This window comes from Rhinichthys klamathensis, unplaced genomic scaffold (genome assembly GCF_029890125.1).
Source record: "Rhinichthys klamathensis goyatoka isolate OS25496 unplaced genomic scaffold, OSU_Roscu_1.1 h1tg000065l_1, whole genome shotgun sequence".
In the NCBI taxonomy this organism is placed as follows: domain Eukaryota; kingdom Metazoa; phylum Chordata; class Actinopteri; order Cypriniformes; family Leuciscidae; genus Rhinichthys; species Rhinichthys klamathensis.
In genome coordinates, this window is record NW_026606608.1 from 99,705 (window position 1) to 243,883 (window position 144,179).

Sequence of the window (144,179 nt, forward strand, 5' to 3'; positions counted from 1 at the left end):
TGCAGTGTGATTATAATGACACTATGGCTTTGGTGTCTGAAGCATTGAATGAATTAATCAATGATGTTTGTGATGCTTATACATAAATTATAAACTTTTATATGGTGTCTGTCTTTATGATACAATGACAGGGTCAAAATGAAAAGTGGAAACAAGGGAGAGCGTTGTCATGTGAATGTGCTTGTGTTACTTATTTTTTGACTTTGCTGACACAGTCAGCATTTTATTCATTTTTATTTAAAAATAACAACTTCTCCACAGTGCTCGGCTTCAGGCGGTTTCTTTTTTTTTGAGATTATTTCACCTGCTTTAGAAAATACCCTTTCACAGGGCACAGATGAAGCAGGGGTACAGAGAAAAGCAACAGCAAGTTGGTACAAGTTGGGATATACTTGTTTCTGTCTTTCCCAATATTCCAGGGGGTTCTCCACTCTGGCGATGTTTGGTTCACCCAAGTACTTCTGGACCTCCACTGTTGCATCTGCAGTGACATTTTGAGCCCTAGTCTGCAGGACTGTGGTGTCCAAACGATGCCACAGTTTGTTACCTAAGACAGACAGACAGACAGGCTGTAAGTGACTAAATACAATAATTAGACATTTATTACACAACAATTAGAATGTATCCAGTATCTATTACTTTGAGTCAAAGGCTGAGAAGCTTCTGATGTGTGTGGTTGTGAGGAGGACGAGGACGGGCTGTTTCGAATAACAGCAGCACATTCAGCAGTGAGCCTCTTCTCGGCCTCTGCTGCTTTATTGGGGCTAAAGAAGCCGATCTTTTTAAACCTGGGATCAAGCAGTGTCGCCAGTGACATGATGCTCATTGATTGCAATGTGAATAGCTTCTCCCGTAACTGTCTCTTCAGACTCTCAGCCATTGCTTTGCTCTCTGGAGTTTGGAGAATTCCCATGTCCTCCTCCAGTGTGTGGTGTAGCATTGACAAAAGAGGAATGACTTTTGATCCGGATACTCTCTTCTCCTCTGACAGCTCAACTGTGGCATCATGAAATGGGGACAGCACTTTTAGACATTCTGCAATAATATTGTACTGTTCTGATGACAGTGGGGCAACGTCAGTGCGAAGGCCTGCCAAAGCTGCTCCTACAGGTTCCCTGAGGTCATAAACACGTTGGAGCATATGGTATGTGCTGTTCCAACGTGTATCCACTTCTTGAACTAGCTTCAGTGCTGGCTGGCCCATTTGCTCCTGCACCTGTGTCAGCCTCTCCTGTAAAATTAGCAATCAAAAAGTGATTAATGCAAGTGTCACTGCAGCAGCACAAAACAGTGGCATTTAGAATATTGCAATGAAATAAAGAACTTCACCTTTGCAGTTGTGCTGCTCCTGAAATAGCCCACTATCTTCCTTGAGTTTGCCCGGATGACAGACAACACAGTGTTTTGGTCAAGAGCCTTTTTTACAAGCAAATTCAAAGTATGCGCCACACAATTTGTGTGACGCAAACGAAGCTCCTTGGCACAAGCACCCATATTTGCAGCACCATCAGTCACAAGGCAAGAAACTTTGTTTGTAATACCCCACTGTGACATAAGTGCTGCTTTTACTTGTGCCAAATTTTCAGCAGTATGTGCCTCAGGGAAATACAGCACCCCTAAAACAACAGACTGCAAAGAGGTGCTTGCATCTATAAAATGGCATGTCACAGCTAGATATGCATCGGTGTTTATAGAGGTCCACATATCTGATGTTAAACTAACTGCTGAGGCCTTCAACACCAAGGCTTTGGCTTTCTCCTTGGATTCCTTATATTTGTCCTCCACCATAGCTTTCAAAGCCTAAAGGAAAGAAGAGAACACTCTTGGAATGGCAAATATGGGAAAAAAGGGAAAAATACATGTGCTCACATACGCACCTGCCTTGTGGGGAGAACATAGGTTGGGTTCAAAGCTTTAACAAGCTTTCTGAACCCTTTGTCCTCCACAATAGTGAAAGGCTGGGAATCCTCAATCACCATATTGACCAAGCACTCATCCACATCCTTCTTCTCTCCTGATGACAAAAAAATCCATTAATTAGATTAATTAATTATTTACAGTATCAGTTAATGTTGTCTAATACAAATATACCATGTCATTTTATGTTGGTATGCTGTCTTATCATTGCATCCTAAAATGGCTTACCTGAGCCTGGTCCACCTTGGTTGGTCTCCTTGTTTTCATGCAGGGCTCTATAATGCCTCAGCATAGATGAGGTGTTGTTGTTGTATCCAAGTTCTTTGAAACACAACAGACACTTCACCTTTTAAAATACCAGAAATAAGAAGAAAGACATTAGAACAAGTAATACCTTGTGTTGCCGCATGTATTTATATTACATTAGTTATTATTACAATGTAAATACATTATTTGGTGAGATCAGCTCAAAGTGTTCCCAGACAGGGGAAAATCTCCTTTTTCTTGCTGGTTCCATCGCAAAAAAAAGAAGCTTGAATAGATAGCTAACAAACTCGCAAAGTCCCAAGTCCACAAAATGTGAGGGGGAATCCATTGCATTTTGCTGGCCCTTATATTTCAAATAGACCGCCAAACCGCGAACCACTTCCTGAAGCAGTCACGTGGTACAGGCGGCTCGCGAGGCTTCAAACGTCACCACATACGTCACCGACACAAGCCTCGATACGCGCTTCACAGAAATCATCCCGGATTACTCGACACACGCTTCGAAGCCTCGATACGGGAGGACACATCACTACTGACTACCTCATCAGGATCCTGTTTGAGAGAGGTCTCCGCATCACCGTCACTCCAGTGATGGCTCCAGCCATCTTCACCATGCCATCCATCCTCATCCACGGTCCTGCGCCACAGACCGTCCAGCCTGAGGCCTCTTCGCCGCTGGTTCCGTCCAGCACCAAGCCCTCACCGCTGGTTCCGTCCAGCCCAGCCGAGCCTGCACCGCTGGTTCCGTCCAGCCACGCCCAGCCAGAGCTTCACGTCAGCCACGTCAAGCCAGAGCTTCACGTCAGCCACGTCCAGCCAGAGCTTCACGTCAGCCACGTCCAGCCAGAGCTTCACGTCAGCCACGTCCAGCCAGAGCTTCACGTCAGCCACGTCCAGCCAGAGCTTCATGTCAGCCACGTCCAGCCAGAGCTTCACGTCAGCCACGTCCAGCCAGAGCTTCACGTCAGCCACGTCCAGCCAGAGCTTCACGTCAGCCACGTCCAGTCAGAGCTTCACGTCAGCCACGACCAGCCAGAGCTTCACGTCACGCCTGCCGAGCCATAGCTTCACGTCACGCCTGCCGAGCCAGAGCTTCAAGTCAGCCCTACAGAGCGTTCTCCGCTGGTCCCGTCCAGTCCTCCCGAGCCTTCTCCGCTGGTCCCGTCCAGTCCTTCCAAGCCTGTCCTGGAGCACGTCCCTGAGCCTGGCAATCCCCCCAAGAAAATTTTGGGGGGGGGGATATAGGCCACCTGAAGGTGCGTCTCCACCATGGCCGCCCGAAGGTGCATCTCCGCCATGGCCGCCCGAAGGGGATTCTCCGCCATGGCCGCCCGAAGGTGCGTCTCCGCCTTGGCCGCCCGAAGGTGCGTCTCCGCCATGGCTGCCCGAAGGGGATTCTCCGCCATGGCCGCCCGAAGGGGATTCTCCGCCATGGCCGCCCGAAGGGGATTCTCCGCCATGGCCGCCCGAAGGGGATTCTCCGCCAGGACCGCCCGAGGGGTGGTCTCCTACTCCGCCATGGCCCCCTGACCAGCCTGCTCCGCCCTGGAGGCTTCCTACTCAGGGTAGGCCACGCCCTAGTCAGCCTCCAGGGCGCCCGCCCCGGAGGCTTCCTACTCAGGGTAGGCCACGCCCTCGTCAGCCTCCAGGGCGGCCGCCCCCCCCACCCCTATTGAAGTTATACGGCGCGAGGATGCGCCTTTTTGGAGGCGGCGTTATGTTACATGTGTGTCCTGAGTTTCCCCCCGTCACAGTGGTTTTGGTTCAGTCTAGTGTCCCAGTTTTCCCGCTCCTCGTTTGTGTTCAGTTCCTCCACCTGTGTTTAGTTAATTTGTCCCAGCTGTGCCTTGTTTCCCTAATCTGTTCCCTGTGTATTTAAACCCTGTGTTCTCCCTCATTCCTTGTCCGTTCTCGTTTGTGTATGGTACGTTAATGTATAGCGTGTGTTGTGGTTCCCGAGTTTTGTTTATTAAATCCTGTGTTCCTGATCATCCTCGTCTTCTCATCCTTCCTACCACCACGCACCCGTAACAGCGAAGGCCCTATTGTTTTCCTTAGGATTATTAGGGCCCAAGCCCTGAAAGGGCGCAGAGCCCTATTGTTCTTCTAAGGATTATTAGGGCCCAAGCCCTGAAAGGGCGCAGAGCCCTATTGTTCTTCTAAGGATTATTTTTAGGGCCCAAGCCTTGAAAAGGCGAAAGCCCTATTGTTTTCCTTAGGATTATTATTAGGGCCCAAGCCTTGAAAAGGCGAAGGCCCTATTGTTTTCCTTAGGATTATTATTATTATTATTATTATTATTTTTACGACTATTGAAACTTTGCACACTGGTCAGAACCCGCGGCCATCAGGGCCGGGCTGAAGATGGTACCCGGGCGTGGCAGGGGGGCTCGACAGCGCCCCCTGGAACGGGGTCCGAAAACTTGGTCTATAAATCAAACACGCTTGCATGTAATAATTTGAAACTCGGTACACATATAGATCTCATCGGTTCATATATCCTTCGTGCATTTACTTTTTACGCCAACCCAACAGGAAGTCGGCTATTTAGGGTTGTTTGGAAACGCATGCTCTGGCATTTGAAACACTTCTCCTAGGGAATTCATTCAATCATCGCCAAACTCATTGTGCATGAAGTCAAGACATTGAGGATCCCAAAATTGCCAGCGGATTTTTGATTTCTCGAACGGATTGGCCGTGGCGAGGAAACGAATTTATGGCGAGAAACGTGAAACAGGAAGTGTGTTATAACTTCTTCATACATTAACTGATCTTGATGAAACTTCAGCAGTGTGTTCGTGGTAAGAGGCCGATCACATGGATGTGACTATTGTGAGTCAAAGTTATAGCGCCACCAACTGGTAGCAGGAAGTGTGTCACTTTTCTAAATGCTTTGAAATCAACCTCTTATTTTTACCCGATTTGCTTCAAACTTCATCTGTATAATGTAAACACACGGCTGATGTAGACCTGTGAAAGGATTATTTAATATCTAAGATATTGTTGCCATGGCAACTCATCAAACTTTAATATTCTTTTTTGATGCTTTTGAGACTCTTAACATGCTTGAAATTGCATGAAACTCGACAGACACATCTCATTTATTAGCCAGGAGACATGTGCAAAGTTTCAGAAACGGGCGTGGTGAGGGGCTCAGTAGCGCCACCTTTAGTCAAAAATGGGGTATTAGTTTTACCTACAGAAACACAAATCGCTATGTATATTGTTCTCCTCGAGCCGGACAACTTTCTAATTAACAGTTATTAGCTCGGATCAACAGGAAGTCAGATATTTTGGTCTGAATGTGGATTTTTGGCAAAATCAGCCTCTGATTTTTTACCCACTCCTCTTAAGTGGCTCATTTAATTCCCACCAAACTTTTTCAACAGGATGAAAATACATTAAAGAAGCTAAATTGTGAATGGCTATTGAATATCTCAAATTGTTTTGCTATGGCGAGGGATTAAAGTCATGTCAAAAAATTAAACACTAAAAGCCTCATATCTTCTAAAAAATTAATTATACACCATTTATTTCTAGATAAAATTATACAAATATCAGAATTAAACCCATTTTATTCTTGTTTTCAATTTAAGAATAATGTACAACTTTAAAAACAGCCAGAATGCGCTATTCAGTTAAAAAATAAATATATCAAGTAATACATAGGGCTATACTGCCCTCTTGTGTCCAATTGTATGGCCTATTGTATTTATTTATAAATATATTAAGTATGTGGCTGTGAGGATCTTTTCCCACTGGTTAATCGACGTGTGACACCAGCGAGGGCTTTTAAATCGCTAATATGAAAGTGAAAGTGAGAACGTCCGCACGGACATTTATAGTGGTGGCGCTCGCAGTGCGCTCGAATGAATTTCTATGGAAGTAGAAATGAAAAAACGTTCGCTCTGTTTTGCTCGCTCGTCGCCATGGACGCACCGTTATGAATGCCAGTGCAGCCGCATACTTTTTAGTTTCACTTTAATATTAGCGCCATATCGGGGGCCGATTGCTTCCGGTTTTCAGGGAAAACACAACAACAAAAGAGTAAATGACAGATTCGCTTAAATAGGCGCTTTTACACAAAATATTCCGTCATAATTTTTTCAGTCAGCTCTTCACTCTCGTGATTAATGAATTTTGACCCCTGTTGCTGATCTTTGCTGCAACTTTCCTTTCTGCTCACAATTTAGTAAGCAAACACGTTCAAGTTTTAATTATAGTGACTAAATGATTTTATTATACACACACATACATACACTCACTCACATACACACACACTTACATACACTCTCTCACACATACACTTCGTTTACACTCACTCACATACACACACACACACTCACTTACATACACACTTACACTCACTCACTCACATACACACACTCACTTACATACACACTTACACTCACTCACACACACAGGAACTGTAGTGTAGCTCTTCTCACACACACACACACACATGAACTTTAGTGTAGCTCTTCACACACACACACACACACACACAGGAACTGTAGTGTAGCTCTTCTCTCTCTCTCACACACACACACACACAGGAACTTTAGTGTAGCTCTTCACACACACACACACACACACACAGGAACTTTAGTGTAGCTTTTCACATACACACACACACACACATGAACTGTAGTGTAGCTCTTCACACACACGAGGGCAGTGTTTCACATACACACACACACACACACAGGAACTGTAGTGTAGCTCTTCTTACACACACACACACACACACACACACACACACAGGAACTGTAGTGTAGCTCTTCACACACACGAGGGCAGTGTTTCACATACATACACACACACACACACACAGACACACACACAGGAACTGTAGTGTAGCTCTTCACACACACACACACACACACACACACACTTACTCTCTCTCTCGCTCTCTCTCTCTCTCTCTCTCTCTCTCTCTCTCTCTCTCTCACACACACACACACAGACACACACTCACTCTCTCTCTCACACAAACACACAAACACACACACAGACACACACACATCTCTCTCTCTCTCTCACACACACACACACACACACTCTCTCTCTCTCTCACACTCACTCACTCACTCACTCACTCACTCACTCACTCACTCACTCACTCACTCACTCACTCACTCACTCACTCACTCTCTCACACACACACAAACACACACACAGTGTGTTGATCCTGTCCACAGACCTCGTGCTCTAAGTTCAGAAGTGTTCGTTTGATGGCAGGCTATAGTGTAAAATACTGTTGCCAAGGCAACTGCCTAATTCTGTGCATGTCAACCCCCTCCACACACACACACACACACACACACACACACACACACACACACACACACAGGATTTTCCTGCACACTTGGAAAAAAGAGGATTTACAGAAGAGCATTTGGTCAATGAAATGTTAACTATAATGGACGGGTTAACTCAGAGAGGACAAATCAGCAAATGCATCATATTTCTGCACATATGAAATAACCCGATTGTCTGGGTGTTTTTATCCGGGTCAGACTTACACTTATCCATATGCAACTGCTGTGTATGGATGTGTAATGATTGACCTTTATAATAAGACATGAGCCAGCCTACAGGAAATGAATTAATGGAGCGAGTGATGATTGTAATGCGTCTGTTTGAAGCTTTGATGTTTTACGCACATTAATTACACCACAGGCAAATATGACTTTTCCATTTCTGGTTTTGGTGGTTAATTATATATGACAGTCCATTGCTAAGATTAGCAGTTTTTCATATGAAATGCATTAGAGATGATGAGCAGGATCAGCGTTTTTATTAATCCTGAAACAACATTTCTGTAGAACAATCACAATCTCAATATTCACTCTGAACTAATTCTAGAATAAAAGGAAATTCTCACATAAGAAAGATATTACATTTTTTTATTTTCTTCTTCTCATTGGCAGTTCATTTGGTGTCGAATTATTACGTTTTTGTCCAGCATACATACAAGGTTTAATACTAACCTATAAAAAAAAGTAATTTTTGAAAGTAACAGTAAAAGGACATTTTTGAGATTTTGACATGTCGGTTTATGGTTGTATATTTTGTTCAAATAGTTTTGTTTTCCAGTTTTTTCTTCCAGAAATGTGTTGTGTTACATGTTCTGTTATTTAGTTACTGTTCATTCAGGGACAGATTTACCTCATATTATGTCATACAGGCAAAAGACATTTCGAAAACCCAGGTCGGAAACATCGGATGACCAAAAAAAAACAAAAAAAACTACTTTTCAGGAAAGTGGATTTTTTTTTTTTTTTTTTTATAATTAAACACTGTGTTGTCGAAGTTGATATTGCTGCTTTTTAAATGATCATGTACTTGTCTTGCATGTGTCATTATATTATTAATATTTTACCAAATTTTGCTGTTTTTTAACCCTAAATGTAACATGATTTTACAGTGCTCTGTCTGATATCATTGAATACTAGAGAACTGCCATCAGGGTCAAGTAATATATCTGGAAAATAAAAGGACAAGAACAATGCATACAAAATTAATAAAATCCCACACAATCTCCCTCACAAACACTGACCTCTCCAATCATCTGTCCACATATGCTTCATAAAGTTGCTGTAGTTTAGTCTAAGCCAAGTCAAGTCACCTTCATTTATTTATACAGCGTTTGCGTGTTTCAAAGCAGCTTTACAGAGATAACAGGAAAATAATTAAACAAAGTTTGTTTCCAGAAGAAAATAGCGTCACAGTCCAGCTTAAGTAAGTTCAGTGATGGTTCATTTCTGTTGTAAAAAAGTTATTAATTTAGTTCATTTATAGCCGCTCTGGAAAAAACCGTGATGTCATCGTCCAGCTCAGCTCAGTTCTCATATAATGCTGTCAATGCAGGAGATCAATAATATTGTTGCATATTAAATGATAACAGACCGATACGAATCTCTTCTTTATCTCTAAACATGGCATCATATTATGTTTTTTTTTTACTTGTTTTATCATTAGCCAAACACAGCTCGTCAGCCAGCGGGATCATTGGCGTCTGAAGTGTCCAGTAATGGGTGAGGAACGGTGAGGAACGAGATGTTTGGGTGGAGAAGACAGATGGAAACGTGTGTGTCTGACTGCTCATTCAGGCCACGTGAAGTCGGTCAGCGGGACGTTATCTCCCCTCAGACGTGTTTCTTTACATTCTGCCAGACGCGTGCCTGAGGGATAGCCTCTGGAGCAGAGCATGCTGGGAAATATTCAGCACGTCACACGCTTTAATGCTCACATGCCATCACTAACCGTAACGCTGGTGGAACAAAACGCGTCTTTAAACATGTATATACCAGTCAAAAAGAAGTCTCTTCTGCTCACCAAGGCTGCGTTTATTTGATTAAAAATACTGTAAAAACTGTGATATTGTGAAATATTAATACAATTTAAAACAGCTGTTTTCTATGTGAATATATAGTAAAGTGTAATTTATTCCTGTGATCGAAGCTGTATTTTCAGCATCATTACTCCAGTCTTCAGTGTCACATGATCCTTCAGAAATCACTCTAATATGAGGATTTGATGATCAAGAAACATTTATTATTATTATCAATGTTGAAAACAGTTTATTTCAGGATTCTTTGATGAATTGAAAGTTCAAAAGAACAGCATTTATCTGAAATATAATCTTTTGTCACATTAAACACTAACGTTCAAACGTTTGGGGTCAGAAAGAATTTTATTTCATTTTTGGGGGGAAAGAAATAAAATAAATCAATACTTTTATTCATCAAGGATGGAACAGGAGTCAGACAGGTGGTAAGGGAAATAGTGTTTATTTACAGGATTGCAGAAGCAGACGGAGATATGGTGGTGAGTATTCAAACAGTTGATGATCAGATGGGAACTTATCTGCAGGATAATTAGAGTCTCTGTTTCAGATGCAGATGAGAGTCACATGGAAGGGTTGAAGACGGATGGCTGAAGACTGAAGAGGGCATACGATGGCAAGGGTGATGAAGATAGTCCAATGGATATCAGGTAAGTAGCAGGTTGATAGCATGGGTGAGTCTGTGTGTCATGTAGAGACGAGACCAGACAATGAGTGTGTGAAGGGGTGTCGATTATAAAGGGAGCTGGAATGATGAGGTGCAGGTGATCTGTACACGGGTGATAATGAACGAGTGGGAGGAGTGAGTGAAGCTGGTGGAATCCTGACAGAATTAAATTGATCAAAAGTTACAGTAAAGACATTTATAATGTTACAAAAGCTTCTATTTCAGATAAATGCTGTTCTTTTGAACTTTCTATTCATCAAAGAATCCTGAAATAAACTGTTTTCAACATTGATAATAATAATGAATGTTTCTTGATCATCAAATCATCATATTAGAGTGATTTCTGAAGGATCATGTGACACTGAAGACTGGAGTAATGATGAGAAAAATTCAGCTTTGATCACAGGAATAAATTACACTTTACTATATATTCACATAGAAAACAGCTGTTTTAAATTGTCATAATATTTAAGAGTATTACTGTGTTTTTTAAATCAAATAAATGCAGCCTTGGTGAGCAGAAGAGACTTCTTTTAAAAACATTAAAAATCTCAAAACTTTTGACTGTCAGTGTATATGTTTCGATCAAACTGAGCTCATGCATTGAGGATCTAATGCAGTTAATATGCTGAGATCCGTCATGCATCACTCAAACCCTCACACACACACACACACACACACACACACACACACACACACACACAGGAGAAACACACGGATGTTCGGGATCTGAGCTTCTGACCATATTTGTGCAGCAAAGATTATGCATATGACCTATTTTCAGTCAGCAGCTTTGATATATTCAGAACAGAGCTTGTGCTCGTCTCTCTGTATAGTGTGTGTGTGTGTGTGTGTGTGTGTGTCCCAGCCCAGAAAAACTGGGAAAACAGAGTGTTTCCTGGACTGTGCTACACATCTGCTCCCAGAACAGGAAATACTCCCCCAAAACCTGAGGCTCCCTTAAGTCCTCACACACACACACACACACTCACACTCACACACACACACACATGCATGCGTGCACACACACACACACACACACACACACACACACACACACATGCACGCGCGCACACACTCACACTCACACATACACACACACTCTTGCACACACACACACACACACACACACACACACACACACACACACACACACTCTTGCACACACACACACACACATACAAACACATTCATTATAACTCCCACTCTGTCCACCAACACACGTCTTCACACTCTTGAGACTGAAGAGTCAGAAACCGCTCAGTGTTAAACTCAACATCTGGAAGGACCCTGAAGTCAGTCTAGTAGACCTCATATTGAGTACAGTGTGTGTTTGTAAGAGCTGTTTCAGGAAAATAAACATTGATCCATCACTATGGTTGAGGATTAAAATGTAATCTGTGTGTTTGAGCTGTGTGTCCACACCGACTCGTGTGTGTATCGGCAGTGTGTGTTGTGTCTGTTAGAGAAGAAAACTCCGCGAGACAGAGGAATAAACAGCGGACTTCATTCTTGAGGAGTTGTGTAATGTGTGTATAAAGAGAGCAGCTCGTTTGGCCTGAGAGGCCGGCGTGCCGTAATTGAGTCCATGTGTGTGAGAAACATGCAGGCGTAGTGTGTGTGAACGTCCATCGCCCCTTCACACACACTTGTAACCACCCCAACTCGTAATAAGGGTGATTTACAGGTTCTCTACTGGACCAATAATTTTCTGTGGCTCAATAACCAAGGAAAACTCACGTGCACAATGCATTAGATATAAATATAACAATTTTATTTTTAGACAATCGTGGGGTTAAAACCCAAGGGGGGGATAACAGGTTAATGCAAAGACAGGAGCAATTCTAATCATGTATTTGTAATGAATGCTAACATTTAATCAATAAACTTAGCGAAGAATAAAGCATCAACAAACAGGACAATATATTCAGCACGGGTCTCAAAGGTTGTTAAATACATGCATTAAATCAATTCATGTGATAACCAAGCATGCATAATTTCATTGCACTGCAACCCTCAAAGTCATATAAATCACGTAAATACCACACCAATAAATACACACCAAGTATCAGGACATCCCATCAATACCACTCACGCTAAATACATAGCCGTCGTCAATATACAGTATAAAAGGCATGTGGAAGATAACAACCTGCTCTCCTACCCCCTTACTCACACACACGCTCACTTTACACACAAATGGCGCCGGGGGACCAATAGTTGCACACATAAATTAGGGCCTCCCCGGCGAAAAAACACAATACCAACACAGACATCAACCACAATCAAATGAGAGTGTACTGCTGGCTTCCTTACCCGCTACCGGACGTGGGTTCCCGCATTCAAGGAAATCAACGGCGGCCGCCAAACTTAAGAGGGGAAAACCCCAGCACAATATCCCTCCCAGTCGCTATTCGCACGCGTCTATCTCCAACCCACGTCCCGGCACGGTAGCCTCGGCGAGGAACTCAGCAGCAGCCACAGAAAAACCCCCCCAGCACAACAACAAATACATCATACCTTTATAACTTTGATTCCTGATTGCTAATGCACCACAGGTGTTTCTCTTCCCCGGCACATCATGAGTAAAACACTGTGGACGCTAATAGCGTTGCCACTCCCCTTATTTGGGATGCGCAGCTTACATCCACCCCCCCTACTCTAAATGTGTCCGCACATTCCCACTCGAATACTTCACATTCTATAACGTTGAGGCAACAGGCCCTTCGTGGCCCGGGTTGACCGTCTTGAACATTCGACCTGTGAAGCAGGTGAACAAGGGGGATTTTCCCCCTGTGCAGTCTGTAATGTCGCTTCATCAATGTCCATATTAAGGGCAGTCTCTCCATCCTTCTGTTTGGGTACTGGCAGACCTGTAAGACAGCCCCCCACCCAAGGATACATACACCAATTACTGTTCATAGGATTGACATTAGAATTAGGATGCATGACCTCTACTTCCTCCTCTGAGGGCAAGGAAATTTCAAACTTACATGGGCTTAACATATTGCGATGCAACACTCTCTCGCCACCATCACCCCTTTCCTTCTTAACCACATAGACGGGTATATCGTGATTAGGTTGTGACGTAACTATATATGTATCCCGTTCCCATTTATCATCCAATTTACCCTGTCCCCTGGCCCTCTTATTCAGTACCATGACTCTCTGACCCACCAACAAGGGTTCCCCCTTGACCCTACGGTCAAACCCCTTCTTTTGATGAACTTGAGCCTTCTGAACCTGTTTTCTGGCTTGATTATAGGCAGTCACTAGTCTTTCATGGTGGTGGTGCACCCAGCTACCAGCTGTGCCTGAGAACTCATCTCCCCGACCCAGCATCACATCAATGGGTAATTTCGCATGACGGCCAAACATTAGAAAATAGGGGGTATACCCTGTAGAGGAATGGGGTGAATTATTGTAGGCCTGTACCAACTCTGCCACATACTGATCCCAGTTCTCCTTCTGATCGTCCCTTAATGTACCCAGCATGCTCAGCAATGTCCGATTAAAGCGCTCACATTGTCCATTTCCTGCTGGGTGATAGGGCGTAGTGTGAGACTTACTGATGTTGTACAATGAACACAATTCTTTGATGACTTTTGATTCAAAATTGGGCCCCTGGTCAGAGTGCAGCTGATCAAACCCCCCAAAAGGCTGTATAAAGTGTCCCCACAACACCCTTGCGGTAGTCACTGCTGTTTGGTCCAAAGTTGGCACTGCAACTGCATAACGAGTGAAGTGATCCATCATTACTAAAATATTGCACATTCCACTGCGTGAAGTCTCCAGTGACAGAAAGTCGACAGAAACAATCTGCAGAGGGTATTCTGATTGTATAGATACCAGGGGGGCACTCACTTTATTGGCTGGGGTCTTGTGCAGATTGCAACGAGCACATTGGAGACACCACTTCTCCACTCCTCGCGCCAGCCCTGGCCAGAAGAAACGTCGACGGGCCAAGCCCAGGGTCTTTTCCATTCCCAGGTGTCCTGCGTGGTCATGCACCCATCCCAGGACTTGATTCTGCAGACACTGAGGTACAACCACTTGTTTGCATTTATCGAATGTCTTTGGATCACATACCTCCCTGCACAGCAGCCCCTGATCCACACAGAGGCGGGCCCACTGTCGCAGCAGCACTTGAGTGGGCCGGTCTTCAGCTGCTCGCTCTCTTGGAACTGGCCCTCTTCCTCTGTCCATATAGACCCACAGTCGTGACACCACGGGACAATTCCGCTGTGCCCTTACCCACTCAGCCAGCAAACTGGGGCCAACTCTGTCTTTATTTGTTTGTGCCCCTGCCTCCATCTTCTGACCCTCCTCCAGTACGACATCAACCACTGGAACAAAAGCCTGGACACAGGCACGGACCACTTCAGATGCTACATATCCACCCTCACCACCTGGGGCTATCCCATCTTCTGTAGTCCTGACAGAAGTCTCATTCACAGGCCACCTGGAGAGGGCATCAGCGTTACCATTTGTCCGCCCCGGTCTATACCGCACCTCAAACTGGAATCCTGCGAGCTGGGCCGCCCATCGTTGCTCCACTGCACCCAGATTTGCCGTATTCAAATGAGCCAGTGGATTGTTATCTGTGAACACAGTAAAGGGAGACACAGCAAGATATTCCCGAAACTTTTCTACTATAGCCCATTTCAACGCCAACAGTTCTAATTTGAATGAACTGTAGTTTTTATCATTTCTTTCTGTTGGACGGAGGCTTCTGCTTGCATAGGAAATCACTCTCTCCCTTCCATCTTGTATCTGTGCCAGTACTGCCCCCAAGCCTGTCTGACTGGCATCAGTATACAACAAAAATGGCACTTGAAAGTCTGCATAAGCCAGTATGGGTGCTTGTAGGAGAGACTCCTTTAATTTCTTAAATGCCATGTCCTGTTCCTCTCCCCATGCCCAGCAGTCTTGTTTACCTTTAGCCGGTCGGATGCGTCGTTTTGATGTCCCCCACATCATAGAATTCAGGGGTGCTGCGATGTGGGCAAAGTTCTTTATAAAACGTCTATAATACCCTGCCAAGCCCAGGAAAGCGCGCAGCTGGGTGATATTCTGAGGAGTTGCCCAGGCCTCCACTGCTCGCAACTTCTCTGGGTCTGGTGACACCCCTCCTTCTGCAATCACATGGCCTAAATAATGCACTTCATGCTGGAAGAGAAAGCACTTTGTAGGTTTAACTTTCAGGCCAAAGTTCTCCAGGCGGCTGAAAACCAAGTCCAGATGGGCAATGTGGGCCTCAAAAGAAGGGGAGAAAACAATTATATCATCCAAGTAAAGCAACAATGTTTCGAAATTTTGGTCACCCAGGCAACTTTCAACCAGTCTCTGAAATGTTCCCGGAGCATTGCATAGCCCCATCGGCATCCGATTAAATTCATATAACCCCATAGGGGTCACAAAGGCAGTCTTCTCCTTATCAGCTGGATGCACCCCCACCTGCCAGTACCCATGTGCTAGATCCAATGTTGAAAAAACTCTAGATTGCTTCAATGAAGCCAATGATTCTTCAATTCTGGGGAGGGGGTACGAATCTTTATGGGTAACACCATTCAACCTCCTGTAGTCTACACAGAAACGAAGGGTGCCGTCCTTCTTTCTGACAAGCACTACAGGCGCTGCCCAGGGGCTATAGCTCTCCCTAATAATACCATTTTCAAGCATATTACTCAAAAGTCCCCTCACTTCTTGATATAATTTTGGTGGAATCCTATTATACCGTTCTCTAATTGGAGCTGAATCGCCTGTTGGTATCACATGCAACACCCTATCAGTGTACCCATAATCCTCCTCATGTTCTGAGAAGACCTTCTGATGCTTGGATAACAATTTGGCAATCATCTCTTGTTGTTCAGTGCTAAATTGTAATGGGTCTAATGGGACAGTCACCGGCCGAAACACCTGTTCTTGTTCTACATCCTGCACTCTATTCTGCCTCACCCCCACCTCCACTGTCTCATCATCCAACTGTCTTAACTCTACATCTCCTTGCCGACTTGGACACAACTCAACGTCAAAAATCTGCCCTATTCGACAGCGCTGAAAAAGAGTCACTGGGGCTGTAGAAAGATTTAGAATTCTAACCATAACTCTACCCTTTGAAACCGTGCTCAGTGATCTAGCTACCAATAACTGCCCCGGCAATACATCTTGACAAGGTTCTACTAAACCCACATAATCCTTCCTATCAGGTCGTAAACGTGCACATGCCTCTATCACTACCTCTGACTGAGCTGGTATTGTCTTCCGTCTTCCCTGCGGCCAGTAAATTGAACTTATCTGTCCTGACTCATCAGCAAACTTGAACAGATCTTCACACACCGAAAACATCTGATGCCACACCTTAACCTGCATTTCGCCTTCTGCCCCTACACAACTAACCCCAGTCTGTGTCATCAGGAAATCTCTACACTCCTTAATCACATTCATGCCAATTAGTCCTGGGTACAATGATCCATTTGAGTCTTTAACAATCAACACTCCTCTTTTTGGTATAACTTTCCCACATATATTCAAATCTACCTCAATATATCCAATGTACGGAATCGTTAACCCATTAGCAGCTACCAAATTGAACTTTTGAATTGGTGGATACATTGTTGGTCCTCTGGTCTCAAAATATTTTTTGAAATAACTTTCGGTCAATGTAGTCACTTGTGAACCCGTATCAATCAAGCAAGGCGTTTTAACCCCCTGTATCACCACTTCCACAGATGGACATTGTCCTATTAAATGATCCTTTTCTGATTGGCCACTACCAAATGTACCCACTGATTGGGCCTGTACAGTGGGTTCTAAAAGTTTAAAGGCCCCTGTGCTCCCTCTACAACCCTACAACGTCTTTCGATATGCCCAACTTGTTTACAACGTCGGCAGATAGGTCTTCCCTGATGGTCAAATTGATCTGAGCTTCTCCGACCCCTCCTTAACTCATACCTAGATCTTGCATCATCACTACTTGGCAATAAGTGCTGTACTCCTTCACGGACTTCCTTAATCATTCCAGCAACCATTTCCTTTATTTCTCCTTTTAACTGCAAAAAGACCTCCTGTTTAATCTCCTCCACCAATTTTGTTGTATCAGGGGCTGGTTTTAACTGCACTGTTGCAGCTACTGCTTGCCTTACCTCCCCAAATTCCTCTGCTCGCAGGATTGCTTCTTGTTTAACTTCTACAAAAGAACTATCAGGAGCTGCCCTGACCATACCCCGTAGTTCCCTACGCAATCCTGCATCACAGAGTCCCAAAATAAATTGGTCACGTAAAACATTACCCATAATGGTGCCATCGCCCCTATTCTCCAACCGATTACTCAATTCTTGAAGTGCCAAGGCAAACTGCCTAACATTCTCATCTGTCCTCTGTTTGCGAGTAAAAAATTGGGCACGAAGGGTTGCAAGGGGGACAATATCTCCATAAATGCTTTTCAAAAATGACAATATCTGATCAGCTGTCGTACGCTGTGCTGTTGGCAAGGCCAATACTTCCCTCTTTGCTTCCCCATCAAGATTACTTATTACAGCAGAGACCTTTTGCACCTCAGAAAAAGGGTATATATTGAACGTTGATGTCTGCATATTATACCAATCCTGAAAATTATTCCCCTGTGCAATTTGATCTCCATTAAATTTTTGACACCAAGGTGTCCCCATCATCATTGGAAACATAAACATATTTGCATTTGTTGCTTGATTCTGAGCCATATCCGGTGAACCATCTACTCTCTGCTGCCCCTCACTTGATGTAGAAGGTAACTGCACTGATGGTTGTGCAGTTGACATTTTCCTGGTTATTGCCCACAGTCCAGACTGCCAAAACTACGCCAAGTTGTAACCACCCCAACTCGTAATAAGGGTGATTTACAGGTTCTCTACTGGACCAATAATTTTCTGTGGCTCAATAACCAAGGAAAACTCACGTGCACAATGCATTAGATATAAATATAACAATTTTATTTTTAGACAATCGTGGGGTTAAAACCCAAGGGGGGGATAACAGGTTAATGCAAAGACAGGAGCAATTCTAATCATGTATTTGTAATGAATGCTAACATTTAATCAATAAACTTAGCGAAGAATAAAGCATCAACAAACAGGACAATATATTCAGCACGGGTCTCAAAGGTTGTTAAATACATGCATTAAATCAATTCATGTGATAACCAAGCATGCATAATTTCATTGCACTGCAACCCTCAAAGTCATATAAATCACGTAAATACCACACCAATAAATACACACCAAGTATCAGGACATCCCATCAATACCACTCACGCTAAATACATAGCCGTCGTCAATATACAGTATAAAAGGCATGTGGAAGATAACAACCTGCTCTCCTACCCCCTTACTCACACACACGCTCACTTTACACACAAATGGCGCCGGGGGACCAATAGTTGCACACATAAATTAGGGCCTCCCCGGCGAAAAAACACAATACCAACACAGACATCAACCACAATCAAATGAGAGTGTACTGCTGGCTTCCTTACCCGCTACCGGACGTGGGTTCCCGCATTCAAGGAAATCAACGGCGGCCGCCAAACTTAAGAGGGGAAAACCCCAGCACAATATCCCTCCCAGTCGCTATTCGCACGCGTCTATCTCCAACCCACGTCCCGGCACGGTAGCCTCGGCGAGGAACTCAGCAGCAGCCACAGAAAAACCCCCCCAGCACAACAACAAATACATCATACCTTTATAACTTTGATTCCTGATTGCTAATGCACCACAGGTGTTTCTCTTCCCCGGCACATCATGAGTAAAACACTGTGGACGCTAATAGCGTTGCCACTCCCCTTATTTGGGATGCGCAGCTTACACACTCGTCACACTCGTGTATACTTGTATAATTAGCTTACGTTAAATATAGAGTCCAAATATAATCCATATAATCCAGTATCATTTCTGTTCTGTTCTGCCTCAGTATTAGGGCTACAATAATAATAATAATAATAATAATAATAAGTTTATTTTATATAGCGCCTTTCTCAAACCCAAGGTCGCTTTACATAGTGGAAAGACAAGTATACACACCAGAAACAACCAAAACAATACAACAAAGACAAGTAATCTGTGTGAAGCTATGAGTTTGGTGTGGAAAAATGTTCACAATACAAAAAATGTTGTGGTGATTCCTACTAAAGTGAAGGCTTAGCTTATAAATATTAATTACGCTGTGATGCTTGTGCTAATTGGCTAAAAGTAAGACGCTTGCAAGGTGAAGAATTGTGAAAGTAAAGACAACTCAGTTCTTTTTGAATGTATTAAGTTTCATTGTACATTGTTTTCATTATTATTATTATTTTGTTACAAGTATGCTACTGGCATCACCATTTTTTTTTCTGTCGCTGCTTTGTGTGTGTGTCATTATATTTGGTCAATATTATCTTGCCAGTAAAGTAAGTTACTTTGAAATGGACTTTTTGGTGGCTCATGAATATTAAAGACCGGCTTCAGAATGGTTACTAAGCAACGTCAGCATTACCTAATTAATATTCATACGTTAAGCCTTCGTCGTAGTAGGATTGGTAAATTCGCGTGTAGTGGGCGGGGCGAGTGTGATGACGTGTGATGACGTGTGACGGTCGCTGTGAAACGCAGATGCTCGTGTGTGTGAAGCGCTTATTCCGCTGGATGTTATTGATCCACGCGAGCTGAACACCCTCTGTTCATAAACACACCGGGTTACGGATTTTAAACGAGGACTGAGATAAATAACATCAGTTTATGTCGTATATTCCACACAAAACAGTACCTTTATTGTAAATGCAGCAGATAAACCCTTCATTATAAGGAACACATCTGTGTCTGGAGCGCGTTCTCATCACAACATTTCTATATTTTGCATTAATCTGCAGATATGGACGAAGACAATCAAGGTAAGACCATCGGGTTTACAAATGTGTGGATATGTGTACACTTGATCATATTATGGGTCAATATGGCATTAGACACAGATGTGTTGTATCATTAGAAACGAAGAGCTTTTCATTTATTATTTATGTACATTTACTTAGCCATTAAAACCCCAAATCTAAAAGCCATTAAAATTCCGTTTGTGTTTAACGACTATCCAAAAATCCTTCTTAATATTGATTCTGCACAATGCCATCTTTAAGATACAGGATTTTTCATTTAAAGGCCCAATAAAGTGTCTCTTTCAGATAACTGGACAGTTATAACTTATTTGTAATGTCAGAGATTAAACTGTGCAGTAAAAATGGATGTTTTGAGAACTGCACACTCACACATTCACACAGAAGTCAACTGCACATCTGACACTGGATCAGCTTTAAACAATGCTCTGTTTTTCCCAGTCAAATGAGAAACTTCAATGTCTGTGGGTGCAGATTTCAGACGGCATGGGATGACCTACATGTCAGCCTGCCAGTGTTTGTCCAGGGAGACTGTGAGCTGATATGAGTATTGATTTAATTTACTCAACACCATATTCCCCAAGCTCCAGCTTTTCAAGTATCACCCTCAGTTTTTACTTTAATACAGCGGGATATGTTGAGCTTTTGGGTGATGGGTTAATATACAGTCAAACCAACATGTATTCAGACACCTTCAACATTTCTGACATTATCACAGTTTATTCACTATAGTTTAGAAAATGGTAATAAAATATGAGCAGAACTCAGAGTTATCAGATCAGTGGATATTTCACTGGTTTTGTCCGTCCTTGTTAGACTCTCACAGATGAATTATATGTTGAATATCTCAGTTGTTAAATTTAACTGCACAATTAGATAATACCAGTTTAGATCAACCGATTACCAAGCAATGCTTCATGTTGTTCAGTCTGTGTGTAAAAAGAGCATTAGCAATTAAAGAAAAAACACTTCAGCAAAACATGCTCAGGTCAAAGTGTCGGAATAATTATTGCTCCCACATTTGTATAAATGTTACTGGTAGTCACTGTATAAAGAGTTTTTGGGTATAATGTGTCACATATTGCTCTCCTCACTTACATAAATTAACTAGTGTCCTGGAAAAAAATATCAAAAATGATATCTGGTGTCTGAATAACTTTTGGTTTGACTGTATTAGTGCTGTCAAATCGATTATTCCCGATTAGTCGCATCTAACATCAAATTTTATGATATATGTGTGTGTATGTATGTATACATGTACATATTCTGGTCTCTAGATATTGCTTGGATCAGAAATCGAATCAGAAAAGGCAAACCTGAGGCAAAAGTTAAATGATTTGAGGGCTTTTTAATGATTGGTGGAGGGTTTGGTTTTTTGCACGGTTCCCTCATCATGGAGCTGATCCATGGATATTAGTGCATGTGTTGTTATATTTTAAGAGATGGTTCTCTCCGGAAAACAACAACGACTAGCGTATTCAAGGCATATTTGCTCTTTCTGCAGCCCCTCAATGCTGTGTGTTCACACTGAGGAGTTGATGAGAGTCCGGCTGGTGTGTTTTGACAGTGGTTTGGTGGTTCAGTCAGAGCAGCGTCTGGTGTGATCTCTCAGCTCTTCTGCTAACGCTGGGGTCCTGCTGGGTAACAGTAGTCAAAGCTGTGGGAGATCTCACCCTGGAAGTCCCAGTGAACTCGCCAGCACACCGCCGTATGGACACTGCTAGGCAGGATGACTGTGTTGAACCTAAATACAAATCGCAAACAAAATATAGGATTTCGTAACGAATTAAATCTGGTTAGTCTTAACACACTGATATATATATATATATATACAGTATATATATAAACATACCAGAATGAGTAGAAATTGAGTATTGAGGAGAAATACACTACCGGTCTAAAGTGTGAAATAATTAAGATTTTTTTAAAATGTTTTTGACAGAAGTCTCTTCTGCTCACCAAGGCTGCATTTATTTGATGCGAAACATACTAAAAACAGTGATATTGTGAAATATTATTACAGTTTATTACATATTTGATGTCAAAGCACCATTACTCCAGTCTTCAATGTCACATGATCTTTCAGAAATCACTCTAATATGATGATTTGATGATCAAGAAACATTTCTGATTAGGTACAGGATCATTCAAAAGTTTGGGGTGAGTAAGATTAAGAAAGAAAGAAAGAAAGAAAGAAAGAAAGAAAGAAAGAAAGAAAGAAAGAAAGAAAGAAAGAAAGAAAGAAAGAAAGAATTCATACTTGTTTGAGCAAGGATGCATTGGATTGATCAAAAAAGACATTTAAGTAAAGACATTTATAATGTTACAATATATTTCTATTTCAAAAAATTGCTGTTGATTGAATTTTTCTATAGCCTTGGTGTGTGAAAGAGACTTATTTCAAAAACATTTTAAAAAATCACAATTATTTCAAACTTTTGACAAGTAAATTTACTCTAATCAAGCTCAAATATTCAACACTTTAACCCAAATTATTGTAAGAAATAAATTACTAAACAAATACACGTCTTTCCACTATACTGTAGAAATGATCCAAATGATGTTACGTCTTGGGTGTTAATATTATGTTATTCAATTGTTATATCTAATGGTTCTATTAAATTCATTATCTAATGGTTCTCACTGGTTTTGTGCCTGTAAGGCTTAAAAATTTACACCAAAGTGTACCATATTCATAAAAAAGTGCCATGATGGATGTTTGGCTCATCTAGCGTCAAATCTAGATACCAGAATATCAAAAATACTCGACTTTTGATTTGGTCCAGTAAGCAACCAGTCAGCAAACACTCACTTTCACGCTAAAAGATCTAGAATCCTTAATAATGGTCATCAAATGGTTTTGTTGCTTTAATTGAAATTTAAAGGTAGGGTAGGCAATCGTGGAGATGCTAGCAATAGCACGTTAGCTTTGAAAGCATGAGATCCCACCCTCCCTTCAGAGCATCTCCAAAGCCACGCCTCCTTCAAAACACATGAACACACACAGCAGAGTCTGCAGAGTCACAAGAACTGCAGGTTATTTTCTCCGTTGATAGTGTTGATATAGAAATGCATAACTCCGAGTCTGAGGACGTGAACAGCTCTGGGTTGAACATCATGGATTGCCATCTCGTAATTATGGTTATGACAGGCGTGAAAGCAGCATAAGCTCGTTGTTTTGGTTCAGGAGAAAATGTAAAACTGCTGTTTGTTTGTGCATGGCGCTCTGTGACTGATGTCTGTCTACAACTCTGCATAGCCTCATTAAACGCACTGATGACGTATGAGGTATGGAAATACATATGTTGACAGGCAGGTAGGACATCCTATTATTGGATTCGGACCAAATGCAATGATTGGATGAAAATGTTTTGGTCCTAAGGCTTCCAGAGAAGATATATGTAAAAAAAATAATAATACTAAGACCATTTCTATTATTGATTGCTATCAGGATGTGAAGAGAGTTTCAACCAGAATAACAAACGTTTTTATGAAAAACATTGCCTACCCTACCTTTTAATTGATTGCGATTTATGTGCTCGTGCCCTTGCAACCATGAGCACTCTAACAACACCCTAGAAACCACGCAGAACATCTTGGCAAATACAAAGAAAGCTGTCAGGCCAGTTTGTTTTCTGATGTAGCTCTGGTTATTGAGCTTTCATATGCGTTCATGTTCTTGTCTGTTGAGTTGGATCCCTGAACCATTCTGATGTTTGATCTTGATGCAGCTGAATTTGCCTTTATGCCAAAAGGAGATTTAAGCCTTGAATCAAAATGTCATGCCAGCTAATGTCATAATATGGCATTTGAAGTGACACAGTCATAGTAGAACTATGGCAGGATTGTTTTATGAGGAAAACAGTGAGTGTTTGTGCTGCAGGGCACTGGGGTGTTTCTCTAGGCATGATGTATTTTTCATTAAACCACATGACGTCAGCAGGGAAACCACCACGAAACAACACCATTAATTAATATTCAGTCTAGTGATTCACTGCTGACTTTGAACATGGACTTGTTTGAACTCACCTATATTTTAGGTGTGATTGTCCAAGTCACTGGCAGACGTTGTGAGTTGTGAAAGAAGAAAATTAGTTGGCTGTTTGGTCTAAATAGGTAGATACTTTATGACAGCATCCTAACAGTAATGAGTCTAATGACACTCATTAGGGATTGTTTTGAAGTGTGCTACAAGTGGCGCTAGTTACATAAAAACATGAAATATACATAGAAATATAAAAATGCATAGCACATGTTGATCAAAATAGTCAATTTTAAATTAGTCTTTTTTGGGGGGGGGTGGGGGGGGAGTTTTTCAGTTTTGGAAAGAAATTTCAATAAGCTTTAGCTGTGTCTAGCAATACTTGTCTCAGTAATGTTCTGTTTCTGTCTTGTTTAGTTTTAGTCATAGTTTTCATTGTCTGTTTTAAATTCTGGTCATTAATCTGTTGTCATGGTTCCTAATTAGTCCACACCTGTTTCCTGTTCTGTTGACTTTCTCATTCCCTTGTGTAGAGTTATCGTTCCTAGTGTCTTTTAAAGTTAAGTTAAATTAGGATTCTTTCTGCATCATCCATCATCCATTGGAATCATCCATTGGATTTTACTACATGCAACCCCTGACAGAACACAAGACTGAGACAAGATTATCATAGGAGATTTAAAATGGATATTCCCGCAGTCCACCTCCTCCAGGTGGAGCAGGGGGATCGCTCCCTCGAGGATCACACAAGGGACTTTCTCAATCTGTCGTCGCTGGTTAAGCCCAGTTCCAAGTCTCCTTTGTTGTTGATGGTCCTTCCCAGCCTCCCTCTCCCTCCTCCACTGCCTGAGGCATTCAGTTCATCTGCCTCGTCTCTGATGTCTCCATTCAGCTCCTCCAGTGGTTCTGCTCTGCTGCACGGATCCGCTTAAGGCTTCCCAGTCATCAGCTCCGCCTTGCATCGTGGATCCCTCAGCTCCACCTCAGACCTCCAAGCCCTAGACTCCACCTCGGCCCTCCGACCCATCGGCTCCACCTTTTCTCAACGCTCCCTCGGCTCCACCATGGACTGTCTTCCCTTGTGCTCTGCCGGGCTCCCTCGTCCCTCTGGCTCCACCTTGCTCCATCACCGCTCTGGCTCCGCCTCGGACTTCCAAGTCAGCAGCTTCGCCTCGACCCTCCACCCCTCTGGCTCCGCTAGGCTCCTCCTTCCCACTCCCACTGTCTTCGCCCTGGTTTGCAAAGCCCACACCCTCACCTCGGTCACGCCCGCCTGCAGCTCCACTGTGGCCCTCCAGGCTTTCGGCATCACCCTGGCTCTGCAACTCTTCTACTCCGCCTTGGTCTCCACCTCTCCCGCCTCCACCTCAGTCAGTCGTCTCCCTGGTCTCGGCCAGACTCTTCACCAAGTCTCCACAATGGCTCCTCCCTCCATCGGCTCCTCCGGGGACCTTCTTCCGGTCATGACTCTGGGTCATCCTCCTGCTCCTCGCGTCTCTGCTCTGGTTCCTTCTGTCTTCACCATGGCTCCTCCATGGTCATCGTCTCATTGGTTTCTTCCTCTGCCTGCTCCTCATCCTCCTCCAGAGCCCCTCCCTCCCTCCCTTCCTCCCTCTTCAGTTTGGACTGTTTTTTTACAGCACAGAGTGTGCTTTCTGGGAAGGAGGAGTTATGTGACAGTTATGTTCTGTTTCACTGTCAGTTTTTCCTGAGTTCTAGTCATTAATCTGTTTTCATGATTTCTAGTTAGTCCACACCTGTTCCCTGTTCTGTTGATTACCTTCCTCTGTGTATTTAAGCCTTCAGTTTTTCTCAGTTCTTGGTCTTGTGCTTATGTTATACCCCATTGGATAGAATGCTCGTTCCTAGTGCCTATTAAAGTTATATTGTCGTTCTTTCTGCATCACGCATCGTCCTTGGATCTTTATACAAGCAACCCCGTGACAATACTATAGGCTAAATTTCTTCTAATTTAATAATACAGTTTTCATGGCCTCAAGCGGGCCTTAATTAATCACGTGGAATAGCAGTACTTCCAAAAACTGATTTGTCACTGTAGAGAACCATTAAAAATTACCTAGTGAAGGAAAACAGTGATTAATAAACAGAGCAGTTCCAAGAGCATCCTCACACTCAGTGCTCTGGTCCTAAATTGGTGATCAGATTCAGGACCTAAGATACTGTCCTGTATATAAATATACTTTTTAGCCTGAAAATCATGGACTACCATGGTGGTACTGGATGGACTGGCATGCTAACCACCTATATTAACAATCCTCTCGGACACATCTGCCATCTTCCATGATTGTTTCTGCTGAGCTAGTTGCAAAGCATTGTGACCCTGGCTTCTTTGTAAAGGATACATGCGAAGCTGCCTAAGAATTTGGCCAAAACAAGGTATCAATCTTAGAAGGCAGCATGCCTATGACACCTTAAAATGCAGCCTGGGAGCTCAGGAACAAACACATCTCACCTTAGGTTTCAAGGTGAGATTAATGCATGTTACTAAAATACTAAAATACTGTTATTTAATGCAGTATTCATTGTTATAAATGGAGCCTGTGCACGAAAACCCATTTTATGCCCTCCAAACTAACTAAAGTGTTTTCTTCGCCATTTTTCTTACCAATTTTTATTGGGAGCTCGCTGTTTATTAAACTGGTCCAGAGATTGTAAAAATAGTTGACTCTGACTCTAACATTAGCACAAAGTACAGGGTTTAAAATCTAAGAATGCAAAAATTAGAAACACATTTGCACAAACAATACGGCAGCTTCAGGAATTTAGGTTGGCGCAGGGAAAACTGAGGACTCTTTCACCCCCTCTTAAAGGAAAGCAGACTGCAGACGAGTCTCTGGAGTGTTGGAGCATGTGGCTGATTGCATTCCTGGGAAAGAGAGCCACTCTTTTGAAGAGCAGTGTTTTTCACTGATGGAATGGGATGCGAGCAGTAGAGGTGAAGGAGAATAGATTATGTAAGAGATCGTGGATTGTTTGGATCAGGAAAAGGTGTATCCATCCAGTGGTCTGGTCTCATTCTCTCCTTCCTCTAGCGTGGCGTTCTTCTCTCCAGTGTCCTCAGAAAGAGGTTATTGAACAGAGATTTGCTTGAGGAACAAAATGTTCTTTGTCGTAAACCTTTGAGAGTTATAATTTTATCATTTGATTGTCATGCATGACGCAACAAAAATTCTTCTTTCAGAATTTCCTCAGTATTTGGCAGTTCTGGCTTAAGCAAGCATCACCATTATTATATAAGATTAACCTGTGCAAAAGCTATGAATAATACCTCAAAATGGAGACACTTTTCTAAATAATCAAATGTACTGTTTGTGTATGCCGAAACAGACACATCCTTATAGACTTACACTGAAGGAGGGACCTGGACCATATCTATGATCAGAATGTCAAAGATACTTGTGTGTGGGCTTATGGACACAATATACTTAAAGCGAAATTGAATAACGAACTAATGTGACAAAGTTTTTAACAAAATCAGGCCAAAACGAAGTTCGTTTGGTGTTCATTATATGGTATTCAGTATATCTCTGCGAAGGTATTTCCAACTCCTTTTTACCCCAAGCGAAGAATGAAAATGAACTTCACCGTGTGTACAGTATATCGCAAAGTATAAGTAATAACCAACTATTAACCAACCAGAATGCATTGATTTTTTTGGAGCAACATCACTGACATTATCTTCAGAAAATACAGACCTGCACAGGTCACTTGTGAATGTACTGTAATTCAGTTGCATTCTGTTTGTCTGTATGCAAATTAATCTGGTTAATGATTATTGTTTGTCAATAGTTAATTAAACAACAGAATCCTTTGTGTGTGTGTGTGTGTGTGTGTGGATAATTTCCTTTGTAAATAACTATATGCGTCCACGTGCTGCTTTCCTGGATTCATGTGGGATTTTGTTGGCGATGCACTTTTAAGAGGCTGCATCATTCAAAATTCATACTGTTTGACACGCAGGTCCACAGATACGTGTGTGTGTGTGTGTGTGTGTGTGTGTGTGTGTGTGGTTAGTCACGTTTGGCCTATATGGGTCACTTTATAGTACATTGTCGGTTTGATGAAGTATACCAACAGAACAATCCTTCATCAGCAGCTTTACAGACATTTTTTTAAAGAAATCACGTTCTTCCACAACGAGTTCATAGTGACCAATGTTAAACACCAAAAATGGCAAAGAAAGAAATCATCATGAACTAGTAGTCTGTGTTAGTTGTGTTAGTGTATATTCCACATCCTCTGAAGACACACTTTAGCTTTGTCTGAGGACGCAAACACAAGATGCCGCTGATAATCTTTCCGTCCAGTGAACTGAACTCAAGAAGCAGTGAATGGATTGTCTTTCACAAATCAAACTCAAAATAAGTTCAACACATTGACAATTCTTGAGTTAACAGCTCACTGGAAGCCCTGGTTTCAACAAACCCCTTAAGTCAAGAAAACCTAATTCTAAACAAATTATCACTAAGGGTTTTCTTAAAGTCGCCACGAAACTGTGATTGTCCTTTCTTCCCTATTGTGACGTATCAGACTGAAGCGGCGTCTGGAACTAGAACACATGTAGGGCGATAATGATTGTGCAAGGATAAATAATTTATAATAAACCATGCAATATTCCGTAAAACAGTAAGAATCGTCCATTTTGATTTCATGGTGACTTTAACTTGTGGATAGCTGTAACTGGCTGCTGGTCTTATAGTGAGTCATTTAAAGGTGCTTTTTTTTTTTTGTCATTTGATTTCTTTTTCTGCAGTATTTGCGTCCGCAGTGAAATCTCCAAAGACACGAAAATGTCAAATATGTTCCGATTAGCTGTGCATAATTTCACGTATTGTCCAGACATGCAAAGTACCTTGAACTTGTGTGGTTAGGAAATGACTGAATGAGTTTAACAACAAGCCCAAACTAGCATCTCTGTGCATAATTGCCTGTGGACGCGTGGCAAACACAGGTTTGACATCATTTGTAAAGTGTAGCTGGTTAAATGGGTCACAGCTCATATTCCTGACAGCTGCTTTAGTGTGAGTAAGAGGCTCTTTAAGCATGAATCAGCAACTGAGGGCTTCACCTGTGTTATTTCACCACCAACACCTCATTACTATCAACAATCTGCTGTGGGTGGAAATCACTAATTGCTAGGTTTGATATGAATAGTTTACTGTTTATTCCAGAGCTAGTTACAAAACTCTTTTTTTTGTACGAGTTTATACGACTTAAGTCCATTAAAGTCGTTGGTCTGTCACTTTAAATAAAGCATTTTTGTTGACGTTTGAAGCAGAAAGTGAAGCAAATTTCAAACTAAGATTCCAAGGTTTCTTCATACACTAAAAGATTTCCCTTTATTTCACAACCTCTTCTAAAATAGCTAAATGATTTCAGGTGTTTTTACGAAATGAGAATAGGCTCATGAACACAAGAGTATGACCCTATAGGTAACTGTGATTTGATATATATTTTCCCACCACAAGCACAAAGTAAGATGGTAGGGTTGCATCAGGTCTTTTTTTAAAGTCCCCCTGTAGTCAATCATCCCCCAATTATCCCTTAAAACTCATCTTACATATTTAAGCGTTTTTTTTCTTGAAAAAAAATTCTTCATGCCTTAAAATATCTTGAACGTAACTCGACACCCTTGCCTCATTTAGTATGCGCGGTTCTATGAATACGCGAATGAGCCCCGCCTCCACTCACTTACTCAGCTCAGAGATCCACTGGTTGACGACCACACGTTGATCTGATTGGTTACAAGGTAGTTTGTGACGTCAGAAACACCAGCGATTTCTAACCGTGTTTTTGAGACTGTCTTTGGTTCACTGCAGTTTTAAGGAGAAAACACTCAGCAATGCTGTCGACTTATGAACTTACACATGGTTTGTCTTAAAGCATATTAAAAACACCACATAGACACATAAACAACATTAAAAACTTGATTTTCACCACAGGGGGACTTTAAAATCAGATGTAAAGTTCACCTCACTCTAGTACATTTTAGTAGTATAACCGATTCAGTGTACCTTGTAATGAATCGTACATTATAATCATATTGTATCACTATGATTTTCCCATATGAGAGTTTAAATATTGAGGTTGAGGTCAAGTGTAAAAGACCATGAACCATGTAGTTAAAAAAACTTTGCCAGACAGATTATCTTTGCCATAATCATTAGAGGAATAAAGTGACAAATTCTCAAAATTCTCAAATAAAGTGACAAATTCCTGCATATTCTCAAAAAAAAAAGAAAAGAAAACATTTAAATTAATAAATATTGAAACGTTTAATCAAGCAATTGATTAAACTATTTATGGAGCATTTTATAACCTATTAAATTGTAATGCAGATTATGGGGGCATACAGGTTCAGATAAAAGTAAAACCTCAACTGAATGAATCTTAGTAAAGTAATGATAAAATTAAAAAAATGTAATGTTAATTAGATGAATACCCACACAACAGCTGTTGTCCCAGAGCTTAACGCGTGTCTCAGATTACCTTCATTTAAACACTTGGGTCAGCTCTCTTCCTCTACATCTCCACAGCTGGACTTAAACTAACAACGGCCCCTCCATAGTTTATAATTAAACCCCAAAGTCACAAGGAATTCAGTTCGTGAGGACTGAATAAAACACCAGCGACTGAAGAATGTCTCATGAAAGCAATAAAGATCTGCCAGGACCGGAAGCTCAGCTCTCGTCGCCCACGTTTCAGCAATAATAGCGCGACGGAGTGATTTCGTCTTTGCCGTCCCGTCTCACACAACAGAGCTCAGATTCCTCAGATCCAGATGTGCTGTCTGGACAGACGGGGCCAATATAAACAGCCTGTTAGGTGTCCAGTTTGTCTCATTCGTGGCTCTCTATCAGACGGCTGGAATCGAAACTCATTTCCTGACTGAGTCACCGAAGGCCTCGGGGATTTCAGAAACGAGCTCTCACTGTCCCATCTTATAGGAGACTCTGATTCCCCATGCTAACTTTAGCTGGACAATAACTTTATTCTAGAGCTGCTGTAAAGCCCAAACAATCTCTGTTACTGTAATCTCCTATTATCACTGTAAAGCTGCTTTGAAACAGCCTATATTGTTAAAAGCTCTATATAAATGAAGGTGACTTGACTTGATGTCGTTTTTAACCAAAATAACTTGCGAAATGTATGATATTCCCTCATGTAAGCAAAGTCAACAGTGATTACAAGGTGTTTGGTTTCATTTCTTTGACATGTTATGTAATTGATGACTATTCTTGGGCGATGGTTTAGACGTCTATTAAATTTTCACTGACATCCCAAATTTTGCCTTGTTTTAGCCTAGACGTCAGGGCTGTGTTCGGACGGCTATTAGACGTCTTTTAAACGCAAAATTGCTTGCTGGGAATGGAGAGCTACACCTTGATTGACAAGGAGATTTTACTTTTGATTGGATTCATTCCATTACTAGAAGGAGATGAGTGATGAAATCCAGATGATCCTGCCACGCAGAAATGCTATCATCATTCAGAGCCGCTCTATTAAACAGATTAAAATTTGAGCCGCAACAAGGTTAGATAGTGTTCACCAGACAGGTAGAACTAATGTTCCTCTGACCTAAGTCTCGTTTAGCCAGACGTCTGACTAGCGGCTTAAAGTCTGGTCCCTCATTGCAGGTTATTCTGGCCAAGAAAAGCCTACTAGAATAGGAAGAGACCGTTTGTTGTGTAAAGCACCCAACCACAGTTCATTTCTTTATTTTTGAGGTTTAGCGGCAGGTAATGGGAACACCTAGGGCCCTACCGTAATCACATTTGAAAGGTCACGCTGGACGTAGGCGGAAGTGCCGCCCCATTGTTTTAAACATCCAGGATACGCACACGAAAGGACCATTTTAAACAATAAACTGACAAAAAGACATAAATATGTCATTCAACATACAATAAAAATTTGAACGATCCTCCTTCTCCGCGCTTGTAAACAATGAGGCGGTACTTTAGTCTACGTCGAGCGTGACCTTTCCAACGTGATGACGTAATGCCTGGCGTGTCGTGGACCAGCACAAGATGAACAATTGTGGTTAAAAAATATATATATATATTATTTTTTTTAAATGACGGATGGTTTCGCTAGATAAGACCCTGTTTCTCAGCTGGGATCGTGCAGAGCCCCTTGAAGCTCTTCAAAGCCCTTTGAAACTGCAATGATTTGGACTTCAACAATTGGTTTCCGTTGAAGTCCATTGTGTGGAGAAAAATCCTGAAATGTGTTCCTCAAAAAACGTAATTTCTTTTCAACTGAAGAAAGAAAGACATGAACATCTTTGATGGCATTGGGGTGAGTAAATAATCAGGAAATTTTCATTTTGAGGTGAACTAATCCTTAAATGAGTAATGGGTGTGTTTTGTCTCTATTCTCTTAATGGGTAGTGGGTGTGTTTTGGGCGTAACGTGCAATAAACCAATCACCATCTCCCATTCCCTTTAAAAGCCAGTTGCGCTCGTCCATGGCGGATTCGCTATTTACATGGAGGATTTACAAGCGGAAAAACTAAACGCTTCTCTAGCGAGGAAACGGATCTGCTCGTTCGCGAGTTTAAAGCTGTGTGTGTGTGTGTGTGTGTGTGTGTGTGTGTGAGGTTAAAGGTTAAAGCAAGACCATCTATGGGAACAAGTGTAGGCCGTTGTGGACCCGTCTATAGGCCCACATTACTAACGCACTCTTTAAAGGTGCTCTATGTAACTTTTCTACTAAAATGAATCCTTTTTTTATTGCCTGTGTGTGAAGGGGTTGTAATCACACATTAAAATGAGCCACTTGTCGAGTTTTGCTATTACCTCTGAAGGCCAGTATTCCTATTTCTATGTGAAGTCTCCGGGTCGGATTTACCGCGAAATCCAACAGATGTGACGTGCATGCGCGCTCCCGAGCCTCTCTCCTTATATACAGTCTATTGTAGACGGTCAGGGAGTTACGTCCGGTTAAAGGGGCACGTTTTTCGGCTTATATCTCAAAAATGAATCAATATTCCCAAGACTCTAATCGTTCGTAGTGCTGGACGGGGCCTTTCGAACGAGCCCACCCCCGAGGTCCAACTCGCCCGGCTCCCCGAGTTATAGCCGTTCGAAAACGGGGGTCCCAGCGAACAGCGATCCGGTAGGGGGCGTCCCCGAGGCCCGCCACTCTAGCGTTTGGGCAAGGGTTCCCCTGGGACCTCCTCCCCCGAATTTGAGCTCTCTGGGTCTTTGCGTTCCAGAGATACGACCGATTTTCTTCTGAGATCGTGACGTCACCGCAATTTTGCAGCGCGCCCGATGGTTTTCTGCTAATATCTCCGCGAAAACACCACCAAAAACTATGGAACTTATATGGTTCTTTTCAGCTCGACTAGATGCTCCCAAAGAGCTCGGTGCTCGCCGAATCCGTCAAGTATTCGCCGAGATATTTGCGTAATAGACGGTATTGTCTATGAGTTTGAGCAGGAGCGCTCTTGTAAAATTTGGTTGCAATCTGAAACATCAGCAATAGAGGCCGCTAAAAGTTACATAGAGCACCTTTAAATAACAAACAAAAAATGCGCCATTGACTTTAGAGCAGGTTTCTGTTGGTCAATGGCTGAGTCTATTTCAGTTCCTCAAAATAGCAGCGCTCCAACAATGCGCCTGAACACACTTAGTTTTCAGACCACCAGCCCATGGGTGAACAGATGCATTTGCTATTTAAACAGGACGTGAAAATGAAAACGGGCTGAAACTAGCAAAAAAAAAAACACTTGCATTGCACTTGGCCCGGGTTTATGAAAGGGCCCAGTGAATTAGATATCTGAAAGCACACCAGACGGATGTCTTTGCTCTAGAAACAACCCTATTTTCTTAACCTGCAAACATTTGTGCTTTTCGTCTACATCCTCATTGCAACACATCATCCCCTTCACAGCATTCACAGTATACTCTCTCTGATGTAGCATAAACTCTTCAAAAGTGGACTAAACCAGATATACATTTTAAAACAGTATGAATTAACTGATAGATAAATCATTTGTTTGCCACTAATAAAACTGCAGTCTGGTACTTTGTTAAGATGATTTTGATCCCAAAAATCAGAAAGCACACGCTTTTGTATCAGGTTGTTATATTGAAACACTAAATATAATGGTAGAAGATGAGAAGGGGAAATCTACTCAAGTGTCAAGAAGTCAGACAGTCGAGGTCATAAACACTGACATTTACACAGAAGAAAATGTGTAACAGAGGCTTTACAGATGCAAACAGAGGTAAACAATGTGTTTTTTTTTTTTCTTAAAATAAACTTTGGCTCCATGCCAGAAGCTTATGACATGAAACAACAAGTCAAGAATAGCAACTGATTTCAGGAATGGAACAAATGAAACTCAACAGAACACTGTAACCAGACACCCTAGCAACCATCTAGCATTACCTTAGCAACTATAGAGTGTAACGGTCGGGTTCTGCCAAAACTCCATTCATTTTCTCTATACGGACATTGATTTTTAATGATAACTTGTAAACCTTTAAAGACAGCCCTACTGTGAGCTACGAGGTTAACCGATAGTTTTGCTTCTGCTGAAGCCGTTAGCATGCATTTCAACTCAACAGTTCAACAGTGGCATTCGTGTTGAAAAACTACATTACCCATGATGCTTTACAGAAAGCTCCACCAATTAGAGAGTCGAAACAAGCAAAACACTGAAAGATCTCATTAGCTCCGCCCACTCCCATGAATCACTACGAATGACATAATGGAGTTGATCTTCCTATATTCTCAATATACTTAAATATTTGAATGCATATGCATATTTTACAATGAACTTAAAATATTTTGTTTATGCATACTTTTATTTTTCTATGGTGTTGGCAAAGCTTCATGGGATTGTAGTTCTTTTCCATCACTAAAGCCGTTAAGGCCACAGTCTTGTACCTTTGAACTTTTGACCGATTTTCAAATACTGTTTTGCTTCAAATCAAAAGTTTGTAATGTTATGATTCACATTGTAGATGGTTGGCTGGATTTATGGCTTATAATGCTTTATTGAAGACTATTTTAAAATCCCTATGGAAAAAAATGGCAAAAGCCTTATTGGCAAAATGGCGGATAGCAACAGCGATTTGATTGGCTGTTTGGGCTGTCAGTTATTTATCCGTCATTAGTCAATTTCAGCTCTTTGTGTTCATATGCATCAGAAGATACGTCAGTGGAAAGACCAATGTTAATTTAGTTACATCATTTGTATTTTTGCGAGAAAAATCACACATTACTTGACGCAATGTTAGGGAATATCTTACTTCTTACATCCACCAGTTTCACACTGAAGCATCTGCTAATCTCATTGCATATACTTGTCCTTTTTTGCCAGTTATGATTAGGGATGGCCCGATACCGATACTGGCATCGGGGATCGGGCCGATACTGTCCTAATATACTCGTACTCGTACTCATAAAAATTCGCCGATACCACGCACCGATACCACGTACATTTTGCAAAACGAAACTGGCCGCCGCGAGTGCTTTGTCGAGGTGAACTGAGGCATAGGAAAGTATAATGTCGGCGGTTTGGGCTCATTTCAAGATAAGGGGTGATGACAACAGCAAGGCAGACTGTGAGTTATGTTCAGCTAAGGTGTCGAGAGGAGGGAAAGAAAGTACATCGTTTAACACCAGCAATCTAGTTAAACATCTGAAGACGCATCATAGATCTGATGGCCGAGCGCGCGCGCGGGCGGTAATGCACTCACTCTGTGTGTGCGGGTTACGGGAGAATAAAACGATTCGCGGGACTCCCGCAAACTAGAAATATCTATGAATAAAAAATAAAAAATAAAAGATTTTTATTCATCTCTTGCAGAAAAGCAACAAGAACAACTACAACAAAATAGAAACGATTTACAGGACAGAGTTTCTATTCATAACATGGTTACAGCGTTGAGCGATGTAGCCAATCACAGACATATGTGTTGATTTCTGGAACGCAATGGCCAATCAGAAGCATTTAAGATAGACTCCACTCACCACTCAAAACGGACTTTTTTGTTCAGTGCTGAATTCTGTATGCTGGCAAATCCTCTAATTATAATGAACAAAGTGTGGATATTATGAAAGATTGATTGTGCAGTCAGCTTCATTGATAATAACAGAGTTGTGTGAGATCGCGATGAACTGTCAGCTTTTAGGATTTATTAAGGGAGCGCACTTGCGCACATTCAGAATGCCAGACCATGCACGCAGTAGCCTGCTTGCTTTTATGTTAAATTAACAGTGGTTTGTGTGTTAATACATTTATTATTTTACAAATTTTTTTTTATTTTTAGACTTGTTAAAACAAGCAGAGAAGAAAATAAAAACAGTCTTCTAACCTGTGTTCTAAAATAGTCGTCTTCTCTTCTGGGAGCCTATTAATTTTGCAGTAGAAATATCGGTATCGGTACTCGGTATCGGCAAGTACACAAATGTAAATACTCGTACTCGTATCGGTTTGAAAAAAAATGGTATCGGGCCATCCCTAGTTATGATAGACGCCATTAGGATGCTGACGTTGGAGTCAGTGCTGATGTTTTAATGCAGCTTTAACTTTAGTCGCATTATTAACCCAGACGACAGCGAAACACGCATGAGAAATCAGATGCTGGCAAACCACTAATTACACGAGAAACAGCACAGAGCCTCTGCCAAAAATACTAATCTAATTTGTGAATGGGAGCATGACACAGGATGAGCTAAAAATTGGGGCGTCAGGATATTTCTCATCTGCTAAAGGAAAAGGAAGCTTTCTCTTTAAAATCATTTAGGAAATGGACTCGAGATGTCAGCGTGACGTGGTGACTATGAATAAAGCATTGTGAGGGTGCAAGGTTTCTTCAGCTGTGAGGTTTTATTGAGTTACGTGGGTGAATTAAATCAACTTTGTGCCTTTGTTTTTGGTTTCATTCTTAAATATACGAAGCAGCTCCATGGTGGATTGTTGTTGTTTCTTGTGGTGTACTACTGTGGAAAAAAAACAACTTAAAGGAATATTAATACTAGTGTTGCACGATATATCGCCCACCATATCGGTATCGATGTGTTCATTTTTAATGTTATCGTTATCGGCCTGATAATAAAATTTATCCGATATCATAAAGCCGATAAATAATGGATTATTTCCTTCAGCGGAGACACTTCAGATGCGCACTGTTCAACATGATGGTTTTGAATTGCTTGAAATATGATTGAAATCACTTCAAAAAAAGGAAAATACAGAAAATCTACATAAGTCATATCGGCTACATTATGTGAACATTATAATTGTGTGTTTGGGACATAGATTTTACTGGGGAGACTTTTGTTCATTTTGGATTTAGATTTATCGGCCGATATATCGGTTATCGGCTTCCAAATATAGAGATTTATCTGTTATCCGTATCGGCCAAAATTTTCATATCCCTAATTAATACAAAATAGATATTCAGATTGTAAAGTCAAATAAGTAGAAGGATAGTTAGTTGTGTTCACCAAGTCAAGCATCGCTGTCACAATTGCTAGTAGTTTTGAACAAACTCTAAGTATTAGTCCCACACCATTTGCGCATGATTATAATATCCCATGCCGTGTGCCTAGTTATCGGTCTAACATATCTTGCATAGTCAGTGAGGTCTAATATTTTGCTATTACTTTTTCAAGTGAGTTGCCTTGTTGTGGATCAATAAGTAGGCAAAATATTCAATAGACATACACTAAGAATAATAAGAAAACTTTGTTTCAGAAAATGTAAGTTTCGTTTAGAAGTAAACTTGCAGGAATGTCACCATATCAAAGAAATGTGTATTTTGTGAAGGCAGCTGTCAGAATATAAATCACACATCTATATCCTCCATCTTACAGTGAATCTGAAACGTTCCCTTCAGAACAGAAGTCGGAACACAATAACATGTTTTCTTTGTGTCAGATGCCTTTCCCAGACTAATGATCTGTGCAGACTCACATATGGCATTACCAGAGGCTTGAGTATCATCAGCAGAATGAACTAAACTCCAGATCTTTTCATCAGGTTTAGCAGATTTAGTGGATAACGCTTTTGGGCTCGTGAACGGTTGGTTCCTGGTTTGATCCCAATAATGGCCCGTGAGAAAGCCACATTATTATTTTGATCAAGACAATAACCTGGTAAATGAGACTTGAGGGGCACACTGTTTTCAACTAAAAACTTTTTATGTGTTTTAGCCGTTCATTTACACGAGAAAGTGTCTTTATAAAGTGACATCGCCATCTACTGGCCTGGCATGAATACTACAGCGTTTTTAGTCGTTTTCACGGATCCGTGTTGCTTTGACAATGTTGTCTATACGTGAAAAACACAAAGAAACACTTATCTGATTTTAGTACTTTGTTGTTGTGTAAACGTTCCCGGAGCTGCAGAATTGGAAACAAACTCAACATGTCATTGTTTGTGTGGCCATAAATAAAGATTGTGAGTCATCGCTGAAACAGTTCACCTAAACTGACTCAGCCACTCCCAGCTGACTGTAAACAAGCTCATTGTGTCTGGTTATATTGATGATATCCATAGCAAACAGCTGTCACTTTGAGTAAATAATGCAATGAGGTCACATTGTCCAAATTATGTAGTCATTGGAGCAGTGTTGTGGCGGGTGTTCGGTAAGATGGTTTTGCTATGTTGCTAATGTAGTGATCCACGTCACCAAAAAGTAATTAAGCTTGTCACTATACATCGAATGGTTATAAATTGAACAAAACCCTACAGGTTTCATAATCCTCAATTCAACCACATAACAGATTAACAACGCCAACCTACAACTACAACTAAAAATGTAAATCTTTTTATGCGTTTCAGGGGTTAGCATAAACACGGCGACGGCGTTTTAGGCGCCTGAAAACACAAACTTCTGAAAACGGGTTTCAAAGTACGTTTTTTTTTAAATCGGTCTCTGTGTAAACAACAAAAACATGAATCTCTGTCTGAAGACTCATGCACATGCGTATTACGTGTTTAACTATAGTGTTTCATCGCCATCTACTGGCCTGGCAGCAGAATACAGCGTTTTTAGCCGTTTTCGCGGATCCATGTGCATGGGGATCGTTTTGACAATGTACGCGGAAAACTCAAACAACATACAACATTTACACAAACTCAACTCCACACTTCACAATGAAACTTGAGCGTGCTGAATATATGGTGAGTTTCACCGTCAGGCCAAACACAGGCCTGAACACTCATGATGACAGAGTTCAATAGAGACTGATGTCACTTCACGGCAGAAGGGGTTAAACTGGTTTTACCAGAACAGTTGGTTGGCATGAGTATGCAAACTATGTGCACAGTGTGAGAGCAGTGTGTGTGGAGTCTGTCCGACTCTTCAGTTTTCTTGGGGAAATCAGTCTTCAGACACTTTCCAATGCGGTCCACTTTGTGGAACGTCTACCATGCCACATAAAGAACAACACATATGGGCCGAGAGTGATGGTACGTACTTGCATACACTGTGAAAATGCCATGCCATGTAGTTCTCGTGAGACTGGACTCATGACTCTTGGACACATGACTCTGTTAGTGTGTAAATGTGTGGTGTAAGTGGGTTTCACCATGATAAGGCTGCTCAGTGTTTGTGTGGTTGTGTGGTTACGTGACCTAAGTTGTCTAATCGGCACGGCAGACGGGCAGAGATATCCTCTCCATTGTCCCGAGGCAGTCCTGGACAATATCAGGATGTCTATCCAAGACTTTTCTTCATTAGATCCCAGTCTCCGCAATGGCCCAGAGAGCCTCTGATCTCAACATTTCTCTGTGTGCTCTTAGCGTGTCGGTCACAATTGACTGTTTTATTTTGTCAATGAAATGAATGCACTATTTTAGTTTTATAATGTTTTTAATTTTATATGTTGTATTTTTAGGGGATTTTATGGTACTTAATTATATTTACGCTCTATTTATAATCCATGTATTCACTTTTTGAACGTAGACCTAAAAAAATTACATTTCCAGCTTAAGCTGTGGTAAATCTTGAATGCTTTGGAGCGACAGACTGAAGTTTGATCTCCTTTCAGAGACGACACTTGGCAGATTATTGCTGAAGTGAAACAAGTTTTAAAAAGTGAACTTAAAAAAAGTTACAGAATTTTACGTTTATTGTTATGAAAAATGCACAAAAATACTATTTTCAATTTTTATATTAAATATATATTTTCAAATCACGTTTTACTCTAAAACTGCAAGAAAATCATAGCCATAAATCTAAACAAGTTGTGTTCCAAATTTGAGCTTGATATCTCAAAACAATTAGCTTTCAGTGAGATTTTGTTTGGCCGCAGTACCAAATGTCTCATATTCATTTCCAATGCGCTCATTTTTGACCGCGAGGAGCACAAGTGTGACTATTTTTTTACATTTAACCTTTTCAAAATCATGTCCATGATTTTTTTGTGTGTGTTCACATAGCAAGTGCCAAAACCTGACCGAAGAGCACCCTTATATTAGATGGAAAAATTATTTTTCTTATCCCAGTAGAGACAACTGTAAGTTACCCATTTGTTGGTCTTTTCCCTAAAAATGGTAAACAGTGTGAATTTTGGGTGATGCATCAAGGACAATATGTACTTGACATAGTAGATGACATACAATATGTACTGTTTTTGTGCTTGGATTTCAGAGGAGCGCAGCATTATACAGGCTTTAAGCAGTCTTAGCAGTCACAAGACTGAGTCAGGAAGGGTGGGAACTCTTGAGCGAGGTTTAGATTAATCTGTGGGCTGCTGAATTGTTTCAGCTTTTGATGATCCCTTGTTAGTGGCGTTGTTCAAGAGAGACAGGAATGAAATGGAGGATGGGAATGCGACGCATATGTGGAAATGCATGTCCCATATAGAGACCAGCTCACATATTACAATCTAGTGAAAAACAAGGAAAAGTGTAGAACATGTTTGTCAGTGCAATTGTTTTATGATTTGATTTTAAAATGCAATTTATTATTCATTTATATACATTAAAAAAAAAAATTACCAGTGTACAAATCTTTTTTCGAGTCATTTGGTTCATTTAACGAACGAAATGAACGAATTGACTCGGAAAAAGATTTGTTTATTTTGATGAACGAGTTCGAACAGGAGAGTCACACAGAACAGAGCAAGGCGAGCATTTGAGCTTATAAAACTTAAACTTTGTTATTTATTTTTTAAATGAGCGTTTCGCTTGATAAGACCCTTATTCATCGTCTGGTGTCGTTTAAAGCCATTTGAACAGTTCGCACTGAAACTGTCTTTTGGATCTTGAACCGTTTGGTGCCCAGTAAAGTGCATTATATGGAGAAAAATCCTGGAATGTTTTCATCAAAAACCTTAATTTCTTTTCGACTGAAGAAAGAAAGACATGGACATCTTGAATGACATGGGGGTGAGTAAATTATCAGCAAAAGTTTTTTTTTAAAGTGAACTAATCCTTTAAGTAGCACTACACTGCAATGCATTCTGGGTAAAATAAGACACTTTTCAAAACAAAAAACATGGCGGATCGAGTAAGCGCATTCAACCGCTCAGAGCAGTTTACTCCAGCGGAAAATATGTGTTTGTTGGAGGAGTATAACAGTTACAAGTACATTTTACCTGGGAAATTTAGCAGAGAATGTAGTAACAAGAAGAAATGTTTAATTTGGAAAGGGCCATTTTCCCTTTTGTTTTGGCTGTTTGTAATGATTGTTACTGCTGGTTGCCAAGGTAACAGAGTCTTAGACCTAAGTTAGCCTGGGGTTAAGGTGTCTAATTTTTTTGGTCTAAAGTAAAGGTGCTCTATGTAACTTTTCTTCTAAAAATGAATCCTTTTTTTATTGCCTGTGTGTGAAGGGGTTGTAATCACACATTAAAATGATCCACTTGTCGAGTTTTGCTATTACCTCTGAAGGCCAGTATTCCTATTTCTATGTGAAGTCTCCGGGTCGGATTTACCGCGAAATCCAACGGATGTGACGTGCACGCGTGCTCCCGAGCCTCTCTCCTTATATACAGTCTATTGTAGACGGTCAGGGAGTTACGTCCGGTTAAAGGCGCACGTTTTTCGGCTTATATCTCAGTCAATCTTTGATCAATATTCCTAAGACTCTAATCGTTCGTAGTGCTGGACGGGGCCTTTCGAACGAGCCCACCCCCGAGGTCCAACTCGCCCGGCTCCCCGAGTTATAGCCGTTCGAAATCGGGGGTCCCAGCGAACGGCGATCCGGTAGGGGGCGTCCCCGAGGCCCGCCACTCTAGCGTTCAGGCAAGGGTTCCCCTGGGACCTCCTCCCCCGAATTTGAGCTCTCTGGGTCTTTGCGTTCCAGAGATGCGAGCGATTTTCTTCTGAGATCGTGACGTCACCGGCGTCCGCAATTTTGCAGCGCGCCCGATGGTTTTCTGCTAATATCTCCGCGAAAACACCACCAAAAACTATGGAACTTATATGGTTCTTTTCAGCTCGATTAGATGGTCCCAACGAGCTCGGTGCTCGCCGAATCCGTCAAGTATTCGCCGAGATATTTGCGTAATAGACGATATTGTCTATGAGTTCGAGCACGAGCGCTCTTGTAAAATTTGGTTGCTATCTGAAACATCACCACTAGAGGCCACTAAAAGTTACATAGAGCACCTTTAAGTCAGTCTTTATTTTTGTGAAACAGTCTAACTTGCATTAGACTAGTCTATGAGCAAATTTTAGACTTGTCTAACACTATAGACCGGTCTAACATAGCTTTGTGAAACCGGCCCCAGGTCGTAGTGAGTCTCTTGCTGAGTATAGGGTTGGGAATCGAAAATCAATTCCAATTCTGGAATTGAATACTTGAGGTCAGGAAACGGATACTTGTTATAAAATGAAAATTTTGATTCCCCTTATAGATTCCTTTGTGAGCATTTCAATGTGACTTTAATGTGACATTAGTTGGGCTAGTTGTGTTTCTATGGTATTTATAAACAACAGGTATAGATCCTTGTGTATGTGATCTTTAACCTGTTCATTTTGATGGTGTTGTCTGGTGTTGTGCTTAGTGGATGTTACGCGTGAGTTGTTTGTTTTGCATTTCGTGCATTAGTTTATTTTTCGGAATCGTTAAATTGAAACGATACCCAACCCTATTGAACTGACCTATATGATGGCATTTAAACTCACACGCTTCACACGCCAGTCACAATGAAAAAAGCCATTTTTTGGGCACACAAGTTTCCTTTTCCCCTCCCTTGTAGTTCATGTTTTATGCATTAGAGCCTCCGTGATGATATCAAATGACCCTGTGCTTCCTGCGTGTGCTCTCACCAACACACAGCGAGGGTTTGACACCGAGCCCAAAAGCCCGACTATCCGAGACATTCGCCTCTTTATTCCTCCATGGGAATTCTCTCAGATGATGCAGGATTTCTGTGCTGTAGGCGTAGGTTTGCCTGTGGGGAATCGCTCCATAAATGCCTCTTTATGCTCTGTGTCAAAGAGAGCCCAGAAACCATTGTGTGCAGCCAAGGACGTGGTTAGTGTCATCATTTCTGTCTTTATGGAAAACATTCATTGTTTCCTTGAACCCTCGAGAAGCCGCAGTCACCCATCTATAGACGTCCCAGGCCATCAGAAAGCTATAGGAACTAATGCTCACTATTGGGTTTTTTTGGCCTTAAAGGGGTTTTACAGTTGACAACAGAGTAGGAAGTGAAAATGGGAGATGAAATTGAAAGCAGCTTATAGTGGAGGGATGCAGATGGGATTTCTCTTCCCAAGCAATGGATCTGGCAGAGAGAGAGAGAGAGAGAGCGGAGGAGAGCTGAAATCTGCAAATACAGGAGTGACCTACTTCTTCTGGATGCTGGATCAATCGCAGACATCTTCACGCAGAACCCGAGTCTTTCACACAGTCTTCGTTTTTTTGACTAAATAATGTCCTTTCAATGTAGTTGAGACTATGCTATTTTAGTTCGGGAATGGGAATGTATTTGCATTGTCCACTAATTGAATGTAGGAAATCTACCGTTATGTGTGCGGGCGCTTCTCCTTGTTAAACATGGATTGGAATGGACATATCATTTTGTTAGTACAAAATAACAAAGATGTGTCAAACTGTAACAGTTCAATCTCCAAATAAACAAAATATAACAAGAACACTGAAAACCAGCGTGTGCAAAAGCTGCTTTTTTATAAGCTATTCTGTGAATCAGTCATGCATTAGACACTGTTATTGACTGTCAGTGTTTTAGAGACTTTATAAGATATTGCATTACATGTTGTCACAATTCCTGTCTCGTTTCCCCTGTCTTGTGTTTACAGACTCTTATTTTGAAGTGAATTTTCTTTTCCTGTTGTTACCTGTTGTTTAGTTAGTTTCCATAGTTACTCTTATTAGTTTCCATAGCGATTCATTAGCCACACCTGTTCCTTGTTAGTATCCTGTGTATTCATACCCCAGTGTTCCCTTGTTCATTGTCTGGTCCGCGTGAGGTGTTTGTTTCGCATGCTTTGCTCCGTGTTTGGATTCGCCTACGTCTCCCTGTGCCTTTTTTTAAATTACACAGTACTGACTTTCATGTAACTTAGATTGTTAATTACAATAGTGTCGTTATTCAGCTCGAGTCAGTTCAGTTCAACAACAGTGCCGATGTTGCCAAATCAAAAACAAATATGATTCAGCTTTAAAGCAACTCTACAGAAGACAATAGTGGCATTATTCAGTTCAGTTCAGTACAAGTTTTGTGTTCGAGTGAGTTGATTTATAAAGAGGTTCAATTATCGCAGCTCAAACAGCTTTGATTATTTGAATCAATTATTTCTACATTTGTCTCCTGCATTGTTAATTTTAACATCATTTTATTTTCATCCACAGTATGTTTAATTAAAATGAGTCATCATGATGATTTACATTTCTTGCCTTCATTATCATTGACGAAAAAGACTTTTATCAACATGCTGTATTCATCAGCAAATTTTCTTGACGAGATTAACAATGAACACAGCTCCGTTTGAAAGACCTGTTTACTTGTTTATCATGGTTTATTTATAGTATCCAATTCCCCGTGAAATCATTTAAAAGGGAGACACGGTCGGTACAGAAAAAATACAGAAGTTATCAGTGCAGACTCTGAAAACATGATGTTCATTTTACTAGATGTGCAGTATTCAACTCTCGACGGCACATCACAGGCCGTTCTGATGTATTATGAACACTTCAATGGCAAGATGTTGCTGAAATAGAAAGCTTCAATCTGATTGGCTAGCGCTAGTATGGGGCAACAGCTTTATCAGACCAGCAAACCCACATCCACACATGCCTTATTCCCTAATATATAAGGAAGGGGTGAAAATCAGTATGTGAAATAATTAGTATGTCTGAATTCACAGTAGGGATGCACGATATATCGGCCACCATATCGGTATCGGCCGATATACATTCATTTTTAATGTTCTCGTTATCGGTCCGATAAGAAAATGTGGGTGATATATTAATGCCAATAAAAAAAAAGCCAAAAAGCAATTTCTTAATGTATTCATGCTGCAATGCACTCTGGGAGAACACTGTTACTCAGAAATATCAAGTTAGTAAAACTCAGACTATAAGTTATGAAAACTTGAATATATTGATAACGTTACCAGATTTTTTTCGGAGGCAATAAGTTTGCAAGATTTTTTTTCAAGTAAAGTTAACGGATGCTTTATAGCTGAATTGAATTAATTTCATAATTGATGAACTTTACACACTCATTGAACTGAACTGAATCAACACTGAACTGACTTCAGCTGAATAATGACACTTTTTTAAGAGAATTTGAGTTTGTCTCATATTTGATTATAAAGCTTGCATGGATTCATTATTTTACTGTGAGTCTGCTTTAAAACAATCTGTATTGTATAAAGCACTATGTAAGCAAAGGCGACCTGACTTTATGGCAAAAACACTTCTCAGTATGTCTCACTTCTCTGGAGACAGTATTGAGTTTGAAAGCTGAGGGAAGCGTTTGACCCACATTATTGCTGATTTAAACATTTAAGATGCTCATCTAAACATGCTTACCCATGTGTGTGTGTGTGTGTGTGTGTGTGTGTGTGTGTGTGTGTGTGTGTGTGTGTGTGTGTGTGTGTGTGTGTGTGTGTGTGTGTGTGTGTGTGTGTGTGTGTGTGTGTGTGTTTGGTTACAGTTCCTGAAGACCTGTCCTTAGAGGAGCGAGACGAGCTGTCCAATATACGGCGCAGGAAAAAAGAACTGCTTGATGATATTGAGGTGAGAATGCAGTCGAAAATAAAGTTGTAGAATAGTTGAAGTTGTGTGTGTATTATGTATCTATTGCTTCACATATAGTGAGCTGCTATTGCATTCTGAACACTGAACATCTGAACAAAACCTATTTTTCCTAATTGAATGCAACATAAAAAGTACTTGTTTCTCTGTTGGTTAAACAGCTTTAGCACATTGTAATAGGCAATTTTCATCTGAAGCAACTTACATTGTATTCAAGGTACGCTTTTCACATTTCCGGGGAGTCAACGGCATGATCTTGGGCTCTAGTGTTTGAATATCACGTAGAGTCGTGTGTTTGATATGAACCTCTGTTTTCCAGCGCTTGAAGTTTGAGATCGCTGAAGTGATGACAGAAATCGAGCAGCTCACGTGTGTGGGCGAGAGGTGAGTTATGAGAGATGGGAAATGTTTCCTTTTCATTGCAGCTCAACTGAAGCTCATGCAGATTTGCACCTGTCTGTCTTTTGTCTGAGTGTCGTCACTGATCTGTCCTCTTCTAAACATTCATAAGCGCTCTATTCAGACTGTGTCGTCTGGTTGACAGGTCACCTGCAGGAGATGTGTGCTGTACACACTTATGTCTTTTATTGAGCTTTAAACAGGAATATAGATTGACTCTGTGCGAGGAAATCTATGTTGAATATCTAACGTTCGATAACCCAAAGTGCTAGTTTAGTTTTTAGTTTAATCATGTGATGAGGAATACATTTTTTCTGGTTTATCTGAGATTGAAATGATGAATGTAACAGAACTCAAAACGCCCTTTCTGTGTCCAAAAAGACTATTTATTGAAAATAAGCTGCACTAATTTTCAGGCAGATTAATACATTTAAACACACGTCCATGTTCATGTAATTGAGGTATATTGGGTGTTCAGAAACGTAGATAATATAGGAAGGTGTAGCCTATATTCCTAAACACCAAAATATTCACAAAAATAACTAAATAAAAATAAAGTTACTATTTTAAACTATTTTCTCTTTTGGAAAAAAAAAGGTATATATTTTTTTCTTAAGAACGTTCTTTTCTAAAGATCTGTCATGGTGCAAAACAAGGGAGTGGAGTAAAATATCTTAATTACAGTGGTTTAATTTATTTACAAAAAACTGATGCTTAGAAGCCAATCCAGAAGAGAAGAATCAACACAAACAGAAAGTGAGGAGAACTCAGGGTATGTTTATTTAACGATGACGTACTAAAAACAGAAAAGTTTTTCCTTTCATTGTTCACGTACAGACGGCAACGTTGTTAAAACGATCCCCGTTCACACAAATCCATGAAAACGACTAAACAAACATGCTGTATTATTCATGCCAGGCCAGTAGTTGGCGCTGTCACTTTGTAAAGAAACACTACGTGCTTATAGACTGAACACGTAATACACATGTGCATGAAGTCACCGTTTTCACAAATTCATGTTTTTGAAGTTAACACGTGTTTTTCAAAAACTTGCATTTTGAAAGTTTTCATTTTCAGGCCCCTAAAACGCTGTTGTTGCGTAAATGAATGGGCAAAATGCATAAGCATTTTTCTTTTTCTGTTGAAAATGGTGTCGTGTAAACAGCCCCTAAACAGGAGAAAACTAAATTGAACAAGAAACAGGTGCACAAAGCAACCAGTACCATGGCAACAAACAAGGGCATAATCCGTAACCTAGGAAACAGAAAAGAAGCGATAAAATGGCAGCATGAACAGAACACTATAGAAAACAATTAAATACAAAATAAAAGTCCATAAACAGAACATGATCGTTACAAGATCGTTCTTAAGACAAAACTATTATATAGACAAAACTAAACTAATTCAAATTCTTGATAAGACTCTTCGTAAAAATGATAAAATACAATAAAATAATTAATAAATCAAACATAAATAAATCAAAAGTAGAGTTGTTCTTGCAGGTCTTCGGTAAGAACCATCATACGAACAGATAACATCAAAGCCTGTAATTTCCTCAAGAAAATATTTAAGAAATCCCTAAGAATTCCTCTAGAATTGCACTTAATATTCTTACAAACTAATTCCTTTACTTCTTTCTTACAATGATTTGTGTGAACTAATGAGAGAAGAAATGGTAGCTGGTAAACTGATGTTGTGTAGCACCTGCACCTGCTCTGTTACATACGATGCAGTTTGTTTTTAACAATATCAATGATCATTTCAGCCTGATCATAACGTTTAAGCAGATTGTTTAATGAATCTGTCACTAGCATTAGCAATCTGATTAGCATTATAATTAATAGTTGAATCAGAATGATAAATGCATTATATATATATATGTATGGAATGGAAGTAGTTCTGAGACGCACATGCGCATTGGCTGGTCCAGCCTGAAAAATACACTTTTTTTTAATGTTATTTGATCATAAGAAACAACATTTATGGGACAGTTGTTGTCAGTGAAACGACGTGCCTCAAATGGACTTTGATAAGGCTCTTAAATCTACAGGACTTGTGCCTGTAATCAGGACTGTTTGATAGTTATGAAAGTGTTGTTTGGCACATTGTATGCGCAGGCCAATCACTCAAGAGGTTCTTTGTCCGCCTTCAGTCTTATTAGGGGATCTTTGTTAAGATCTTTGTTACTTCCATTTGCAGCAAAACAACACAGAGAAACAAACAAATTGCAATGGGAAGAAAGAAATTCAACATGGACCCCAAAAAAGTAAGTTATTGTATTGTCAGATTTTATATATTTTCATTCGTTCCTAAATGTTTTAATACTTTTAAAGCCTTTTCTTTATAGTAGGCTATCACTGAGTGATCAACATTGTGACATTTTCCCTGACATAGTGTATTACATTTGGAAATTTTCCACATACTTTTCCTGGCATTTATATTTCCTGGGTTGATCCTAAAATCCTTTTTTAAATCAACTTTCTCGCAGGGGATCCAGTTTCTTCTGGAGAACGACCTCCTGCAGCAGACGCCTGAAGACATCGCTCAGTTCCTCTATAAAGGAGAAGGCTTGAACAAAACCGTCATTGGGGATTACCTGGGCGAACGGTAAACCTTCGCTTCATTCCTTCAGTCTCTTACTTGTCTGGGTTTAGTGAGTAAAACAGGAGCAGTGAACGGACCACCTCTTGGGATGAGACTTGTCAAAACAAAAGGATTTCATGAAGCATAGCTAAAGATACAAGAGTCGAAGGCTGCTGAACATCACAAACGATCTTAAAAATCTACTTTTTAATGACAAACAATTGACCTTTCCTTGCAGGAAGTAACCGTTTCTTCTGTGTGTGGTTGTTGTTTTCTCGTAGGGATGATTTCAACATCAAAGTGCTCCAGGCTTTTGTCGAGCTCCATGAGTTTGCCGACCTCAACCTCGTTCAGGCTCTGAGGTGGGAACAGCTTCTCTGCAGGAATGCCTCGTTTCTACACTATTTGGCTTAGAATTATTATATCATAATGAACTGGTTTCTATTTTGCTCAAAAATTCCCCTTTTTTATAGTATGAAGGTAAATCACGTTAAACTTGTCAAACTTGACCATTAATATTTATTTATTTTGCAGTGTGAAATTATTTTCATGACAATTAACTATTTTTAATATAAGTTTTTAATAAGTTGGCAAATCTGTTACATCAATTTTTTTAAGTTAAGAAATTCAAACTTAACATTTAAATTGCTCTTAACTTAAAAAAATTGAGTAAACTAATTCATACATTTAACATAAAATGATCATGTAATCTCAACTCAAATATTTTAGTAGTGTAAATTTGGCTAGCTTTAACAACTAGCCAAATAATTCAGTAAATGCTAACTTGCTAATTGGCAACACAATGCTTTGATAGCATTAGAAGAGCAATTGGTGAATGAGTACAACAGTATAAAACAACATACATTTTCTCAAACCAATTAATTCTGATTCAGAATCAGAAAAAATCATTTTAGCATTTACTCTCCCGTTCGAGTGTCATGGTTTGCCATGACACTCGAAGCATGCTGGGAAACAGAAATTCCAGCCCAGTTTTAGTCAAAATTTAAGTTTGTCTAAATTAAAAGAAACAGGTTCATAAAACCCAAATTCTCTCAAACTCAAAACTCAACAATTCATATTACTTCAAATGTGTCAGTTTTGTGAACTCAAAAGAAAAAGAAAGTTCTAAATACTCATAAAAGTTGATTTGATTGAATTTAAGTTTGCCCAAACCGAGGGTGTACTGTACTTGTTGAGTCGTGGCTGTTTTTCTGAGGGCTTTGCTGTCTCCACACAGGCAGTTCCTCTGGAGTTTCAGACTCCCTGGCGAGGCACAGAAGATTGACCGAATGATGGAGGCGTTTGCGTCCCGGTACTGCCAGTGCAACCCGGGAGTCTTTCAGTCCACAGGTCAGACATGAGCAAAACAGCCAGTGTCCATACTAATGCAGACCTCGCTTCTGTCCTGCTCCGTTTCAGAGAGATGTTGGTAAAAAAAAACATCAGTTTAGGCCCAAAACACACCCAATCGAAATGCATCTTGCAAAATTGTTTATGTGCATCCTTGTTGCATTCTCAGCATTGCTGCAAGGACATTAGCATAAAGTTTTCTCTTTCAGGGGCGCGTTTCCCAAAAGCATCGATTACAGACGATATTAAGTTGATGTAATGATCAACATTATTATGTCAACAGAAATCTAAATACTCAACTCAAAAACTCAAAAATTATGTTTGCAACTTAAAAGGTTTGATTAAAACAATAAATTCGAATTTCTTAACTTTAATTTATTTAAGTTGTGGTAACAGGTCCCCTGAATTACTTCTTAGACTTATGAATTACATAGACTTAAACAGATCATGCTCAAAAAACAATCTAACATAACAAATAACAAAACAAAAACAGTAAAGTAGTCCTCCTCAATTCGTTACTGGAGCATGCTAACGTATGCTAATGGCTTTCTGTTGCTTATGCAAACCAACTATAATAATATTAGGTAACGCTTTAGATTACAGCCCGGGAAGTACTGTGTAATTATGAGGAATTTACTGTGTAACTTTCTGTAATTATAGTGTACCTATAAAGTACTTGCATGTAAGTATAAGGGAACAAAATGTAAAGTTTGGGGAATAAAGGGGTAACAACCAGTAGAATTAAAAAATATATTTATACTGTAAGTATTATAGAAGTAAGGGGTACTTATTCTACTATTATGAAACAACAATCTTACATTTGGGAGCAATTTAGCGAGAACATACACTGCGTACCTTTTTGTAATAATTGTGAACCAATACATACTGTATAGTTGTTGTTGTTGTTTTTTATAGCAAAAGTGCAGATGTTTAAGTTTGGGCTTACATGTTTCAAGGCAAGAACAACTAAGACTATTGCAATTTTAAATACTGGGAAATATATCTGGTTACAGGGTAAGTGGTGCTTGTATAATAAATAAAGGTTTCCGAGTCAGTGATATAAGAATGTGTGTATGCATTTTTATTGTACTTACCCTGTAACTACATGGAACAAGAGGGTAACAAGCACCACTACATGAAACAAGAGTATCTTTCCCCAATATTTAAGCAAAAGTTGCAATTGTTTTCGTTTTCAGTGCACTTTTGTTAAAAAGATTACTTTATAAATGCATAGATATGTACCCTGTAATTTTTATAAAGCCTATACAGTATGTACTGGTTCACCATTATTTCAAAAAGTTACGCAGTGTATGTTCTCGCTAAATTGCTCCCAAATGTAAGATTGTTATATCATAATAGTAGAATAAGTTCCCCTTAGTTCTATAATACTTTCAGTATAAATCGTTTTTTTAAATTCTCCTGGTTGTTACCCCTTTATTCCCCAAACTTAAAATATTGTTCCCTTATACTTATATTGTAAGTACGTTATAGGTACACTATAATTACCGAAGGTTAAGTTGTAAAATCGCTTTAATTACGCAGTACTTTCCGGGCTGTAATCTAAAGCGTTACCTAATATTACATTAATTGTGATCTCGAATCGATTCAATAGCAGAAGTTATTTCTCCAACACCTGCATGTGATGTCGGGGTTTGGTTTTGGTTAGTTTACTTGTAATTATGCATAATGTACTGTTATTACTATAATAAGTTCATGCAGTAACGTGTAACTTCGTCACCTTAAAATAAGTTGTTACTGAACATTTCTTTGATTGTTTATGGTAATGAAACGAGTCGCGAGCTCACGTCATGATGTGTTTACAGAGTAAACGGAAAGAAAACAGCTCAGTCTGGCAGAAACAATAGGCCTTTTTCTATTTGAAGGTTTATTTATGCCAATTTTCTCTGTGACGAGCCCTTAAATCAAAACAAAGCTTCCCTATGTGGATATAAATTATACTAGCAGTCAAAAGTTTGGAATAATGTTTTTGAAAGAAGTCTCTTCTGCTCACCAAAGCTTTTATTTGATCAGAAATACAGTAAAAACAGTGAAATATTATTACAATTTAAACAGCTGTTTTCTATGTAAATATATAATTTATTCCTGTGATCAAAGCTGAGTTTCAGCATCATTACTCCAGTCTTCAGTGTCACATGATCCTTCAGAAATCACTCTGATATGATGATTTGATGCTCAAGAAACATTTATGATTATTATTAGTGTTGAAAACAGTTGTGCTACTTCAGATTTCTGTGCAAATCGTGATACACTATCATTCAAAAGTTTGGGGTGAGTAAGATTTAAAAAAGAAAAGAAAAAGAAATGAATACTTCTATTCAGTATGCATTATATTGATCAAAATATACACATCTTTTTCAATGCCAGTTACTGTACAGAAAATGCTTACAAGGCTTTTTACTGTGCATTGGCTTATGTGTGTGTGTTGTGTGTGTGTGGTTATTGAATTATTTGTCTGTTTATGTTGCAGACACATGTTACGTCCTGTCCTTCGCCATCATCATGCTGAACACCAGCCTTCACAACCCCAACGTCAGGGACAAACCGGCCGTAGAGCGCTTCATCTCCATGAACAGGGGCATTAATGAGGGCGGAGACCTGCCGGAGGACCTGCTCAGGGTAATCCTGCTCAAAAGTGGATAAATGTTTATTTTTATAAGAAAATGGCGAATGGTTTGTCTAGATCAGACTCTTATTCCTCGGCTGGATCGTGTTCGAGACTTTGAAGCTGCACTGGAGAAAAATCCTGGAACGTTTTCCTCAAAAATCTTAATTATTAAATTATCAGGAAATTTTAATTCTGAAGTGAACTAATCCTTTAACCGGTTCAGTCGAGTCAGCTAACACTAACTATATTTACTCTCCTGTCTCATTTGGGTCAGTTTCCATATGAATGACTTTAAATCTCTGAGCCAGTCATGATTAATGCAGTTGCAGCCATATAGGACTGTTTAAAATATTTTACAGAGGCATGCGTGTAAATGTTCTGAATCTGCATACATTAACAGACTAATGTCTCTGCAGAACCTGTACGAGAGCATCAAGAGCGAACCCTTCAAAATCCCAGAGGACGACGGCAACGACCTCACACACACGTTCTTCAACCCGGACCGAGAAGGCTGGCTCCTGAAGTTAGGTCAGAATCAGACTCTTACTCTTACTCTTACTCTTACTCTTACTCTTACTCTTACTCTTACTCTTATACTCTAACTCTTACTCTTACTCTTACTCTTACTCTTACTCTTACTCTTACTCTTACTCTCTTAATCTTACTCTTACTCTCTTAATCTTACTCTTACTCTCTTACTCTTTTACTCTCTTACTCTCTTACTCTCTTATACTCTTATACTCTTACTCTCTTACTCTTTTACTCTCTTACTCTCTTACTCTTATACTCTCACTCTTGTACTCTTACTCTCTTACTCTTTTACTCTCTTACTCTCTTACTCTCTTACTCTCTTACTCTTATACTCTCACTCTTGTACTCTTACTCTCTTACTCTCTTATACTCTTATACTCTTACTCTCTTACTCTCTTACTCTCTTACTCTTATACTCTCACTCTTGTACTCTTACTCTCTTACTCTTATACTCTCACTCTTGTACTCTTACTCTCTTACTCTTATACTCTCACTCTTGTACTCTTACTCTCTTACTCTCTTATACTCTTATACTCTTACTCTCTTACTCTCTTACTCTCTTACTCTTATACTCTCACTCTTGTACTCTTACTCTCTTACTCTTATACTCTTACTCTCTTACTCTTACTCTTACTCTCTTACTCTTATACTCTTACTCTTACACTCTTACACTCTTACTCTCTTACTCTCTTACTCTTACTCTCTTACTCTCATACTCTTACTCTTGTACTCTTATTCTCTTACTCTCTTACTCTCTTACTCTTACTCTCTTACTCTCTTATACTCTTATACTCTTACTCTCTTACTCTCTTACTCTCTTATACTCTTATACTCTTACTCTCTTACTCTCTTATACTCTTATACTCTTACTCTCTTACTCTCTTACTCTTATACTCTCACTCTTGTACTCTTACTCTCTTACTCTTACTCTCTTACTCTCTTATACTCTTACTCTCTTACTCTCTTATACTCTTATACTCTTACTCTCTTACTCTCTTACTCTTACTCTCTTACTCTCTTATACTCTTATACTCTTACTCTCTTACTCTCTTACTCTCTTATACTCTTACTCTCTTACTCTCTTATACTCTTATACTCTTACTCTCTTACTCTTATACTCTCACTCTTGTACTCTTACTCTCTTACTCTCTTACTCTCTTACTCTTATACTCTTATACTCTTACTCTCTTATACTCTTACTCTCTTACTCTCTTATACTCTTATACTCTTACTCTCTTACTCTCTTACTCTTATACTCTCACTCTTATACTCTTACTCTCTTACTCTTATACTCTCACTCTTGTACTCTTACTCTCTTACTCTTATACTCTTACTCTCTTACTCTTACTCTCTTATACTCTTATACTCTTACTCTCTTACTCTCTTACTCTTATACTCTCACTCTTATACTCTTACTCTCTTACTCTCTTACTCTTATACTCTCACTCTTGTACTCTTACTCTCTTACTCTTATACTCTTACTCTCTTACTCTTACTCTTACTCTCTTACTCTTATACTCTTATTCTCTTACTCTCTTACTCTCTTACTCTTACTCTCTTACTCTCTTATACTCTTATTCTCTTACTCTCTTACTCTCTTACTCTTACTCTCTTACTCTCTTATACTCTTATACTCTTACTCTCTTACTCTTTTACTCTCTTACTCTCTTACTCTCTTACTCTTACTCTCTTATACTCTTATACTCTTATACTCTTATACTCTTACTCTCTTACTCTCTTACTCTCTTACTCTTTTACTCTCTTACTCTCTTACTCTCTTACTCTTACTCTCTTATACTCTTATACTCTTATACTCTTATACTCTTACTCTCTTACTCTTACTCTTACTCTCTTACTCTTATACTCTTACTCTTTTACTCTCTTATACTCTCACTCTTGTACTCTTACTCTCTTACTCTCTTATACTCTTATACTCTTACTCTCTTACTCTTTTACTCTCTTACTCTCTTACTCTCTTACTCTTATACTCTTATACTCTTATACTCTTATACTCTTATACTCTTACTCTCTTACTCTTACTCTTACTCTCTTACTCTTATACTCTTACTCTTACACTCTTACACTCTTACTCTCTTACTCTCTTACTCTTACTCTCTTACTCTCATACTCTTACTCTCTTATACTCTTACTCTCTTACTCTTACTCTTACTCTCTTACTCTTATACTCTTACTCTCTTATACTCTTATACTCTTATACTCTTACTCTCTTACTCTTACTCTTACTCTCTTACTCTTATACTCTTACTCTCTTACTCTCTTATACTCTTATACTCTTATACTCTTACTCTCTTACTCTTACTCTTACTCTCTTACTCTTATACTCTTACTCTTACACTCTTACACTCTTACTCTCTTACTCTCTTACTCTCTTACTCTCTTACTCTCATACTCTTACTCTTGTACTCTTATTCTCTTACTCTCTTACTCTCTTACTCTTACTCTCTTAATCTCTTACTCTCTTACTCTCTTACTCTCTTACTCTTATACTCTTACTCTCTTACTCTTATACTCTTATACTCTTACTCTCTTACTCATACTCTTACTCTTATTTTTACTCTTACTCTTACTCTCTTACTCTCTTACTCTCTTACTCTTATACTCTTATACTCTTATACTCTTACTCTTATACTCTTATTCTCTTACTCTCTTACTCTCTTACTCTATTACTCTCTTACTCTTACACTCTTACTCTTATACTCTTACTCTTACTCTCTTATTCTCTTACTCTCTTACTCTCTTACTCTCTTACTCTTATACTCTTACTCTCTTACTCATACTCTTACTCTTATTTTTACTCTTACTCTTACTCTCTTACTCTTATACTCTTACTCTCTTTCTCTCTTACTCTTACTCTTACTCTTATTTTTACTCTTACTCTCTTACTCTTACTCTCTTACTCTCTTACTCTCTTACTCTTATACTCTTACTCTCTTACTCTTACTCTTATACTCTTACTCTTATACTCTTACTCTTGTACTCTTACTCTCTTACTCTTACTCTTACTCTTACTCTTACTCTTACTCTTACTCTTGAACTCTTACTCTCTTACTCTTACTCTTATACTCTTACTCTTTCTCTTGTACTCTTACTCTTGTACTCTTACTCTCTTACTCTCTTACTCTTACTCTTACTCTTATACTCTTACTCTTATACTCTTACTCTCTTATACTCTTACTCTCGTAATCTCTTACTCTCTTACTCTTATACTCTTACTCTCTTACTCATACTCTTACTCTTATTTTTACTCTTACTCTTACTCTCTTACTCTTATACTCTTACTCTCTTTCTCTCTTACTCTTATACTCTTACTCTTGTACTCTTACTCTTGTACTCTTACTCTTACTCATATACTCTTATACTCTTACTCTTTCTTTCCTTCAGCAGACGTGCCTCGTCTCTTAGGGATACATAGAGTCACTATAGTGAAAGTGTGCAAGTCTCAGATGAAGCTGGATGCTGTACATGAAGTCTGTAACAAGTCAATTTATTTTTTAAATGTCAGCTCTCACAGACTTTAATTTGTACATTGTGAGGCTCTTGGTGGATCTGCAGAATTAAGGAAAAAGTGTGTTACCGCCTGACAAATACCCTGCGTCTCAATGACCACACTATCCATCCTTAACAGTGTGTGATATTAGAATAAGTGTGTCCCAAAGCATAGTATGTTGTAAAGAGCGTGCCAGAAGTCCCCGGATGTCTACTATTCCCGGTGGATTTTCCAAGTGTGGATCCGTGCTCACTATAACAGCTAATATTACCCACAATCCATTGCGCTTTGGAGGAGGAACTACAAACACGAGTAAAAAAAAAAGTGTTAAAAACTACAAAACATGTCGGATAATGCGACCGACAGTGAGAGGTTTAGAAAGTTTAACCTGATAAAAAATATATATTTATTTAATGTTATTCGTGTTATATTTCATCTGCAATAACAATGTGGACTTTTTTAAAGATCGGTTTGGCCATTAACTTTTAAATACATCATTATGCATTAATATGAGGAGAGTCTCGTCATGAAAGACGCAATTGTAGGACGTGATAGTTTGTCCCAAAGCTTGTCTACTCTTCTGCTACACGCTCAAAAGTATGCACTTTTTATTCACAAGAAGAGTAAATACTTTTAGGGCGTAGTATAAGTGGGCGAAGTGAGATGCAGCAATAGAGTTACTATAGTGAAAGTGTGCAAGTGTCAGATGAAGCTGGATGCTGTACATGTACATGAAATCTGTAACAAGTCAATTTACTTTTTAAATGTCAGCTCTCACGGACTTTAATTTGTACATCCTGAGGCTCTTGACGGATTTAAGGGAATTAAGGGAAAAGTGTGTTACGCCCGGTTGTAACTTTAAGCAAGCAGCATGTAAACCACTGAAACACTGTTTACGAGCCATTTCACTTGGTAATCTGATGTAAAGAGAATCTGGCGAGCTCTAATCTGATGGGATGACATTAAGCTTGTTTCAGTCCGTCTGGGTACAGAGTTGTGTTTATGCAGTACGAGTGTTTCTGAGGGGGAAAAAGAATTGCTGTATTTTGCCATTTTTGCCAGGTTACTTGCGTCAGATCTTTAAAAGATTTGAAAAGAGTTTAGAGGTTTGATAAAGATCGTTTGAGAGGGTGATTTTGCAATGGCAGTGGCTATTTTCACCAAAGTCCCTTTCAAGGAAAGTCTGTTCACTCGGCGTCCATATTTCCAGCTGTTTCAGACATTTGAATGGGGGAATCCTGAAATCTCAAAAATTGCTTGCCGAACTCACAATTAAATGCAATCAGCAACAAAATCTGACATGAACTGTCCCTATTTATGCTTTTTATACGTATTTTTCAGGCTAGACGAGTCAATGCGCATGTGCAGTCATAAGAGCGAGTCTCAGGTTTCTATGGGAACGGGGTTTCTCACGGGAGATGCAGTGACATAATAATTTTTCCAATCAGCGATTGGCTCATTCACTTTAGAAGGCGGGACTTATTCTGCATTATTGCGCATTGCAGTTTCTCCAATTCATGAGTAATAGGAGTGAACCATCTTTCTATATCTATAGTCTTTGTTTACACTAAGTAAAAATAGCAATAGATTCTATTTACATTATGTAAAAATAGCAGTATTTTATATGCAAAAAGTCAAGTCACCTTCATTTATTTATATAGCGCTTTTTACAGTGTTTCAAAGCAGCTTTACAGAGATAACAGGAAAATAATGCACGAAAGTTTGTTTCCAGAAGAAAATAGCGTCAAAGTCCAGTCCAGTCCAGAAAACAAATGCCTTAACATTATTCAAAAATCGCTATAAAGCCAAAACAATCTCTGTTACCGTAAATTGTATGTTTATCACTGTAAAGCTGATTTGAAACAATCTACATTGTTAAAGTAACAACAGGTAACTTTTCAGCCTTCATAATATATTTCCAAGTCTCTTGTGATGGTACATCGACTTACAATAGGTTGAATGACACGTCTGCCATAGCCTGACGGGGTCTGTAGCGTTTTTAATCGTACTTTTAAACTTCGGGTTTCGGGTAGTAACCGGCGAACAAAGAGAACTACAAAATTCGACTGGTTTACGGCATATACGTCACTTCCACCACCACCCCCACTTCCTTAAAATCGGACTTGCGAGCCAAATGTTATAGTCATGGCCGAAGCAGCACAGAAAAACAAGGAAGCAAAGGTTTTATCGGAGCAAAGCAAAAAGAGAAAGTGATCGCGTTAAAGGCAGAACGAGGATCAACATTGCAGAGCTGCCAACTCTCACGCATTGGCCGTGAGACACCCGCATTTAATTGGTTTCACACGCTCACACGCCACACCCCTGGTTTCTCACGCTAAATTGTCAACCCGGTCGGTCAAATGCCTGAAAGATGAGTTTATCTATAGATCTCTACCTGTTGAGCCACTCGTGATCGACCAGTTATACCGCAAATTAGTTCAAATCTCCCGGAATCTAGAGCGAGCGCGCACGCGAGACAGAGACTGTGCTCCAACGCGCGCGGACGGCAGAGAGAGAAAGCGAGCGAGAGACCTTGCGTGTGCAGGGAGCATCGAACCCCCCATCGAAAAAAGAATGCCTCTCTCTAACCTCTCTAATTCGCTAGAGTAGTAGCGAATTATCAATCTGGTAGCTAGTAAACGATATTCTAGTTTTTGATGGTTAGCTATCGCTAGTATTCTCGTTCTGATTTGAACTTTGCAATCGATGAAATGCCAATAGCAAATGTTTGACCTAAAAAGTGTAGTCTACTCAACATGTACAAAGAAAGGAGGAAGATTATTAATAAAATCATATTTTAGGATACCTAACATGTCTGTGTTTATTTGTTTATTTGTCTTGCCTCAAGCTATAATGCAAATCAATTTTTAAAATTTGCAGATTCATTTATGGTAGCTTGATATTATAATATTGACGATATATGGTTATTATCAACCACTCAAACATTGCATTGAAGTATCATATAGATTCAGTAAAACGGTAACCAATAGACTAGGCTACTATAATGACGCTGGCTTGTAAACGCGATCATTTGTCGTTATAAAAAAAATAAAACACATGAACTTATATTCATATGACATGCTGAAATATATGCCACTGTACCTGGGATGAAGACATTTCACACACGCGGGAACACCTGCATGTGACTCCTCCTACAGTGTTCAGGGCTATCATGGTTGTCAACAATTGCACGTGCATGTAGGATGACAGTTTACGACAGTAGTAGAGGACAATACTGTTTCCCAACTGTAGGGGGAGCCCGAGAGCAAAAAACTACCTGTTGTTACTTTAAAAGCGCTATATAAATGAAGATGACTTGACTTGACTTTCCGATCTGATATGAGATGGGGAAAGGATGTAGAGTGAGTTCGGCAAACGGAGGATTCGAACTCGTGTCGATTTACGGGAAAACTTTCTGCCACACGCTTTTTCACTATTGCAACTGTTGACAATAACTTTAATTCCCTAATTGTGTCTGTCCCAATCAGACGTTAGTGTACATAGCCTCTGCCAACAAGGCGGGATATTTGCACTTAGTGTAAAAAGTATCAAGTTTTGCAATTTGCAGAGCGCAAACTAGACTAGCAGAACTGTGTTTAGCTTTGTTTCTGAGTCATGTCTGTACTTTTTGAACAGGCAGAAAGGCTACTTAATTTTTCTGTAAAACCCTTTGCAGACGCGCTGCACCATTATTTTGAAAACATCTTTTTATTACTGTGCTATAATCTATTTCAGATAGGTCTCTGGACCTCTCGTTCAGATGGTTTCTTCCTGTCTCCTAAGTCTGTAGTTATTGAATAAGCTGCGGTGTGAACCAGACTTTATGCCGATAGTCAAATGTCTGGCTTTGCATGGGAGCGAAATCCCGGAAGTGCCGGATCTGATCCACAAATGAAGCCCTGCAGGGATGTCTACACAGAGCTGCTGTGTTTCATATGTATGTGCCTTTTTTATTTGTTTGTCAAGCGTCAACTGATGCTTTGTCTTTCTAATGTCCCGTCTCCTAACATTATCTGTGTCATTTCTGTGTATTAGTATGTGTTGATGTTGAGCGTTGCTTCTTGTTTTCCTGACACCCTTTGACCCTTGCCCTGGCGTTCTCTACAGGAGGTACGTGACATAACCAGGACAGATCTATCCCATCGTTCCCTCTTTTCACCTCCTCTAACCTTCATTCGATCCTCTCCTGACTGTCGCCCAAGGCCTTCCTACTTCCGGTCTGTAGGCGTATTGTTAGGCTGATTCTGGGGTCAGAGGTCAGAGGTCAGTGTACTATACCGGAAGGCAGTTCGACTTAAAAACAAGTGCATACATTTACATATATGCATCTGGCAGACGCTTTTATCCAAAGCGACTTACATTGCATTTCAAGGTACACATTTTACATTTTTATCAGTTCTTGGTTTCCCAGGGAATCGAACCCATAACCTTGGCGTTGCAAGTGCAATTTGTAGCAATTATTTATGCTGCTAGCTACTATAAAGTAAGAAATAATAATAAAATAAGTAGATCACTAACCCAAAATAGCTATAATATTAGTAAACCTGTTCACTCTTTCCCCGCCATTGATGGAAATTTCTGTGTTTTCACTGTTATACGGTAGGTGGCGCTATGACATCTTCTGAAAGAGTTAATCTCCTGAACCAAATGCATTGCTTGTTCCTGCTTCTTCTTCGCCTATGTAAAATAACGATTATCAACATTAAAACCAGTTTAGTGCACATGGTTGTATTTGTCGTATTGGCTCTGGACACACAAGTTCCTTGTTTTCTATGTAATGTCCCGGTAGACCTATATACTGTCTAATAATAACAGGAAACACATTTATCCCCACACAATCTTTATGTGTTTCTCTCAGCTGTACGCGGTGGGAAGCTTTTTACACTCAAATAATTATGCTTTTCCTCACTAAAACTATCCCTGAGTTGGATCTGTGGAAATGTACACTGGGAAATGACTCCAGAAATGAAAATCAGATTAAAGAAATATGCACTTATTTGAGAACAAGTATTTATTTATTTGTTAGTGTGTTTGTTTGTTCAATTTCATTTTATTAAAAAAGTTTACTGCTGAACTTCCAAATATTCATATTTTCTCATGTTCAAAGTGGCATGGCCAAAATCACTGAATACATTAGTGTTCGCTAAACAAAATCTGTAATAACTTTTAACCTTTTACATTTTTACCATGACAAAGTTTAATGAGGCCAGTATAAGCATCACCATAGTTTTGAATCATGTGGTTACCCTGAACAGAAAGTGTTCATTTTAAAAACACCATTTTAATAATAAAAAAAAGCTAAGTTTAGATTGAATTTATGTTATTATTTTGTATAACCCACAAAAGCGTGGCAGGGTAGATATTCCAAGGAAAAACTAATATGTTTAAAATGTTATGTAAAGTTTATTAATTACAATTTCTGTTCACCAGAACAATTCATTCATTGCATTCACGTTCTATTAATTTAGCCAACTTTTTTTTTTTTATCGAAATTACTTACAAATTAGGAACAATTTGTCGTAGAGCCTCTAATATTAAAAGTACACAGTACCAGGTTTAGTAAAAAAAATAGATTATAGTTAGTTAACAAGCCAGAACAGAGGTGAAATGCAGCTTTTTTGTAGCCACGAATTTAATGTGCCTATATACATAACTAATATTTCATATATAAACTTACCCTGAAAAATTTGAGGGCGGGGCAAAGGAGACGTTGTTGTAGCGAATCCAATTAAGAATTGCGTGACACAGAATGAACAAGGAAACACGATATTTGTTATGCAGATTGCGAGAGAACTACACAAACACCAACAACATTAAGGCCCTGTCCGTGACTTTTTTACGCGGTACGGCCGTTCGTCCACACGAAAACGCACTGAAGCCGAACATTTTTGAAAACCCCTGCCAGGGTGAGGATTTTCAGAAACGCCGGTTACAGTGTTGTCGTGTAGACAGTGAAACCGGGGGTTTTGCCTTGCGACGTCAGAGTGTGCGCCGTTATCAGCTGTGTTTGACATGAGATTTGCGCTTCTGATTGGCCAACGTGGCTTTAGGGTTAAGGTTTATATCGCCGCCTGCTGGCATGGCATGCTCTTGATCGCGCTTGATAGCGTGTTTTTGCGTTTTCATGTAGACGGAGACCGAGCATGTGTGGACGGGATTTTTTTTTTAAACGCTGTAGGAAAAACTACGGTTATAAAAATACCTGTGTCCGTGTGGACAAGGCCTAAAACCGAACACAAGAAAACCGAGGGCTTAAAGTGAACCCCGACTAGTGTGGCATGTTGGCCTTATAAGATTAACGTGGGCGTCAGCTATAAAAAGGTGATACAAAAACACTCCAAATGTTTTTGATTTTATTAAAAAAAGACGAAAATCCGTTCACTCGTAGGCCGCCATAGTTATTTACGTCTCAATGCATTCTGGGTAGTGACGTGTAAAGGTTGTAGTCGGTTGAGCCTAGCCGCTGTAGCCGCTTCATATATTGTTTTTCCAACGTACCGGCTAGCTAGCTAAGTTTTGACAGTAGTGAGATGAACACGTCTGCCGTTCACTGAGCCTTTTCAGTTTGAACCCGAGCGCACCGTAGGCTTAAATCAAGAGAATAACGAGGTGTCTGTGCGGCAACTGCTTGCCAATGCCAAGCGAGAACGACCGCGTTTGCTGTATAAAGAGATCAGTATAGTCAGTAACGTTATAGTCTTAGATTTAAGATTTTAAATATGTAGTGCAAGGCAATTCAGTGCAATGGTAATTATTAATATTGTAATTGTAAGATTGAAAATGTACATAAGGTAGATGAGCAGAATAGTGTTGACTTTGTAAAGGGGGTTGCACACCGGGTCCGGACGAGAAGCGCAGCGCCGCGTCTATGACAACTCGAGGTTTCGCACACCGGACGCGCACTTTGTCAGTTTATGGCCAGCAATATTGTTATGTTTAAGGAAGGACATTATGGAACTAAGATCGTGTCTGTACTATGTTATGATTTGTACTGTACAATTAAATACAATCGTTGCTTATTAGTCTGCAGTCTGAATTCACTTTACCTCAGAGCGTCCGTTAACTGAATGAATTGAGAATATCACCTGAAAATCCGGTAACATCAGCAATTTTCATTCAACCAGCTGATTTCTGTAAATAAATGTAAAACTAAATGTATATTGCTGCGCAGGGTGAACTCAGTATATACATTAACAACGATTTGAGACAAATAAATGTAAATTTAATATTTAACTATGTAAATGGTGCTCTGTGGCGCGGCAGGATTTTGAACAAGGTCCGAGAGGGTATTTCTATGCGTTCAACATAGTGACTGCTTAGGGAAAATAAAGCAAACGACGGCGGTAGATGACTTATTAAATTATTTACACCGATAGTACGATCGTCTGATCAACTGCTGACAAAAAGTGGAGCTCTTTACAGCAAACGCTCTCGTTCTCACTTGGCATTGGCAAACTGCCGCAGACACCATCTATTTTGCCCCACTCTCGCTTCTTCAACTCTCTGATAATCTTCATTTTCATGTAACTCTTGAGTAGGCCTATCGTTTTCCGCGTTATTCTCTTGATTTAAGCCTAAGGTGCGCTTGGGTTCAAACTGAAAAGGCTGAACGGCAGACGTGTTCATCTCGCTGCTGTCAAAACTGGGCTAGCTACAACCTTTACACGTCACTACCCAGAATGCATTGAGACGTAAATAACTATGGCGGCCTACGAGTGAACGGATTTTCGTCTTTTTTTAATAAAATCAAAAACATTTGGAGTTTTTTTGTATCACGTTTTTATAGCCGACGCCCACGTTAATCTAATAAGGCCAACATGCCACACTAGTCGGGGTTCACTTTAAATACACAGGGTAAGATAATTAATGCAACAAAGAACAGGTGTGCACTAATCAGAAACCATGGCAACACAGGCAAAACAGTGACAAGGAAAGTAAACGGCACATGAAACTAAACATGACCAAGACAATAAACACTATAGGGTTGGAATTATGCAAATGTATCACCAACCAACATAAGGATCAAGTAATGCCTGGTACACATTGTATGATTTTGGTCCGTCCCAGATGAAAGATGACCAATCGTGGTGACTTCTGTGGTCGTGGCTCCTAAACGCTGGTCCTACGTTGTAGGAAATTTTATGGTTTTATGTAAAGAATTCACAAATATTGTATTAACATTTATACCCAGTCCCACATACCTGGAAATCTCACTGTAATCAATAGTGACCCTGATCTTTGGCCTGTAACCCTGTGTCATCATCCCTCAACCATACTGACCTCTCTGAGGACCTTGATTTCCCATCACGTGTGTGTCCTTCTTTCATCAGTGCTTTGACTGTGCCTCTCGCTGCCATCTTTTGTGACTGAGGTGAACATCAGAGTCGTGAAAGTAGATCATGGGAATAGAATTGCAAGTAGGGAACTGCAGAAAGCATGGCTTTAATCTCTCCCGATGCCAGCGGATGTGCGTTCAGCATCTGTGGGACGGCGTTGGAGTCGGGAGAGGGGGTGGATAAGCCTACAGCGTTGTGCTCGATACACCACGTTATTACAGCCAAAAACAGCACACACTACCGCAGGGGAACCATTACAAATGAGTCAGAGGCTTTAATGTATATGAGTGTGTGGGGGTGTGTGAGAGAGACTGTATGTTTGCACCATTTTCTACAGCATGATAGTGGGGTTTGTACGTTTGCCATGAGATATTTCATTTAGTTTGATTGCAAAATGCAACCTCTTGTAAGGTATGTCTTTTTTTTGTGTGAAAGATTGTTTGTGAGGAATAACCCAAATAAGGGTAGCACTGTGATCCAAGCTCTCTTTGACATCTGTCTCAAATAGAAATAACTGCAGCATTGCTCCCGGACATTTCTGCGTTTCGCTTTCTATGGTCAGGAGTTGAAATCGAGTTGGAGTTGTGTGCGCTGCTTCTTGTGAAAAAGAAGTACACTTTAAAAAGAGTACTTGTAACGGGAATAATATAGAGTGAACTGAATGAAATGGTTTTGGAAACATCTGCAAATGAATAAACATATATTGTAGGTTAAATTTATATTAAATGCAAATAGTTGTATCATTCTTTTTTTATGAACCGTTGAATTTAAGAGTGCTTTTTTTGAACCACTTAAGTAGGATTTAAAGTCCCCCTGTGGTGAAAATCCAGCTTTTAGTGTTATTTAAATGTTTTTAATATGCTTTAAGACAAACCATGTGTAAATTCATAAGTCGACAGCATTGCTGAGTATTTTCTGCTTAAAACTGCAGTGAACCAAAGACAGTCTCAAACACACGGTTTGAAATCGCTGGTGTTTCTGACGTCACAAACTACCTTGTAACCAATCAGATCAACGTGTGGTCGTCAACCAGTGGATCTCTGAGCTGAGTGAGTGAGTGGAGGCGGGGCTAATCTGCATATTCATAGAACCGCGAATACTAAATGAGGCAAGGGTGTCGAGTTACATCCAAGATATTTTAAGGCATGAAGAAATTTATTTCAAGGAATAAACATTTAAATATGTAATTTTGGTGATCAAAGATGAGTTTTAAGGTATACAATTATTGGCTACAGGGGGACTTTATAAGTACATCTTTATATTTAATGTCTTTGAAATGTAATGTGGTAAAGTGTGCTGCTGAACATACTGACAAGCTACTAACATTTCTATTGAAACTACATTATATTTAAATATATTTGTAATTTCACATTTGTAAAAATAAAGTTGCAATTTAGTGCATTTAAAATATATTTACTTTCAATACAACATTGAATAACACACTACAGCTAACATTATATATTAGTCATCACATCAAAGTAAGTCTACTTCTTTAAAACATGACTATTAAAAAAAGACTATTAAAAGTATGATTCAAAATGCACTTGAACAGAAAACTTTTAATTGGACATTACAAAGTACAATTTACTTAATTGACTTAAACCCACATGTACCAGATGTGGGCCGGATCTGGGCCGACACTATGTTGCTGTCTGGGATGCATCTAGAATGAAGGCTGGTATTTAGGACAGGGCCTCTTCAGACTCTTCAGGAACTCAACCAATTGATGTTCACAGAGAGTTGTCTCTGCACATTAAAATAGATAGATAACATCGAAAAAAACCTTACACTGTGATTATAGAGAACTAATGGAGAACTTGAACCAGATAATTTGCAAATAAATGAGTGTACAGCAGAAGATATTGTTGCTGATATTCCTGAAATGAGAAACAGGATCTGTGTGTGATTGTTGCATTGGCTCTACTCAGTTACTGCTCAGAAATCGGGGTCACTTGCATTGATGGTTCTCCTTTTTCTTTTCAGGTGGACGAGTAAAAACTTGGAAGAGGAGATGGTTTATTCTGACCGACAACTGCTTGTACTATTTTGAGTACACAACAGTAAGTAGATTGGTTTTCAGCATTATTAAGTAGGTGCATCATTTCTGGACTTTGGGGTTTGAGGGGTTATTCTTGTCCCAGATGCATTTTGATGGGTTTCTCCTGACTTTAGGACAAGGAACCACGAGGAATTATCCCTCTGGAGAACCTCAGCATCAGAGAGGTGGAGGAACCCAGGAAACCTGTGAGTGCCCGAGCAAACGTGAACGTTAGAGCCGGAAACCTCATGCCTAATAGTATGTTGTGTCTCCTCGTGTAGAACTGCTTTGAGCTGTACAATCCCAACCATAAAGGACAGGTGATCAAGGCATGTAAGACGGAGGCCGATGGGAGGGTGGTGGAGGGAAACCACGTCGTCTACAGGATATCAGCTCCCACACCAGAGGAGAAGGAGGAATGGATCAAATCCATTAAGTAGGATTTCCTATTGAATATATTGTTAAATAGTCTTGTTCAGTGATTTAATAACTGGCTGACACCCATTTGCTGAAGAAACACTAACTTTAGCTGGGCATTAACTTTATTCTAGAGCTGCTGTAAAGCCAAAACAATACCTATTATCACTGTAAAACTGCTTTGAAACAATCTATATTGTTAAATAGGGCTATATAAATGAAGGTGACTTGACTTTAACTCTATAACAATACCTAATGAGCTGCCACATTGTCAACAACAAGAACACGCGTAGATAAAGTAACTAACAAGCCAAGTTCATTAGAAAACGAGCCTCTGCTAAATATTACGTTGATTCTTGCATGTTTCGCTAAAATCTTTCAAAGTGAAATGTCCAGTGAGTGGTGCTAAAAGGTTAATGCTCTTGAAATGAATGCTTCCTACAGCAGTGGTTCTCAGCCGTTCACTTTTGTATGTCTTCCTAATCAAACAGACTTGATTCAAGTCATCAGCTCATTAGTACAGACTCCAAGAGCTGAAATAGGTGTGTTAGACAAAGGACCAGCGTTTAGAGACACTTTTTTATATATAAAAAAAAATTTGGTTACCATTATGGTGATCAGTGTTTGCTTTAGTTGGTCAGTTTGACCATTGGCTTTTTATGTGAGTTTAAGGTATTTGTAACTGTGTTTACCAAAACACATAATTTGTTTCAAAGAAAGCCAGACACAAAGATGATCAGGTGATATATTTTCCAGCATCATAAAATAGAATAATTCACTAATCTTATTCCTGACCAAAAGTCGATATTTGTTATTAACAGATTACATTCACCAATGATAATTTATTGCAACAGATCAAACATTCTGAATCTTGATTTTTTTTAATACATTACATACATTCAGTGTTACTTAAACCATATGTACTCTGAGCAGAGTTAATTTAACTCTGGGGATTTTGCTGTGTAGTATTGTACAAGGAAAATAGATCTTTATTAATCCATAATCTGCCCATGTAATCTTAATCTGTATGAAATGTATAAGTACGTGTTTGGAGTTTTGGCAAAGATGTCGGTAGAAGCACGTTTTTCCAATGAGCACATGTTTGTAATTACTAATGGTGTAAAAATGCACTCGTTTTCTTGATGTATCGATGAAAACACCCTGCCGATTCAAATGCATCAATCTTCAAATTTGTGTATGTTAGCCAATAATCAATTTACAATTGACCTCTTTTGGCCTTTGCTGCTTTTACAAACATTTTCCAAACACTTCTGAGGCTTAATTCGTCTCCGGGCCGCTTCAGTACAGTGATTAGCTCACGGTCATATTACACTCCAAAAGTCAAATGTAAAAAATATAATAATATATATAATATAATATATAGCCATATTTATGCATAGAAAAAATAAAGTCTATTTTTAGGACCATTTCATGTGAGTGGATTTTAACAGCACTAGTCATGATGGTGTTTATTCTCATCCTCAACCCTGTGTTTTCATGTGGAGATTAGTCAGAGCTTAACCCCCCCCCACACACACACACACACACACACACAAACAAACCATCAACTCCGGGGACCAGCAGACCTGTTGCGGTCCTCGTGCCTCCGCTAATCCAGGCTCCTCGTCTCCCAGAGATGTGCTGGAGGATGAGAGGCTTTATCACAAGCACTTTTTGCATAGTCCGCACAGTTATGTCCCACAATCCTTATCTGCTTATCTGTAATCATGCTTTATACGCTCGGGATATCGGACCATTCAGTCAGGCTTTGGAAACAAAAACAAGTTCTTCTCAGAGGTTTTAACTCATTCAGTAGAAATAAGTTGAAGCGGATGGTTTTGTCTGTGCAGAATTTAGAATTTAGAACTCTATGTTCATTCTAACATATTCTTAAGATGTTAGAATCAGTGTAGAAATTGCGAAGCTATGTTCAAAATGCATTACTAATAGGGGTGTAATGATACGTTCATGTCACGATTTGATACATATCACGATACTGAACTCACGATGCAATATTATTGCGATACTCCAAGACACATGATAAAAAGTTTACAAAAAATAAACTGTTGATTAAAATGCTAAATTTGGTGTTACATTGTGTGTGTAGATGAATAGGCTTGGACTTGGTGCTGAAACCCAAAACACAGGACAAGACACCAGAATAAACATATTCATGATTCTGAAGCTGAAAACACAGAATTATTGTAGATGAATATGCTTAATCTCCGTCACTGACTAGATATATTTAAAATAATGTAGGACACTTTTTACTGGTAACATTTGGCATTATCCTGACCCACAAATATTGCATTATTATACATTATATTCAACATTATATATAGCAGTTTAATGTAGTACTGACACTAAAACTCTGTAAACTTGAAATTTTTATTTATGTATCCACGATACATATTGTTATACATATTTTTTATATTGCGATATATTGACACGATATATTGTTACACCCCTAATTACTATCCTATTACTAAAGTCTATTATAAATCATATGTGAGAGGCATCCTGTTAGCGTTTTTGAAAATATGTAATTAGTTGTATTTTTAGTTTTATGGTTGACAGTCCAATCAAAAACTGGGTAGACTTTAGTCCAACATAGCCAATAGTCTTTACAATAAACACATTTCCCAGCAGCCTTTCACTTATCTTATCACAGTGCATTATGGGATTATAATCCATGAATTATTATCCCCTAATATTTTGAGCAGCGTAACAATTTAAATTTGCCTTCGTCTCTGGAGCTCACTTGTGAGGCCTTGAAATGCTGTCTACATAGGCAACTCACTATAGATGTAGTCACCTCACAATGAAAGAAGCTCTTTCTGCAGTGGAGGAGTTTCATACTATGCGCCGCGCTAACAAGATTCCTAGCATGAAAACTGTGGCCAGCCTTTAATCTTAGCAGGTCTGGCCTTAGCAGTCACCTTACACGGGGCAATCCCGAAACGCCACTCAAACGCAGAAAATCCCTGAGAGGCGGAGTTAAACATGGGTGGGGCGTGTCCTCAGAAACCATGAAACCAAACTAGGTCACTGAACAAACTATTTCCTATGATGCCATTAAGACAGGGGTGTGTGTGCAAACATATATAGGCTGTATGTCCATATCAAAGATGCCGAAGTCTCTCTCATCTCCTTTTAATTGGTTCCTTCAGAGCAAGCATCAGCCGGGACCCTTTCTACGACATGCTGGCCACCAGGAAGAGACGCATCGCCAACAAGAAGTGAAATCTACATCCAAACCTCTTCCTCAAAGCCGGTTCACAGCAACACACACTGCCTACTGGGACAGACTTTGTGCAGATGTGTGTTTGATGACGGGTTAGAGGAGCCCAGCGGCTGAAGAATTCAATGTTTATAGTTCCTTTCTTGAGTTCCGGACAGCAACATGGTGTCGGCCCAGATCCGGCCCACACCTGGATACACATGTACCGCGGATCTGGGCCGACACCATGTTGCTGTCTGTTTCTATTCATATAAAAACACAGCTGTCCTGACATGTTTGTATTTGCATGGATGTTGGTATGTATACCTGGGCGATGACATGAACTCTCACTGCAGAAAAGCCATTTATTTCGGAAGAGACGAGACCTATTTGGACGGCCGGTGTGATCGACAGTAACCCAGCCTTCATGGCCATTATGGTGCTAGAAGACTTCGTGTGTGCATGTGATCCAGTGCTAACGCTAGGTGGCGCTCTGGAGTCAGCTGGACTGATTTCATGATGTTAGAGTGAGAAACAGCAAATATATAACATAAATATATATAGATTTCAGCTGAATTCGGAACTGAAAACTACTCTTACTATTTTCACCACACAGCAACATATTGTCGGCCCAGATCCGGCCCACATCCGGTATTCCACACATACCAGATGTGGGCCAGATGATGTGTGCCGGATCTGGGCCGACACTATGTTGTTGTCTGGGTAAATATATATATGGTAATTCTATATAAGATACCCAGACAGCAACGTAGTGTTGGCCCAGATCCGGCCCACATCTGGTACGGATGTGGGCCGGATCTGGGCCGACACTATATTGCTGTGTGGGAAGAGTAGTGTACTCCGAATTCAGCATCAGTTTCTGTTGTCCATCAGAAGGTACCAGTCCATTAACCCTTTCCGTTCTGCTCTTAGATCTACTGTTGCATATGATGTTTTGATGTAATACGAATGAATTTGCTTGCTTTTGTGTTCTCTTTACAAGTATAGTTAAATATCTCCTTTTATATTTATTTTCTTTGTGAAATGATTTTATTCTACTCATAATTGGTAAACTATAGATCTAAGTTATGTGTAAATACTGTAAACATTTGTCCAATTTTTTTTTTTTTTTTTTTTGTGTGTGTGTAAGTACAATCTGTAGCATATATAAATCTACTGGCTCTTTATTGTTTGGGCTCTTCGCTCAGCAGCCTTAAACTTATGTACTTCTGTCAGGGAAAAAAAATCACCTTGCAATTCTGGAAAAAAAATAAGTTGTTTTTTTAAGAAGAAGAAAAAATCCAGTAGCAATTTATATGTGGTTGTAAAATAAAAGCCCTTTCCAAGGGTGGGATACTATCTCTAATGCCCTTTGGGGCTCCAGATTAATTTTTATATGTCTGTATAAGCTATTGGTCAAACTGTACATGAACTATGAATACATAAAACATTCATAAAGCTAAAGCTTTCACGAGTAATTTTTTTCCCCCACACATCACACAGGGCAATTGGATCCAACTAACTTTGATCATGTACAGTGTAGATTTCTGACGCAGCCACAACGTTTTTGATCAAACGTATTGACTGAATGATTCAAATCGAGTCCAATGAGAGGTATCGCTGTTGTTGATACACACACAGCAACATAGTGTCGGCCCAGATCCGGGCCACATCCGGCATTCCACACGTACCAGATCCGGGCCGAAACTTTGTTCCTGTCTGGATAGAGAGATAAAAATTATATATATATATATATATATATATATATTGATGGTTTAAGCAAACTTGTTAGTTCATTAAAAAACAAACAAAATAACAAAACAAAATTCACACACCACTTTTGGCCACTAGTGTCTGGTGTGGTCAGTGCCCCAATAGTGCTATTTCAGACCCTGCTGCATTTCTCCAGTCGCCAAAAAACGTCATTTCCGGCAGTCAGAGCATTGATTTGTAGAGTGGGAGGTTATTACACTTCTTACAAATTCAGTTACCGGTACTTAAAGAATACCTTTACGATCAAGCTTGTGTCGTTTATTTAACTCCCTGTCATCATATTATAATACACATAACATAATATACATAACTCCAATACATTATATATTTTTTTAAGAAAGTGTGTCTTCTCCTCCTCTCTGCTGCCCAGGGGCGTGGGGTGCCACCCTAAAAAATAGCTTTGCCACCCCAGATGACAGCTCGGATACGGAGGGGCGTCGGCTTAACTTCCACCCATCGGCTTAAAAAAAATGTTTATCTTAGGCTACTTCAATCGATTGGGTCACGAAAAGTACTTATCAAACATGATCTATAATTCACAATACTTTTAGTTTTAAGTCTGATGTCTTTATTATGTAGATAAAGTGCATTTCTGCCCCTGCAGCAGGCTAGTGTAAGCGGCAGATTTCAGGAGACAAAACTTGACAAAAAAAGCATGTGGGGAAATTATATGTGTTAATTATATAAATATTTTTAAATTAATATATTAAAAGCTTTTTATTTAATTTTACATAAACATAATTAAAACATATATTCAACATTTAACATATCTCCAAGATGATCTTACTTGGTTTGAGATTAATTAATTGCTATTAAAATGTAAATGTATCAAAAGCAAATATAGCCTAAGCAAATATTAAAATGGCAAAGCAATAAAATGTCTGTTCAAACTAAATAATATTTATTGGGACAGTGTTCGTCATATAGTGATGTCACTGGCATATCTTCACCCCTCCCCCATGCTTTAATCTTTTCGCCAAAAATACCACATGTGGCAAGGCCCGCGACCACCAGGCTGAAGCTTAAGTTTAGACTTTTCTCTTTTTAACAGTGGTGGAGGAAGTACTGAATCTCAGTACTTAAGTAAAAGTACAAATAACCAGATACATATTTACTTTAGTAAAAGTATAAGTAGCCTACAACGACAACCCTACTTAAGTCAAAAGTACCTGATTTTAATTGTAGGCTACTTTAAGTATTAAAAGTAGGCTATAGGCTACCACAATGGCATAACAATTTATTCTCTTAATGTCTATATTCTAATGATTAATAAAACTTAATTAAACCCAAATTGTCCCGTAAAGTTAATGGCATACGCAGGAATATGAATTTAAATGGATTTTGCGTATGGCCACCTGAATATGAGAGATCATAAGTGATATCAACACTTCTGTTCGCGGAAGGCTTTACACTAAGCAGAATTCTTTGTCGGCTGATCGGTGATCGGAACTAGCGGCAATTCCCTTTCACAGTCTGCGTTATTTCAGCAAGATTGGATGAACGTTATATTGTCAACCTCCAGTCACACAAAGACTTGCAATCTCGTCTGGTGAAAAGGGAAGGCGTCTTTCTTTATATAAAAACATTTTACATTTAGCCTAGTATCTTTTAGCGTATTCTTAGCCTCATTATTGTTAGTATTTTTCACAGAAACACAAAATGATAAATTAGTCTCGAGCACCACCAACAGCCCATACTTCTCTAAAATATCATCTTAATTTGCACCATCAGTTTCATAAACTCCCGGCGTTGCGTTTTAAATCCGATTTTTATTATTTTACGTTTATCAATACATTATAACATAAATACTGGTTTAAACCCCTGAAAGAAGTAGTTTTTTTTTTTTTTTTGATAAACGACATTGTTATGTTTCGCTCCTCGGTCTGCCCTTCAGAGAGCATCTAAAGCCGCTAAACTTATGGAACGTTAAACGGTTTCAGTCAGGGAAACTGTTTCTATTTATAGATTTATTTGGAACTATTTTCATTGGCGATATATAGAGCAAGTAGCTAATATAGAGTCATGTAATATTAACGACTTGTTTATTTCAATTGTATAAAATCAACGTCCTGCTGATGTTCGGGACAGCACTCTTCCTCAGCTGATAAATTTGCTTAACTAGGCTATTGTTAGAAATAGATAAAAAAACAAGGATAGCCTAGACTAGAGGAACGTATTATATTCTGAACTTTTTATTTATTATATTAGAACTTTTCTTATTTTCTGTTTCAGAAATGGGCTTTTATTGTAGTAATATCTGTTGATTAATTTTGTTTCAGTGGTCTGTTATGCTTCATAATAAAATGTATAGGCTACCCATCCGCAGCTTTACTTGCTCTTGTTTATGCACCAGCTGCAAATGCTAACAAATAAACAGCGCTAGTTTTTGTATCAGCAATCATGAATTAAAAATGCTCAGTCCGTCTTTGTTTGTATTGCATGTTTACTTTTAATTCAACGAAACAGCCTATATGTCTCCCATCCCTCACAAACTCGCGGTCGATTTCGTCATAATGATCGCCGCGCATTCCTCAGAACGTTCGGTGACGTTATAATGAGTGCAGCGGAATTATTCTTCTTGTAGCGAGTCGGCGATTGTGTGAGTATGCTTTTTACACTGTTTGGGGATCTGAATTTTAATATTTTCATAATTTGCAGAAGAATCTGCTTAAACTGTGGAATGTTATTGTCTCGATTTGCTGTAGCTACATTTAGATAAACAATAGGCATGGCTATATGATAATTTATATTCAAATGACAAAACGATAGCAGATCTGATGACACACTGCCTTAAGCTGATTTCTTTAATCAATCAAACTTGCCTCGACAACCGGCATAATAAAAAATGACTACATTTACATTATGTGCATCTGAGTTATGCACATTAGTAGGTATATTGATAAAAATAACAATTAACTTTTTTAGCTTCATTGTTCATTTTAAATACATTTTAAGGAGGCTCTCAGCCTCCCTTGCCTCTTCTGATGGATCACCACTGGGCATACACTGTAGGCCTATACATTTTTATTTTTTAGAAAATTAAAGGCCCGGGTATAGCCTACTTGATTTTCTCGCGCACAGTCGTGTCCGCACAGCTATTAGTGTAACACTGCACAATTTCTTATTTATACTCTACCAGATGTCAAAGAGCAGTACTGAGTCGAGTCAACATTCTTCTTAACAATCACCTAGCGTATGCGTTAGTGCGAACACAAAAATTGGCCTACACATGGATGTCTGTTGAACTTCAGATACCAAAATGTGGAATGTGGACGACATAAGTTTACGTTGCGCTTAAGACAACAAGCTTTCAGGTTCTTGTACTGTATGTTTACTCAAATAATCTCTTCCCTTTCTCTTTCTTTCATAGTGTTTCACAGATATAAATTGCATTGTTCACTTCTAGTTCTTTTTCTACATCATATCCAACATCAATATGAGTTTGTCAACCATGCCCACCATTTTCGAGAGTGCAGAGCAGTCCTCACCTACTGAATACTCAGATGAGCTCACTACGGCCCTTGCTGCGGGACGGTGGTGGGCGATAATGGAAGTTTCAGACCCCATACCTGAGGATTATGAGTACGGGGACTCCATCTCAGGCCATTGGGGGGAAACAGTGGAGGCAGGAGAAACATCATGTCCCTCATCCCTGGTCTTCAGTAATGCATCTGAGAAGGCTCATTTCCAGCACTGGGGTTTCTCAGATGCAACACGGAAGACCACACCGCAGTGGAGGCAGAAAACGATGCAGGGAGAACCCTTCTCTTCCAGATCCACACAGGGAGCACCTGTGCCCGACAGATCCACACAGCGAGCACCTGTGCCCGACAGATCCACACAGGGAGCACCTGTGCCCGCCAGATCCACACAGCGAGCACCTGTGCCCGCCAGATCCACACAGGGAGCACCTGTGCCCGACAGATCCACACAGCGAGCACCTGTGCCCGCCAGATCCACACAGCGAGCACCTGTGCCCGCCAGATCCACACAGCGAGCACCTGTGCCCGCCAGATCCACACAGGGAGCACCTGTGCCCGACAGATCCACACAGGGAGCACCTGTGCCCGCCAGATCCACACCAGATCCACACAGGGAGCACCTGTGCCCGCCAGATCCACACAGGGAGCACCTGTGCCCGACAGATCCACACAGGGAGCACCTGTGCCCGACAGATCCACACAGGGAGCACCTGTGCCCGCCAGATCCACACAGGGAGCACCTGTGCCCGACAGATCCACACAGGGAGCACCTGTGCCCGACAGATCCACACAGCGAGCACCTGTGCCCGCCAGATCCACACAGGGAGCACCTGTGCCCGACAGATCCACACAGCGAGCACCTGTGCCCGACAGATCCACACAGCAAGCACCTGTGCCCGACAGATCCACACAGGGAGCACCTGTGCCCGACAGATCCACACAGGGAGCACCTGTGCCCGACAGATCCACACAGGGAGCACCTGTGCCCGCCAGATCCACACAGGGAGCACCTGTGCCCGACAGATCCACACAGGGAGCACCTGTGCCCGACAGATCCACACAGGGAGCACCTGTGCCCGACAGATCCACACAGGGAGCACCTGTGCCCGACAGATCCACACAGGGAGCACCTGTGCCCGCCAGATCCACACAGCGAGCACCTGTGCCCGCCAGATCCACACAGGGAGCACCTGTGCCCGACAGATCCACACAGGGAGCACCTGTGCCCGACAGATCCACACAGGGAGCACCTGTGCCCGACAGATCCACACAGGGAGCACCTGTGCCCGACAGATCCACACAGGGAGCACCTGTGCCCGACAGATCCACACAGCGAACACCTGTGCCCGACAGATCCACACAGGGAGCACCTGTGCCCGACAGATCCACACAGCGAACACCTGTGCCCGACAGATCCACACAGGGAGCACCTGTGCCCGACAGATCCACACAGGGAGCACCTTTGCCCGACAGATCCACACAGCGAGCACCTGTGCCCGACAGATCCACACAGCGAACACCTGTGCCCGACAGATCCACACAGCGAGCACCTGTGCCCGACAGATCCACACAGCGAGCACCTGTGCCCGACAGATCCACACAGCGAGCACCTGTGCCAGACAGATCCACACAGGGAGCACCTGTGCCCGCCAGATCCACACAGCGAGCACCTGTGCCCGACAGATCCACACAGGGAGCACCTGTGCCAGACAGATCCACACAGGGAGCACCTGTGCCCGACAGATCCACACAGTGAGCACCTGTGCCCGACAGATCCACACAGGGAGCACCTGTGCCCGACAGACCTGGAGCACCTGTGCCCGACAGATCCACACAGGGAGCACCTGTGCCCGACAGATCCACACAGCGAGCACCTGTGCCCGACAGGTCCACACAGGGAGCACCTGTGCCCGACAGATCCACACAGCGAACACCTGTGCCCGACAGATCCACACAGGGAGCACCTGTGCCCGACAGATCCACACAGGGAGCACCTGTGCCCGACAGATCCACACAGCGAGCACCTGTGCCCGACAGATCCACACAGCGAGCACCTGTGCCCGACAGATCCACACAGGGAGCACCTGTGCCCGACAGATCCACACAGCGAACACCTGTGCCCGACAGATCCACACAGGGAGCACCTGTGCCCGGCAGATCCACACAGCGAGCACCTGTGCCCGACAGATCCACACAGGGAGCACCTGTGCCCGACAGATCCACACAGCGAGCACCTGTGCCCGACAGATCCACACAGCGAACACCTGTGCCCGACAGATCCACACAGGGAGCACCTGTGCCCGACAGATCCACACAGGGAGCACCTGTGCCCGACAGATCCACACAGCGAGCACCTGTGCCCGACAGATCCACACAGCGAGCACCTGTGCCCGACAGATCCACACAGCGAGCACCTGTGCCCGACAGATCCACACAGGGAGCACCTGTGCCCGACAGATCCACACAGGGAGCACCTGTGCCCGACAGATCCACACAGGGAGCACCTGTGCCCGACAGATCCACACAGGGAGCACCTGTGCCCGACAGATCCACACAGCGAACACCTGTGCCCGACAGATCCTCACAGGGAGCACCTGTGCCCGACAGATCCACACAGGGAGCACCTGTGCCCGACAGATCCACACAGCGAACACCTGTGCCCGACAGATCCTCACAGGGAGCACCTGTGCCCGCCAGATCCACACAGGGAGCACCTGTGCCCGACAGATCCACACAGCGAACACCTGTGCCCGACAGATCCACACAGCGAGCACCTGTGCCTGACAGATCCACATGAGTTAATATTTAACATTTAACTAATTGTTTAATCTCATGTCTTAAATGAGTACGTATTTTATGAATGTATAATAAAAAAAAAATATATATATATATATATACTGTGTATTTATTTATTTATTTCTCAATGACAACACATTAATTAGTGTTATTTAAACAGATCATTTTCATCTGCTGTCACTGGCCTGATTAAATTCACACACTAAGCCAAAGAATAACATTGTAACAACATATATAAATCACATTTACCACAATTTATGGCTAAAGATAATGGCTATGTAATACAACTGATTCACTATTTCAGTATACATTTTCTTGCAACAATAGCCTGACATCATCAGATAAAGGTTTGTTTTATTTTTATGACAGATTTAAGTCCAAAGACTTTTACTATACTTTACTTTTATCAGTGGAACTTTTGTATACAAAAAAAAAAATCATATATTTTGAAGCTTCTGGTCCATTTATTTGGTGCATGTTTCACTAGATTTGCTTTTGCTATGTATACTTAAAGATTCAGTTTTTCTGGAAATTGTACTTCATTCATAAATATTTATTTCTATAAATTATGCCATATATGTACATATAATAAACTGACTTTCTGATACAGTGTAATAAAAAAAAACATATGTAGGCCTAATTTACTGAAGGTTTTGATTAATATTTTGCATGGCCCTGCAAAAGAAACAATATTTCAGAATCAGAATGCATGAAAAAGTTGCAGAATGTAACTGCAAACAGAATTGCTAACTGCATTACTATGATACATATCAAGTATTCTAACTCATTCAACCTAATACTCCTATAATGATGTTCAATAATGATGGAAAAAATTATTCTCACCATTTCTGAACAAGCTTGCAATTAGGCAATATACACATCAAGCTTATATATCCGTACTATATGTTAAAACGCCGTATTTGACGGTATTTGGCAGTAAACGCGATTAATTTATGGCGTAAAACTGAACCTCTTGGCTTGCCATTATCCTAACCAAACGTGTTTTACACACCCACCCCACACCACTACTAAACCTACCTATGCGTTTCCTATGCACGTAAAAACTAATTTTCGCGTATAAATTGCACGATAAACACACTGCGTGCTATAGAGACCAAAACCAAAACAAACTTGAAGCCAATCAGCCGTAAGGGGCGTGGCCACTCATGAAGGGGGCGGGGCCTGTGCTGAATAGCGTGTTCGTTAATATGGGGGCGGAGCTATCAAGATAGGGGTGTGATCCTTTTGGGTAGGGGCGTGTTTGCTTTGGTGATTTCAAATATCAACAGCGTCTCAGAAATAGCTTACTGTACCTTTAAGGGGCGGAGTTTTCTAAACTGACTTATGCAGCAATGGCTTTGGTTCTTTGGCCTGATAGCAAATACTAGCTATCGAAATAAAACAATATATTACCAACTAGCAATCAACACAGATTAAGAACTCTTAAAGTCCCCCTGTAGTCAATCATTTTATCCCTTAAAATCATCTTTGATGGCCAATATGACACATTTAAACGTGTTTTCCTTGAAAATAATTCTTCATGGCTTAAAATATCTTGAATGTAACTCGACACCCTTGCCTCATTTAGTATGCGTGGTTCTATGAATATGCAAATGAGCCCCGCCTCCACTCACTCACTCAGCTCAGAGATCCACTGGTTGACGATCACACGTTGATCTGATTGGTTACAAGGTCGTGTGTGACGTCAGAAACACCAGCGATTTCTAACCGTGTGTTTGAGACTGTCTTTGGTTCACTGCAGTTTTAAGGAGAAAACACTCAGCAATGCTGTCGACTTATGATTTACACATGATTTGTCTTGAAGCATATTAAAAACACCACATAGACATAATAAACAACATTAAAAATTAGATTTTCACCACAGGGGGACTTTAATAAAACATATGTTACATAATTTATGTAAAGATATTGATAAAATACTGTTTGACTTCATATGGAAAAAACAAACATATATTACATAAAGAAAACAGTTATTATGAATTCATATGAAAATGGTGGCCTTAATTTTTTTGGGATTTTGAAACATTAAATAATACATTTAAAATGAATAGGCTAAAACTTTATCCCCTCACATATTCTTTCAAACCCTGGTAATACACATATTCTTCTTAGTTGTAATTATAATATTGATAAAATACCAGCAAAACTATCTGAATTTCATCACCAGGCCTTTTTTATCAAACTACTTTTCTTCACATAAGTATTATATACAGAACAATAAAGATATAATATTTAAATGCATCTACCAATACACCATCATCAAAGCAGTTATTTAATTTAAATGTTTTTTTTGCACATTATAATATTCCTGTAACACATTATGCAAGTTTTTGGTGCAATATGGCCTGAAATCATGTTTAGACATCAGAAAATGATTTACATTCAACAATGGTCCTCACCTACTATATAGTAAGTTCTTCTAATATTAGTTTAACTCACAGAACAGATCCATAAGAGCGTTATTTCTAACTAAATTTCTTTGCCTGATATTTACTCGTATTGGAATCATCTGACAGACAATATTGTGTGGGAAAAGGTTTGGCTTATACCTCAATATTCAATTACAAAGTCAAAGAGGCGTCATTCAGAATTATATACAGGATTTACCCAGTGAAACATTACTTTTAATAAAGTTAACATGTCAGATGCCCTGAAACTGTGGCTGGTTTATTCAGGCACTGCACATTCATAAGACCGTTCTGGCAAAATATTAGTGATTTTATTATAAAGAACATTCATTATTTGGTCTTTTGGAGAACTAGAGACAAGCACACTCAGGTTTATATAATACATTTAATATTTTAATGTCAAAATTCCATGTTCACAAATGTAAGTTTTCCTGTGAAATAAACCCTGTTTTATATAAGAAAGAAATGGCGCTTTATATCGACTCAATCCAATTTACAATGAAGCAAAAAATTAGAAAATGTATCAATATCTTTATGTGGATATACATTAGTCTCCAACTGTGTTACGTTTATGATGTATTTTCTTGTATTCTCTAACATTTGTAAAATACTCTTTATTTGTAAATAAAAAGGATTGATTGAATGATAACTCATAAAGCAAACTCTGTCACTAACTGAAAATGCTTGCCTGCAATGCAGATTGATAGTCTATAATACTGACAAATATATATAATTATATGTATATATCCTCATGATATGCAGCTCATGACGTTGGTTTTGAGTGTGGCGACTGCAAAATTAATAAACAAGGATTATGCAGGTACAGATTTTATCCAGTGTTAAGGATGTAGCAGAAAGCTGTGGACAACTATATAATATCTCATCACAAACATTTAAAAATGGACAGTTCGTCATTTCAGATGTGCAATATTACATATTTGTGAAATTCAAGATACATTTGTTCATCTATATTTGTTGTGTGTTCAATAGATACCAAGACGATTTCTGCACTTATTTACGAATTATTTAGTTACAACAACCTTTATAAGAATACAATTTGATATGAATAGATATTATATTGCATTACATACATACATAGTATATACACGCACATTACACAAATATCGGACTTTTCTTCAAAGCAGATTGATGTACTAGAAGGCTAGTGATCCATAATGGCTACAATTCATATTTGTATAATTAAGCACCATAAATATTTACATGGACGGACACTCAGTTGTACATTAAACCTTGATGATTATAAGCAGTGTGTGAATCACTCCAGAGAATAATACTGGGAACACTTAACAATAAGGTTCATTAGTTAACATTAGATAATGAAATAACTAACCATGAGCAACACATTTGTTACAGTATTTATTAATCTTTGTTAATGTTTGTTAATAAAAATCCAGCTGTTCATTGTTTGTTCATGTTAGTTCACAGTGCATTAACTAATGCTAACAAACACAACCTTTGATTTTAATAACATATTGGTAAATGTAGAAATTAATATTAACTAAGATTAATAAATGCTGTAGATGTTCATTCTTAGTTCATTTTAACTAATGAAATGTATTGTGAAGTGTTCCCGTAATCCTATACTGCCCCCTGCTGGAGCATCACACACTCTCACCCTGCGTCTCAATGTTCATACTAAAAATATATTTATTTAATGTTATCCGTGTTATATTTCATCTGCAATAACAATGTGGACTTTTATAAAGATCGGTTTGGCCATTAACTTTTAAATACATCATTATGCATTAATATGAGGAGAGTCTCGTCATGAAAGACCAAGATCATCGTGCCTCTGCATTTCTATTCGATACGGTAGGAAATGAAATTAAATGTGGAGGATTTTATCTTTGACAAGATGATTGACAGGCCAGTTTACTGTGACAGAGAGCAACCGTTAAAGACGCAATCGTATGACGTGATAGTGTGTGTCTCAAAGCTTGTCTACTCTTCTGCTACACACTCAAAAGATGCACTTTTTATTCACAAGAAGAGTAAATACTTTTAGGGCGTAGTATAAGTAGGCGAATTGAGTCCGTTTCCTAAGGCGTAGACGCATTATTTAGGATTGGGTAAATGGATTTAGTTGACACTGATCAGCTTGACCTGAACGCAGTGTATGGACCGTCCCGAGCTCAGCAGGGCGAGGAGGAGGACACCTGCTGGTAGTCGGGACACTTGAGCAGCACGGGGTAGCTGGCGTTCATCTGGAGCGAGGCGTCGCTGGACAGGTCTGACGGGCTCCGGCCCCGGGTCCAGGGCTCCGGGTGGAGGAACTGACCCGAGTAATCAGAGCCGTTGCTCAGCCGGGGCCGGTAGAAGCTCGGGTGGGGCTGGTAGATCTCCTCCGCCGTGTAGCGCTTCATGAACAGGTACACCGACATCACACCTGCACTCTGAACACACACACACACACACAGAACTCAAGTCATCTTCATTTATATATTGGTGCGGATGAACGGCCAGAACACAGTAAAAGTGTTGAACTTGATCTTGTAAGGCCTAATACCGTCACAAGTTAGAGCGGTGTCGTGTTAGCGGCCCCTAAGTTAATAACTAATGATCTTTGTGACGGAAGTGAATCAATCAAAACTAACTTTAGCTGGACAATAACTTTATTCTAGAGCTGTTGTAAAGCCACACAATCTCTGTTACTGTAATCTCCTATTATCACTGTAAAGCTGCTTTGAAACGAGCTATATTGGTAAAAGCGCTGTATAAATGAAGGTGACTTGACTTAAAGTTCAATACCTACCATAACATCAGTCCATATATATCACACACAACTCTCTGGTATGGTCTAGATTAGAAGACTTGGAGAATGTGGACTGTTTTTATGGTGCCTTTCTAGTGGTTGTAGTATTTGACCTTTCAGGAGCTTGACATCTCCTGTCATTTTATGGATTAGAGCTCCAATTGTGGGAAAGACTGTCAAACTTCTGATGTTTATGAAAGATTCGGCATATTAGAATGATTTCTGAAGGATCATGTGACACTGAAGACTGGATTGAGTAATGATGTCTGACCATTAATGCAGACATGTTGGTCGGCTTTATCAATGCAGAAATGTTTTCTGAAAACACCTGCAATTACTGAAAAAAAGTAACTTAACAAAAGTCAAGGGTCAAGAGCCCAACTAAAGCAAACACCGATCATCATAATGGTGACATTTTCAACCAACACCAACCTCCAAACCTCTGTTAATTCTCAATAAGAGCTTCTGTAGACGTCTGACAGAAATAAAGTCAGTCTGGTTAGTGATAAGTGAAGCTGGTAATGCTGTTTGTGGAGTTGTTTAATCAGATCTTCAGAGATTTAATGTATTTTATCTTCAGTTCATCGAAGGCTGTGTCTGAAGAAAGTTGTAGTTTGTGTTCTTATTTCTCTTTCCTTCAGTGCTTGTTCACAGCCGGTGTTTGAATGTTTCAGGAACATCACACTAACCTTTAAATAACATTATATTTACATTCAGGAAACTCGACTCGTTCTTGGAATGTTACAAATCAACGTTCCTAGAATATTTCATTGTTCATAAAAATTAAGTTGAAAGAACGTTTGAGGAACATCACACCTTCTAAAACACGTTCCTCTAACGTCAAGAAAACTGGATGTTTTTTACGTTCCCAGAACCAACACTGAATATTTGGAGAACGTTCTTATAACAAAAGTCTGTTAGCTGAGATTACATCTTTAAAGAAAGCCTGAGTTAACACACACAGGCTGGTTTAACTGCAGAGAAGTGTGTTCTCACCTCAGTGAGCAGGAACGAGATGGCAGCGAACGCAAACGACCAGCCGTACTTGTAGCTGAAATACGCCTCACTGCTCTTGGTCCTGCTGAACATCTCGTCATTAATGCTGGAGATGTAGAGAACCAGACCCACCACCAGAGACAGCCCTGTGAGACAGACAGACAACAGCCTGACGCATGAGACGTGTCGAACGACATTTAATATTCAACAATATTATAGATCTCCTGCATTGACAGCATTATATAAGAACTGAGCTGAGCTGGTTTTCTCCAGAGCGGATATATATATAAATGAACTAAATCAATAACTTTTTTTACAACCGAAATGAACCATCACTGAACTAACTTAAGCTGGACTGTGACTCTATTTTCTTCTAGACACAAACTTTGTTGCATTATTTTCCTGTGCTTTTGAAACACTCTGTAGTGTAAAGAGCGCTGTATAAATGAAGGAAAAAGACTTGACTTGACGAGGAAGAGGAAGAAGTGCACCTGACAGGATGAAGAAGATCCCAGAGACAAACGCCAGTATGGTGCGGTGGGGCCGGATGTGCCCGATATTGTTCAGCACAAAACCGATGAACATAAAGAACAAACTGACCAGCGGGAACGGCGTGGCCGAGCGAATCATCTCTGAAGAGAAACGGCATCACAGGGAGAAAAGAGTCATTCGATAGTGAGTTAAAGGCCTGTTCACACCAATAACCACAACTATAACCATAACGTTTAAGAATCGTCGTCGCTCCTATTAACACGACACAGTTTTCAGCCAAAAACATAATGTACTTATTGTTTTAGCTATGGTTATTCAGTCAAAAACACCCATCATATACAATAAAACAAAGATACAAATCAAGTATACAGTGCTTTACGTTTTTCAGGTTGCCTTATATTAGATATATTCAATAGAAGAAGTAAGAAACAATACAGAAACTGAATAATCACATGTACAACTAAAACACTGCACAGCCTTCACATTGATTCATATTAAATCTACAAAAGTTATTCAGTCAAGAGTGATTTTCTCTTTTCCTCCAGTTGTTTGACTGACAGTAGCAGGTTTACTGTATTAGGCTGCTGTCACTTTAAGACCTAATGCAGGATCCTATTGACACACACCGTTTCTTTCCCAACTGTTTATGTTCATTTGAGACACAAGCGACTGTTTACATGAATACTCACCAAAACAGGCATTTTGATATAAGTGTGTGTGTATTTGACCGTTCGAGTGTAATAACCCAGGAAAGCGAGTTTAATTCATGATTGTACGCTGTCCGAGATGTGGTTTTCTGTTTGCTTAATAACTATTTTTAACATCAAGCACATCACAGATAAGTCACCGTCACGTGCCCACTCTTTCCTCTGCTATATGCATTGATCTAAAACTGACAACTTTTTGAAGTATCTTATTAAAATCATTCAGATATTGCAAGACCTTGCGGTTTTATTTCATTCAAATGCGTTTCCCACAATGGCTTAGCTAGCATGCTAACTAGCGGTGTGAAGCGTGATGTCAGCCGAGTCGCAGGGCTATTCCTGCTAATGTGGAGCGGCTCTCGTGCGCGACAGCCGTGATGCTCACCATCAGCGGGGTAATTACCTCCACACCGACATACACTCTCAAACACCTGTCGAAACTGACAGCTCATAACCAGACATCCTGCACTGTACATCATGGACTGGATATGCCATTGGATTGGATTTGGATTCAGTTTAACTTCAGCTGGATTTCTTGGTTAATATGTTGAAACAAATATTGTCCTTGATTGAAAAGCTTCAATAAAAAGAGTCAAAGTAGTAGATTTACGGACAGATCATGTGTAGCCTAAAGATTGGCGGTAAATCTGACTGAGCTTATAGCCAATCGTTGAGGGCTGTATTTAAGCGCAATAAATGACAGCAGAAAACAATACTTTATATTTTTTTAAGGACAAAATAATCGACAAAAAAAAAGTTGTCATCTCTTCTTCCTGAAGAATAGACTTTAAATAGATAATTCGTCACTTTGTTTAAAGGGGGTGTTTATAGCAGAGGGGGCGGAGCTTCAGATTCTAGAGAGCGTTTGATTGGACAGAAGATGTGATGAGAAGCCGAAGTCATAAAAATCCCTGATCCATTTTAGCGGAAGTGAGAGACTGTAAGTTTTGAATCTCCTAAATGCGAATTTCAGAAAAAAATTTGTTGGATTACTGGATAAAATTAATTGAATATAAATCCCCTATTTAACCAAATACATTTAGTGTGTGAGAATGCATGTGATTTGATCATCTGTGGTGGCTGTGACTTCCTCCCTTTTCCTTAATAAATATAAATGTAAATATTTGTCTTTTTCTGTATCCAGAAGAACTGTGGCAACGTCTCCAAGACGCTTAAAGAAACCAACCTGCAAAACTACCTGAAAAACTGTGTATCTGGGGGAAATCTGTTTAAAACGCAAAGGGTAGCCACACCAAATATTGATTTGATTTAGTTAATTGAAGTTAATTGATAAATAAATTGTATTTATGACAATCTTTTTGCGAGTATCCTCACTTTACAGCATTTTTACACAAGTGCCTTAAACTTTTCACTGTACTGTAACTTCATTTCTGTACGGTTTCTTCAAGCGTCTTGGCGATGTGGCTGCAGTTCTTCTGGATTGAGTCTGTTTTTTCATGTAAACACAGACAGACTCGATGATGATGAGATCTGATCTTACTGACTGTTGTCAGACTTGATTAATAACCAGGATTATTACAATAAATGGCAAAATTAACGTTTGGAAATGTAAACGGATATTTCCTACTGACACACTACAGCAAAAGATATGCATAACTGGCTTAAACCCTTTTTTTGGGGGGTGAAAATAGTAACGGCTTTTGCATAGTACTGTATTTATGCTTAGTGTATTTGTAAACATTTTAAGAAATACTTAATACTAATGCAATTAATGTCCAATAAATATTGGTTTAAAGCACTTAATTAATGATTTTACGTGACCTTATCTAAAGTGAGAACTATTTATGGTTAATAAGTTGTTAACAAAGCATAAACAACATTATTAACTCTTTATATATGAGCTACTTAAACAATAATAAATGTGTTAATTACAGTGAAAATGAACAGAGAACACACTATTTGTCCATAACCTATTAATAATGTAGAGAATGCAATATATAAACTACGAATTAACTATAAACTAATAGTTTGTTAATGATTTGTGAGTACTTTATTACTCTATACTTAGAAAAGTTGTTCACAAATGGAAGTGTTACCAAATTTTAATAGTCATTCAGAAACAAAAATATTCACTGTAAAACTTAACGGTTATATGTACTAAATAAAATTGAGTTCACTTAATTTAAATATTAGGTAACACTTTATTTTAAGGTGCTTGTAATAAGCAGTAATTAACAGTTAATAAGACACTTACAAGACCTTATAAGATGCATATAAGATGCATATAAGCATTAACTAATTATAATAAATAAATTAAATTAAATAATACATTTCTCAAGTATCAATACATTGCACTTTTAGAACAGCCGAACAAACATAAATGGTAACACAAACTCCCAGTCCCTTAAAAATTGACCTTCCCAAGAGGGAGTAGTTTCCCTGATCTCTTCAGGGCCTGGACCTTTAATTAACCCTTATATGAAGTAGTTAATGCTTATATGCATCTTATAAGGTCTTATAAGTGTCTTATTAACTGTTAATTACTGCTTATTACAAGCACCTTAAAATAAAGTGTTACCAAATATTACCCAAAGTTTTGTGGACACAATGACTGAAACAGAACTCAAACTGAATGAGTTATAGAACATTTCTAGATCCCAGCATGATAATTGGATAATTATATAATTAAGTGACTAATTAAGTGATAATTGAGCATTAGTGATGAACGCCTGCTGTTAACAAGCAGAATCACTGAAGGAAAGAGAAACACAAGAACCACAACTGACTTCCAGCCACAGCCTTAGATGAAATCAACTGAAGATAGTTCTGGTCAAGTCTGGGACCAAACCCAGTTGAGAAGGACTGCTGTAAACATTAGTAACACTCGTTTTTGCTTGTCATAAAGGTGTGTGTGTGACTTACTCAGAACGTTGACAGTCGACTCACTGGTCAGTTGAACATTCATGGGCATCACATATTCGATGGTGAAGCAGCGGCCCCTCTCCTCACCTGACACACACACACACACACACACACACACAGAGAGAGAGAGAGAGAGAGAGAGAGAGAGAGAGAGAGAGAGAGAGAGAGAGAGAGAGAGAGAGAGAGAGAGAGAGAGAGAGAGAGAGAGAGAGAGAGAGAGAGAGAGAGAGAGAGAGAGAGAGAGAGAGAGAGAGAGAGAGAGAGAGAGAGAGTTATTGCTCCGGGATAAGATGAGCTTTGGCTTTTCATTTAATAGCACACACCAGGGTTCTTCAAACAGGGGCTCTGAATACAATACAATAACGGCCATTAAACTTGTGGTTTCAGACTTTTTCTATTTTTTTTTTTTAAACATTGGACAGGAAAAGAAGTAGGGAAGAGAGGTCAGACAGGACTCAACTGCAGCTGAGGTGTAGGCATGTGTTCAGGCAGATCTACTGACAGATCCAGAGTACATGAAGGGAAAGAAATTGTATTTGTTTTTTCAGTGATTGTTTAAAAAGGTGCAAGTTGTTGTTGTTTTTTGTTGTTGTTGTTGTTGTTTTCTTTCTCTCTTATATTAGTATGTTTAAATGTTTGCTGTATTTTGTCTTTATTGCTACCACACAGTATGCATACCTAATACATATATATTTGAATTTTATATTATTTTACTGGTCTTGTTTTGTAATATACTAGTATGTTTTGGAGCATGCATTTATAATCATTTTCTTTTCCCTCTTCTTTTGTAACTGACTCAGAGAGTAAGGAATGCTTTTGTTTAACTTCAGCTGGATTTCTTGGTGAATATGTTGAAACTAATGCTGTTGTGTTAACTGTCTGATTGAAAAGCTCCAATAAAAAGAGTTAAAGTAGTAGATCTACGGACAGATCATGTGTAGCCTAAATAAATCTCAATCTTCTCATAGAGAAAAAGGGCTCTCCTTTTAATGGCCGTCATCCATGCTTTCTCTTTTCTTCGGGAGACTGTAGTGTTAGTGCAGTCAGTCATGTGGTGAGACCTCCAGGATCATGATTTCACAGTCTGTCTTATATCACATTCACACTGTAACACCCGAAGCAAAGCAACCCTCTCACTTTAAAGCACAGAAATAATGTGAGACTTCGGAAAGTTTGGGGTGTTTAAATCCCATGGCTGATCGTGATCCCGTAGAGCTCAAACGACGGCTCACATCTGTTCACAGTCACGCTCAATTTCCCCGGATATAAACAGCGCGGGTTTGGTCCAATCGCTCGCCCACATCTTCACACACACACACTGCATTCCTTCACTGAGACTAATGTGTGTGTTTGTGCCGTTGTGTGAGTGTGAGCTCATTGAAACCAAACATACAGCCTTGCGTGAATAAACCTCATCAATACAGCAGGACACATCCCATCATTAAACACATTCAGAAAATGATGATCCCAGACAACAATAGCCAAACCCGGACACACGGATCCGAGCTGAAACCTTTGTAATCAGTCCAGATTGCCTGGCCAGGCAAAAATAATGGCATAAATCCATTAAAACCCCTTTGAATGTGTGAAGTCCATTGGAATGAACTCGAACGACCGGCTGTTTATAACGCTGACTCTAATAGGGAACATAGGAACAATGGGGATTTAAAGGTGTCCTATAATGCCCTTTCACAAGATATAAAATAAGTCTCTAATGTCCCCAGAGTGTGTGTGTGAAGTTTTAGCTCAAAATACCCCACAGATATTTTTTATAGTATGTTAAAAATGTCACGTTTTGACGGTGAGCAAAAACGCGCAGTTTTTGTGTGTGTCCCTTTAAATGCAAATGAGCTGCTGCTCCCAGCGCAGGGGGCGGAGCTACAAGAGCTTGTGTGTGTGTGTTAATTAATTCATGTTAACTAATGTAGTTAAATAATGTTAACTAATGAACCTTATTGTAAAGTGTTCTCTTAACTGAATGTGACTGACCTGCCAGGAAACACACTCTCCAGAGGCCGGAGTGTATGGACAGGTGTGTGTTAGTGCTCTGGTTGAGGGGCATGATGACGCCCTCCTCCAGATAGAGCCAGTAGTCAGTGCTGACGGCGATGCCCAGCAGACCCAGACTGCAGACCGCAAACACACTGCTGAGCAGAGCCAGAGCCTTCCTCCCGCACGCGCTCATGCCACCGGGGGGCGCTCACACACTCACACACCACCTGAGGGAAACACACACACCAACTTACATCTCCAGGAAATCTGACATAATGAAGCGCCTCATGGAAACGTGTTTTCCGAAGCACATAGATGCAGTTAGAAAAAGCACATTCAATGGACAAAAATACACTCACACTGCAATTTTCACATCTGTGTGTGTGTCATTTGAGCAGCTGTCTAACTGTTTATGCTAGGGGTGTAAGAATATATCCTGTCAACATATATCGCAATATAAAAAATGCAACAAATGTGTTTATCATGGATAGTGAGAATATGTATTGTGTATAATTCACCCAAAATGAAAATGACTGTGAAAAAAGAGTTTTAGTGTCTACATTAAACTACTATATATAAAGTTGAATATAATGTATAATAATGCAATATTTGTGGGTCCTGATAATGCCAAATGTTACCAGTAAAAGTGTCCTACATTATTTTAAATATATCTAGTCAGTGACAGAGATTAAGCATATTTATCTACAATAATCCTGTGTTTTCAGCTTCAGAATCATGAATATGTTTATTCTGGTGTCTCTATTGTCCTGTGCTTTGGGTTTCAGCACCAAGTCCAAGACTATTCATTCACACACACAATGTAACACCAAATTTAGCATTTTAATCAAGTTTATTTTTTGTTAACCTTTTAGCATGTCTTGGATTATCGCAATAATATGGTATCGTGAGTTCAGTAGGTATTAAATCGTGACATGAGGGTATCGTTACACCTCAAAACTGTCCTGAACCATCAAGTTTCGACTTTTCTTTGGCTTACGCATTACAGGTGATATTTCAATCAATCATGCCAATACCTGTCACACACACACACACAAAGCTCTCATATAAAGTGCAGTACCTGTCACTGGATCAGAACGCCAGAGCGTCCATCGCTGCCGGGATGATGGACCTGTTTAAAGACCGACACATTCATGAGCTCCAAAACACACAACATTTAATGACACATGTGCTGTACTGTACTGAGATTGTGTGCATTTTAAACAAGCTCAAACAGCTCTACAACCAAGCAGATGCAGATCCACACAATCCCAATTAGAGTTGTAAAACATGTAAAACTCTTCACTTAAAGGCTTTTTTTTTTGTTATGCCGGTTGAAAGTCTCTTCAGATCTGATAGAAGTCATTAAATGAAGTGGTCTAAATGCATTTATATTGCCTGTGGAAGGCGCAGGACCATAAAATGTTCGACCAATCTAATGTCCTACCTGCCTATCAGCGTATTTTCATACCTATCCAGAGTTAGACAGACGTCAGTCACTGAGCGCCGCAAACGAAACCGCAGCTGTCTTTTATAGTCAAGTCATCTTTATTTATATAGCGCTTTTTACACTACAGATTGTATTATAGTATTATAGTTCCCCCTGAACCAAAACAACCAGCCTATGCTGCGTTCACGCCATAACTACTGTCATCTGAGAGATGGAAACCCGTGACGTTAAACTCGGAGTGGTTCGTGACTCTAATTTATGCGTTTCTATGGAAACACTATCAACGGTGAAATAAATCTGCAGCAGTCAGGTGGTGCAACCAGAGCTCTTTAAGTGGTTTACGTTCATTATTATTGTAATGTTAATATGTGCTTTGAGACATGAGGTAGTTAAAGGGATAGTTCACCCAAAAATGAAAACTCTGTCAGTAATTACTCGCCCTCATGTTGTTTCAACCCCGTAAGACTTTCGTTCATCTTCGGAACACAAATTAAGATATTTTTGATTAAATCTGAGAGCTGGATCACTCCTCCATAGGCTTCTTAAGGGTTCGAAACTGGCCGGCCCAAATAAAGTCGTTCTTTTTGTTTGTTTTTTTGCGCACAAAAAGTATTCTCGTCGCTTGATAAACTTAAGATTGAGCCACTGTAGTCACTCGGACTATTTTAACGATGTCTTTCATAACTTTTGGGCCGGCCAGTTTAAACCCTTTAAACGGCGTCTCTCTGACGCTTTTGTTGGCTGCGTCACTATAAGCAGGCGGCATTACCTCACGACACTGATTTCGAACAGTCTTCTGAGGCAGCGTAACGGTTAATGATCTACAGCAAAGAGCGAGCTTTGGTGAGACCCAAGCGTATATTTCAGAAGTAAAATAGTAATTTCTCGCTAGAAATGACATCAGAAGTGGAAAACGTTGGTCGAAAATGTACATTTACACACAAACTGACGACTAACCACAACTTTCAGACGCCATCTTTGTTTTTAAGCTCAACTGTCACAGAATAGAAAGCAGAGGATTGTGGGATATCAAAGGCAGTGAATGATAGATCTGTGCTGTCTTCATAAATCCATCAGATGAAGGTTTCTCAGGAGATTGGAAGTGAAGCTAACTTTGGATTCGGACGTGCCTTCATGCCTACCTAAGTCCCACCTTGAAATGCATCCAGCAAGGAGGCGTGTCTTTGGAGGGAGGAAGGGATCTTCAAAGCTAACCCGCTATTGCTAGCCTCTCCGAAAATTGCCTACCCTACCTTTAAATGCTCATAAAGAAATACAACTGTCCTTCACTTTTTTAGACACCATTGTCTTCTGTAGGGCTGTTTTATAGTTTATATGAGTTCGGTTCATAACTTTGCTGAGCTAAATTGAATCAACATCGAACTTAATGAATTAATGGCCTCCGTAGAGCAGCAGCGGAAATTTAATTTGTTTCATAATTGCCTACATTAATAGTTATTTTACTGTCTATTACAGGAAAGCTGCTTTGAATAAAGCTTTTGAATAGAAATAGATTTTAACTTGACATGACTCGACTTTTAAAGAAAATGGAAGAAAAAAAGTGTCTCAAAACCTTGTATGACCGATACAGATTGCTTTATGGTGGAGAACCGATTATTAATTATTGTTAATTGTTTTCCACCAACATTCCGATGTTCGTACAGCTATTATTACCACAGTAAAATCAGGAGTGTGTACAGCGTCAGAAAACTTCACAATCTTTTTGTAATTTGACAGTGGTGGATAATACTACCGGTATTTACCACAATTTTATTGCAATAACAATAACTGCATAATATGACTGGATTTATAGTTGCATTGTGTATTTTTGAATTACAATTTATTCATTTAGCAGACGCTTTTATCCAAAGCGACTTACAAATGAGAAATGAGATTTAACTGGTGTAATCACTAAACATTGTTTTCTCTTTACACTGCACATGTTGCAGCAAAAATAACGCGAGGACTGAATATTGATTATGTGCTGCACTGCTGCGTTATCATAGGGTATATTATAAACATATGCAAACAATTAAGCAATTTTAAACACGTTTAACATGCACTAAATATAAACAATACTAATATTCAAAGCACACAAATACTAACACATATGTCTGACTTCCGAATATGAAATCATCAGTATAGACGCATGCACCTGTGTTGACATGTATGACGACAGCAGTGCATGTTCCTCCATCCACACTGAAAGGATGATAATTACCTGTAGATGTTCTTGATGCGAGTAAGTGTGTGTGTATTCCAGCTGGAGAGAGAAGCAGCTCCGCGCAGTGCAGAGTGTGCACGAGACTGATGAAGACGCGCGAGCGCGCGCGAGTGTATACGTGACTGATTCGTTTAAACGATTCCGATTCCGTTCGAATGAATTGTTTCACACAGTTCATCGAGTCATCTCTCAAAAGTCTTTTTCTTCTGACGTCACCGCTCTATTTTATTTGCCCTTTTTAAGGTAAAACGAAGATTTTGTCAAATAGTGACAGTATTATTAATTTGAATGAAGTTATAACCTAATTGTAGTTTGTTGATTGATGAAGTTTTGCCAAATTATGCCTACCAGTACATGTTCGGTTCCAATAGGCTGTGTCCTCCACCTCACAGCCACAGGTTAGTCGAGTGATTTACAAAAAGCAATGTGATCCTCGACTGAGATGCTTACAGCAAGGTTCCCGGTTCGAGTCCTGGTTTGTTTGTTTGTTTGTTAGCCCAGATATCACACATAGCAGCATAGTTTCGGCCCAGATCCGGCCCACATCTTGTATGATGGCTCTCTGCTCTCTCTAGTTTTTAATGCTCTATTATTGTTTAATTTAAAAAGGTTTTTTGGTGTGTGTGAGTTTTTGGGGTTATTAATGTGCTGAAGACTTTAAGTGCTGAATACTTAAAAGTATTGACTGTGCACTCCTCAGTACAGTGATCGTCTCCTGGCTAAATAGTACATGCTTGTGCTTTTGTCAACTACATTGCAAATATGAAACAACTTAAAATGTAAAAAAATATATATATATATAAGAAATATATTACATTATATATTTCTCTATAAATGTGTGTTTAAGTCGCATGAGTAAATACATCTGCAATATATTACATGTGAAGTACCACATCTGACCACATATACACTCACCGGCCACTTTATTAGGTACACCTGTCCAACTGCTCGTTAACACTTAATTTCTAAGCAGCCAATCACATGGCGGCAACTCAGTGCATTTAGGCATGTAGACATGGTCAAGACAATCTCCTGCAGTTCAAACCGAGCATCAGTATGGGGAAGAAAGGTGATTTGAGTGACTTTGAACGTGGCATGATTGTTGGTGCCAGAAGGGCTGGTCTGAGTATTTCAGAAACTGCTAATCTACTGGGATTTTCACGCACAACCATCTCTAGGCTTTACAGAGAATGGTCCGAAAAAGAAAAAAACATCCAGTGAGCGGCAGTTCTGTGGGCGGAAATGCCTTGTTGATGCCAGAGGTCAGAGGAGAATGGCCAGACTGGTTCGAGCTGATAGAAGGGCAACTTTGACTGAAATAACCACTCGTTACAACCGAGGTATGCAGCAAAGCATTTGTGAAGCCACAACACGCACAACCTTGAGGCGGATGGGCTACAACAGCAGAAGACTCCACCGGGTACCACTCATCTCCACTACAAATAGGAAAAAGAGGCTACAATTTGCAAGAGCTCACCAAAATTGAACAGTTGAAGACTGGAAAAATGTTGCCTGGTCTGATGAGTCTCGATTTCTGTTGAGACATTCAGATGGTAGAGTCAGAATTTGGCGTAAACAGAATGAGAACATGGAACCATCATGCCTTGTTACCACTGTGCAGGCTGGTGGTGGTGGTGTAATGGTGTGGGGGATGTTTTCCTGGCACACTTTAGGCCCCTTAGTGCCAATTGGGCATCGTTTAAATGCCACGGCCTACCTGAGCATTGTTTCTGACCATGTCCATCCCTTTATGGCCACCATGTACCCATCCTCTGATGGCTACTTCCACCATGTCACAAAGCTCTAATCATTTCAAATTGGTTTCTTGAACATGACAATGAGTTCACTGTACTAAAATGGCCTCCACAGTCACCAGATCTCAACCCAATAGAGCATCTTTGGGATGTGGTGGAACGGGAGATTCGCATCATGGATGTGCAGCCGACAAATCTGCGGCAACTGTGTGATGCCATCATGTCAATATGGACCAAACTCCCTGAGGAATGCTTCCAGCACCTTGTTGAATCTATGCCACGAAGAATTGAGGCAGTTCTGAAGGCAAAAGGGGGTCCAACCCTTTACTAGCATGGGGTACCTAATAAAGTGGCCGGTGAGTGTACATCTATATTATATCATGAAGTATATAACTAAATATAAAATTACATACATTGATATATTAGTAAATATATTGTCACAAAATTTTTCAATACATGAACAACAGCAATTCCTTATGTATTATTCAGTATATTGTAATATATTAACACAATATATTATTCTGTACATTTTCAAATTAAACCATTTAATATATTGATAATTCATATATAGGAAATATATTTTCGTTCCGTAAGGGTTATTAAGGCTGAGATGACTCTATATTTAATATACACAGGTTTTGTGGGTCAGATAAGGTCCAGTTCTTGGCTGACATGTGGCCCAGATCTGGCAAACAGGAGCGGTCCGCCCAAGTGCCATCATCTTTCCACAAGTGCCAGATGTGGGCCGGATCTGGGCCGAAACAATGTTCCTGTGTTGGATATCTTTTTACCCCTAAACGAAGAACAAACAAGACCTTTGCCGTGAGCATATCGAGGCTTTAATAGTGTTTTGTGCTTTTGAGATTCACAGTGAGTTGAGTTGAGCCTTTGACTGTTCAGTGTGATGTGCTTTCTGTGATCATTATGTTGTATTTATTGTGCTTTCTGTGATCATTATGTTGTATTTATTGTGCTTTCTGTGTTTACAACTCTTGCGGTGCCTTCAGGCTTTTCCCCTGCATTGTTGCTTGCGGCTATATTTGCTTCAAATGTGTTTATTTATCTCATTTTATAATTTGGGAGTGGAACTGCATTTCATTTTTCATATATTTATTTGTTAAATGGCACATACGTAATCATTAATGGAACCCTTAAGGAACCAGAATAGTTAGGAGGCATTAGAATCTTTAAATGCTTTATGATTCCCATGATCCCTGCTCGAGTCAGGACTGTGGGAAGTGTGTGGATGAATGGGGGATTAGTGTGGTTTAGCTTAATAAACCATAACCAGCTGGAAACAATGAGCTCATGAACTGGACTTACTATATAGCACTGATGAGCGCCGGCACAGACTGAATTATGCGCTCAGTGTCTCTGCTCTGATTGGTCAGATGGCCCAGTCTGCTGTGATTGGTCTACTCTGCTCTGATTGGTCAGATGGCCCAGTCTGCTGTGATTGGTCTACTCTGTTGTGATTGGTCTACTCTACTCTGATTGGTCAGATGGCCCAGTGTGTTATAATTGGTTTACTTTGCTCTGATTGGTCAGATGATCCAGTGTGTTATGATTGGTCTACTCTGCTCTGATTGGTCAGATGGCCCAGTCTGTTATGATTGGTTTACTCTGCTCTGATTGGTCAGATGGCCCAGTGTGTTATGATTGGTTTACTCTGCTCTGATTGGTCAGATGGTCCAGTGTGTTGTGATTGGTCTACTCTGCTCTGATTGGTCAGATGGCCCAGTCTGTTGTGATTGGTCTACTCTGCTCTGATTGGTCAGATGGCCCAGTCTGCTGTGATTGGTCTACTCTGTTGTGATTGGTCTACTCTACTCTGATTGGTCAGATGGCCCAGTGTGTTATAATTGGTTTACTTTGCTCTGATTGGTCAGATGATCCAGTGTGTTATGATTGGTCTACTCTGCTCTGATTGGTCAGATGGCCCAGTGTGTTATGATTGGTTTACTCTGCTCTGATTGGTCAGATGGCCCAGTGTGTTATGATTGGTTTACTCTGCTCTGATTGGTCAGATGGTCCAGTGTGTTGTGATTGGTCTACTCTGCTCTGATTGCTGAGATGGCCCAGTCTGTTGTGATTGGTCTACTCTGCTCTGATTGGTCAGATGGCCCAGTCTGTTGTGATTGGTCTACTCTGCTGTGATTGGTCGACTCTGTTGTGATTGGTCTACTCTGCTCTGATTGGTCAGATGACCCAGTCTGTTGTTATTGGTCTACTCTGCTCTGATTGGTCAGATGGCCCAGTCTGCTGTGATTGGTCTACTCTGCTCTGATTGGTCAGATGGGCCAGTCTGCTGTGATTGGTCTACTCTGCTCTGATTGGTCAGATGGCCCAGTCTGCTGTGATTGGTCTACTCTGCTGTGATTGGTCTACTCTGCTCTGATTGGTCAGATGATCCAGTCTGCTTTGATTGGTCTACTCTGCTCTGATTGGTCAGATGGCCCAGTCTGCTGTGATTGGTCTACTCTGCTCTGATTGGTCAGATGGCTCAGTCTGTTGTGATTGGTCTACTCTGCTCTGATTGGTCAGATGGCCCAGTCTGTTGTGATTGGTCTCCTCTGCTCTGATTGGTCAGATGACCCAGTCTGTTGTTATTGGTCTACTCTGCTCTGATTGGTCAGATGGCCCAGTCTGCTGTGATTGGTCTACTCTGCTCTGATTGGTCAGATGGCCCAGTCTGCTGTGATTGGTCTACTCTGCTCTGATTGGTCAGATGGCCCAGTCTGCTTTGATTGGTCTACTCTGCTCTGATTGGTCAGATGGCCCAGTCTGCTGTGATTGGTCTACTCTGCTCTGATTGGTCAGATGGCCTAGTCTGCTGTGATTGGTCTACTCTGCTCTGATTGGTCAGATGACCCAGTCTGTTGTTATTGGTCTACTCTGCTCTGATTGGTCAGATGGCCCAGTCTGCTGTGATTGGTCTACTCTGCTCTGATTGGTCAGATGGGCCAGTCTGCTGTGATTGGTCTACTCTGCTCTGATTGGTCAGATGGCCCAGTCTGCTGTGATTGGTCTACTCTGCTGTGATTGGTCTACTCTGCTCTGATTGGTCAGATGATCCAGTCTGCTTTGATTGGTCTACTCTGCTCTGATTGGTCAGATGGCCCAGTCTGCTGTGATTGGTCTACTCTGCTCTGATTGGTCAGATGGCTCAGTCTGTTGTGATTGGTCTACTCTGCTCTGATTGGTCAGATGGCCCAGTCTGTTGTGATTGGTCTCCTCTGCTCTGATTGGTCAGATGACCCAGTCTGTTGTTATTGGTCTACTCTGCTCTGATTGGTCAGATGGCCCAGTCTGCTGTGATTGGTCTACTCTGCTCTGATTGGTCAGATGGCCCAGTCTGCTGTGATTGGTCTACTCTGCTCTGATTGGTCAGATGGCCCAGTCTGCTTTGATTGGTCTACTCTGCTCTGATTGGTCAGATGGCCCAGTCTGCTGTGATTGGTCTACTCTGCTCTGATTGGTCAGATGGCCCAGTCTGCTGTGATTGGTCTACTCTGCTCTGATTGGTCAGATGGCTCAGTCTGTTGTGATTGGTCTACTCTGCTCTGATTGGTCAGATGGCCCAGTCTGTTGTGATTGGTCTACTCTGCTCTGATTGGTCAGATGGCCCAGTCTGTTGTGATTGGTCTACTCTGCTCTGATTGGTCAGATGGTCCAGTCTGCTGTGATTGGTCTACTTTGCTCTGATTGGTCAGATGATCCAGTCTGTTGTGAGTGGTCTACTCTGCTCTGATTGGTCAGATGGCCCAGTCTGTTGTGATTGGTCTCCTCTGCTCTGATTGGTCAGATGGCCCAGTCTGCTGTGATTGGTCTACTCTGCTCTGATTGGTCAGATGGCCCAGTCTGCTGTGATTGGTCTACTCTGCTCTGATTGGTCAGATGATCCAGTCTGTTGTGATTGGTCTACTCTGCTCTGATTGGTCAGATGGCCCAGTCTGTTGTGATTGGTCTACTCTGCTCTGATTGGTCAGATGATCCAGTCTGTTGTGATTGGTCTACTCTGCTCTGATTGGTCAGATGGCCCAGTCTGTTGTGATTGGTCTACTCTGCTCTGATTGGTCAGATGATCCAGTCTGTTGTGATTGGTCTACTCTGCTCTGATTGGTCAGATGATCCAGTCTGTTGTGATTGGTCTACTCTGCTCTGATTGGTCAGATGGCCCAGTCTGCTGTGATTGGTCTACTCTGCTCTGATTGGTCAGATGGCTCAGTCTGTTGTGATTGGTCTACTCTGCTCTGATTGGTCAGATGATCCAGTCTGTTGTGATTGGTCTACTCTGCTCTGATTGGTCAGATGGCCCAGTCTGTTGTGATTGGTCTACTCTGCTCTGATTGGTCAGATGGTCCAGTCTGCTGTGATTGGTCTACTTTGCTCTGATTGGTCAGATGATCCAGTCTGCTGTGATTGGTCTACTCTGCTCTGATTGGTCAGATGGCCCAGTCTGTTGTGATTGGTCTACTCTGCTCTGATTGGTCAGATGGCCCAGTCTGCTGTGATTGGTCTACTCTGCTGTGATTGGTCTACTCTGCTCTGATTGGTCAGATGATCCAGTCTGTTGTGATTGGTCTACTCTGCTCTGATTGGTCAGATGGCCCAGTCTGTTGTGATTGGTCTACTCTGCTCTGATTGGTCAGATGATCCAGTCTGTTGTGATTGGTCTACTCTGCTCTGATTGGTCAGATGGCCCAGTCTGTTGTGATTGGTCTACTCTGCTCTGATTGGTCAGATGATCCAGTCTGTTGTGATTGGTCTACTCTGCTCTGATTGGTCAGATGATCCAGTCTGTTGTGATTGGTCTACTCTGCTCTGATTGGTCAGATGGCCCAGTCTGCTGTGATTGGTCTACTCTGCTCTGATTGGTCAGATGGCTCAGTCTGTTGTGATTGGTCTACTCTGCTCTGATTGGTCAGATGGCTCAGTCTGTTGTGATTGGTCTACTCTGCTCTGATTGGTCAGATGGCCCTGTCTGTTGTGATTGGTCTACTCTGCTCTGATTGGTCAGATGGCCCAGTCTGTTGTGATTGGTCTACTCTGCTCTGATTGGTCAGATGGTCCAGTCTGCTGTGATTGGTCTACTTTGCTCTGATTGGTCAGATGATCCAGTCTGCTGTGATTGGTCTACTCTGCTCTGATTGGTCAGATGGCCTAGTCTGCTGTGATTGGTCTACTCTGCTCTGATTGGTCAGATGGCCCAGTCTGTTGTGAGTGGTCTACTCTGCTCTGATTGGTCAGATGGCCCAGTCTGTTGTGATTGGTCTCCTCTGCTCTGATTGGTCAGATGGCCCAGTCTGCTGTGATTGGTCTACTCTGCTCTGATTGGTCAGATGGCCCAGTCTGCTGTGATTGGTCTACTCTGCTGTGAATGGTCTACTCTGCTCTGATTGGTCAGATGATCCAGTCTGTTGTGATTGGTCTCCTCTGCTCTGATTGGTCAGATGGCCCAGTCTGCTGTGATTGGTCTACTCTGCTCTGATTGGTCAGATGGCCCAGTCTGCTGTGATTGGTCTACTCTGCTCTGATTGGTCAGATGATCCAGTCTGTTGTGATTGGTCTACTCTGCTCTGATTGGTCAGATGGCCCAGTCTGTTGTGATTGGTCTACTCTGCTCTGATTGGTCAGATGATCCAGTCTGTTGTGATTGGTCTACTCTGCTCTGATTGGTCAGATGGCCCAGTCTGTTGTGATTGGTCTACTCTGCTCTGATTGGTCAGATGATCCAGTCTGTTGTGATTGGTCTACTCTGCTCTGATTGGTCAGATGATCCAGTCTGTTGTGATTGGTCTACTCTGCTCTGATTGGTCAGATGGCCCAGTCTGCTGTGATTGGTCTACTCTGCTCTGATTGGTCAGATGGCTCAGTCTGTTGTGATTGGTCTACTCTGCTCTGATTGGTCAGATGATCCAGTCTGTTGTGATTGGTCTACTCTGCTCTGATTGGTCAGATGGCCCAGTCTGTTGTGATTGGTCTACTCTGCTCTGATTGGTCAGATGGTCCAGTCTGCTGTGATTGGTCTACTTTGCTCTGATTGGTCAGATGATCCAGTCTGCTGTGATTGGTCTACTCTGCTCTGATTGGTCAGATGGCCCAGTCTGTTGTGATTGGTCTACTCTGCTCTGATTGGTCAGATGGCCCAGTCTGCTGTGATTGGTCTACTCTGCTGTGATTGGTCTACTCTGCTCTGATTGGTCAGATGATCCAGTCTGTTGTGATTGGTCTACTCTGCTCTGATTGGTCAGATGGCCCAGTCTGTTGTGATTGGTCTACTCTGCTCTGATTGGTCAGATGATCCAGTCTGTTGTGATTGGTCTACTCTGCTCTGATTGGTCAGATGGCCCAGTCTGTTGTGATTGGTCTACTCTGCTCTGATTGGTCAGATGATCCAGTCTGTTGTGATTGGTCTACTCTGCTCTGATTGGTCAGATGATCCAGTCTGTTGTGATTGGTCTACTCTGCTCTGATTGGTCAGATGGCCCAGTCTGCTGTGATTGGTCTACTCTGCTCTGATTGGTCAGATGGCTCAGTCTGTTGTGATTGGTCTACTCTGCTCTGATTGGTCAGATGGCCCTGTCTGTTGTGATTGGTCTACTCTGCTCTGATTGGTCAGATGGCCCAGTCTGTTGTGATTGGTCTACTCTGCTCTGATTGGTCAGATGGTCCAGTCTGCTGTGATTGGTCTACTTTGCTCTGATTGGTCAGATGATCCAGTCTGCTGTGATTGGTCTACTCTGCTCTGATTGGTCAGATGGCCTAGTCTGCTGTGATTGGTCTACTCTGCTCTGATTGGTCAGATGGCCCAGTCTGTTGTGAGTGGTCTACTCTGCTCTGATTGGTCAGATGGCCCAGTCTGTTGTGATTGGTCTCCTCTGCTCTGATTGGTCAGATGGCCCAGTCTGCTGTGATTGGTCTACTCTGCTCTGATTGGTCAGATGGCCCAGTCTGCTGTGATTGGTCTACTCTGCTGTGAATGGTCTACTCTGCTCTGATTGGTCAGATGATCCAGTCTGTTGTGATTGGTCTACTCTGCTCTGATTGGTCAGATGGCCCAGTCTGTTGTGATTGGTCTACTCTGCTCTGATTGGTCAGATGATCCAGTCTGTTGTGATTGGTCTACTCTGCTCTGATTGGTCAGATGGCCCAGTCTGTTGTGATTGGTCTACTCTGCTCTGATTGATCAGATGATCCAGTCTGTTGTGATTGGTCTACTCTGCTCTGATTGGTCAGATGGTCCAGTCTGCTGTGATTGGTCTACTCTGCTCTGATTGGTCAGATGGCCCAGTCTGTTGTGAGTGGTCTACTCTGCTCTGATTGGTCAGATGGTCCAGTCTGCTGTGATTGGTCTACTCTGCTCTGATTGGTCAGATGGCCCAGTCTGTTGTGATTGGTCTACTCTGCTCTGATTGGTCAGATGACCCAGTCTGCTGTGATTGGTCTACTCTGCTCTGATTGGTCAGATGACCCAGTCTGCTGTGATTGGTCTACTCTGCTCTGATTGGTCAGAAGGCCCAGTCTGTTGTGAGTGGTCTATCACTTACAGCGTGTGTTGAAAACGAAACGTCCATTACTATATCTGAATATCAGCTCTGGATCTTCCCTAGCTCTTGATACACAGCGATACGATGGCGTCAGTTTTACCGTATCAATCTCATCCTTTGGAAGTTCATGCAAAGTGGATTCGCAGTGCAGAAAACAGTGTCTTCTCAACATGTCGAGAACACGAACCAATCTCTTCCAGTCTCAGCTACAACTACAGTGTTTAAGGGTGGGGCAAAGGAGACGTTGTTCACAGGCAGCCAATGAAGAATATAGGCTGACATTATGCAAAATATGTTACAAACCTACGTAGGTTTATGTAGGAAGTGAGACTGAAATTACTGACGACTCGTTTCGGCAGTTCAGAATAAATCGTTTCTTTTGAGACAATAACTCCATTTATAGTGCACTTTGATCTTTAAAACTTTGCAGATCTTTTACATTTACAAACAGCTTTATTACACACTACATGAAAAGTTACATCCGCAAAAACACAACCCCATTACCTTTTCAAGAACCAGAACATGGACATTATCCATTTTGTCATACATTTATTTATACACATTATCCTTCACAAACTAGGGACAGAATTCTGTAAAGAAAAACAATGAAGAGTGAAATAACCTTGTCAAACTAAAACACTGTCCTGGAATTTATAATTTAATAATAATAATAATAAATATGTTTATAATTCCTGGTAGAATCTATATTAAGAAATGGCTGGGTGGAATGATCATATGAGATACTTAATATGTCAAGTGAATTCTGTTATGCCACCTCACATGCAGAAACCACAACCAAACACATTAACTTTACATTCCCAAATACTCTCAATGTGAGACACTTGTGTTAACCTGCATCCAGCAAGACAACTACTTCAACACTTTCGTAAGAGGACCGGCTCTATTCCCACTCATAACATGAATTAATTTACTTCATAGGATGAAGAAATAAACACCTGGAGTATATCTACTTGACCCTGTTTGTTTTTCTTCCATCCACAGGGGCTTGCACATCAAACATCAGGTCTATTCAAATTAAAAAATAGCTATATACTGAAAAATGACGGATCACATGTGCTCACAGAGAGGAATCAGTGGTGAAATTCAACGGTTCCACCGAGGGCTTGGCACAAGACAAGAGCCCAAACCGAGCCATTTAATGTGTGAATACAGCATTTCTGAGGTACTGATTACAAGGAGAATCCAAAAAAAAAGATGTGTGCTGACGTGTGCTAATCTTTTCCCTGTTGTCTTTTAGGTAAATCAGACTAATGATAGACACATCTACATGGAAGTCTAATTCTTCATCCACCGACTGAAACTAAACAGGAAAGAAAGCAACAACAACATGATGGAAGATAGTTAAGGTGGGACAGGTATCGTACTCGGTGTGACAATCATCCCATGCTAGAGGACTCCGGATTCCTGGAATCATGCAACACGTTTCGCATGCGCCGATTTGCCGACACGCCACATGCACACAGCAGCTGCGGTTCAAACACACAAACTGTATGTAGGAACACTGAGTACATCCACATAGCCCAGTCAGTCTACACACAGCTCCTACACGTATACTATCAGCATAGAAAACATAGCAGAGTTACATAGATACAAAGGTTTGCAAACTAGTCTTTTTGGATCATCTAAACATAGAAACCATCTAAGTTAGTAAAAGCACATTCAGTTCTTAGTATAAAATCTGCAGGACAATGTAGGGCTTTCTCTGTATTTACAAAAATCATGGAATATAGTGTACCTTAAGTGTGACATAGTGCTTTACTTTAAAGTACTCAAAGAACAAATAAACTAAAAAGATAAAAAATATCAGATAAACACCGGAAAGCTCTGTTTGATAAGAACTTCAGAACATGTCATTTAACACGAAGAGTATTTATCACCAAAGCACATAAACACTACCAGAAAAAGGGTTATATTAGAGGTTATACATAACTGACCTCTCATCCCCCTCAAACATAAGTCACAAAATCATGTTGAGCATAGATTGTAATGATTTAAATGAAAAAAAGATTGTATTTAAAGACCATTAGGAATTTTTGCATTGTGGCAAAAATGTTAAAATGCACACTTTCTCCTCGAATCCACATTACATTAATGTTTTTGTAGTTCTCATTATTTCTCAGGGATGATTTTCATTAGATTATCATTATTGTCATTATAGTTAAAAGCAGCACAAACAACAAACACTACCATGATTTGAACTTAATGTACAGTAAATTTTACAGTAAAAACCTTTATTTCGCATTTTGCCACATTACAGAAAGGAGAACGAGTTTTGGTTATTTTGCATTTAGGGAAAATGAGCTTAAAGGGGCTATATGTAGAATTCAGAAACATTTGTTGTTATCGACACCGGTGGCCGTTAAGTGAACTGCAGCATAAACTTACCGCTCACACTCGTGCACACGTTACGTACAAGAGACTCAACGCCCCGATATACTCACGGCGAAGTTCTTACGTTCTTTGCTTAGAAGTAGGGATGTCACGGTACCAAAATTCTAGTAGTCGGTACCGATACCATTAAAATTTTACGGTTCTCGGTACCAATTTCGGTACCACAGCAAAATCAGTTTGAACTATTTTTCCAATTTATTTAACTATTTAAAAAAAAAAAAAATTAAATTCAATGACTTTATTATGTATGACTGTAAATTTATGAAAGCATTAAAGGCTACATGCTGTTTAAATGAAAATATTGATGATATTGAGAAATATTGCTTATAAAAAAATCAAGTGAAAAATAAGCAACCTTCTGCAGTGCACACATTATTATTAGTAGTAGTAGTATTTTTAATTGATGGAGACGTAGTTAAATCTATTGCACAGTAGCCTAATATAATTATTTCTGTCAATTTCTTTAAGTTAAAACAAACTTTTATTTTGACGGGTTGCCGTGAAGACCCTGTTTCTGTGCGTGTATGATATGACGATAGTTTTTCTCAAATGAAACGGTAAAATGCTCATGAAGTGACTCTCGGAGCTGAATCGAATCATGAATCATGTCATCATATCGTGAGGCAGCAGAGACTGAAAACAGCCCGAGCGTCACTCGTGCTTCAGTGTGTGTGTGTGTGTGTGTGAGAGAGGTAACGTTAAATGAAACCGTGCGTCTGCGCCGTTCATTCACACAGAGACAAGCAGAACATGCAGGGTTAATATTTAAAGTCTTTTTGCAGTGTAATATACACAGACACCACATCACCAGCGCCGCCGGTCGCCATGTCTCAGCGCTTTCATGATGAGGACGCAACTTCACGCCCTTCGTGCATGCATGCGCATCCAGAACTGTGTTTGACCGGGTACTCGGTAGTAGTCGGTACCACCGGTACTTGGTACCGTGACGTTTAATTTTTTTTAGTACCGACTTGGTACCGAAGTACCGAATATTTTGACAACACTACTTAGAAGTAAAAAGAAGTTGGAAATACCTTTACAGTAATATAGTTTTAAGGTATACTGCACTTTTTTTTGGAAATAGGCTCATTTTACAACTCCCCCAGAGTTAAACTGTTGAGTTTTACCGTTTTTGAATCCATTCAGCCGATCTCCGGTTCTGGCGGTACCACTTTTAGCATAGCTTAGCATACATCACTGAAGTGGACAAGACCATTAGCATTTCTCAAAAATAAATGACCAAAAGAGTTTTGATATTTTTCCTATTTAAAACTTGACTCTTCTGTAGTTACATCGTGAACTAAGACCGACGGAAAATGTAAAGTTGCGATTTTCTAGGCTGATATGGCTAGGAACTATACTCTCATTCCTGCGTAATAATCAAGAAACTTCACTGCCGTACCATGAGAGCAGCAGGCGTAATGATTTGACGCAGCGCCTGAAAATAGGCCACCTTCCGTCAACAAAATCGCAACTTTACATTTTCCGTCGGTCTTAGTGCACGATGTAACTACAGAAGAGTCAAGTTTTAAATAGGAAAAATATCGAAACTCTTTGGTCATTTTTTTTTTTTTTTTTAAATGCTAATGGTCTTGTCCACTGCAATGATGTATGCTAAGCTATGCTAAAAGTGGTACCGCCAGAACCGGAGATCGGCTGAATGGATTCAAAAACGGTAAAACTCAACAGTTTAACTCTGGGGGAGTTGTAAAATTAGCCTATTTCCAAAAATAAGTGGAGTATCCCTTTAACGCACATCCGTCCACGCTGCTGAGAGCGGTGTTTAGATGAATATGTAAATACGTGCTGTTCGCTTTCCTCAGCAGTTCAGAAAGCATCTGATCATAACTATGCGGATATGTCTGGCAATGTGAGACTATAGTTTGAATGAATTCCTTTTCTTTGCATGACACATTGATGTTACAGAACAGAATAACTCTTTTGACATTATCCTGAACATTGTATAAGCATTCATCTCATGTGTCATAGAACGGAAATAGTCCTTCACATAGAAATCAGTCTACAGGCTTTCATAGACAACCTAGGAAGTCGGGGAAGGTCTCGTTTTTTAAGTTTCATCACAAGCTGTTTACACACCGACTATAAAAAACTGATTAATACATGAAAATTCGTACATATAGCCCCTTTAACAGTGAGTGCTGCAAATGTCACGATGCAAAAAAATCTTAATGGTTTTAAAAAACAGGCTTCATTTTCTTTAAGCAAAGAATTTCTTGAGTGAAATATGTCCTGAATTTGGTTTTGGAAACCCAACCTCTACAGTAAGCATTTGTTTGGTCTCGTTACATGTTCTTTATGTTGTAGTAGTGCTAGTTTTCTTTAGCTTAATACGCAAGATTTAAACCAAAGACCATTTCTGTTTGTGTGGGAAAATCCGCCGTATGGGCTCAAACATCGTAAAGTATGATAAATTAAGCATTTAATAAAAATGAACATGCAAGCGGGTGCATGGGCCTGCGCATTACCAATGAGGAATCGCTCATTTAGAGCAAGAGAAAAAGATCTGTATATGTTGAGTAAGTAGGAACCAGGCGAGCAGGCAGTGACAGGATTGGAAGTTGTCATGCTAAAACTCGAAGAGCGATAAGGGTTCAAGTTTCAGCCCAAGATAAGGGACACCACCATCTAGTAGGAAATCAATATGCATATATAGAGCTGGATATAAAAACCTTTTTGATGCAGTTATATTTTGGCACTCCTATAACAAGATTTAGATTTACAAATATATAATTCAAGAACATTAGAAATGGCAGTAGAGCACATCAGGAATAGGACACAAAAACCTGTTTCATGTCAGCATGCTTCACACACAATAATCTGAGGACTGGAAAAGGGGATCGTTCACTATCTCCACCATTTAAAATATCTGTGGGTTTTGTAAAATATACTAGTCCTGAACATAATTTCTATCTGCATCCAAGCATCAGATAAACTGTCATTACTAACCCCAGACAGAAACACATTGTTGGCCCAGATCCGGGCCATATCTGGTACATGTGGATTCAACCACTGGATCTGCCAGATGTGGGCCGGATCTGGGCCAACAATATGTTGTTGTCTGGGACAGTATGAGGGCAAACATTATCGTTCTGTTTAAAAGCCTAGAGAGCTGCCTTTCTGTCAAGAAAAGTGGCATCCTAACCAAGATGGAACCTCATAAAATAATAATTTGTCAGTCTACACTCTTACAAACAAAAGTTCAAAATGTGGTTTTCTGCAGTGAAGAACCATTTTTTGGTTGAAAAGGTCTTACAATAACTTTTTTTTTTTCCTTAGCACATTTAAAAAATCTAAAGAGCCTTTTGTGTAATGGAAAGGTTCAATGGATGTTAAAGATTCTTCATAGAACCATCAATGCCAATAAAGAACAATTATTTTAACAAAAATGCTCACCAGGCTTTGGAACAGATCATAAATCATCTCCATTAGAGTCTGAATGTGGACACATGCTTTTCTATATCAAAACCACTTCTCCAGTCCCCCCTCAGTTCAGATATGTTCAGATAAAGGGTATTCAACTGTCTACAAAGATTTGATGAGTTCATTGATAACATGGATGCAGTTGTTAGTTTTTGCCTCTTCTTCATCGGGCCGTCTCATACCACGCTGTGAAGCGACGATGGGTGGATGAACTCTGGGTTTATGAAAGAGAATCCAGCAAATTCGCTCTGGTCGATGTTGGCGATGACCAGTTGGTCTGGAGGGGTCAGCATTGGCTGCGTGCGGGTGAAGAATTTGTCGAAGTTCTCCGCTGCTTTGCCGCTCTGTGAAAGAAAGGCGAGAAGAAAGACGTGGGCTATTATTAGATTCAATTGAAAAGCTGGCAGTGTGCATGAGAGAAAATTCATTGACGTAGGACTTCCGTCAAGGGCAACATGTACACTCATATGTCCAGTAAAAGAAGGGTTTTATACAAAGCGATTGGAAGGGGAATATTCAGGGCTGTGTCGAAGGTTGAAATGACGTACCAATAGGGTCCTTTGAGGGGGCTCTTTTAACCCCAGGGCTCTGCAAACACTCATGGGTGGCCACAGTATGAGATGAATCAAATTATACCCGTTAAAAACTTCAACACACACACAGTTTATACACAGGGAGGGAGGATCGGCACACAGGGTGGGTGGTTTTGATGCAAACACATGAAACGACTCTTAAAATAGTCCAGGCCTTTATCATGTGGGCTCCTCTATTGGGTTGGGAATCGTTTGAATTATAGCGATTCCAATTTCTATTCCGAATGAACAAAAATCTACATGCTAAAGAACACTTACAAGTAAACACTCAATAAGACTTAATAAATAAATACAACAAAAAGATACAAGTGTTTTAAGATATTCAGGAACAGAAACTGTAATCAAATGTTAAATGACACTACACCTTATAAATAAAATATACATTACAAATAGAAAAGTTATTCAGTCAAGAACAGCTTGAATAGTGTAAAATCACATTTAAATGCACAGAAAGGAATTGATAATAGGAATTGAAAGTATCCGATTCCTGACCTTATGGATCCGATTCCAGAATTGGAATTGATTTTCGATTCCCAATCCCACTATTAAGCTAAGTTGACTAAGTACCAAATGTACCAAAATGTGTTTCCGCAAGTCAGATGTGAGTAAAAGTGTCCTATCATTGGTCAGATTGCACCTGAATCACCACAGCCAAACCACTCCAGAGTTTTCAATCGGACCGAGACCACCTCGTTCAGATGATCTCGGACCGATTGATTTGGTGTGGATTCGAGTGTGATTGCCGTGTTCATATATGCCTAAATGAACCAAACTAAGAGAGAAAACGTGCCAGGTTCCAAAACAAATGCTGAGAAATCATCCTAGAAGTGAGAGAGCTAATCACCAAGACTTTTAGCAGTGAACTGTGCTCAAGGTCCACACATCATTTTTTAAAATGATCACTCCTGGATTCTTACATTACACCAGGATCATCTTTTTCAAATGCATGTAAAGGTTTGCACAGCTTTCTGTTCTCCGTAAACTCTCTGCCCAGACAGCAACATAGTGTCGGCCCAGATCCGGCCCACATTTGGTACGCATTGAATAACTTTGCAACTACATTTCAATTTATTCAAACCCTAACCCTACCAGTCTACTAATACTCTACTAACAGTCTAATGAGCGTTAGTAGACATGTAGGTGCAATGCTACTAATAGTCAACAGAATGTGTTAAAAGGATCACCAAAATAAAGACCCTGTGTATATTCGTAATACACATTCCTTCTTATTATGCAGGTGATCAATGTACATTATTCTAAAGGGAAAAATGTGTATCTTCAATCCATAATACACCAGCTCTAAAATGACTTTCTCTTTTAGCTGACATCACGGAAACTTCTTTTTTTGAACCCGACGACTCAATCCACATGCCATATATTGCCAATTATGCATCAACCAATAATTCCTGATGGATCAGATCAAGTCTCACTTCAATGTAAAGTAAAACGGGGCGTGAACACGTTTCATCATATTGACTTTGAGGACAGACTGATCTTGCGTCAGTGACCTCATTGGCTGGTCAAGACTATATACAGAACATTGAGCTGTAACAGTGTGAGCTCTCAACCCCCCATTGTTTCATTAGGCAGTTCACCAACGCCTCCCTTTGCCAATTGTTAACTTCCTGTCAGGCACTGAACAAGTGAAAGAAAGAAAATGATTCATTCATCTCAATGATCTGATAGATTGCCAGACTCACAGTGTGATGTAACTGAAAGTGTAGGTCCCAGCATGCTTTGCATGGGATTTAATGGCCAGAGTAAAAATGTTGAAGTAAAGTATAACTTTTTCTGTTTTTTGAGCAAGATGAGAAAAGAGAGATACGTGTGTTTGTGCCGTGTTTAATGTACAGTTATGCTGGGATGTAGAATTGTTTAAATTACACTGGGTTACCCATTGAGGTGAAAAGTGGAGCTTTTGCTTGGTTTGAGGAAGGGTACATTTAGAGTTACGTCAAATTCTGACAGTAACATATAATTTTACATAAAAACAGTGATATATTGTAGAAAACAATGCATTCTGGGTAATGATTGTTGTTTTCGAGAAAATAGCCTACAGGAATATGCTGTGAATTAGCAGCGCTCAAAGTCAACACTCATAGGCTGTGTATCAAATCACACCATATACCCTCATTCACTATTTCCTACATTAGCTCGCTAAAAGACACTGATGAACACCTGATAAGCAGAATCACTGAAGGACAAGAACAGAAAAAAGAGAAGAAACACATGAACTACAACTGACTTCCAGCCACACTGAGTGTGAAACCAGTTTAACATTATTTTTTTCATACATGTACAAATGTTCTTGTTGAGAATGAACATAGATTCAGATATTGATGTTTTATTGAAAATAATAAAGTTTATAGTCACCATTATGCTGATCAGTGTTTACTATTTTACCATTAATTTACAGGTCAAAGTTTTACAGTGTATGTCACCAGTGTACTGGAGAACTGTTGTGACCATTAACCGACTCGTGATCAAGGATCATGTAAGGCTGAGACGATGACACATCATACTATTATCAAAGAACAGGAGTTATGCAAGTAACTGATTCATATGCGGTGTAGTCTACTGTGACCTGAGAAAGTGAGCTGTCATCCAACAACAGCCTTGGCAAAGGTGACAGACATCATATTCACACATCATATTCACACTCACCACTTTGGGTTTGAAAACAGGCTGTATCTCTCTGTTGGCCAGCCGCTCCCAGTCAATTCTGCGGAAGAACGCTTGCTCCTTTATATCCCTCTCCCCCTCCGGACCGCAACCGAGACGCTTCGATGGATGCTTCGTCATCAGCTGTGTGTGTGTGTGTGTGGACGAGAAGACAGATTATTAAACCTGAGACCATCTACCTCAGACTCAAGAATGAAAGAGCATCTGTGTGCATTCAGAAAAACAGGAAGCATAAATATAAAGTATAAACCAATTATATTAATTATTTATTTGTCATTATAAAGTCAAGTCACCTTCATTTCTATAGCGCTTTTACCAATATAGCTCGTTTCAAAGCAGCTTTACAGTGATAATAGGAGATTACAGTAACAGAGATTGTTTGGCTTTACAGCAGCTCTAGAATAAAGTTATTGTCCAGCTAAAGTTAGTTTTGATTGATTCACTTCAGTGGCAAAGATCATTAGTTATTAACTTAGGGGCCGCTAACACGACACCGCTCTAACTGAAAACTTTTTGTTTTTAAAGAAACCTGAAGCAAGTTCCTCTGGGCTCAGGTTGGGAAGTAGCCTGGGAAAACCCAGACAACTTCCGGCAAATTTAGATTTGCTCTGAAAGTTAGTCTGGCAAAGAGCGCATTCAAGCCCATTTCCAATCCGCCGAAATCGAGGCACCAATCAGAAACGTTGGGGCGGGCTTTACACGATGACGCAAGCGCTGGGATTTTGAAGCAGATTTTGTAGCCTACATTACAGAGATGGATGCCGCCGTCGAACATCACTCGTTCGAATCAGCTATCGCGTCTGTTTTAAGCCATTTGAACGTTTCCTTTTAGGTTAAAACCGAGCAAAGAACAACACTCGGAGATGTGTCTCCGCCGCTCTGCATACGTCATCTCCTTCATCGCTCTGATTGGGTTTAGGTCTATCCGCGGCGTCCGTTGGTGACGCCCCTCTGGAAATGATTTGTCTATGACGCTTTGCCAGACCATAACTCAGTTACAACTGAGAATGGTCTGGTTTTAACCAGGCTAGTTGGGAAGCAGATCTCTATAAAATACACTAGTACAATACAAACATTTTCCAATTTGGCTGTGCGAAATATAAATTGAAATCACTTAAATAAAACAAAATATTTTCCTAATGTTCCTAACTAAATAACATTAGTGTCTTATAAAGGCTTTTTTATAATCGTTAAGAAAAATAACAGTGTGACCAAAAGATCAAATATAAATACACATCATTTAAAGTCTAATGATATATCAAACTATTTTACAATAACTAATGATCCACATTACAATCATGATCTTAGGGGCCATTATCATAAAGTGTCATCACTGCCTATACTCACTTTTATATCGCCACCATGAATCATATTAATCTTATTGGCCTCACAGGGGACCATAATCAAGCAGAATGGAAATGAAATGAAATACTGTATAATATCTTCCACTCAGCTATTATAGCGGCTGATATTTCCACGACTTGAGCTGACAGCAATATTAAAGTACGCCAGTTATTAATCCAAGCTGGAAATTTAATTCCACCATAGCCTCTGCATTATTCTTTTCTCATATATATATGGCATCTCATGCATATAGAAATGTGTAGAAATACAGGAGCTGGTGTGGATGTGTCAGGACTGACCCCTTTACAGATGGACACAGCCTCTTTGGACAGGGATTTGGGGTAGGACACATTGTGCTCCATTATGGACTGAAACAGCTCGTCCTCGTCCTCGCCATCGAAGGGGGGCTGTTGGAAAACGCAGTGTGATTACATTTCCATGTATGTTCTAGGATAAAAACATATCAACCAAATAATAAACAAGTGCAGACAGTGTCTTGAAAGTTTTCAAGTTTTACTCTAAATGTTGTTGATCTTGAGAGATCACAATAAATGCATCAACCGGTTTGAACTCACACGTGCTCTTTTTCTTAACATTCATATCTTTTAATATGGCAACAGTCTAATATTCTCATATTTACAGTACAGGTGAAACTTGAAAAATTTGAATATTGTGCAAAAGTTCATTTATTTCAGTAACTCAACTTAAAAGGTGAAACTAATATATTATATGGACTTATTACATGCACAGTGAGATATTTCAAGCCTTTATTTGATATAATTTTGATGATTATGGCTTACAGTTTATGAATTACTGAAATAAATGAACTTTTGCAATTTTTCGAGTTAATCAGATATTCGACGAATATTTATGTATGAACTTGACATTGAGATCCTTTGCATGTACACTAATACACTGATAACTACCAAAAATCAGTGTATTGAAATAACCAGATTTACCGGTTTACTAGCAAATCAATAACCCGGCAATGCAAGTAACAGGCTAATGTCATAACCTAAGCATCCATGTATTTTACTCTGTTTATTAAGTGAGTTGTGATGTTAAATAAAGCACTAAAGTAAGCTTGCACAGACTCATTCTCCTCTCGTATTTGAAGTTTCCACAACTGTACCAGCACTTGTCTTCTGGCTGCACTAATAAGAACACATTTTTTTAATATTTCTTGGGTCAAGACAAAGTGTCAGTTTGCTAAATATTTCTCTCCCCTACCGCAAAACCCTTGTTGTGTCTGCATGTGCTTAAATCTGCCGTATAAGGATGCTTTGCTGTCACATATCACACAATGCGCACTTCAATAATGATTCAATAATTGCTGTATCGATCGCTCTATTCCTAAGCTGTTCATGATCTTACGGCGATAAAGGATATGGTTTACCGCCTTCCACACGTTGTTAGTTTATTAAAAGCATAATCGGGGTAAGAATGTGCATGTAAACACACTCATTGATGCTGTGGTACAGGTTCTCATTCTCAGTCCTGTTTAAAGGTGCATTGCGCAACTTTTCATGTTAAAAATACCTGTTTTTCTATCCTATACATGCTTAAAGAACTGCCTGATGGGCTGAATGAGCCCTTCTCTGCGCACTGAGATTGCCTCTATAATCCTGTACAGTAAAATATATAAGAGGGATTCGGGCTCGAATTTGAGACTGGGCGTGACGTCATGCGCGTTCACGCTCACCAGGCTATGTCTCGCAGGTTTGTGTATTCGCCGGCGCCGCCATTCTCCACATCAGCAAAGACAACTCGTGCGTCAAAGGTAGAAGATGGATTCAAAGAGACCGGCTTGTAGTCCTTTCCAAACCCCAACGCAAACTCCACGTAAAGTAAAGAAAAGAAACATTTTGTCTAGTGCCACCAAAAGGTCCAAATTGGAGTCAGACAGGCGTCGGAGTAAGACGAGAGTCAACCTCGGGAAGGCATTCAACAAATGGAGAGATCTCCGGTCTGCTCTTGGTCTCAAACGGGATCCTCAGTTGGCTTTTTTCTTGATAAAACGGTAAGATATAGCCCAGTCTCTAATGTCTGATACGGCCAATCTATGTATGGCAACAAATGACGATGCTTAAAATGTGTAATGCTTTAGCGTAAGCTAGATACATGTACAATCAGAATTGGTTTTACTACCATTGTTAGTGAACAGTTTCATAATCTAGGAATTGTGTTCGGAAGAATAGTACATGAAACATAAAACAATAAAAGATGCTAACTATGTTTTTGTGTATGGCCTACCGGTAACGTTAGCTTTGTGTCCATTGCTAACATGCTAAGGTGTTCATGTCATTGACCAACAAGGAAGAACGCCGTTGCATTGGCTATATTGTCTTTTTCAGTAAAAAAATAGTAAATTGTTCCCGTGAATGGTCCATGAGCGTGCACAACTCTGGTTGCAGTTTCGCTTGTCGCCAGAGGGGGCGTAGTTCTGCAAAAACTCAGAGACTTGCGTTTTGCACCTTTAAGTGCTCCAGAAGTCCTCGTGCTCACGGATCATTCGCACACACACAGAACTCAATGCAATCGTTTCTGAAGAGGACCAATGCACAGTTATGATTCCCGAGTCATTTCTTATTGTATCCTCACAGCAGTGGGTTGATCTATTACATAATACACTAAGACAAAACCATCTAAAGTGAAACACAAGATTCTTCTGTTGGGTAATTGGACCCGGGAGTCAATGGGAGAAAGAGGAGATGTAAACGACGTAACCGTGGTAACCGTTCTGGCAGAAAGTGTAGCCGACACCGGAAGGCCTGGGAAGCGCTCTGTGTTAATGAATCTCACTGAGATAAACAGAGGATATGCCAGAAGAGACACGTAAAGCAGTTTATATAACAGAGCGAAGTGTACGAGTGCAAATTAAACGTCTTTGTGAATGAAACCGATCCTGCAATTACAAACTTTTCTGTGAAATACAACGTGTTCTCATGAGAATTCATGTGTATTTTACGTAAAGTGGGTTCTACCACACACACACACACACACACACACACACTTTACCTTGTGTTTGCATTCACAGTGAAATATTGATCTATGACAGGATCTTAAACCAGAATTATTTACGTATGTAAATGTTACTCCTAAATCTTACCGTACTTATACCTACATATAAACAATGAGATCAGGCTGGTGAAATCATGGATATGACAATATTAATGTGGTAACATGACATATATTGTATTATATAAAATGTATTTAAATAATTTTGTTTAATAATAATCTCCTTCCGAGAGTAAAAGCTTCCAAATTCGTTCTTAGAATTGGAACTGTAATAAAACACATATATAAGGTTTATTTTATATATATATATATATTTATAATGTATATATAAGGCATTATTATAAATGAAGGCAAAAATATTTTGACATATACTGATATTTAGCGATTTTATGACACAAGTTTCATACAAAGATGCTATACGTTCAAAACAGTGTGTACCTTTTATTTCTATTTTGCAATGTTTTGCCTCATAGACTGTCTGTAAAGAGCAGTAGGATCTAAGTGCAGGGTTATTATTAATAAAGTAAAACAAATAATATTAACAGGAAACACAAGGAATAAAGAAACAGAACCATTACAAGCCACAAATGACAAAGCAACAAGAGAAACACAAGCGTAACAAGACACACCTGCAGACAATCATGGGAAAAACTACAAATTTGACTACAAAAATGCACAAACCAGGAAATATGGAAAATCAAAATCAATATTCTGATCTCTGACAGCTTCTCCATCAGAGATACTAATGTGTGATTGCGTTCAGTTCTTGCTCAGTAAATCGCGGAGACATTTCAAGTTTTGATTGTATTAAATTGTATTGACTAACATGAACTAACAATGAGCAATACATTTGTTACAGTATTTATTAATCTTTGTTAATGTTAGTTAATAAAAATCCAGCTGTTCATTGTTTGTTCATGTTAGTTCACAGTGCATTAACTAATGCTAACAAACACAACCCTTTGATTTTAATCATGTATTAGTAAATGTTGAAATTAATATCAGCTAAGGTTAATAAATGCTGTAGAAGTATTGTTCATTCTTAGTTCATGTTAACTAATGAATCTTATTATAAAGTGTTACCAGTTTTTCTTTTATGAATCAAATCCAGTGAGAAAAGTGATGCTCATTAGATATGTATAAACGGTGTGCATAACAGGCACATATTTTTTAATTTTAACATGAAAAAAATGTCTGCGAGGACCAAAATATTGAATTCAATTGATGTCTAACTTAAAAAAAAAAAAATGAAGGGGACGGTAGTGAAAGTCATCCTGGGTCGAGGTATGCGTTTAAGGGTTAAAGGAGAACTCCGGCGCAAAATGAACCTTTGGTCTAATAAAACATTGGTACCTAGTCAACCGTTCTCTGAGATTTGTTTTCATGATAATCGAATGTAAAGAGTTTTATCTCTAAAAACTGTTTAGCGTATAACGCTAGTAATGGGGGCATTTAATAAGTAAAAATAAATCGCTAGTTTATACCACTAACAAGGCTCAAAATAGCCCCACACGAACACAGTAACATAATGAGGGTCGCTACATGCAAAACGAAGCATTGAGAACTTTGTAAGTGTACAGACCGTTTAATAAGAAGATATTTTATGAAGACAGTCCACTTCGTGTATACAGACAGGAGCCATCTTTGGAAAACAGACTCGACTAATCAAACCACGAACGCCATTCAGAAGTTCACTGAACTTCATACAGTTCAGCTCACTTAGCACGTCGTTCGTGGTTTGATTAGTCGAGTCTGTTTTCCAAAGATGGCTCCTGTCTGTATACACAAAGTGGACTGTCTTTATCTTTATCTTCTTATTAAACGGTCTGTACACTTACAAAGTTCTCAATGCTTCGTTTTGCATGTAGGGACCCTCATTATGTTACTGTGTTCGTGTGGGGCTATTTTGAGCCTTGTTAGTGGTATTAACTAGCGATTTATTTTTACTTAGTAGATGCCCCCATTTACTAGCATTATACGGTAAACAGTTTTTAGAGATAAAACTCTTTACATTCGATTATCATGAAAACAAATCTCAGAGAACGGTTGACTAGGTAACAATGTTTTATTAGACCAAAGGTTCATTTTGCGCCGGAGTTCTCCTTTAATGTGTATCGAACAACAAAAAAGCAACATGAAAATGCAGTTCCTGTTCCATCAGAAGCAAACCAGAGTCTCAATAGTGTCTCTGTTGCTCGGAGACCGTGTGTTTAGCCGCGGCGATGTCTGATCACAGCAGGACTGCAATCACAAGTACTCAGACAAGACTAAACGATCCGCGAGAACAAGCCTCCGTACCTGCCCAGCCAGCATCTCGTAGAGGAGCACGCCGTACGCCCACCAGTCCACAGACTTACCGTACGGCTGATAGGCGATTATCTGCGGAGGAGAGGAAATAAACTGTTCAGTCATTCATTCAACTCTCACTATTCAACCTCCATTCATTTGCCAAGAGCACAAGGCATGTTTTATCACTGCTCAATCTGCTATTTCTGATCATTTGCTGTATAATAATGGCTTTTTCTCCCTTCACCAGTCCATTTCCACCCACATATTCAGCACACACACACTAACGAGTGTGTATAATCACAGGGGAAGTTAATGAGGGCTTTGTTAAGCATAGAGACTGTATGTTTCATGTCACACTCGTCCTCTTCATGTGTGCTTTGGAAATGACTGCGTAGTTGTGTCGCTTTCCACAAATAGAGAACAAATTGGTGTTACTTTTTTAAAAGCAATAACGTCACTTATTATGCCATATTCTTTAGAGAGATAACTGGAGATGTGTTACATACAATTAGCATAGCATGAAGAGTATCTAGTTTAAAGTGCACTAAATGTCTTTTGCAAATCATAAAACAATTATTTTAATATATAAATCAAAAGAATTATATATTTTTAGTCTAATTCTTAACCTATTTTAATCACCACAATTTACCAAAGGTATTATGCCTCATATTTATTCATTTAGCTGTGTCGTGTGTTTTTTTTTTCATTTAATATCCCCCTGTTTAAAAAAATTAAATGGGAAGATATTTATAAATATTGATATCATTATGTTTTCTTATAGAGTGTATGCATCAAGTACAATCATTCAACCCTGTTACCAAAATCATTATGAGAAAAATGTTTTTATTTTACTTAGTAGTCAATAGTTTTATCCCTTAAAACTTTGCTTTGATCACCAAAATGACATATTTTGATGTATTTACCTTGAAAATAATTCTTCATGCCTTAAAATATCTTGAATGTAACTCGACACCCTTGCCTCATTTAGTATGCGTGGTTCTATGAATATGCATATTAGCCCCGCCTCCACTCACTCGCTCAGCTCAGAGATCCACTGGTTGACGATCACACTTTGATCTGATTGGTTACAAGGTAGTTTGTGACGTCAGAAACACCAGCGATTTCAAACCGTGTGTTTGAGACTGTCTTTGGTTCACTGCAGTTTTAAGCAGAAAATACTCAGCAATGCTGTCGACTTATGAATTTACACATGGTGTGTCTTAGACTTTAAGTGAAATATACACTGTAAAATCTAACAGTTGTTCTTACTAAGACTTTTTAGTTAACTTTACTTAATTTCCAATAATTTGTTGAACTTACTTAAATCAATTTAGTAATCTGTACTGTTTGCATGCTATGCCTTTGTTACTCAGAAAACCCAAGTAAACATTACTTGACTAGACTAACTAACACTTTTTAGTAAACTTTACTTAATGTCTTAACTTAATTGTAAAAATCTAGTAATATGTATTCACACGCTATGCTTTGTTTACTCAGAAAAACCAAGTAAAGATTAATTGATTGGTTTGAGTGTGATTTTTGTGGCGGGAAAAATCTTAATGGACTTTTCACTCATTTCCTCCACTTCTGCAGTTATTTCTCTCTGTTTGCATTCACTCATTTCCCAAAGTCATCTTGAGTGTTGAATTGTCAATTTTGAGAGAACATCACATAAGCTGACTTGTTGATTTTCCTAAAATATTTTTTGTCACCATTATGGTGATTAATGTTCCCTTTGGTTGGTCACTTGGAACTTCATTTATATTATTATTATTCTCTTGCCATTGATGCAGTGATGCAACAAGAAATCAATTATATGATTTCAAAGGCAGAGAAGTAATATATATATATATATATATATATATATATATATATATATATATATATATATATATATATATATATATATATATATATATATATATATATATAAACATACATATATACACATACATATATGTATGTATATACATATATATGTATGAATATGTGTGTATGATTGATGTATAACTCTATTTCATGTCAATTAATTATCTATTTATTAATGGTCTATTATGTCCTAACACCTTGTGAAACTTTTAATTGGGTTTATATAATCCCAAATAAAAGTTAAATATGAAAGTGACAATCTTGTAATTGATTATACTTGAATTACACAGACTTCAACATTCAGCATGCAAAACACAACAATGGTAACAATTAAATTGTATTTAAAGTGTTAAGTGTCTAGAACTCTTGTGTAAGTGAACTATACTAACTAAGCATTTGTCAGTTCAACATACTATTCCTAAGTGCTTTCTTAAGTTTGATAATTAATCTGATATGTCATGTTTATGACAGGTTGTGTTATCTTAGTAATGTCAAGGTGTCATAACAAAGACATCTCAAACAATGTCATATTTGCATTAAAAATGTCAGAATTGAGCGAATGACACTTAATGACAGTTGTCATAAACATGCATAAAAACTTCCTTCATATTCATAACAAGTGTCCTGTCATGATTATGAAGGTGTCATGTCAGTCTTATGCACACCCCTTCAAATAAAGTGTTACTGTTACCATTGTGTAAATGCAACAAGAACAGCAGAAACATGTTCAATCACGCTGAACACACTTTGAAACCGCAGCGCGAGAGCTTAGAATAAACAGACCTGTTATCGTTCATTGGTGCGGACACACAGTTATCGTTATAGTTATCAATCTTGGTGTGAACCATAGACTGTAAAAAAAGATGGACGACGCCCCTTCGCTCTCTTTCATTGGTCAGAAGTGAAGCCGCCAGTGTCCCGATATGGCGCGCTGACATCTTGGGACTTGAGTCTGCGCAGAAGCGATCTCGGGACCAGACCAGCGCAGTCGTGAGCCGGAAGTAAAGCCGGGAAATCAAGGCCCCGCCCTCACTCTCCAGAATCAATCGTAACACGCTCCGGCACTTTTTAAAATTAATTATAGAAATTTAGATAGATATTAAATTTAAAGCTCCAATCTCCTCAGTCCTCCGAAGATCCCGAAAAAAAGTCTGTTGCTGCTTCAGTGACTACTTCGCTCTGAGAACCTGTCAATCACAGCTGTCAATCATGACGTCACACCACCGCATCAAATAACTAACTAAAAACAAACTTATTTTAAAAACAAACACTTGAACTTACATCAGCGTGAGAAAAACTACCGTAAATGACAGAAACCATCTTTGGAAAAACGATATTTGAAATGTAATTTAATTGTTTAGTTGGTCTCACGTCCCGTTCAATAACATGGGGAGGCGGGGTTTATGAGCTATACTGGGACCGGCCACCAGGGGGCGATCGAGACGCTTTGGCTTCACTTTTCAGGGCTTGTGCGGCACGCTTGGTGTGAACGGGCCTTTACCATCCCAGAGAGCAACATAGTGTCTGCCCAGATCCGGCCCACATCTGGTACACATTGAATCCGCGTGTACCGGATGTGGGCCGGATCTGGGCCGACACTATGTTGCTGTCTGGGACATGACATCATCATTGCACCACAATACTTTTTTTTAAAGGTTTTTCCCCAAAAAGCAACAGCCACTTTTGAAGTCTTAGTATGGCCAAAAATAAAAACGTCATTGTGTTTCTAAAAATACAATCCCATCTGCAGTAACATAAGGGCTGTGTGTGTGATTGGCTGCGGGTCTGAATAAGCGAGTGTGTCAGGACACAGACGTGCTGAGGTTTCTAAAGGAGACGCTCCAGTCACAGAAAGCGCTCTGGGCCGTGACGATACACACTGGTGGCAGTGTGTGTTAACCCGTGGCATTATTCTACATCTGTATTATTGGATTTAACCTACAGAGCTTCTCCTCATGCGCGCTGAACATCAATGTGTGAGTTAAAGTGAGTAGTTCACGTTATAGTAGCTCATTTATATTTGGACCGATGGCTCGATGAGAGTGAAACGGTCATGTAAACGCCTCAATCCGTCACACTGAGCTCGATATGATTGAAAGAGGTGGTGTACACTTAAATTATATATTTAGTGAGAACATTTTAGCCGTGTAAGCCGTTCAGTGCAACTCAGTGCACATGTGCAGTGCCATGATGTGTGTGTGTAGCGAATGTTTCCCAGACTCTTCTGTTTAAATGATTATCAGGGTCACTGATCCGACATGAGGAAATCAATAAGTGAAGCAGAGAGTTCATGACACACGAGCTAAAGACATGTAAAGACACGTGAAAGAACACCGAGAAACATAAGAAACATGCAGCTGTTTGCAATATAAAGAGATGAAAGTTCACTCAAATCACACACACACACACGCACGCACGCACGCACGCATGTTTCAATACCAGCATATAGAAAAACAAAACAAGAAATTATCAGCAATTGTTCAACCTGGCTTAAACTTTAAGAGAGATTTCAGAAAACTAACCTGAGTTTGTAATGTGAGATTTAGCAGGTGTGAAGTGAGTGAAGAGCAAAGAGAGAAGAGGGAAAGTGAAATACGGAAATATTTTAGCTTTAAAAATTAAGAAATTAAAAAACCAAAAGGAGAGTTTACTATTTAACCATCACTGACAAATGCATTCACCCACAAGTATTTTTCATAATTGAACCTTGAATGTCAGTCTTAATTTATTAATTAGATTTTAAGAAGTTTTGTCTAAAGATAGTTTTGAATAAAGCTAAATATTTCCAGTTGATTGGGTTTGGGTTTTGTTAATGTGAAAAGAGAAGATTGTTCAAGACTTGCTATTAGTATCTAAATGAACATTGCTGACCATTTGGGTTTAACTGGACATCAGTAACCATATGAATCATGCATACACACACACAAACACCTGACTAACCCTTGATTATGAGGACATTTTGGGTTTAACTGGACCTCACCTCACACACACTCAAACACCTAACTAACCCTTGATTATGAGGACATTTTGGGTTTAACTGGACCTCACCTCACACACACTCTCAAACACCTAACTAACCCTTGATTATGAGGACATTTTGGGTTTAACTGGACCTCACCTCACACACACACTCAAACACCTAACTAACCCTTGATTATGAGGACATTTTGGGTTTAACTGGACCTCACCTCACACACACACTCAAACACCTAACTAACCCTTGATTATGAGGACATTTTGGGTTTAACTGGACCTCACTCACACACACACTCTCAAACACACACAAACACCTAACTAACCCTTGATTATGAGGACATTTTGGGTTTAACTGGACCTCACCTCACACACACTCAAACACCTAACTAACCCTTGATTATGAGGACATTTTGGGTTTAACTGGACCTCACTCACACACACACTCTCAAACACACACAAACACCTAACTAACCCTTGATTATGAGGACATTTTGGGTTTAACTGGACCTCACCTCACACACACTCAAACACCTAACTAACCCTTGATTATGAGGACATTTTGGGTTTAACTGGACCTCACCTCACACACTCTCAAACACCTAACTAACCCTTGATTATGAGGACATTTTGGGTTTAACTGGACCTCACCTCACACACTCTCAAACACCTAACTAACCCTTGATTATGAGGACATTTTGGGTTTAACTGGACCTCACTCACACACACTCAAACACCTAACTAACCCTTGATTATGAGGACATTTTGGGTTTAACTGGACCTCACCTCACACACACTCTCAAACACACACAAACACCTAACTAACCCTTGATTATGAGGACATTTTGGGTTTAACTGGACCTCACCTCACACACTCTCAAACACCTAACTAACCCTTGATTATGAGGACATTTTGGGTTTAACTGGACCTCACCTCACACACACTCTCAAACACCTAACTAACCCTTGATTATGAGGACATTTTGGGTTTAACTGGACCTCACTCACACACACACTCTCAAACACACACAAACACCTAACTAACCCTTGATTATGAGGACATTTTGGGTTTAACTGGACCTCACAAACACACACAAACACCTGACTAACCCTTGATTATGAGGACATTTTGGGTTTAACTGGACCTCACTCACACACACTCTCAAACACACACAAACACCTAACTAACCCTTGATTATGAGGACATTTTGGGTTTAACTGGACCTCACTCACACACACACTCTCAAACACACACAAACACCTAACTAACCCTTGATTATGAGGACATTTTGGGTTTAACTGGACCTCACTCACACACACACTCTCAAACACACACAAACACCTAACTAACCCTTGATTATGAGGACATTTTGGGTTTAACTGGACCTCACAAACACACACAAACACCTGACTAACCCTTGATTATGAGGACATTTTGGGTTTAACTGGACCTCACAAACACACACAAACACCTGACTAACCCTTGATTATGAGGACATTTTGGGTTTAACTGGACCTCACCTCACACACACTCTCAAACACCTAACTAACCCTTGATTATGAGGACATTTTGGGTTTAACTGGACCTCACCTCACACACACACTCAAACACCTAACTAACCCTTGATTATGAGGACATTTTGGGTTTAACTGGACCTCACCTCACACACACACTCAAACACCTAACTAACCCTTGATTATGAGGACATTTTGGGTTTAACTGGACCTCACTCACACACACACTCTCAAACACACACAAACACCTAACTAACCCTTGATTATGAGGACATTTTGGGTTTAACTGGACCTCACCTCACACACACACTCAAACACCTAACTAACCCTTGATTATGAGGACATTTTGGGTTTAACTGGACCTCACTCACACACACACTCTCAAACACACACAAACACCTAACTAACCCTTGATTATGAGGACATTTTGGGTTTAACTGGACCTCACCTCACACACACTCAAACACCTAACTAACCCTTGATTATGAGGACATTTTGGGTTTAACTGGACCTCACCTCACACACTCTCAAACACCTAACTAACCCTTGATTATGAGGACATTTTGGGTTTAACTGGACCTCACCTCACACACTCTCAAACACCTAACTAACCCTTGATTATGAGGACATTTTGGGTTTAACTGGACCTCACTCACACACACTCAAACACCTAACTAACCCTTGATTATGAGGACATTTTGGGTTTAACTGGACCTCACCTCACACACACTCTCAAACACACACAAACACCTAACTAACCCTTGATTATGAGGACATTTTGGGTTTAACTGGACCTCACCTCACACACTCTCAAACACCTAACTAACCCTTGATTATGAGGACATTTTGGGTTTAACTGGACCTCACCTCACACACACTCTCAAACACCTAACTAACCCTTGATTATGAGGACATTTTGGGTTTAACTGGACCTCACTCACACACACACTCTCAAACACACACAAACACCTAACTAACCCTTGATTATGAGGACATTTTGGGTTTAACTGGACCTCACAAACACACACAAACACCTGACTAACCCTTGATTATGAGGACATTTTGGGTTTAACTGGACCTCACTCACACACACTCTCAAACACACACAAACACCTAACTAACCCTTGATTATGAGGACATTTTGGGTTTAACTGGACCTCACTCACACACACACTCTCAAACACACACAAACACCTAACTAACCCTTGATTATGAGGACATTTTGGGTTTAACTGGACCTCACTCACACACACACTCTCAAACACACACAAACACCTAACTAACCCTTGATTATGAGGACATTTTGGGTTTAACTGGACCTCACAAACACACACAAACACCTGACTAACCCTTGATTATGAGGACATTTTGGGTTTAACTGGACCTCTCAAACACACACAAACACCTGACTAACCCTTGATTATGAGGACAAACTGGGTTTAAATGGACATCACTATTAACTCCACACATAGCAGGAGTACCTGTATTAGAGTTAACCATACTAAACCAAATCAACTATTCTACATTAAAGAGTGAATTCACAAATGATTGTGCATCTTTTTGCTGCCACTAAACCTGTAAAAGTAATACGCACACCTAAGGAAATAGTGCTACAATGTGCTTTTGCTATATCAACCAACATATACACATGTGGTGCAAAATGAACCTGGTTGGAGAAAATTCAGTGATCAAAGATCAGCAAGTTTTACACTTCATAGAAGACTAGTTAAAGGGCAATTAGATGAAGAAATGCAACTAGACAGCCAATAAAAACTAACAAAATTAAACTGAAAGGGCAATTTTTATTTTGCAAATGGTAAAAAAAGGCTCAACAACTGAGATCTAATAAGGCCATTATTAGAGATGCACCGATTGATCGGCTTGGGACCGGAATTGGACGATTTTCACGTGATCGGCCATGACCGGCGATCGGCCGGTCAGTCTGACATATGCCGATTTTATACCGGTCAAACGCACTCGGGCGCCGCATGATTAACATCAGCATCACACGTGCACACGGAACGCACATGTAGAAAACCTCGTGAATTACGGCCGTTTCACACCGCAAGCGTGAGAGGCGTGTATTTTTTTCAGCGTGCATGTTAATCAGTGAATGCATCACACTGGGAGCGGGAGCAGAGCGTCAAGCAGGAGCGTCGCGTGAGCAGCAGTGAAGCGGTTTCGGCACAGAGTCTATTTTTGCTGCGCTGCTCACACTCAATTAAAGTGAAAGCACACTTTTTTTGATGGGCAAAATAAATATGATTTCACACAAAAAGTGGCCAAAATGCACAGAATTTGCATGTCTAGTGTGTTTTAACAAGAACTGGAGTAGGCTATGTCAGAAAAGAAAATGAAGAAGACTCAAACATATATATAGAAAATTCACCCATTTAAACTTGTTTTTATTATTCAGTTTGGGTAGAAGTATATGGTGTTTTATAAAAATAAAAAAATAGAAAATAAATATTTGTGTGTGCTGTAAAGTGGTTAGAAAAAATGAAATCGGAATCGGCTAAAATCGGTATCGGCAGGTCAAACTCGGAATCGGCCTAGAAAATTGTAATCTGTGCATCTCTAACCATTATGGGACTAAAGTGCATGAGGGAGTGTGCCTCAAAATGACCTCAGCAACACACTGGAAATAAAACCAAATTAAATTGCCTTCCAGTAAATGCATGTATTTGTAATAAAAGTAAATAAAAGGATGTCTTGAACACTCTTCTGGCCCAACAACACTTTAGAGAACAAAACCCACAGACATTAAAGGTTGTATCAGCGATTTCAGGCCCAAACATAAATGATCACATTCATCTAATCTTTCCTAACGATCCGCTAGCTGGCCGCCCCATAAGTATGCCGTCCAAAAAACGCTTCTCTGTAGGCAGCCTAGGCTCTGAGATCTGCACACAAAAACAATGGGTTTCACCAACCACTCAAAACCAAAATAAACAGTGTTCCAACCAATCACCGACAGTTCCAACCAATCACCGCAAAATCTCAAACCACAACACCCCCACCTTTTGTGTGCAGATCTCAGAGCCTAGGCTGCCTACAGAGACACGGTTTTTGGACGGCATGCTTATGGAGCGGGCAGCTAGCGGAAAATTAGATGAATGTGATCATTTATATTTGGGCCTTTTTTGGGCCTGAAATCGCTGATACAACCTTTAATGGAAGGCGACACTGATCTCTCGAAGAACTCTAAGAAGATTTCTTTTTCAACATCAAACCTCGGTTCCTCACGAAATCCCTTATATTTTGGGCCGTTCTTTCTCTCAGAACAGGGTCCTCTGCAGTCTTGCACTGCTCACACTCTGCCTTTGTTGCAAGGTGTCCCTTTGAAATATGGACTCTGAAATGTTTCATGACAGCATTCACTTCATTTGGGCTCCATGGCCTTTTCGCAATTCTCCTCAATTTGGTCCCTGTAAAACAAACAAACAAACAAACATATACATACACATATGTATACCTATACACCTATATGTATATACATGGAATAACTTTAATATACCCAAATGTTTAAATACCTCTGGAGTTCTCAGTTTCATCCTGATTCATTTGGCTTTTTCCTGAGGGGTAAAAAGCAACAATTAAAATGTATTCCAGCCCTACAATCCAAACAGTTTCGGACCATGTGAAATATCAGCAGATAAGCACACAGGGAAAACTAGTCTCTGGTCCTGTGTAACATGAAAAGGACCACTTTACACTGAATTACTGTGGAAGATAAAAAATAAAATCAACATGTATCCTTTTTCTCAAATAAATATCTAAAATATATGCGCACACACATACCTGTGGAGCTGTCAGCCTCACCCAGGCCCATTTTTGTTTTTTCTAAGGGAAAAAAAGCAACACACTATTCATCTTCTCTACACGGCAAACAGGTATATAATAATAATAATTATTATTATTATGTAAATATGAGGGCTCTGAACCAGTTCAAAGAATGGAAACAAAAACTGGGGAAAAACCAGAAACGATTACTTGAAATGACCATTAATTGGTTAATAATGGTGTTTTTTTATTCTTTTTTCTGTTTAAAGGGTAATTCCACCGGTTGAGACATGAATATGTATTGAAAGTGGGTCATATATGTAGTAGAATAGTAGCATACATTTCTAATTTGGGTCCTTCTTGGCCGATAAAAGGCAGAAAATGACTTTTTAGTGCTTGTGGATTGTAGACAACAATCCCCATAGTGCATTGCAATGCTCAGCTCCGCAGGCCACTCCCACTACCTACCGCCTGGAAATCATTTCACACAATTTCTAGTGAAGAGTTACTTTGCGAACTAATTATTTGCTTTATCATGCTCGTTAGCTGAGATAGCTTATACCTGCATGCATGAAGTTGTCTGGACTTGTGTTCTTCCACAGTCATTTTTACCGTCCGTTTTTCACTGTCTTGTTCATCCATAACGAGCGAATGTTTACACACTTTATTAGTGCAAATATCAAAACCGTAGGGTGAGCTTAACACACACACTGCGTTCCACTTTTATTTATTTATTTCTCACACAGCGGCGCGCGCGCCCATAGTCCACTAGGTTTCGATTAACGATCCACAGCACAGCAAGGAAAGCTACGACTTAGTTTCACCGTGAAAGTTTCCTCCTTCCGTCTGTTGAGGCTATCCTATAGGCCTCGGCATAGATGGCATGGTGTTCTCAACGCGTAGCAGATAAATCCTGAGTCCAAACATTTGCTCTCTTTGGGTGGTGTTCCCGTTTATTATAAAAGTACAAAAGGAATAGTTTACATTAAAATGGTACTTCACCCAGTGCTAAATAATAAAGTGCTGTCGTGCTGTTGGTATTGGGTGCTCACGGCTACGGTAAGAACCGTATGTTCCTCGCCATCCACACCTTTTTCTAACTAATTGCCACACCTGTAAATATACCAAATTCCTAGTGATGCGTCACACCCAGTGCAACACTCCCACCAAGTGGCTAGGATAAGTAATAACAGAATTAACCTATGCAGAAATGGTGAAGGTATAAATGGCTCCTACACCCCGGCCCCATAATTGTGAATATTTACTTTAACCACAATTACCCAAATTACCTATTTTAACTTAAGGAGTCATTTATTTTGCAATGCTAATCTAAGTGAAATCATCTTCTCTTGAGTTTAGGACATCTGGGGTCAGATCATCTAGTCAGGACCTCATCTGTGACACTTCGACTTCCATCAAAAGGCAGATCTTCATTACAGGCCGTTCCAGCTGACCCGTTTTTATTTTCAGCAGCACTGAGCGGACGAAGCCTTTCTTGTCAGGGTACGTCGGTGTAATTTTTTTTTCCATCTGCCAGGACCCTTGTTGAGCGACAGGATCCATTATGACCACAATGTCTCCAACAGAAAAGCTTCTTTTTGGTCTCATCCACTTCTGCAGCATTATTTGATTCTAGAAGACCCTCTAGCTCCATTATATGATTCAACAACCCAGTTTTCTCTCCCTCTTCAGTTTGCCCTTCTCCAGCAGGTTTCAGCCTTTCTGACTGAGCCTCGAGATCCCTATCGCATTTCTGCACCTGAGTGGACTGTGCGCTCTTCTCGTTCTCCACTCTACTCACTTCCTGTAGCTCCTGCTTGACCAATGAAAGTTCTGCCCACTGAGGCTCTGTTTTTGCTGATACCAGCTGGTCCTGAGTTTCTGACAACGATGCCTTCAGCTGAGACATTTCTTCTGCATACGTCTGACTGATGGTTATGGATTCCAGTTGTTTCTCCAGCTGGGCTTCCAAAGGCATCACCTGGCCCTTTAGCTGATTGGTGTCCTGTCTTTCCACATTTATCGTCTCCTCCAGGACCTTCACCAGTTCCAGAGCCGTCTGTTTTTGCCTCTCAACATCTAAAACCTTTGACTTCCACGTGAGTTTGCCATCCTCCACACTACTCTGCAGTACTTTCAGCGTGCTCTCCATTTCACTAAGAGTTGATCTGTACTGCTCACACTCGGCCTGAAGTAACCTCTGTCTCTCTTCCGATAGGATGAGTTTCTGCAGCAGATCCGTCACATCTGAGCTGGACATTATGTGCTGCTGTTCTGCTGGACTCTGCTGATTTTCTTTAAGGTTCTTCTGTGCTTCATGTGTGAATGCTTCCAGCCAGTTTGTCTGATGCATTTCTATGTTGAGGTGAGGGAACAGCATCTGGAAAGCTTTTCTGGTGTCTGTCTGGAAAGAGCTCAGCTGCTGCTCAACTTCACCCTGTGCGGCCTTGGCCTGGCTCAGTCTTTCTTCACTCAGCCTCACAGTAGCAGATAGAGCTTCCACTGTGGCATAGTTTTTACCTTGCAGTTCGTTGCTCTGGGCCTTTACTCGCTTCATCTCTTCTTTAAGCTGTTGAAGTTCCTCCTCCAGCGAGATCATGCGTGTGTCCTTTCCCAGATTCTCAAACGGCGGTTCAGCTTCAACAGTATCAGCACTTTCCATCTTCTCCAGCTGAGCCTGTAGAGATGCCACAGAATCTTCTGTTTCTTCCCTGACACTCTCAAGTTCATAAATTTGCTCTTTTAGCTTTGGGACTGAGATCCTATTGGCAGTGACAGCAGGACGGCCCATCTTGCCTTTACGCGGCTCACCACCTCTCAGCGAACCATTCACAACCCACCCCAGTAGAGTCCTGACAGCATATGGTCCTTCACCTTGGCTATTTATTATTTCCCGTGATTCCATGAGCTTCGGTGCATTGGTGCCTATCAGCAATTCCACCTCTGCCTCAAAACTGGGAACTGTAATGCCTTCGAGGTATTTCCATCCCTCTAGGTCCTGTTGAGTAAGAATGTTATTTCTACTCACAGGCATGGTCCTCTGAGTGTAGACTTCAGGTAAGTCCAGGAAGTTTTCTCCATTCAAGCCAGAAACCTCCAGACCACTAAGCAAGATTGTGTCTACAGACCTCTCTTGGCCAAGAGTACAAAGAAGAATGCTAGTCTTGACTCCTGAAAGGTTCAGTTTTCTCATGAGATGTTGAGTACAGAAAGAAGCTGAACTCCCCGGGTCTAGAAAGGCATAGGTGTTCATTATTGTGCTCCCGGACTTGGCCTTCACCTGTACAGGCACAATAGCGAGAACACATTCATCACTTCCGGCCCCAGTATGGCCACATGTCTCCAATGACACAGATGCATTATTGACTGACACTTCCTGTGTTTTAGATTCAATGTGTAGGACAGTTGGATGTTTGTGTTTACATATATCACATGTCAAAGGCTTGTCACATTCCCTGCTCATATGACCTCTCCTCAGACAGCTGAAACACACTCTGCCTACTTTCAAAGCCTCCAATTTCTCCCTGTGCGTCATCTCATCGAGCTGTGAACACTTCTCCACTGAATGCTGACTCTTACACACACAGCATGACCCTTCGACATTCCTTTGTGAAACTGGCCCTCTGCGCTGTTGGTACCAAGCTGCTGATGTGGGTGATCCTGAGGCAGTATTGATGGCAGCAACAGTAGCTTGGCCTCTTCCAGTGTGTCTACTCTTGGGGTTAGAGGAAAGGTCTGGTGGCATACCCTGTAGGTCACCAAAGAGAGGATCAGACAGAATCTTTATCTGACGCTCAATGAAGACCACAAAGTCTGGGAACATAGCTCTGTAACCACGGCGCTCCTGTAGCTCCCAGGCGACAGACCTCCATTTTTCTCTCAGTTTATATGGCAACTTCATCATTATCAGGCGAAGATTGGATGGCACATTCAACTCCTCCATATGCTGCAAATCTTCCATGACATTGCAACAATCCCTTAAAAATATTGAAAAAGACTGCAGAGCATCAATGTCATCAACCCTCATTGTAGGCCACGTCATAGCCTTCTCCATATAAGCTACAGCAATTTTCGTTTCGTTTCCAAAATGTTCTTTTAATAGATTCTTTGCTCTCTCATAGCCCTGCCCAAGAGCCATGTTATAGCAACTCCGAACCAGTTCTCTTGGCTGCCCTCTGGTATATTGCTCAAGGTAATAAAGACATTCTTGTTTATTTGTAGTTTTCCTTTCAATAGCTTGCTCGAAAGCTCTAATAAAAGCAGCATATTTAAGTGGATCACCATCAAACTCTGGGATAGTTCGTGGCGGAAGAGAGGCTAAGGCTTGATTCTGAACCAGCTGAGCAGTGATGTTAGTTTGCTGTTGCATAAGGTCATACAGAGTAGGATGTTGAACATTATCAAGAGAGCAATGATGATGCGACTGTGATTGCATACGTATACTCCCTTGTGTGGTCAGTGGCGAAAATCCTGTGGTCAAAGCATTGGTAAATCTGGATCCATTTCCCTGTACATCCGACTCATGCATGTGGGTAGGCCGACTCCTATGTGAGATCGACGGCTGAGGTCCGGCTGGTGCAACATTAGTAGGTCTGGTTCCAAGGACATTCCCCTGCACTTCAGACCTGTGAGAAGATGGTGCATAGGACACTGAAGGAAAAGGATTATCAGACCTTAATAAAGACTGGGCTTGTGAAATGTGCAGCCTTCCTTTAGGCCGTACAGCCAATGGCAGAGAATGGTCCTGTTGGAAAGAGACAGTTTTAGGAAGTTGCAAGACAGGAGCGGTGTTCAAACAACTTGATGTTTGTGATTTCAAATGAGCATGAAGATAGGCATTCATGGCATCCTCTCCATTATCCTCCACATCCTCACCACCACACACATTTTCAAACACAGACAGTCTAGCTGTAGCAACAGCCAACTTGGCCTCAACCTCTAGCTGTTCCCTTTTCCTTTTCAGCTTTGCTTTTTCTATTTGAAGGGCTTCTTCTTCAGCATCAATATCATGCATTTTTCTCAAAGCAGCTGCAGATTGTAAAAGTGCAGCCCTTTCAGCCTTTGCCTCTAAACATGCAGAAATAATACTGGAAGCCTTTGAAAGGACAGAAGAGTGATCTGTATGTTTTACCCCTTTACTTGAAACATTGGATATACTATCTTCAGGTCTTATGTCAGAATTTATTTTAGACAGCACATCAAGATTCTCATCATCATTTTTTGCATCAGCATCGGCCAACCAGTTCTTTACATCATTCTCAAATGTATTAATTTCCTCTGTTTTCTGTGCAAGCCAACGTTGTTGTTTGTCATGTTCAGAATCTGGCATAGGCATTTCCAGCAAAGTAGTTTGAGTTTCTAAAGCCTCATTGCACAACATGGTATATTTGTTTAGACATTTCTTCACATCAAACACAGTTTGAGATGTTCTGTTCCCAGAAAGAACCTCATTAATCCTCTGCTTAATTTTATTAGCTTGCATAAGTTGGGATTTCCGATTTTTTTGCAGATTTTCGTACAACATTGTAAATCCCTTAGCTGTTAATTTTCTTATGCGTTTCCCCGAGTCATCAACAGCAACACTAGGCTTATCAGAAATATAATTTTCGTCTGTGGCCACAGAAGCAATGTTGGCTCTATCGAGCAAGGTTTCTTCCTCTCCAATCATCTTTATGCACTAAGCACGTCAAGTTCAAAGCACTCAATGAAAACATCACAATTAACTTTACTTATGCAGAGGCAACCAACAGCACGCACAACACACTTTCAATTTTACGAAGCAACAACACTGAAACAGTCTTTCATTTCAATTTCGAGAGTCCACCTTTTTTCCAATTCCATCAGCAAAAATATATGAAAGTGTACCCACCAGCTTTCCGTGATTGCGATCTGCGTGAGAACTTACAAGTGTTTCAATGATGACTTCCAAGCTTCGCAACAGGTAAGCAATCCAATGAGATGGGCAATCATTTCAATATCCAAACAGTACTCCTGTCCAGTTCAGAAGCGTATCCAAAACAGAAAGGAATCGGTTCTTACTGTGTTGAGGCTATCCTATAGGCCTCGGCATAGATGGCATGGTGTTCTCAACGCGTAGCAGATAAATCCTGAGTCCAAACATTTGCTCTCTTTGGGTGGTGTTCCCGTTTATTATAAAAGTACAAAAGGAATAGTTTACATTAAAATGGTACTTCACCCAGTGCTAAATAATAAAGTGCTGTCGTGCTGTTGGTATTGGGTGCTCACGGCTACGGTAAGAACCGTATGTTCCTCGCCATCCACACCTTTTCCTAACTAATTGCCACACCTGTAAATATACCAAATTCCTAGTGATGCGTCACACCCAGTGCAACACTCCCACCAAGTGGCTAGGATAAGTAATAACAGAATTAACCTATGCAGAAATGGTGAAGGTATAAATGGCTCCTACACCGTCTTTTATCTCGATATCGTACAGTAGAAATTGGCACCGCTGAAATGAAAAAGTTTCTGCCGGTGAAATCAAACGCACGGCACTGATCTGTGATAGGTCTGTTAGCGCATTAGGTCCAACCCCCTATGGGCGGGTTTGAAAGGGTGGGAACTAGAGCTTGTAGTCTTTACAGAAATCCCCCCCTCTTACACTTCCTCCTACAATGACGTAAAATTACGATTTTAGGAGGAAGTGAAAAAGGTAAATAGCGGATTTCTCTCGTCTCAGGGGAAAATGTGTTGCACGACCATTCAATAGTATGACTGGGTTTCTAACAATGATGCAGATACTGACATTTGCATGTAAGGCCAAGCCATTTTTTTGGACAAACAGACATATAAAACATGTAAGGAGGAGGCTGATACATGTAGATCTTGTCTATAAAGTCAAATAAATCAAATACACATTACATAATAAACATCAACATACCATTTCCTTTCCAGTCAAAGCTGAATCTCCTTTCTTTGCAACCATCTTTGATGTGGTCATCTGAAATCAGACAGAGCAATTGTATGCTGTTGTCATAAAATGGTTTCATTCTGATGCATAACATTTAACAAATTAGTATGAACGCGGATGTTATTTATGCTTTCCCTCCTAAAATGACCCTTAAAATGCAGATATTAGACAAGAAAATCTCCCTAAACGCAAACCCCTCCCCGCTAGCTGAGGACAGGATGAATTTTACCAACTAAAAAAGGCCTGTTCAAACTAAAAACTATATATCTATTAAATTATAGGCCTAAAAAATCCTCTCAGTATTAAGGAATAGCAGAGTCTACACCACAGCTTACACGATAACAACACAGAGAAACAAAAACAAAAAAATCACTTTCATAACTATTTTACCAGCTGAGAAACGCTAGAAACATTGGCAGTAGGGGTGTAACGATACCCTCATGTCACGATTCGATACATAACACGATACGATATTATAGAGATACTCCAAGACGTGGTAAAAGGGTAACTTTTTTTTAACTGTTGATTAAAATGCCTAATTAAACTCTGTAAACTTGATTGTTTCCCCTCACACAGAAATTTTTATTTTGGGTGTACTGTCCACAATACACATTGTCACTATCCACAATATATATTGTTGCATTTTTGTATTGCGATACATTGCTTAATTGACAGCCAATCGGAATCAATTCTGCTATAACATGCTTCAGTATATAAGCGGCAGTCAAAGATGCGATCACAATAAACAGAGCGTTACCGTCTGCTGGTTGGACCCTAACACAGTTATGGTTGGTGTGAATGGGCCTTAACAGTTTACGTCTCTGTGACTGAAAGTCACAAAGCATATCCAGATTGAAAAGTGTGCATATTGGGTCTACAGCTTACCCCCAATAAAGAAGCAGCCGACACATACCCAAAGCAACATCTTTTCCTCAAACCCTAACCCTGACATGATGGTCCTCGTAGTGGAGAACTGTCCTTATATTTCAGGTCAGTGTCATGCCCATCCCCCAACGCACGAGTTATGAAAATGAATGAACCGATTCCATTTTACACAAAGGAACAAATATTATCCAACAGATTGACTTAATTTATAACAATCTGTATAATAATTCCAATCGTAATTTCAAAAGCAGTTATGTTAAAAAAAATAGAAAAAAAAACTTCATGGGGTTCCATATAGGCTACAGAAAGAGTTTTTAAAAACATGGTTGTGTAACAAGGTGCGATTTGCTGGTGGGGGATTTCCCCCCTCCACAGTAATCAATGATATAGCCTAATTCACCAATAGACCATATCAAATATATTATATATAAAAATATGCAACACGCACGTTTAAACAACAAACGATACAATCTGAACTGGCGCTTCTGCTCCTGTATTGAGAGATAATGCAGCGCGTTTCAGCTACGATCCTGGTTCCAGTGGCCTTAATACATTCACGGCTTTTCAGAATGTCACAAAGCGTTTTGAGATGTTTTTGAACGAAATATTGATGTTTATAATTAAGTGTTTTGGCACACCGAGTGGCGCTACGCATTGTTCTAAAATTGGGTTTTATTCTGGCATGTTGAACTAGAGTTCGACAAACGCGGCGGCGCTTTCACTTGAATTAATTTTTTTCTCATTACAGCTAAAAGAACTTAAAAGGCTAGCCTACTCCGTAATTTTTGGTCATACAGATAAGATATCATCTTTTTTTAAACTGTAAAAGGTCTACAATATGCTAACGATAAAACGTTTTCTCGCTCATGTGAACGAACACACTGGAGAAACAAACGTTTGGTCATTTCACAAAGAGTAAAATCATGGCCGAGTGGAAGAACTTACGGTTCGATCATTTAGATGACACGGGTTCAAATCCCGAACAAACTTGGTACTTTTGTAAATTTTATATTAGCCTATTAATGCATTTTATATCCGATTATTAATGCAGAGAGATTTGTCTATTCTAAAACTCTGTTACACCATATAGTTTTTGCTTATATTTATAAAATAAAATTGCCAAGCATTTCCATTTTACACAGGAACAAATAGTATCCAACAGAATGACTTTACATCTGTATAATAATACCAATCGTAATTTATAAATAGCTATAGCCTATATAAATTTTTGGGATTCCCTATAGGCTATAGGCTACTTCACCAATATACCATATACAATATATAAAATAGAGATATGCAACAGGCACGTTTAAACGACAAACAATAAAATCAAAACCAGCGTTTCAGTTGTTCATTAGTTCCAGTGGCCTTAATGTAGGCCCTATGCACGGCTTTTCAAAAGGTCACAAAGCGTTGAGATTATTTTGAATGAAATATTGAAGTTTATAATGAAGTGTTTTGGCACACCACGCCGAGTGGCGCTATTGTTCTAAAGTCGGGTTTTATTCTGGCATGTTGAATTAGAGTTCGACAAACACGGCGGCGCGTTCATTTGGATTTATTTTTCTCATAACAGCTAAAATAGCTTAATAGGCTACTCCGTATTTTTTGCCTACATCGTTCAAAACTGTAAACTTCTATTCATATTAGGCTAACAACATTTTAGCTGTCGTCTCGTGTCTGTCTCCGGGAACTGCGCGTCACAAAAATGAACCGAAAACCACTTGCCTCAGCTCAGTCACGATAAGAAATCGGCTATGTCTAAAGCCTTTAAATGTCTAAATATTTAATAAATGTTATCTGATTATGTAATCCATCTGAAACTGAGAGGTACAGATGATCTACTCAAACATGTTTAGCTATGATGTGAGCGCTTCCCAACGAGGAAAGGACAAGGGGGAAAATCTCGCTCTAATTAAATGTAGGCTAAATCGCCCTGAATTAAAATGTAAAAGCAGATCAAATAATTTTTGTCGAAATGTTGCTATATTGTTTCATTTAAGTTCATAATTATTCTATAAATGTTATTTAGTTTAACAGCAGCACAACGGAGCACTGTGGTTCGAGGTTTATTTGAATAAAAAAGAACAACTTATTGAAATTGAATGAATTATTGAAATGAAATATTTAGTAATAAAGTTTCATGACAGAAATATCACTACATGTAGCTTACATTATTTAATTCCTTCATTATCAACACTTTAATAGTCTAATGCTAGAATAGCGGTTTAAGTGTGAATTGCGACTTCTTTTTGTTGTAAGTCAGTCTCAGAGAGCCTGTGGGGGGGTTGGAGGGACAGTGGCTTTATCGGCACAATAGGTGTTAATGTTCCTCTTTCATATGGAGATGTCGGATAGCCAGCCCAATGAGCAGGCAAAGGCTAAATTCTTATAAATCTCTCGGTGTGTCCAAATGTAGGCCCTATATCTTATTAAATTATAAATATTGTAGTTTATTTTTTGTATTTAAAGTTTTCACACAAAATTTCAATTTAAGTGTTCAATCCAGTTGTTTCAACTGGTTTTGTAGAGTTTTAGAGTTTTAGAATGAGCACTGTGTATGATTGTCAACAATCTGGCATTATCTAAACATTAACTGTTGACTAAACACGTTCATGCCACAGCAGATACAGAGCTCTTTAATTTGCGATCAACCTCGTTTTATTGTAAGGTGAATTCAACAAGGCATGCTTTGTCTTTGAAGCAACAAAGGCTAAATAATTTGTTACAGTTTTTTTTTTTGGAGGGAGGGAGGGAGGGAGACAAAATAAACTTGCTAAAAAGAGATCCAGCACGAGAGACAGACAAAGAAAAACGCATGTTCTTAATTTATGTGGCTTTGGACTATTTTCGTTTTGTACTGTTTTAATTGTTTAATTTAGCTGAAATTTCTTTGGCAATACAAATTTAAAATGTTGCAAGAATAAGATTCTGTGTTTCTTACATTCTTCAAAATTTGCGATGGGTTTCAAACTTAATTAATTGTAGTGTTCTTTTACATTTTCATTTGTTTTTATATTGAAAGTAATACTATTTAGTAGGGGTGTGACGAGATCTCGTGCCACGAGATATCGCGAGACTAAATATGACGAGATTTCTCGTCAAGTGAAAAAGCTGTCTCGCGATATCCCCATTAATATTCCACCGCTACACTCACATTCGCCTAAACTATCGTTTTGTTGTTTTTATAAAAAAATAAAAACCATTATAAACTAATGCAAAAGTCTGCTCTGCTCATCCAGCACGAGTTGCCGTTGCAATCAGTGCAGCACGAATCACAGTTCACTGATCGCGTGACGATGGCGGAGGATTCGTTGCGCAACAGACTAAACGTCTGGTAAATGTCTTATCTTGTAGAATGCGCGCTCAGCACCGCTGCTCCCTATACGCGCGGTCACGAATTTGTAAGTGAAAGTAAAACACAAACTCCCTGATGTGCATTGCGCACAAATTAGGCTGCATACATAAAATAATCCGTCTCCCAATACCCATCTCTGGACTGTTTATTTGCGGCTCTGGTCTCTGTTGGCACTGCGAATATTGAGAGAGCACTGTAACGTACAAAGGACAACAGACAAGGGAGGCTCCGTTTCTGAACTTATAATCGGAACGCAAGAACAACTGTAGAGACAAACAGCCTCGTTTCTCTCGGCCTTTTCCGAACTCACTGCATTAACCCTATAACTGCCGGTGCAAAATAAAACCGCAATTTCACAACAATTATAAAGAGTCTGTGTGCTAACTTTGATTATGGTTGCACTCGCACTTATTGTTTGCACTTAATAAGACTAAGAGAAAACAGTTATTTATTTTTGTTATTTATACGGTTTTTATTTCTCTGTTAAATGTGTGTTAAAAGGAGTTCAGTTAGGAGGTCACACACAGCCTCAATCAGAAGTTCTGAAAGCTCTTAAATGTACAGTAAGGTCTGAAGAGACTAATGTGAAATTATACAGGAGAAAAGCCAGTCAATAAAAACCTTTTACAGTGCTTGAATATTGTTTTCTTTCAATGCATTTGATAATTCATACTCATAAAGTAGACCTGAAATGACATGCATTAGAAGATTATTAGTTAAAACATTGAAAAATGCACCTGCATACTATTTTTCCAGCCATGAATTTTGTCATTGAGGATTTCTGAAAAATTGTGCAAAAATCTCGTCTCGTCTCGTTCTCGTGAACCCAATCTCGTGTCTAGTCTCGTCTCGTGAGATAAGCGTCTCGTCACACCCCTTCTATTTAGTTAGTCTGTCAAGTCAACAAAATCAGTCTTTTCTGATTTGTTCAATGTATGGATCTGTTTTGAAAAATTTCTCCCGTTGCTATGGCCAGGTATCACTCACTGTCAGTCAACTCAATTTCGTGAATGATTCACAAAACAATAATTTAGCAGATTAAAGACGAGCTTCATTATTTTCATTTTCTGACACGATCAGCTTTCTTTTTTTATTTATTTTCATTTCCCTCATCAGTTTTGTCGTGCAGCGGACATGGAATGTAGCAAATTTACGTTAATGTGGCATTGATAATTAAACAAAACGCTTGACATTAAATAAATAAACAGTTAATGAACTCGCTAATAAACAGTTACCTATTTAAGCATCAAGAACGGTAAAACACAAATGAAGTCGGCCAACAGCATGTTGGCTACATTGAGATTCGATCTCGGATCGCTTGAAGCTCCGTGAGGCTCATGTTGCGTTAACCACTGAGCTACCGTCTGAACGCTATTAAATTACGTCTTATGCTCTTCCAGACCCTCATTGATAGCCTAATATATTTCTGTTGCAATGTTTTATGTTGTAATGTTTTCACTATTTATTCAATTTAATTTCAGTATTGTGATTATGAATTCGTTTAACTACAATGTTTCACTTGAATTCATCTGTTACCAGCTTTCAATCGCTCTGAATGAGTCGCGGCGCGGCGGTAGATTACGCAATAGAGAGAATAAACTGACACCTTTCAAAGTCTGTGATTGTAGCGCCTCTTAGCGGTAAAAGGCAGCAAATACACATCCGAATTTTACCGCCACGGGAGCGGTAAAAGTATTATTCGTGTTGAGTACCAACTGTACCCAAAGCAACATCTTTTCCACAAACCCTAACCCTGACATGATGGTCCTCGTAGTGGAGAACTGTCCTTATATTTCAGGTCAGTGTCATGCCCATCCCCCAACGCACGAGTTATGAAAATGAATGAACCGAGCAATGTACATTTTACTCAAATTTGAGACGTCACAACAGCGTCTTTAAGACGACAGTCCACGTCAACCAGTCTAGCATGATGCCCAACCATCCGACACTTAACATTGCCTGTGTCAAAGAGAAGAAAACAATGAAGGAACATGCGCTCACTTACTTTCTGTTTCACTGATGAGTAGGGATGGGAATTGAAAACCGGTTCCACTCGAGAACCGGTTCTAAGTTTTACGATCCATCGATATTGTATGCCCTCGACGTTAACGAGTCATCTTATCGATGCTCCTCCTGCTCTGAGTCAGCCATAGTATGTAGGCTACAGACCGTGAACTCACAACTGTCCCTTTTGTCCTTTATCAAGCACCATAGTACGGCATCCAACGCAAATTTTTGTACCGCCAAAGTCTTATTTGATCGGTGAGTAATGGAGTTGAACCGCTGCGCTTGAGACAGGGCGCATGTTAAACTGAACGAGCAGAGAGAGAGAGCCCCGGTCGCGCGCGCGCACTCTTTCTCTCTCTTCGGAGCAAGGCGGCTTCACCGTCTCAATAGCGCTCTCTCTCCCTCGCACACATTAATCAAAATAAACGACACGATAGTAAGGTCGGGAGACTAAAGTTTCATGTGGAG

General features: G+C 40.1%; 3 protein-coding genes across 5 annotated transcripts in view; 1 reads left to right on the forward strand and 2 right to left on the reverse strand.

Moving 5' to 3' along the window:
• The first annotated feature begins 19,810 nt into the window (after positions 1-19,810).
• On the forward strand, positions 19,811-71,441 carry cyth3b (cytohesin 3b). 2 transcript variants are annotated; one of them, XM_056249956.1, is made up of 13 exons: positions 19,811-20,103; positions 46,208-46,290; positions 46,628-46,692; positions 48,907-48,973; positions 49,196-49,314; positions 49,572-49,652; positions 50,528-50,640; positions 53,129-53,277; positions 53,683-53,794; positions 67,625-67,701; positions 67,814-67,885; positions 67,961-68,115; positions 71,267-71,441. In XM_056249956.1, the coding sequence occupies exons 1-13, from the start codon at positions 20,085-20,087 to the stop codon at positions 71,337-71,339; spliced, it is 1,185 nt and encodes a 394-aa protein (XP_056105931.1). In that variant the 5' UTR covers positions 19,811-20,084; the 3' UTR covers positions 71,340-71,441. The 2 variants fall into 2 exon arrangements, with proteins under 2 accessions (XP_056105931.1, XP_056105930.1); XM_056249955.1 differs by lacking the exon at positions 19,811-20,103 and adding an exon at positions 39,397-39,539.
• A 12,504-nt stretch (positions 71,442-83,945) lies between these two features.
• On the reverse strand, positions 83,946-91,854 carry cacng5b (calcium channel, voltage-dependent, gamma subunit 5b). The gene is made up of 5 exons (XM_056249957.1): positions 91,634-91,854; positions 89,645-89,731; positions 86,057-86,197; positions 85,566-85,711; positions 83,946-84,210 (listed from the first exon to the last, which is right to left on the reverse strand). Exons 1-5 carry the CDS (start codon positions 91,827-91,829, stop codon positions 83,950-83,952), a joined length of 831 nt encoding a protein of 276 aa, XP_056105932.1. The 5' UTR covers positions 91,830-91,854; the 3' UTR covers positions 83,946-83,949.
• An 18,656-nt stretch (positions 91,855-110,510) lies between these two features.
• prkcab (protein kinase C, alpha, b) overlaps positions 110,511-144,179 on the reverse strand; it is a 257,860-nt gene continuing 224,191 nt past the window's right edge. For both annotated transcript variants that reach the window (XM_056249952.1, XM_056249954.1), the window contains 4 exons: positions 120,400-120,480; positions 115,383-115,490; positions 113,722-113,862; positions 110,511-110,808 (listed from right to left, as the gene is read on the reverse strand). In XM_056249952.1, coding sequence (XP_056105927.1) covers positions 110,641-110,808; positions 113,722-113,862; positions 115,383-115,490; positions 120,400-120,480 — 498 coding nt within the window. In that variant the 3' untranslated portion in view covers positions 110,511-110,640. The remainder of the gene's footprint in view (positions 110,809-113,721; positions 113,863-115,382; positions 115,491-120,399; positions 120,481-144,179) is intronic.

Excerpts from the sequence above, each read along its gene's own strand:
- cacng5b (XM_056249957.1), bottom strand. The coding sequence starts at position 91,829 with ATGAGCGCGTGCGGGAGGAAGGCTCTGGCTCTGCTCAGCAGTGTGTTT. Across the intron at positions 89,732-91,633 it reads GAGAGTGTGTTTCCTGGCAG|GTGAGGAGAGGGGCCGCTGC; the intron begins GTCAGTCACATT and ends TGTGTGTGTCAG. Across the intron at positions 84,211-85,565 it reads TCTCGTTCCTGCTCACTGAG|AGTGCAGGTGTGATGTCGGT; the intron begins GTGAGAACACAC and ends GTGTGTGTTCAG.
- cyth3b (XM_056249955.1), top strand. The coding sequence starts at position 39,500 with ATGCCACATAAAGAACAACACATATGGGCCGAGAGTGATG. Across the intron at positions 46,291-46,627 it reads AACTGCTTGATGATATTGAG|CGCTTGAAGTTTGAGATCGC; the intron begins GTGAGAATGCAG and ends TCTGTTTTCCAG. Across the intron at positions 68,116-71,266 it reads GAATGGATCAAATCCATTAA|AGCAAGCATCAGCCGGGACC; the intron begins GTAGGATTTCCT and ends TGGTTCCTTCAG.